Below are 114,866 nucleotides of genomic sequence, written 5' to 3'. Positions count from 1 at the left end.
TTAATCACAAGCATCCTCATCATTTCATCCAGTTGGTTGCAGTAGACATCTGCTGTAATCGATTGACCAGGTTTCATGAAGCTGTAGTGGATAATACCAGCACTGGACCACCAAACAGACACCGTTAGCTGTTTTTGATGAATATTTGGTTTTGGACTGTGTTTTGCCACTTAATATTTATCCAACCATTGTGCTGAGTGCTTCAATTGTCAAAAAGAATCCATTTTTCATCACATGTCATAATACGGTACAGAAATGCTTCACTTTTAAGTCGTGACAGCAAAGAAAAGCAAGTTTCAAGACAATTTCTCTTCTGACGCTCATTTAATTCATGCAGTACCCATCTATCCAGCTTCTTTATCTTGCCAATTTGGTTCAAATGGTTCAATATTGTTGGAATAGTAATGTCAAACCTTGCTGCTAATTCACCCATAGGTTGAGATGGATTCACTTCCACTACATCTTTCAGCTCATCATTATCCACCTTGGACTCAGGTTGCCCACGTGGCTCATTTGCAAGATTAAAATCACCGGAACAGAACTTCTCAAACCATTGATGTGCTGTGTGTTCATTAGCCACAACCTTCCCAAACACTTTGTTGGTATTTCGAGCTGTCTGCATTGCATCAGTTCCATGATGGAACTCGTATTTGAAAATAACATGAATTTTTCACTTATCCATGGGTTCACAAAAATTGCTCTAAAAATTTTGTTGGGAGATAATGACAAGCCAAACTGTGCATTTGAAAGACTGAGGATGTACCTTCATGATAAAAATAAAACAATAAGCATCAAAGTGAAGTGTCAGAGATATCAACTGTCAAACTTAGTACTTAAGGTAATCAGACATTTCATACTTAATAACCTAAATCATATTCCCAAGGATCTTCAGATGTTGAATCCAAAGCAGGCTTAGACTTAGATGTTGATTATGCTACTAAAGAAGAAAGGGGTGTGTTAGTGTCTAGATAAATGTATGATATTGACACTTGAGCACAGAGAATTTTTAGGGCAGTAAAACTACTCTGTATGACACTATAGTGGTAAATACACGTCATTATAAATTTGTTTAAACCCATGGAGTACATAACAGCAAGAGTGAACCCTGTGTAAACTATGGACTCGGCGATTGTGGTGTGCCAGTGGAGGTTCATTGACTGTAACAACTGCATCACTCTGGTGGGGGATGTCGATAACGGGGAGATTATGCAAGTGTCGGGGGTATATGGCAAATCTCTGTTCCTTCCTCTCAATTGTGCTATGAACCTAACACTGCTTTAAAAGTAAAATATTTTTTTAAAAAAATACGTAATTTAAACGGTGCCGGGACTGGGGTGAGGGGAGTGAGGTGCCTAGGATGCAGCAGGAAGCAGACACTCATTCTCAGGGTTGTGTCAGTGCAGGACTAACAGACTGAGAACTCCATGGTGCAGTTTATAATCCACAGTGTCTTAGAGTTGAGGAATACAGCAGGTGCAGTTCCCCCAACGGGTGGAGTTCTGGCCTCCCTGTCGGGTCTTCCTGGCTCGGCCACCTCAGTGTGTCCTCTCAGCCTGAGCGCCAGCCCTTCTGGGAAGGTGCCCCTGGAGCCACCAGGTGGGCCCTTTCTCTGAGCTCTCATCACACCCTGCACAAGTCTTTCTATGGGTCCTAATCTCACTGTAGTTCTGTTTTTCAAAATCTGTCTCTCCCCCGGGCTGTGAGTTCCCTGGGAAGGAAAAATTGTTGTGTTATGCAACAATTTTACAGTTGACCCAACAGCACAGAGTTGACAAGCTCTGACATCCTTCAGGGATGGAAATAAAATGGATTCCTTTACTGGTGAGTGATTAATTTTTCTTCTTTGACTATCAGTGCGGCCCCATGGTGGGCTGATGAAACACCTTCAGGAGTCTGAGGCTGAAGCCTTGCCTTTGCCTCCAGTTAGGGGTAACTTGATCATCTGGATAAAGGGAATATGCAAAAAAAAAAAAAAAAAGTTTTGCTTTTTATGACTCAAGACTCTAGCATTAAAAAAAAAAAATTGTCAAGAGAGTTAGTCAAAGTGGGTACAGTGCTTAGGAGACTTTGGAAAAAAAGATGCCAATATCCATGTAATGGTGCATTTCGTGAGGCCCCAGGTGCATTGTGTGTGGCGACAGGTTGTTGAAAATTCCTCTCGTCCCACATAATCAAAAATGCTAAGTTTCTATAGAAATGAGACTTCCTAGTTTTGCTGAGATCCCCAGATGAACAGCCTGCTTTCAAATGAGCAGAGGCCTGGCTTACACCTGAGTCTAGTTTACAAAATGCAAAGTTCAGAGCTAACAGCACTCTCTGACCTGCCCCCACTCAATAGCCACAGAATTTCCTGTTCATTGTATCCTGAGAATTGTTTGGATCTGGTTGTACTGGCTTATTATGATTTGAGAAGTCCTGAGTTTGCAGCATACAAAAAAGTAATTATATTTTTTGTACCATGTATTTTTTATTTTAGGGCAGCAGGGTTGGGGCACGGACAGTAAGGTGGAAGTGTTGGCAGTTGAAGAGACTTACAAGATAAAGATCATGCCTCATTTCCTTTCCCAGTGATAACTGCTAATATATTTCTATCGAGTCTCTTTTAATGGCATATATGCATATATTTCAAACATTTTGCTACAAAAATAAGTTATTATAGAAAATGAAGGGAAACACCTTGTAATCCTACCACTCAGATAACCAGTCTTACTATTATGATGCTCTTTGAGTTTTTGTCCTGCATACAAAGGCAAATACTAAATGTGCATGGCAGTGTACGCATTTTCCTGAACAAAAAACTGCACAAACTTGAATTGCACAAGACAAAAACAATAGCACCCACACAAATCCTACATCTCAATCTTATTTATAGACACTGGTGAAAAACATCAAATAAAATATTGACAACAGAATCCAGCAATATGCTTTAATGAATGTACCGTGACCAGGTGAAATTCATTCCAGGAATGCAGAGATTAAAAAAAATTAGGAAATCTTTTAGGATAATCAACCTTATATGAAAACTCCATATGATCATTTTGACTCTGAAAAGTCATATAAAAATCCATAATGTGATTTAAAAAAAAAATCTCAAACTAACAGCATTATGTTTAATTAGATGTAGTCACATTAAAGTCTGAACAGACAAGTGTCACTATTATTTCCTTGTTCTACAAGTGCTAGCCAAAACAATGAGTAAGATAATTAAATAAGATGTCTGAATATTGGAGAGGACACCCTCCCAGCCATGTGTAAGCATGAACTTGTCACCTGGACCACCTCCCTGTTCATTCTGAGGGTCTTGTTAATTTCCATGATACTCATTCAACCAACAAACGCTTGTTGGGCCGGCATAGAAGATGCACAGAGGCAGAGGACATAGAGGGACCAAAGTTTCTTTAGGTCATGAAACACCCTGAAAAGGGTCAAGTGCTGTTCAAATGTGATCTGTTGGTGTTAGGGTGGCCACTCAGTTTCAGGGCCTCCTTTAGACAGGAAACTCGGAAGGACGGCATTTGATCTTTTTTCAGGAGCTTAATGTGGTATCTGTCACCTCCCCTAGGACTCTAGGAGGGCCTGGTGGCACAAAGGAAGAGCTGGGTGACACGCAGGTCAGGGCAGAAGCTGGGATTAGCACCTCCAGGCTCGCAAAGCTGCATCCCTGACCCACACCTTCTCGAGCTCTGCTCACCCCTGTCCATGAGTCAGCACTTCATTCTGGATCCCCAGAAAGTGTGAGCCCTTCTGGACAGCTCCTTATGGAGATGGCTTTCTGGGCCCTTCAGAATTATAAAGGAAGAGGGCAGATGGCAGCCCCAGCCCACATCCTCAGATGTTTCCTGGGTGCTGTGTCTGCCATGTCCCCTGAGCATGGAACAGGGACCTCAGAACCTGCACTGTCCAGCTGGTGGTACCTCCTAGGTCCTGCCGGCCTGCTGAAGCAAAACAAGGCCTCGCCCTGTGGCTGCGTCCCCTGCGGGGTGGGTAAGGTGATGACTCACCTGCCAGCGTGGGGGACAGTAGGACATGGGCAGACGGGTGCAGTGGACTCTCCTGCCTTTTTGAGGTGCTTGAGGTGGAGGATAAAGCACCTGGCAAAGCCCTAGGTCATCTTCAGGGTGGGAGAAGGTTCCAAGGCACTTGAAGCTTTTTACAGACTTGTACTGGGGTCAGGCGACTTGCAGGTGGTTGGTTGGGCGGCTCTCCTGGCAGAGAGCAGAGGCCCTGGGGCATAGACCTGGAGAGAGCTCTGGTGCAGGTACTGTAACCTCAGGTTAGAACTTCTTTGTGCCCCAGGTCTTTCTCTCTGCAAATTCGGTATCATAAAATGCCGACCTCAGGGGGTTGCTGTGAGATATAAGGAAAAGATGCAACTGAAGTGCTTAGTCTAGAATCCAGTATTTACAAGAGCGGGCAAAGGCTGATCTGAAACGTTTCTCTTGAGGAAGCTGAAAAGATTTCCATGACACTGGCCTTTGTGCAGATGCCCTGGTGTGGGAGGTGGGCTCCAGCTCCTGCTGCCCTCTCCCTGGCCTCTAGGAAGCGTGTGTGTGTGTGTGTGTGTGTGTGTGTGTGAGAGAGAGAGAGAGAGAGAGAGAGAGAGAGAGAGAGTGTGTGTGTGAGAGAGAGAGAGAGAGAGAGAGAGTGTGTGTGTGTGTGTGTGTGTGTGTGTGTGTGTGTGTGAGAGAGAGAGAGAGAGTGTGTGTGTGTGTGTGTGTGTGTGTGTGTGTGAGAGAGAGAGTGTGTGTGTGTGTGTGTGTGTGAGAGAGAGAGAGAGAGAGAGAGAGTGTGTGTGTGTGTGTGTGAGAGAGAGAGAGAGAGAGAGAGAGAGAGAGAGAGTGTGTGTGTGTGTGTGTGGAGTATAGAGGGGGTGAGATTATTTCACAGGCTCATAGCAAAACCACCTGATCTTTATAAGCTGCAAACCTGTCCCTGCAGAATTCTAGCTAGCAGACACACCCAAAAAACAATGCCAGAGGAATTCTGTCACACCTGGGAAAGGCTAGTGATTAATTTAGCGATGCCTCTGTTCTTAGTCCCAGATGGGCTTGCATCTGTGGGACATAGGGTCTAAATAGTAACTAAACGTATTTCAAAATGCTGACGTGTGGGCATCTTAGAAGCGGAAAGAAGGGAAATGACATTTTTGGGGTGCACCTAGGCCCCAGGTGCTCTGTAAACACCACTTTATTTAACTGTCTTAAGAACCTGATATCATAGATAGGTTTTATTAGTTTATAGAAACGGTGCCTGGAGGCTAAGCAACGCCCCCACCACACAACTGGTAATGGGGGAAGCCATGACTCACTCCCAAGACTGAGTCTGCGGCCACAGAGGGCTCCCAGCCGCCTCTCCGCCCTCTACACCATGGCAGAGGCTGCACATGGATTGTGACATTTTCGCTCACTGCGTCAGGAAGCAGCCTCAGTGCTCTTCCAAATACAACTGGCTGCTACCCACCTGCAGGGTGGGTTCTACGGTCTGAATGTTTGTGTCCCCTGAAATTCATACATTGAAATCCTAACCCTGAGCTGATGATATTGGGAGTGGGGGGCCTTTGGTAGGTGCTTAAATAATGGGAGCATAGCCCTCATAAATGGGGTTAGTGCCCTTGTAAAAGAGGCTCCAGAGAGACCCTCACCCCTTTCACCATGTGAAGACACAGCAAGAAGCACCGTCTATGAACCAGAAAGTGGGCCTTGGTCAGATACCAAATCTTACAGTACCTTGATCTTGGACTTCCCAGCCTGCAGAACTATGAGGAGTACATTTCTGCTGCATGTAAGCTGCCTAGCTGTGCTATTTGGTTATAGCAGCCTGGGTGGACTAAGAGTGGCCTGCAAACCAAGCCCATGGGCTATCCCAGCACCAGATGCCCAGTTCAGGGAGACGGGGCCAGGTGTGTGGCATGCAGGGTGGAGCTGGGGCTTCCTGTGAAGCTTTATGGTTGATGTGGGGAATTTTTTAATTAACAATCCATATATTTGAGTTCAACATTGCCCTCTCCTCTGTTAAGACATGAATACCGTTGGGATAGGTAACACTTGTACCTTACTGTAAATTTATTTTCTGGATCGTTTTGGGGATGGGGGGCAGAAAAATAGATTACGCATTTCCAGTTGTCTGGGGATATTGGCTAAAACCCAAAGCTTAGAACAATACGGCAATCTCCGTTGCCACACTCCTCTCTTCCTGCAACACACACACACATTTTAAAGAGAGGTGCTGCTAGACCATCCATGCAGAACTTGCTAAGATGTGTCCAAACTGGTCCTGCAACTCCAGGCCTTGGCACATCACCCATCCCCAGCCTAGATCTAATAAAAGGCTAAAGATTGCTCAGAGGGTTGAGAATTTCTTTTTTCTTTTCTTTTTTTTTTTTTAAGACAGAGTCTCGCTCTGCTGCCCGGGCTAGAGTGAGTGCTGTGGTGTCAGCCTAGCTCACGGCAACTTCAAACTCCTGGGCTCAAGGAATCCTCCTGCCTCAGCCTCCCGAGTAGATAGGACTACAGGCACTTGCCACCATGCCTGGCTAATTTTTTTGTTTCTATTTTTAGTTGCCCAGCTAATTTTTTTCTATTTTTAGCAGAGACAGGGTCTCACTCTTTCTCAGGCTGGTCTCAAACTCCTGACTTCAAGTGATCCTCCCACCTTGGCCTCCCAGAGTGCTAGGATTACAGGCATCAGCCACTATGCCCAGCCTTGAGAATTTCTTTAATGCGAAGAACTTGCAAGCCACCCCATGTAGCTACCAGATCAGATGATTAAACTGTTTCTTGGGAGTGGCATGCACTTCCACAATTCTGGGGGCCAGGACTGGGATGTTTCCTTGGGGTCCAAGGTGATTTGACCCCTTGGGAGGTAGCCTGGCTCCAAGGTCTTGAAAGCACTCCACCCCAGATTTCTTCCTGCTGAGGAGAGGAGACCCCAGCAGAAAGAGGCTCTGCGGGGTGTACCTTTAAGCAGGAGCCGAGGAATTGTTGCAGAAAGTTAGCTGGAGAGGGTATCGCTCCTGCTGCCTGGATCAGAGAATGTGAAATGCTGGGGAATCCAAGCAAGTGGGTCTCCAGAATCTCAAAAAGGCCCCCTTGAGGGATTGGGAAAGAGCCTACTTTAGACAATTGCTGAATAACAGCCCCCCAGCGATGCCCACTTTTTAACCCCCAGAGCCTGTGATATGCTATCTTACCTGGCCAAAGGGACTCTCCAGATGTGATTAAGTTAAAGATCTTGAGATGGGGAAATGATCCTGGGGGACCCAACATAATCGCAAGTGTTATTGTAACAGAAAAGCTGTGGGGACAGCCGCAGCAGCAGACGGCAGAGAGGGAAGAAGATGCTATACCGCTCGCTGGCTTTGAAGACAGAGGGAGGGGTGACAGGCCAAGGAGTGCAGGCAGCTTCTAGAAGCAGACAAAGGCAAAGAAAGGGATTGTCCCCTAGAGCCTCCACGAAGCCCTGCTGACCCATTTTAAACTTCTGACCTCCACAACTGTAAGAAAACAAACGTGTGTGCATTATTTTTACACGTCTGAATCTGAGGCAACTTGTTCCAGCAGCCATAGGAGGCTAATACAGCTTCTGTGCCCCAAGGGCATTCGGCACCAAAGTAGCTGCCAGATAAAATGCAGGGTGCCCAGACACGGCATGGAATGATACGCTTATACTAAAAAGTACTGGGCATCCTTTGTTTTTTTTTTTTTTTAATTTTTACAAAATCTGGTAACTCTAAGCCAGAGAAGAGTAGAAAACCCACCACCTTATTAAAGGGCTACTTTCACCCTTTGCTTTCGATCTGTCCTCTGTGCCCCAAACCTGGAGAGCTCGGAGCAGGCGGTAAACGTAGGAGGAGGTATAGAAACGTGGGGAGAGAAAGGGGAGACCGTGACCCTCCCCACAGCAGGATTTTGCACTCTGGGTCCAGCATGGGGGTAGAACATGGCAGGTGGAAGATGAAGGGAGGGAACAAACCCTGAATGGGCCAAGAGGTTCACGTTTGCATTTAGACTGGCCTGGAATTTTTAATATCTGAAAATAAGGATCAGTGGTTAATATCTGAAGGTGACCAAAATGTATTGGGATCTTTCCAAGATATTGTCCCAGGTGGGGAAGAGAGGACCACCATTTTACTAGATTGCTTTTTTCCTGTGCCAGGAAGGATGGGAGGGCACCTCAGGAGTAAGGACCACACGTGAACTTGGTGATCTCTCGGGGCCCGAGCAGCTTGGTGAACCAGTCCCAAATCCTACCATCAAAAAGGAAAACCAGGGGAGGCTTTGAAGATATGTGCCTGGAGCTTTCTAGATAAGTCCAGGTAAAACTTTCCAAAGCAAGTCTTCGCCAGAATTCCCAGTGACAACCATTGCCTTGGCCACGGGGAACTGCTGAGTACACCTCCCTCCACCTGGTTTTCTTGACGTAAGCAGATGTGAATGGCTTCTGTCTGACTCACCCTAAGCCTGACCTATTTGTGAAATGCTTTCTCTACAAAAAAACCTGGAGATAAGTGCAGAGAATTATACATTTATAATCCGAGCAGAGACAGAATTACCTAACCCTCTCATTTCAGCTGCTCCCTGCCTGGCCAGTGGTAAGTGCTCACTGACCACATGTTGGTGGGAGTCTAATGGCCTGACTTACCTAGTGGTGACTCCAGGAAGGCGGGGGGCAGGGGAGTAGGGGACGGGCAGGCAAAGGGCCAGGTGCCGACGGGGGGACCGTGAGGGGATCCCAGAGATCCATTTCTAGTTCTGCTTCTGCTTGGTGTTACACCCAGGAAACTCGTGAGGATGAATGGGTCACCTGCGAGGTGTACCACTGTAGGGACCTGGCTTGGAATAGTGGGAAGAGCCGGGACTTCTCACCCAGATCTGGGCTGGGATTTTTTCTGCCATCTCACTTGCCATGTGATGGTGGCTTTTCACCCTGTCTTCAGGACCTGTTTCTTTGCCTACACATGTGCACCATGTTCTGCCCTCACGCCCCTCAGACTTCCTATAAGAAAGGATATTATATACCACAAAGCACTCTACAAAATGTATTGAAAGTACTTGGAGGGCTTTAAGTAGGGTTTCTGAAAATTTGCCTTTTTCATGGGTAGAAGGAAGAGAGGAGGCTGAGTTATTCCAGATGGTGGCTGCTGCTGACACGGTTTGGGACCCTCCCACCTGCCCAGACCCTGCTCCCACCCGACTCCCAGGCAGGGCTTGGGCGTGGGAGCCCAGTGACCCTGTGTCTGTCTGGGTCCTACCTAGAACTGCCACCTCTAATCCCATGGAGCTGCTGGTCTAGTGCCTCCGAAAACATTCCCATTTCTATCTCTGTACTCAAAGACGAGGAGGAAGCAGGGCTCTGGGACGGGGTGGAAAGGATAGTGAAGAGGGCAGTACCTCACCGGCCCTGCCATGGCCACTTGCTGGTGGCCTGGGTCAGCCATCACTGAGCATGGAGCGGTGAGGGAGCATCAGAGGTGACCTCGAGTCCAGCTCAGATGACACACCTGCTCCTGCTGCTGACCGCAGCTGCCTCCGCAGGCAGGTATGGGCCTCTTCTGTTGCTGGAGCAGGGGGTGTATTCAGTCTCCTAAAGCTCCCTTCAGCTCCATCTGCGAGAAGACGTTATATGTGGCCGAGTCATGTGCTTGGATGCTGGCTTGTTTCCTTGGAGATTTGACTCGTCGCCATCAGGACTGTGGGCAGGGCTGGAGCTGGCTCTCTCTGCATCTGTTCTCCACTCCTGATGCTAGCAGAGTGCCTGGATTCCAGGGACTTCCCAGCTCTAGCCGGGCCAGTTTAGGCAGTGCCAGGGATCTGTAACCACGCCAGAGGTCGGGTCAGGGAATACACAGTCACTAGAGGGCACAGCGAGGCGAGGAGGGAAGGGGGAGGCCCTGCCTCAGCCAGAAGTCTTCCACGTACGTGCTTCCTGCCACGCTGCACTACCAGTCCCAGGTGTGGCCAGCCCTGGCCTGCAGATCAGCTGCTTTGGAGAGAGGTGCAAAGTGAGGACATCCGCCGTACTGAGTGAGAAACAGGACCAGAGCAAAGGGCATTTGCTGACAAAGGCATCTCTCTGAGGACTTTCGTGAATAGTCTTTTTGGATGTTGCAAGTCACTTTTGCTGACATCTGACATGCAAAACTCCAAAGCTGTTTTCATCTTTGTCTTTTGCTGTGATCAATAGCTGAAAACGCTCCCCGGCACATGGACAGGATCAACATAGTATGGTGGCTAATTAAATATACAAGTTTTGGACCTAGACTACCTGGATTCAAAGCCTGACTTTATACGTTACTCACTGGGTGACAATGAACAAGTGACTTAACCTATTTGTATCTTGGGTTTCTCATATGGAAAATGGGGCTAGTAATAGTATTAGCATCATAGGATTGTTGTAGCAAGGAGAAAATGTGAGTAATACATGTAAAGTGCTTAGAACAGGGACTGGCACAAGTAAATGCTTAATAAGTGTCAGCTACTCTTGTTTCATGTCATTATTCCAAGAGTCTAGCGTTCTTCCTTCCTTTCCTTTTGGTATTATAGATCCGATGAAAAATAGGTTGCCACACCTTGGTGTGTCAAGTTTAACCCATTGCTTATAGCTACCTGGACAGCTGTGTTGAGAAGGATTCTGAGGCTGCACCTAGCTCAGTAAGGGGGAATTACATAGTGTCCTATTAGTAGGGTCTGCTGTGGGTGAGGAAGGGGTGAGTGGTGGCATTGGTGCCACATAGTTTCAATTTCTGTTTTACGATTTATGTCATTTTCAGGTATTTTCCTGCCTCTGTCTCAGCCCTCCGCTCCTCATCTGCCTTTGCTTCTACAGGGCACCTGGTGCTTGGGTGGGCTTTTCTGCCAATGGCCACTCTGTAGAATCTGAAGATCGTTCCAAGTGAGAACTTTGTGAGATTATTATTTTTTTCTTGGAGAAAGCAAAGCCCACATGGCCTGGTATCGAGGACGCTGCTAAGCTCAGTGGAGCACTTGCAGGATCCTCTGTATGCAGAGCGAGGGTGTCCTTAGAGAAACCAGGAAGCTCCTCACTGAGCAGGTTAGACGTCCATGACCCCCAGTGCTCTGGAATGTGAACACTAATGGCCAGCACAGGAACTCCCCCACGGCCTTAGCAATCATTGACTGGTGAGTCCGGGCAGTTCAGGACCTTGTGCTGAGTTATGTCTGTTTCCATTCAGTGGTCAGTGTTTTCTGCCTGAACACAGAAGGACCAGTGGTCAGGTCATCCAGCGGCACCTCCAAGGCCACCTTGGTTTGCAAGGAGCCATTCTGCCAATTTTTGTGAGCTGTGCTCTTGAGTCAAAGAGACCTGGATTTGAATTCCTTGCTCACCAATGACTAGCATTATAATTTGGGTAAGTTGCTTAAACTCGCTAAACCTCACTTTTCTTGTCCATAAAATGGGAAGAAAAATGGGTGCACCTTATTGGGTTTCTCTGAGGCCTAATGAAAGAATGCACTGAAAGCACTTGGTGTGTGCCTTGTCCGTATTAAGCAGGCCAAAAGCCAGAGCTCTTACTTTCTGAACTTAACCACAAAGCTCATTAAGTGACATAACATAAAAATACTGGTTCATATTTGTACGGCACTTTCACATTCATTATTCCTGGCACAGAGAAGTGCTTAATGAGTATTAGCTAGAATTATTATTGTTAATAATAATATTGATACCAACAGCTCTATTTAAGCAGCTATTTAAGGGTGAAATTACTATCCAAGCCCTAGACCAGGCTTCTTAATTTGGGGCCCATGGACCCACGATGGTCTGTGGATAGAATTCATGGGGTTTATGACCATGGATGAGAAAAAAATTAGACCTTTATTTTCACTAACCTTTAACTGAAATTTAGAACCCCCATCAATTATGAATGTAGGTGACAAAATATACTACCTGTGATGCTGACACTGATCTAAATCCACATCTCTTTATAGTTGTTGCAGATATCTTGAAATATTGGCTATGCTTGTTGCCACTTCAACATTATGGTAGATATTAAATCTGCCGCTAGAACTTATTTAATGTGTTAATAAATAAACACCTATTTTGATACTTACGTAATTGGTTTTCTTTGAATATTATATATTTTATTTTATGCAGTTAAGAACACCATCCTCAGAAGAGTCCACAGCCCCGCCAGACTGCCAAAGGAGTCCATGGCACAAAAGGATTAAGAATTTACAGAGTGCAAGGCTGTCTCCAAGGGCACCTTCATTTCTGATGTCAATTGTATGTTCTGGGACCCCAAGACCACCGTCAGATCTGATAAATCACAGAATGACTTACAGAATTTACTGAAAGCTGTTATTCTTGGTTTATTTCAGTGGAAGGATTCGGCCTTCCACTTTTCTTCTTTCAAGGGAAGAGATGCATGCAGCAGAAATCTCCAAGAGTGGAGCTTCTGGTTGCCTTCTCCTAGCGCAGTCATGGGCAGTGCAATGATGTGTGACAGTACACATGGAGAATTGCCACCCACGGTTGCTCACCTTGGTGTACAGACTTTTTATTGGGGCTCAGACAGGTAGATATAGTGGACTACCCGGGTGGCTGACCTTTAATATCCAGCCCTTCTGGAAGTGGAGCTGATACCATGTGGCTCAAAGCCCCCACCATAAATCACACTGTTAGACTTTCCAGTGTGGTCCAAGGCCCTCCAGGCAAAGACACTCTTACCAGACAGGGGACTCCAAGGTCTTAGAGATACCTCCCAAGAGCTGAGACATCTCTTTGGTAAGGTTAATTCTTTATTACACAATACTCCAGGCTGCACAGTCGGGTGGCTGGAGGGATGAGTGGGTGGGAGGATTAGCTAACACATAGTTGTAGTTACAGAAATAATTTAGAGGAAGATTTTTTTTTTTTTTTTTTTACCCTGCAAAGGCAATGTAGAGTTCATTGCTTTCAGAGGCAACTGAATAGTTCCAGGGATTAAAACCATCAGTAGGGGTAGGGTTAAGGTTGGGGCTCACCACAGTCACGGTCACGGTCATGGGTTGAGGGAGCAGGAGCCTAATGTGGGCGGGCCTGGCCTCTTCCCTCCCCCTGCCCTGCCCGACTCCTCCTCCCGGGTTGTTCAGCCGCAGCGAGTGCCGTGGCCAAGAAGATCAGCAGATATTTTGCAGAATCAGGTGTCTGGTAATGCCAGGGTGGTGCAGGGGAGCTTAACAAGCTTTGGAGGTGACCTGTTCTGGAGTGCACCACACGAGGCGGTGACGCGAGGCCACCGCCTGGCTGATGTGACCGACTCACGTGTGGGAAAGCGCGCTGTTTGCCCAGCGAGGAGTCTCATCTGGAGTAAGCCGTCGCCCGGAGTCATGACCTCACCTGAAGTCTGGTGTGGATTCCACGCAGTCCGTCTCCGTGTTAACACTGAAAAGCCACTCTTTCAGGACGCTTTCCGTTAGGGTCTTCCCCGGGATTAGGCCCCTCCTGGGCCGGCTCCCTGGCTGCTGCGATGGCTGTACCTGCCCCTGTGCAGGAGGAGCCTGCAGCCCCTGCATGGGGACAGATGCAGTGTGCTCCGTCCCCCGCCAGCTCCCCTGACCTGTGCCGCCCCAGCAGGCTCTCTGGGGTGCAGCTGGGATCTCGACAGCTTTGTGTCTTCTCTGAAGATGACACCTGTGTTCGCAGGTATATTTATGTATTAATATAATGTGTACAGGAACTGCCACTGTTTTAAGGAGGTCCATGTGGCTTTTTTAAGGCTATCATTCTCATGCCTTATCTGTGATGCTTGTCCATAATTATTACAAGCACAGCTCTTTCCAGTGATTATCTGTCTTGACTGCAGCTCCACGGGGCTGAATCTTGGCACCTGTGACAGTGCCTGGCATATAGTAGGCACTTGCTAAGTGTTTGTTGAATGAATAAATAGAAATGAATCCTATGAGGTCACTCACTAAATTGGTTTCCTCTGGCTCCATTACTACAAACTGTGTGTCTTAAAACAACAGACATTTATTCTCTTAGGGCTCTGAAGTCCAGAAGTCTGAAATCAGTGTCACTGGGCTGAAAGGACGGTGTGGGCAGGTCGTACTCCCTCTGGAGGCTCTAGAGGGGGGAACCCATTTCTTCCTTTGAAGGCTGTGGCATTTCTTGCCTGTGGCCATAGTCTCTGCCTCTGTGTGTCTAATCTCCCTCTGCCTCCCTCTTAGTTGCATTTAGAGCCCATCTGGATCATCCAGGAGAATCTCCCATCTCAGGATCCTTAATTCCCCTTGCAAAGTGCCCCTCTTCCTATATAAAGTAGCATTCACGGGTGGTAGGGATTAGGAAGTGGCTGTCTTGGAAGAGGGCATCATTCAGCCTACCACACCCACAAAGAGGATGTAAACACCAAGAAAGCTGAGTCATCTCGTCACTGAGGAGTCTGGTGGGGGAGAAGACACCTGTTCCCAAACACTTCTAATTCGGGGAAAGGTGTCAACAGAGGACTCCGTTGGAACGCCGCCATGCCCATACGTGAGAGCCCGTATTGCTAAGGGAAAGTGTAAGAACCAGGAATAACCACCTCCTTTAGTCCTGAGAGACCTCCACTCGCCAAAGCAGGTTCTGGGATGTGACCCTCATGTCACAGCAGCACAGGAAGGAGAAGCAGGGAACCAGAATGATTCCCTGTGGTCCCTCCACCCTAGGGCCCTGGTCCTAGGGCTCTGTGGGTGTCTTCCGGGGCCTCATCTCCTCCTGAACGGTGCCGATTAGTCACTCTTCCGCCTGACAACCACCTGATTGCTCCTCAGCCCTGGGGTGGGGACGTGAAGTGTGGGCCGAACAGAAAACCTTGTGGGGAGATAAGAGAGCAGCAGATCATTAGGAAAGGTCAGATGCCAGATAAGGAAGGGCAGATAAGGAAAACTCAACCTCAGGCTAAAGTCTGTGCAAAATGTGGGGAATTTTGCTTTTTGAAGTTTCTGGGACCTGAAGATGCAGCACCTACCCTGTCTCCGAACAGATCATGAAAAGGAATGAGTGTAAGAAAATGGAAAGGGCTGGCTGTTTGAGTGTAGCAAGTTTGTCTATGCTACTGGGCCACCCCTGCCTTCAAGGTTCTGAATATTTTTTCAGCCTATTGTTCCAGGGACATGGATATAGTAGTCTCTCCTTGTGTTTAGGGGATATGTTCCAAGACCCCAAGTGGATGCCTGAAACCACGGATAGTACTGAATCCTATAAATACCACACTCTGTTTTCTTGATCTGACAACCTTCCTGGCTGCTAAGTGACTCATGGCTGGGTAGCATCTACAGCAAGGAGATGCTGGACAAAGGAGGAATCACATCCCGGCCGGGACAGTCTGAGATTTCATCACATTACTCAGAACAGTGCACAATTCAAACCTTGTGAATTTTCCATTTCTGGAATTTTCCATTTAATATTTTTGGACTGAAACTGACCACAGGTAACTAAAACTTTGGAAAGCGGCTAAGAAGGGACTGCAGTAATTGAGATCTTTTGTTCTACATTCTCCGGATTGTCTCATAAGTTGTGCTGATATCATCATTGCTTTGGCCAGGTGTCCCTGACCTCCCAGATAAAGAGTCCCCGGGTGCAGATGGGGTGTAGCAGTGTGTAATTCCAGCACCTTTGGGCTCAGGTGCTTGCTAACACCCAGCTGGCATGGAGCTGAGGTGCGGAACAGGGCAAGCACAGACTGCACATTTTCTTCCTGCAGGGCGTGGCTGTCCCTGGCCTGGATGGCTGCCCAGGCTGCCCTGGCCTCTGCCTCCGAGGAGCCCGGGCGGAGGCTCGACCCATTTTGCACAGCTCCCCTTCATCTGATTTGTCACCTGTGGGCACTGAGAGCTACTGTGGGATGCTGGGCACAGTCCTGCAGGGTGATGGGGGCCGCGGGGGAACTTCTGCCCTAAATCACTGAGTTTTCACAGACAGGAGAGTGTCTCTGGGCCCCCCTCCATCCGCTGGTCTGAAGTGGAGCAAATGGGCTGGTCAGCGGTATCTCTCCAGGGGTGCCACTCCGGGCCCTATGGTGCGGGGATTGGCTCCATCGAGGACTCAGCCTGGATCTTGAAGCCCAGGGTTTATTCTGGCTGTATCTGTGGCACCTTTAAAGGACAAGATGAACTAGTTTGGTGGCATGTGGCTCTGTGTCCAAATTTGTGAAAGAATCGCCTTGGCCTCAAATTTTTGGAGAGAGGGGACGGGCTCTCTTTGGCATGGCTGGGTGGGAAGGGCCGGGCCATGGGGCTGAGGAAGGTGCAGAGGTGGGGGTGGTGAGGAGGCTCCTGCATCCTCCCCTCTGAGCTCTCTCATTGGGTGGATCTGTACGTCCCTTTGCAGGGGAGAAGAGCCTGAAGGGATGTGCCAGGAGGTGGCTGTCTGTCTTAGTTCAGGCTTTGATAACAGAATATCATAAACGGGTGGCTTAAACAGTAGACATTTATTCCTCACAGTTCTGGAGGCTGGAAGTCTGAGATCAGGGTGGCAGCATGGTTGGGCGCTGGTGAGGGCTCTCCTCCTGGCTTGCTGACAGCTGCCTTCTGCCTGTGTGCTCACATGGCGGGCAGAGGGAGGGAGAGCATCTCTCTCATGGCGCTTGTAAGGGCACTCGTCGCATTCATGACAGCTCCACCCTCGTGACCTAATCACCTCCTAAGGCCCTACCTTCTAATACCTTCGCATTGGGGTTTAGGGCTTCAACACATGAATTTGGGGGGGACACCAACATAGCACTGTCCTTAAGGGGCCAGTGATGGCAGCCTCACTCCTGCTGCTCATGGGGCCATGTGCCTGCTGGCAAGATTGGGGATGCACATGATAGGGGATGAAATGGGGGTCCCGCCCCCCAACCTCTTTTCTGGGGATAAGCTTGCCTGGACAGAGAGCCTCCCAATTTACACGTGATGCCGGACTCTTCCTTCATCAGGAACACCCCGAGCTTCCCCTGGGTGCTGTGCTATAGTAGGTGAGAGGCAGAGGTGAGTCAGACGTGGAGCCCACCCTCTAGGGACTCTTCCTGGTAGGGGAGCCCAGCAGGTGAACTGGTTTGGGGAGCCCAACAAGATAAGTGTGTGCAAGGTTTAGCCTTGACATCTTAATATTTTCCAGATGGGCCACGTTCCTTCCCAACTCAAGCCACTTGCTGTTCCCTCTGCCCAAATCCTTCTCTCGCCTTCATCTGACCACCTTCTATCTACCCTTCAGGTGTTCATGAAAGTCTTCCCTGCAGCCTTTCCCCTTATTATGCCAGTTGCTCTTGTGTGACAATCTCATACCTGTGTTTCCTTTTCCTCTCCTGCCTGCAAGGCAAGGACTGTGTCTGTCTTGTTCCTTGTTGTACCCCAGTGCCTGGCACATGGAAAGTGCTAAGCAAATGTTTATCAAATGAATAAGAAAGCTGTTGCAAAGACGAGGCACTGGTTACCTTTACCAGAAGGCAATCTGGGAAGGCTTTCTGGAGGAGGTGATGACTAAGCCAGGTTTTAAAGGAAGAATAGAAGTTTGCAGGGCATTCTAGGCAGTGGAAACAGCATGTGCAAAAAGCTCAGAGGGGTGAGACTTTATAGAAGTTCAATGTTGTTGGAATGCAGAGCGAGGGAGGCATGGGGTGAAGTGAAGGTGCAGCAAAGGCAGGACCTGCTCACAGAAGGCCTGGTGGGCTTAGGGATGTGGTGGGGAGGGGCATAATGTGACCTGGGGTTTGGAAAGACCGTTCTGGTGTCTGTGTAAGGTGGGTTGAGGGCTCCCAGGCTGGAGCCAGGAGGCCAGTAAGAGGCTATTGTGATGCACCGGGAGAGAACCCATGCAGAGCTACGAGGATGGGCAGGATGGATGCGTCGGAGATTCCAGGCTGGACTCTAGGGGCTTGATGTCTAACTTGATGGGGCAGAAGGAGCAGGCAAGAGTGGAAGGTGATTCTACTCACCAATGCACAGACCCCAAAAAGAGGAAGAACAGCTTTGAGGAAGTTGGGAAGGGAAGGGCGAGATCAGTTCTCTTTTAGACATGTTGAGTTTGAAGCTCCCTCGGGACTTGTCTGAGGCAGACAGTTTACATTTGGGACTAAAACTCAAGAGAGTGGTGAGAGCAGGAGATACAGATTTGGACTTCTGGACATATATACAGTCATGTGCTGCATAATGACATTTCAGTCAACGACAGACTCCATGTATGACAATGGTCCTATAAGATTGTAGTACCGTGTTTTTACTGTATTTTTTCTGTATTTAGATATGTTTAGATACACAAATACTTACCATTGTGTTACAATGGCCTACAGTATTCAGTACAGTAACACGCTGTACAGGTTTGTGGCCCAGGAGCCATAGGCCACACCAGCTAGCCGAGGTATGCAGTAGGCCGTACCATCCAGGCTTGTGTAGGTACACTCTAGGATGTTCACACAACAACAAAATCGCTCTCAGAACGTATCCCCATCCTTGTCATTCACTGACGCATGACTGTACATGGAAATTAAAATCAGAAGGTGAATGAGATTGCCAGGGAGAGGGTATGGAGTAAAACCAGAAAATGTCTGGGCATAAAACCCTCAGGGAAATAAAAATTCAAGATGCCTTCAGAGGAAGAGGACACCAAGGAAGAGTGGTCAGAACAGAGGAGAACCAGGAAGAAGAGTCATCACGGAGAGTGCCACGGGGGCTCTGGGTTGGTTACCCAACACCTGTCCCTTGTCCCTGCTTCCCAACAGGTGTCTGTCCTCCTTGACATAAAGATATGGGTGTTCCTACCCCAGAGAGTGAATCTTTATAATGGAAGGCAAGGTGGCAATCCCGTTCTCCTGGCCAGTGTCTGGCTCAGGAATGGACATGTGACCCCTTAGGATCCATGAAGCGTGAGAGGAAGAGTCCTTCCAGAGGGCTTCTGGGAAAGCTTTCCTTGTTCTTAAGACAGAGACAAGAATGAGATGGTTCTATTTTACCTCTGGACTTCACTGAGACTGCATGTGGCATCTGGAACAGTGGCAGCTATCTTATAACCATAAGGAAAATCAACTGAGGGATCAAGTCAACACACCAAAGATGGCAGAGAGGAGACATGGGAAGAACTGGGGTCTTTGGTGACATTGCTGATCCACTGTAGCCACCATCCCCAGAGTCCAGCTTCCCAATGGGCCTTTTCTGATGTGATAAAATAAATTATTATTTTTGTTTAAGACAGTTGGGGTCAATTTTTCTGTTACTTTCTAATAGAGTAACCAAGGGAAGAAAATATCTCAACAGAGTTACACTCCTCAGAAATTTAGTTATGAAAAAAAATCTAACATTGTCAATTGGATTTGGCAAGATGGCGGTCACAGGGCAAAGTCAGTAGAGAGGTGGGCTAGGAGGCTGACGGAAGAGATTGCCGGGCGAATGGGAGGTGATGAAGTAAAGACAGCAGGTGTTGACAACTCTAAGAAGCTTGGATGGAGAAAGTATGATGGAAAAACACCTAGTTCGAAAGCCTGGTTTTTCAGTCATTTAAAGATAGGCTGTGCTGTTTAATAAACCTACCCTCAAATCTCAGAACTCAACGTGCATACGCTGTGTTTTGTGTTGACTTGTGCAAAGCCCTCTGTGGATCAGATGGCTCCCTTCCAGCAGTGACTCAGGGATCTGGGCTGTTTCCACATGGTGGGGCTGCCATCTCAGCATGTGACCCCCCATAGTCACTGGGACAGGGGAGACAAGAGCTGAGGGGACTCTTGGGGGCTTTTCTCTGCCCTACTACGGAGAAAGATTTGATGCACACAAAAAAGAAGGAACGTGACCTTGGAGGCAGAGATTGGAGTGACATGGTGCAAAGCCAAGGAGTGCTAGAAACCACCAGAAGTTGGAAAAGCAAGGAATGGATTCACCCCCAGAGCCTCCGGAGGAAGTGTAGCCACTGACACCTTGATTTCCGCCCAGCATTTCCTCTGCCCTCTCTGATCCGGGCAGTCAAGAAGGGTCCCCATGGGCCCCTGTGCCTGCGCCAGACATGGTAGGAAGAGGCTGAGCTGCACTGGGGCCGGACTAAAAGAGGATTTTTCAGAATGATGGTCTATAGAATCCCAGGAGTCAGAAGTTGCAAATCATCGATCCAGGAATCTTCATTACGCACCTGCTGTGTGTCACACCTGCTGGGAATACAGACATAATGAGACTTGGAATTGGGTTTGGGCCTCAAAGACCAGGGGCAGAGAGGGCCTTCCCCAGAGGGGGCTGGTAGCTCTGAAAGACCCTTGCTGAGAGTGGGGCTGCATCTGTCCGGACACTGAGCTGGGACCCGGAGCTACTGGCGCATGGGAATTCCCCAGCCTGCTCCACTGGCCCTGCTAAGGGGCACTGGCAGGGACTGGAAACTGGAAGCTCCCGCCCGAAAGCAGATGTGAAGAGGGCGCCAGGCCCAAGGACAGGCGTTGGCTCAAGTTTCTCTTGGAGTCAACACAAGGGCAGTGGAGGAACCTGGCCTGGAGTCCGGCCTGACCTGGAAGGAAGTTCACAGGGTGAAGCGTGGAGCTGCCAAGCTCCAGGGGGCCTGGGAGGCCTGCAGCCCCGAGTGCTGGGCAGGGCTGGGAAGGGCAGGCCAGAGAGCTGCTGGCCGTGGGAGCTCGCCGCTGGCCCCCTCAAGGGACGGTGCTCTTTCTGCCCATGTGGGAGCTCGGTTTGCAGTCACTGCTGTGAGTGCCGGGCCCTGGCGGGGGTGGATGTCCCTGAAGGACAGAGGAGCCTCCAGGCCTCTCCACTACTGGGGGGCATGCTGGGCGAGCGTGACCTTGGGCCTGGGGTTTTCTGGACTTGGGTTTGGGCGGGACTCTGCAGCCCGGGACGGGAATGGCGTGTGAGGCCTTCCCAGCGGCCCCCGCGGCACAGCCGCCGGAGAAGCCCACCTGCGTGACACGGTGTCCGCGGACACGGGCCAAGGGGCCTCTTTTCTTCAGCTTTAGGGAAGAAACAGCTCAGGGAAGAGGAAGGGGGTCCTACAATGAAGAGAAAAAATGGGAAGTTAGCCAGGACTAGAGGCTGGGGATGCTGGTCAGCACCCAGCAACCGGAACATTCCAGCACTTTCCTGAAAGGGAGCTTCCTCAGGGAGAAAAGCTGCTATTCTGTCTTGTTTTTTATCTTTCTTTCTTTCTTTCTTTCTTTCTTTCTTTCTTTCTTTCTTTCTTTCTTTCTTTCTTTCTTTCTTTCTTTCTTTCTTTCTCTCTCTCTCTCTCTCTCTCTCTCTCTCTCTCTCTTTCCTTTCCTTTCCCTTTCTTTCTTTCCTTCCTTCCTTCCTTCCTTCCTTCCTTCCTTCCTTCCTTCCTTCCTTCCTTCCTTCCTTCCTTCCTTCCTTCCTTCTTTCTTTCTTTCTTTCTTTCTTTCTTTCTTTCTTTCTTTCTTTCTTTTTTTTAACGGGGGCCGTGGTGAAGACAGTCACAGCTTCTGTGGTGCTGCGTGGCTCTCTGTCTTCTCTCCTGTGTTTCTCTTTCTTCCCTTTTCCTCTCTCCTCTCTCTTCCGCTTTCTTCCCTTCCCTTTTTTCTCTTTTCTCTCTGTATGTTTCCTTGACTTCAGGTCTCTCTTTCAGTCCACTATTTACGTCTGTCTCTGTCTTTCTCACGTGCACACACACACACACACACACACACACACACGCACGTGCAGCCTGGCTTTATTCCTGTCACCTCGGCTAAAGGGCCAGGACGGCACGGGAAGCACCTGTGCTCACCCCGCCCAAGCGCACTTTTTCTGTGTTCTCATTTACACTTCCTCATTTGTCCCTTCCTTCATAAATACTTGCTCACAGCGTCATCTGTGCCTTTCTGGTCTCTTCATCTGTTTTTATCAGCAAACACCCAAACCTCTTCCCAGTACCCTCCCCGACCCCCACCCCTAGCCCCGTCCCCTAGGCCTGGGCCCAGCCCGGCAGAGGCTCAGCTTCTTGGGGTGCGGGGGGAGGGGGCGGGGGCGGAGCCTGCTGGGGGATGGGCGGCAGTGCCCTCAGAGGTCGGGCTCCTCACCCTGGGCTCCTGAGAAACTTCTCGAACAGGGGGGTGGGGTTACGGCCCCCTCAGCTCTTAGCCTCTTAGGGCTGCTCCCTGCTGAGGCCCAGCACCCGGGAGAAGAGCTCCCAGGTGCGGGCTGCAGAGCCCTCCGTCAGCACTTGGTTTAGAGCCAGGGAACCTGAGGGAGGGGCTGAGTCCCGTCTCTCTGACTTGTGACCTCTAGCAAATCATACAATCCCTTTGAGTCTCAGGTTATTCTTTTCAAACCTGGAAAATGGGTATTTTGTTTGCTCTACCCATTGCACAAAGGGTTCTGTGCAGTGAGCTACCTCCAAGGGTGAGTACAACAAGGCTAAGGATGATGCTGATGGTGGCAACTGTCACGTACTATTTGCTAGGCGTTCTAGGCACCTTAATATATAAACCCACTTAATCCTACAGCCACCCCATGAGTACGTACTGTTATCACTTCTGTTTTACAGGTGAGGGAATGGAGGCTCAGAGAGGTTAAATTACTCATCCACGGTTGCATAGCTGGTAAACTGGGTTTCAAATCCCATAGTCTGGCCCCAGACCCCACACCCTTATGACTGAATATTTTCCTGATGGCCTGTGAAATACTCTCTTCTTCTTATACTTCCCTGGGATGTCCTGGGAGAGCAATGTTGGTGCCCCTCTCCTGGGTACCTCTGAGAAACCACAGTTCTGGCTCTATGGACACATGCCCGAGGGTGGTGATCCCGTGTGCAGAGTGATTGCCCAGGAGCTGAGAGCAGGTGGCCATCTCCCCCCGGGTGCTCTGCAGGACTTGGGGTCACTGGGAGGAAGGGCAGCTCTGCTCCAGGGCTTCAGTAACTCTGTGTTTTTCGCTGAGATCCCTTCAGGCTTCGTTACCACAGTGCATTTATTTTTGGAGGATTACTATTCCTAGTTCAGCACAGCAGACTCATTTGTCAGCCGCATTCTCTCTGGCTTCTGGGTAAGTAGTTGTGTGCTGTCTCTGCTCCTGCTATCTTTGTTTCCCTTCTAAAAAGAGCATGTGAGTAGGAAGTACTGTTTATTCCCTCATTTCTGTGCTCATTACTCTGGGGATATCAAAGATGAAACTGGTGTGGCCTTTGCCTTCAGGAATGTTGTAGTCCACTAGGGACACTCTAACATGTACAGAGGTCACTATAGTGTCACCTGGAGTGCAGTGTGAGCATTAACACAAAAGCACTCCCTCCAGGACTTGAGACAGGGCTCTTAGGGAGGCTTCACAGAGGAGATGATGTGTAATTAAATAAGTTAGGGTGCAGAGACCCCCAAATACAGTGATGTTTATGTAAGGTCAATCATAAGATATAATTTTATAGCTCTCTTCTGTGACAGTGTAGACGTAGGTGGCAGTGTAGGTTGGTGGGACAGCTCAGCTCCACAAGGCCATTCAGGGACTCAGTTCTGCTCTATCTTGTCACTTTGCTCCACTGTTTTGTAGGGTGTTGTCCTCATCCATGTGGCTATGGTTTGGTCATTGCCATACTGGTGTTCCAGCTTGTGGGTGGAGAGAGGAAGATACAACAGCTGCTTTAAGGTTCAGACCAAGAAGTGGCTTCCGTATCCTGCTGGCCAACTTGGTCCTTTAGCTTCACTTGGTTACAAAGGAGGCTGGGAAATGTAGTCTACAGCCGAGTGTCCAGCCAGCAGTGTGATGTGGAAGAGGGGGTGACGGGGATTATTATCTCCATTACTCTATCACAATGAGTTGCACCTTGGCATAGGAACAGGGTATCGCTAGGTAGAAATTAGAGTACGAGTGTATTCCAGGTACATTCCAGAAAATGGCAGAGGTGAGGAAGGCACAAAATGTATTTGGAAAAAATGAACATCCAGCATAATTGAGTGCCGGGTTTTTGTAGAGGAGGTTTGGGGCTACCTGTGGGTGGAGACGTGGCAGGTCTCGTCTCTGTAACAGGCTGCTCAGCCTTCTCCTAGCATGTGCCCCTTGCCACCTGTACACCTGCTATCTAAACACTTGAATCTTCTTCAATCAACCACACAGGATGTGTGCACTCTCAGCCCTACTCAGGAGATTTAACCTTGAACCAATAGCTATCCAGATCCTATCAAAATCTTGGCTTCCCAAGGGTGTGCTATTTGACTACTCTTTTCAGCCGTGGTTCTTGTTTTCATGCTGATTTCCAGAAAGTTCTATAAAGGATTACATTAGCCCAGGCTCCTAGGAAAAGACCTTCACTGTGTTGGGTTTCATGTTAAGCTCTTGGAAGAGATGGCTACATAAAGAACACTGTAGTATACTCTAGTAAAACATTAATACAGATGTTGCCCACAATTTTCTCATTGTATGACATGGTATTTTTCTTTGTATAAGAATCCACCAGATGTATCTTGCAATATCCTGTTGCTCTGTCCTTGGCATTCAACACTTCAACCAACGTGTGTCAAGGTTCAGGCTGTAGACAGGTACTAGGCCAGGTCCTGGGGATGTGGAGAGAAGAGACAAAGTCCCAAACTTCCAAGAGCTCACAGTCCGGGGCAGGGGCTGGGGGTGTGTGGCATATGGGGTGGACAGATAAGTAATAGGCATTTGTGACATAGTTTGATAAGTGTCGTGTGAGGCTCAGGACAAGATGCCATGGGAGCTGGCGGGGGAAGGTGGGGAAGGTCTTCCGAAGGAGCTGGGTCTTGGAGGTTGCATAAGGGTTAGTGATGTGAGGAATAGACGAAAGAATGTTTCTGGCAAAGGGAACAGCTTAGCAAAGTCAGGTAGAAATGAGAGAAGGTGGGGCTGTGGTTTAGGGGGAGGATCTGAGATTCACCTTGGTGGGCTGGGCTAGGCTCTTAAAATGGGCCTTGTCCCCTGCTAAGGAATTTGGGCTTCTGTCCACAGGCTCTGTGCAGTCCTGGCAGGTGATCAGATAGATCCCTGTCTTGGAGATGTTGGTCTTGTCAACACAAATGGGGCAGGGAGGGGACTAAGAAGCGGAGTTGTTGCAATATTTCAGGTGAGAAATGATGTGGCTTTAAATGTGTGAAGACAAGGTAGGTATAAGGAGGAATATTAAGGAAGAAGAATCAGTAGCACTTGGGGACAGACGTGGGATAAGGGCCAGGGAGAATTTGGCGGGACTGCGAGATGGCGGTGTCACTCCTGCAGACCAAGCTCACGGGAGGAGCAGGTGAGGAGTGGGGATGTGGCCTGTGTCCGTGGATGCATTGACATGTGGGCCAGGCGGTCAGATATGCAGGAGGAAGGTAAAGATTTTGGAGTCGCCAGTGTGCAGGTGCCGGGTAAAGATAAAAAGGTGTGTGTCCAAACTCAGTGAACACTGAGCGACGTACCTGCTGTGTTGTCAGATGCTTTTATTCGGTAAGAAGCTTATGAGTGCCTACTGTGGGCCTGGCCCCTTCACACTCACTTGTCCAGCCCTCTCCACGGACCCGTGATGAAGAATTTGTTTATGTGTTGATACTTGGCCTGGCTGGAGAAAGGGTTTAAGCCCACAGGTGTTATCACCAGTCTGGTTTTACAGTGAGGTTTAGAGAAGTAAAATGAGCAGCTCAAGGTCACGCTGCAGGAAAAGCGGCAGAGGGGGATTTGAGGGCACGTTCTTTGCAGCCTGGTCTATACCACAACTGCCTTTTATGATGTGGGTGACATTTGAGCAGGAGATGCTTAGGTTCCGGTGGCACAGGCTGCTCACAGGGGCTTGTGAGCCTGACCATGGCCTCGGCCCTGGTTCGAGCACTGGGGTACACCCTGGGGCAGGCTCAACACAGTGGTCTGGCTTGCTGTTCATTTTATCAATCGTGTTGGAGCAGGCGGCTTCCTGTCTCTCTCCACGTCCCTGCTGTCCCAGCTGCTGGAGAGGTGGCCTGCAATGAGCCACACTGACACCAGGGCAGGCCTGGCCCTGTAGGCGGAGAGGTTCACTGGCTTTGGGTGCTGACAGGTTTGCATGCGGGGAGGCCACCAAGCGGGGGAAGGTACTTAACCACTGACATTTATTTAGTGCAAGGCTGGTGTAGGGGGTTGAATTGTGTCCCCCCAAATATGTCCTAGTTCTAACCGCCAGTACCTGTGAATGTGACCCTACTTAGGCAAAGAAAAGGAGTCTTTGTGGATGCAATTAAGAATCTCAAGATGAGATCATCCTGGTGTCCTTACAAGAGAAAGGAGAGGGAGCTCTGACACGCAGGGAGGACGCCGTGTGTGCTGTGTGAAGTGGCTACAGAGATTGGGGTGACGTAGCCACAAATGCAGGAATGCCCGGGGACACCAGAAGCTGGGAGAGGCAAGGAAGCATTCTCCCTGAGAGGCTTTGGGGAGAGTGTGGCCCTGCCAACACGCTGATTTTGGCCCAGTGATATTAATTTCAGACTTCTGGCCTCCTGGACTGTGACAGAATAAACTTCTGTCGTTATAAGCCACCAAATTTGTGGTAATTTGTCTCTGCAGCCCCAGGGGATGAACACAGCTGGCACACATGTGGCAGGCAAGGGCCTCCTAAACCCAAGGAAGACATCAATGACCACGCTCAGTATTGCTCCTGGGGAAGCCGACACCACCTCCCATCCTGTCCACAGAGCCCTCCTGCAGCAGCTGCTATGTCACTGGAGTTGGGAAGCTCCATAGAGCCTGTTGGCATCTGGGATTCTGTGCCTGCCATGTCCCTAACCCTGCACGAGGCACGGGCAGCTCAGAAAGGATCTGGCAGAGCCACTGTTCTCAAGGGGCCTGGAGTCCTGGCCTTTGCGTGGGTGTGGGGGCGAGGCCATGTCACCTCTGTAGCATTAGCATCTCCTGCCAGTCTTTGAACATCTGCTCCTGCCCACCCAGACTGCTCTGCAGCTGCGCCTCCTCCAGCCCCTGGCTGTCCAGCTGCAGCTCAGCAGACAGCAGCCTGCGAGTTGTGGTTTCACCCCCAAGGTGAATAAGTCACCCACAGAGATTTAGGCAGCGAAAACCATCATTTGAGCCAACAGGATAAAGAAAATGCACAGTGCCTGGATCTAAAGGGCTATGAAATTCCTGGTGAAGCTGCCTAATTCTTTCTGGAGCTGTGGAGAGAGACAGCACAGGGAAGGGGTGACCCGGGAGCTGGGACTTAAAGGAGAAGTAGAAGTTATCTGGATATGGAGAAAGGACAAGAAATCACCCAGGATGCAGCACCCCACCCCCACGGAGGGGCCGCTTGTCCTGCTTGCGAGGGTGGATGCCTCACTCAGGGCACTTTCCCTTCTCTTCTCTCTTTTTTGTTTCTTTCTCTTTTCTCTGTTTCTCGCTTTTCTTTCTTTTTCTTTTTTTTCTTTCTCTCTTTTTCTCTTTTCTTTCCCTTTCCCTCTCTTTTTCTCTCTCCTTTTTCCCCTTTTCTTTCTTTTCCTTCTTTCTTTCATTTCTTTCTCTCTCCCCCTCTTCTTTTCAGCACGGTCCTCCAATTGCTTGCATCAGAAATCAATGGCTGTACTTATACAAATGCGGATTCCTGGACTGCATCCCAGACATACTGAGCTAGAATCTCTGTGGATAGGACCTAGATGTCTGCATTTTTAATAAGCTCTATAGATGATTCTGATGGGCCATCAACTAGGAATTTTTGACCCGAAGGTCCTTCCAGCCTAGCCCACCGTTGCGGGACTGGTACAAAGCAGGTGTGTGCGTTTGGGAGGAGCCCCACTTCCTCCTTGGGGAAACCAGTCTGGGGTATGAGAGCTCTGTTGCCCTCAGAACCACCCTGTCCCCGTGGGCCCTGGTGGGCAGGCTGTGAGCACGGCAGTGTAGCACTCTAGCCTGGGATCTGGTGAGAATGACTTTGCTGCTTATTAGCTAAGCGGCTTTAAGCAGCTATTTAAATTATTTCAGTTTTCTTGTCTGGAAAGTGGGGATACCAACAGATCCAACGTGAAGGGCTGTTGAGAGGACGAAATGCTGCCTGTGCATCAAATGCCTCATCTGATGTATCACAGTGTTCAATAATGCTGGGCTTTAAAAAAATTATAATGATGAAGAAAATGAAGTTGTCTTATCCAGAAGAGAGAAAACGTAATTGAAATCATTAACAAAGCCCAGTTGAAACTCTCCTGCACATTAGACCCTCCTAGGCAGTGTTGAAAAAACTCCTATCTCTAGTGTCCCCCTCCGCCATGCTTTGCCCTCCTCCTCCCCTCTCTTCCACCTAATAAACCAGGGACATCTCTGGTTGGGAGGGGTCTGCGTTTTTTTTTTTTTAAAAGCTTTCCCATTATGTGAATCACCTGAGGCACTTCGAGGCCTCTTTCCACCACTCCTGCAAATTCTGCTGTAGGGGATTGGAATGGATTCTTGGAATTTGGATTTGTAATCAGGTGCTTCTTAATTTACCAGAAGTTAGGAAAGCTCTGGTTTTAATGGAGTTTACCCTTCTGTGGTAGAGTTTTGGCACCACCTGGACTAGCCAGAGACGCTTCCTCTCCTGTGCCTAATTCTTTGTGAGGACGCCACCTCCAGCCAGGCCTCCGGAAGTGTTGCTCTCAGTGCGGGACCTGAGAGTTGTGTTTGGAGATTACAAAGCATGAAGTCTGAGTATATGTACGTGTTTACATGGGTGTGCACACACTCACACTTCTGATGACCACCTGAGAGGATGGTAGGAAAAAGAATTGGCTAATATCATAGAGGTCGGGGGCCAAGACAATGCTCAGAGGAAACTTATCTGTGATACTAAGTAAAAAGAAAGGGATGAGATCTCCCCATGGACAGATAGAGAGAACTTGGGACTGAATTCAGACTAAACCCAACAGTCCCCACTTGTGGCGGTCGCCTTCTGAGGTTGTGCAGCTGCGGGGAGGGACGACCCCCTCCTGTGTGCCAAGCCTAGGAAAGTGCTGGAACCTGCCTTACTGCTCCTGGGGCAGAGGAAGTCTGCTTAGCCAACCCTGGCAAGACACGAGCCAGGGAGAGGCCAAGGCTCTTGCCCCTGGCCCTTCCCATCTCTTTCTAAGGATGATTCTAGAAACTGCTCTGTGTGCTTGCCAAGCCTGTGCCACTGGTGCTTAGCTTTGTGCATGACCTCTGCAGCAGGACTCGACACTACCACTTAGGCAGCGCCATGTTCAGTCACATTTCCAGGAAGTGTCTCTACCGGGCATGTTGGTGTTTGGAGCGGATCAGTGATAGAGTAACAGCATTCTTCTGGGACTGGACCAGGGACACCAGATGTCGCAGAAATTTAACTTGCTCTTGGAAGATGATTTATGAAAAACAACAACAAAACATGTGACTCTGTGAATATACTGAAAACCATTTAAACACATCCTTTGGGTGAGTGGATTGTATGGTATGTGAATTATATCTCTATACAACGGTTACAAAAAGTAATGAAATGCTGAAAAGTAGATGATTTCCTGGAAAGGTAGTTTCTCATTTTCAGATATAATTATCAGGCTGTGTGAGACCTGGTTTTCCTCCTACCTCGTCCTGTTTAGAAGAGCAGAGTGTGACCATCTGTCAGCACTGCAGAACCTGCCTGGTCCCCACCTCCACAAGTCACTTGACTTTTGAAGAAGGTGGGATTTGACAAATCCCCAAAGAGCCAAAGAGGGGAACCATCACTTTCAGGTGTGGGTTTGCAGATGGAATCCTCACGACTGAGTGACAGCAGCTGGCTCTTGTTGAAGAGCTCTTTCCAGCCAGGCACTAAGTGTATTCAACCCTCACAAGAGCCCCAGGAGGTGGGACCAAAGTCCCTGCACATCACACAGGAGAAAGCGGCAGCACAGTGTGAGTGGACTGACCAACGCCACACAGCCGGTAAGTGGCCCAGCCAGAGTTCAAGCTCAGGTTCTAACCTTGGCTGCACACTGGAAACATCTGGAGAGCTTTAAAAACCACTGGTCCTTTGTTCCTCTCCCTCCCCCGACCACAAAATTCCAATTTTATTAATTTGGGGTGTGGCCTGAGCACAGGTTGTTGGTTTCGGTTGTGTTTATAGCACACCAGGGGATTCTAAGGAGAGTCCAGCATTCTGTATTAAAGAGGCTATTTATTTCTTGCCTGGTGCCACGCCTGTGACTTGTGCAGTTATCACTGGCAGCATGGCTAAATTTCTCCATTTGGGGTTAATAGAGGGACGGGGAATGCAAGTCTGGGGACGGTGGCTGTGGCTGCAGGCTTCCGCACAGGGTATGAGGCCCTGTCTGGCGCTTGGTCCCTGCTGGCGCGCCCCTCCCCACAGCTGCAAACCATGATCTCAGCCCCACGCCCAGGCCCACCTTGCCTCACCCCGCCTAGCCTCACCCCAAGCCCTCTGCCCAGTTCTCACCCTGAGTTGGGGGAATCAGGGTAGCCGTAGCTCAAGAGTATAAAGTCAACAGCAAGAATTACTGGTTGTTTATCCACCTGACCCTGCACTGAGTTTCTATAACCAGGTTTTGGACTTTGTCCTGGGTCTGCGCTGTGACCCTGGGGAAGGTAACTGCAGGCCCACCCAGCCCCTCTGCGCTGAGATCTGTATCGGGAGCCCTGTACCCTTCTAATGTGGCCCCTGTATTTCACTTAGGAAGGGAAGAATCTCATCTTATCTTCAGCCTTTGATGGCTGCAGCTGTCCCTTTATATTTTACAGCCCTAAATTCTTTTCCCACCAGCATTCCCACGTGGGCAGGTCTCCCTCTGGCCAGGTGTGCACTGGCGTCCTCCTGGCAGGCTGCTTCCTATGAAACATCCTCTTAGAGACCCACACACTTGCCCAGGATCTACTCTTCCAAATAGAGATGTACAATGGAGTCCTCTGAAGTTAATGTGAAAATGAGGTTAGAAAAACAAGATTAAAATACCCAAGGAAAGAAAATGGGAAACCTGAGACTAAGATTACATACAACCCATGGAAAGGATGTGGCCATCCCAACCTCGAGAGCTCTCAGTGCTGGGCCACTTTCCTTCCCGCTGCCCAGCGAGCTGGCTGGCTGCAGGAGGGGACAGCCTCTCTCCCTTGCCCTTCCGACTCTGGGCTGGCGTCCTGCCGTCCTCCTACGTCAGGAGTCTGCCCCAACCTGACCATTGTAGTAGAAAAATGGCTAAACTCCACTGGAAATTTTGAGTCTGGTGAGACGCTGGGCTCTCATTTTTCACCTCTGTCCTGAAGATGCACCACTCTTGTGCTCAGCCAACAGTGCTCTGCCTCCACAGCTCCCAACTCATCTTCCCGCTACAGTGCTGGACTGTCCTGTTTATGGGCATGTATGTGTCACCTTTCTCTAGAAAACACTCCTCCTTGAAGACCATGCCATCCTCCTTGACCATCTGTAATGTGTAGAATTAGTCCCTCCGCTGACAGAAAACCCAAAATAACAGTGTCTCAAACACTCGAGGTTTTATTTTTCAGTTAAAGAATTCTCAGAGATAGACTGTTCAGAGCAGGTAAGTTGGTTTCACAAAGTCTGCAGGGACCCAAGCTTCTTTCCACTCACTGTTCTGGCATTTTTAAGGTCAGACCCTCATCCTCATGGCCCAAGATACAGCCTGTGCTCCAGCCATCCCATCAGAGCTCCAGGTCGGCCACAGAGGGAAGAAAACAAGAAGGGCTTCCAGAGTCCTGCAGAGCAGTCACATGCTTCTCCAAATGACTGGCTAGGCTGGGCAAAGTAATTTTAAAAAACTCAGGTGGCGATGATTCTGGATAAAAATCGAACACCTTATGGCTAAGGAATAAGGGGCCGATGGGTACTGGGAGGCAACTCTGAGTCTCTGCCAGGCAGTTCTCTGCCCTCCTTTCTGCCAGCGTCCACCGACATCGCGGGTTTCCCTCACAGTCTCTGAGGACTTCGGTGCCTGTTTCCCTGGGATCGTACCATCACGTGGGGAGACCTCAGCATCGCGTCGACGACCTCTCAGTGTCAACAACCTTTCCCTCCATCCAGCGCCCTCCTCAGGGCCGCCGCAGAGCGCTGCCCTTGCATCTCTCCAGGACCCGGCCAACCGCAGCTCCCACCCCTCCTGCCCTCTCCCCTCCCACTGAACCTGTGCTGGGATCTCACGAGGACCATGAGGTCCTGGCCTCCTCCCCGGGTACCAGGTGACAGAGCCCATCCTCCATGTGCTTCTGTGGAGCAGCCACAGCCGCTCGCTGCTCCCAAAGCTCCTGTATGGACCCTGTCAGCTCCTTCTCCTAGTTCCCCTCGCAGTGGTTTCAACCCTAACGCTTTCCGTGAGCCCTCCCTGGCTCCCAGTCACGCTGCTTCTGCTTCCCGCACCCCCACCTGCAGCTCCCTGCCCCGCCCTTTGTCCTCTGTCCCCTCTTCCTCGCTGAGCTGAGACTGACCCGTCTGCAGGCGGTGCTGCTTCTCATCTTCCTGCCTCGTCTGCACTGTTCTCCTTTGAGTTTCCCCTCAATCTCCTGTACCTTCGACCTCTTCTTCATTGGCTTCTTCCTGCCTGGACTTGAATATGAAGATCTCTTCCAAATTTAAAAAGCCCTCCCCGTATCCCACTGTAACTATGGGCCTATATAGACCCTGTCACAGCCAAGCTTGTGCAGAAAATTGTCTACACTCTCTTTATCCACTTCTTCACCCCATTTGGGCTTCCACCCTTTCCTGTCTGGCTCCAGCTCCCATTATTTGCTGGAAACTGGACCAAGGTTCCTACGTACTCGGGCTTTCCAGGCCCCTCCTTAGAGACTCCCTGGGGCAGGAGACACAGCCAGCCACCCCCTGCCCCTTGGAAGTTCTCCATCCCCTACTTTTCCTGGCGCTACTCCTTCTCCGGTCACCCTTCTCTGTCTCCCGTTCCAGCTCCTTTCCTCTGGGTGTCTTGGGAATGTCGTGTCCTCCCGGCAGTCCCCACAGGCACACGGCTTTGCCCTCCTCAGGGCCCAGGTTCCTCTCCACAGTGACCTTTCCTAGCCAGGATGTCAGCTGCTACCTGCCTCCTGCCAGGGCCTCCTGCTTTGACTGACGCTGAGCTTGTCAGTCCTCGGGCATGTGTGGGTGTGTCTGGGGCCCAGCCAACAAACTCACCCGGGTCCGTGTGTGAGGGAACTGGGAGTCTCCCCAGAGAGAACCAGGCCTCCACCGTTACAATCAATCAACATATTCAATTCAGTGCACGTTAGGAAGCACTCTTCTAGAAAGTGGGGGCCAGGCAGGGAACAAAACAGACAAAACCCTGGTCTTCATGGAGACAGACATAAGCAAGACAAGTAGGGATGATAACATGGGAGAGGCGCTGAGGAGAAAAATAAAGCAGGGGGAAGGGGTAGGAAGTGCACACGTGCGTGTGTGTGTGCGTGTGTGTGTGTGTGTGTGTGTGTGTGTGTGTGTGTGAGGGTGTTGACATTCGAGATAGGGCCATCTCTGAGACGGTGACATTTGAGCAAAGACTGAAGGGGTAGTGTGTTACTATGTGTGGGGAAAGTATTCCAGGTTGAGGGACAAGTTAACAAAGTTTACATGAGGCAGTTGCTTTGGACTGAGCTCCTGCACTGGGTCCAGCCAGGCCACGGCAGAACGGAGCCGCCTGCGCTAGGTGGCCACGTCATCAAACTAAACCTTAAAATAAGACAGTTTTCCAAAAAAACGGAAGGTTCATAGCAACCAATGAGAAAGGGCCATGCCTATCTGAGCTGGCATGATGAGGAAGTCCCGTCTGTTTCAATCCTGTAAGGAAAGTAACTTTGAAAGCTTGACTTGCTTGTTGTTCCCGGTTTCTGCCTCTTTAGCCATTTTCTGCCTATAATGCCTGTCCTTTCTGCTCAGCTCGGCAGAGCTCCTTTTCTAAACCTTTAGATGGGATGCCGCCCAATTCATGAATCGCTAACAAAAGCCAATTAGATCTTTAAAGTAAATTTGTTACAATTTTGTTTTTTTAACAGCCTGGAGAGGACAGTAAAGATCTTTTGCTCGAGGACTGAAGGAGGCAGAGTGAACCAGGAGGGGCCCAAAGAGAAGTTCAGAGCAACAGTGGTGAGAGAGTGTGTGGGCCTGTGGGGGTGTTAGGGACGATGGCCCAGGGCTTTGTAAGGATTTGGGTTTTACTCTGTGGTGGGAAGACTGGAAGGCGTTTTGAGTAGAGGAGTGACACAGTCTAATTGATGTTTTCAAAGGATCACTCAATTCTCCTAAGTGAAGTATCTCAGGAATGGAAAAACAAACACCACATGTGCTCACTATTAAATCGGAACTAACTGATCAGCACTCGTGTGCACAGATGGAAGTAAAACTCAGTGGAAATTAAGCAGGGGGAGGAGAGTTAGCTCTGACCTGAGGGGAGACCAGGACCTAGACGGGGCTTGACTGGTGAGGGACTAGGGTGGGGCTGGTCCTGTTGGTTTTCAGAGAAGCTACTTCCAATCCTGGTCACATTTCATCTGCTTGTTGTGAATTTGTTCCTTTTCAATGCAGATAGCAATGCCCATGACAGTGGGCACTGGTCCCAGTGGGTCAGGGCAACACTGGTAGCTCCTGGAATGACCAGGACCCAGAGTCAGGACCCAAGCATGGCTCTGAGTCTTGGGTGGTCCAAGACCTCACCACAGTGAGCAGGAGCAGGAAAGGGGGAGCCATAGATACCATATGGCAGCAGCAGTCTGCACCCCCTTCCACCCCACGTACACATAGCCCAAGTTTCCCCAGGGCTCCTGGGAATGTGTCAAGAGGGGCTGGCTTTCCCCGAGAGTGGGAGGAGGCAGAGGCAGAGAAAGACTGTCCTAGGTGACTCATTGTCATGCTATTTTTGACTCCAGGCTCCTGTTTCCTGGGAAATGTCTCTTCTTATAGGTGGCTGTCTCCCAGTCTCTCTCCAGACTAGCTTTCTCCCCTGATAGCCACACCTGCTGGGCATCTTGACTTAGATATCCCAGACCTCAAACCCAAAGTGATACTTCTCCTCTGCGAACCTTCTCCCCCTCCTGCTTGCAGTCTCTAGAGTGACACCACTAGCCAGCCAGTGGCCTAGCTGGAACCCTGGCTCAAATTTGACTCCTCCCCCACATGCCCTATGTGGCAGCTCTTGACCATCTCCTGCCCCCTCTCCTGCTTTCCATCCTCGCTGTCCTCGCCAGGGTTCTGGGGCGACGCTTTACAGGGGAACCTCCTTACAGGTGCTTGGCTTCCATCGTGTCCTCCTCTCCCCTCCTTACCCCATCCCCCGCCCAGGGTGCTGTCACCCTCCCGCTCAGCATTCTTCAATGGTGCCCGTCACCTTTGGGAGGTGATGGACAGCAGACAAGGCCCTGGTCAGTGTGCCCAGGCTCCCTGGCCAGCCTTTGGCCACTCCCTGCAGCACTTCATGTGGCAGCAGTTCTGAACTGCTGGTGGTTCCTGAACCCTGCTGGGACTGGGGTGGGGGCAGCGACACATTCCCAGAGTCTGCCATTGCTATAGACTGGAGGGAGTTTCAGACCCCCAGAGGGGACTGTATAGAAGAAATGGAGATTTCCATAGGCTTCTCTGTTCTTCTGGGGTTGGGGGTGGGTCTTTGGTGACCTAAGAGGAGTCACTCCTTCTAAGTGATTTCTTAGGTGCCTACCTGGGCATTGTCCTCTTCCTGCATTCAGATCTGTTTTCTAACATTCATGTCTTGGAGTAGGCTCTGCTTTGAAAGGAGGGGGGCCCGTTTTTGGGGGAAAGAGTTTAATTTATGGCCCGCCCATTAGGAAACGCACTCCCTCCAGAGTGCTATTTATTATTCCCCTAAAACCCGAGCAAACCAGGCTCTTTCAAACCTCTGTTTCAGCCTCGGCTCTCCCCTCCCTGAAACGTCCTGTCCTTGTCCACAGGCAGATTTCTCTCTCGTGCATCTGCTGCAGTGGCCCCTCCCCCGCCTGCCCTTTTCCTTCCCAGGCTCCCGTCACACTCCGTGCATCCTTCCCTTGCTACAAGTACCCAAATACGCCACAATGTCTGTATGTCTAATCAGGGCTGTTATTCAGTACAGGAGGCAACCTTTTCATCTTTGTGGTCCTTGTGCCTTGCACAAGGTCCGGCACACAGTGTTTTGGTAAATGTCTGCTGAACAATTCAGCTCAACATAGTTTATTCATCATATATTATGTTCTAGGTACTGTGCATTGGAACATGAGAGTGAATAAGATATGATGGGGAGCCCTGGGTGTGTACAGCCTAGTGGAAAAGGTACATTTGCAATCCAGTAATTATCAAGTGATATGGTAAGTCCTATGCCAAACCCATGAAAAATGCTGCCCTTGTGTGAGTAAGAATTACTGGATCTGGAGTTAGGGCCCCAGGTTTCAATTCCAGCCTAACCTCCATTTCATAGCTGTGAAATGGGAATAATAGTACCTGTCTTGTAGGTTAAGGATTTGAGGAGATGAAGTATTTAAATGCATCCTGCATGGTTACTGGGCACATGATATATGCCCAAGTAATGTTTGCAGAATTCAATGTGACTCCTTTTCTGGAAGCACAGAGCCTGGAGCCTTTGAATTTGTCTGGGGGCCCGTTGGGTGGACATCACAGAGGTGTGACATTGGCACTGGATTCAGACAAAGCAGCTAGAAATTTCTAGAGAGAGGTCTTGGAGACAAGCTTCCCTGGGGCTGGGCATGGGGGCTGTACCTCGGGGAAGCTGCAGGTGAGGCAGCTTCCAGAGGGGTGTCCACAGCAATGAGGTCTGTGATAATGTGTCCCTGTCCCAGAAGCTGCCATGTCACGCCAAGACCCAAAGGGCTCTGTTTTGTCTAGAGGGAGCTTTCGGCTGAAGGACAAGCCTGGACAGGACCTCTGCTGCCGGGACTTGGTGCCCAGCTCTTTCATGGAGCAGCTTGGAGCCCTGCCTGTCCTCCCTGTCCTCCCATCCTCCATCCTTGCAGAGAGGAGCCTCAGCCCAGATTCCTTTTTTTTGAGACAGAGTCTTGCTCTGTTGCCCAGGCTAGAGTACGGTGGCATCATCATTGCTCATAGCAACTTCCAACTCCTGGGCTCAAGCGATTCACCTGCCTCAGCCTCCCAAGTAGCTGGGACTACAAGCACGTGCCCCCATGCCCAGCTAATTTTTTCTGTTTTTAGTAGAGGCGGGGTCTCAAACTCCTGAGCTCAAACAATCCTCCCGCCTCGGCCTCCCAGAGTTCTAGGATTACAGGCATGAGTCACCGCGCTGAGCCAGGATCCCAGATTCCTAAAGTGAGTTCCAGCTTGGGTTTACAGGGGATGTGTTTGCCCCCAAAGCAAAGAAGCTGTGATTCTTGCCTCACAGTGGTAAGTTTAGAGGCCAAGCAAGCCCCCTGGATGAAATCCCAGCTCTTTTTGTTTTTTACCTTGGGCAAGGGGTCTGACCTCTTCAAGCCTAGTTCCTTCATCTGTCAATGGGGGTAAGAAGGCCCCCTTCTCAGGGGTTGAAGCCAGAACAAAGTAAGAGAACATCTGCTTTCCTTGCACTGTGAAGGTCTTTGTACTTGGCATTTATTACCCATACTAGTTGTGTGGGAGGCTGAAAGAAATGGCCTGGAGACTCTCTCCTGTGATTGGTTAATCAGAGATTTGGTGCTTCTCAAACTTTCACATCCAAATCACGCAGGGATCTGTAAGATGCAGACTCTGACCCAGTGGGCTGGGGTGGCACCTGAGAGTCTGCATGTCTGAGCTCTGCCAGGACACATGGGTGGGTCCCCCTCTGCCCCACTCCCGCCTGTGAGCCCCTCCCACCTCCATCCGGGCCCAGGCAATGCTCTCCTCACTGGCCTGGCTGCCCCCAGCCCTATTCATCTCCACACACGTCACTCACTGTCACCAGATGACCCCTCCTGAAGTGCAGGAGAACATGGCTGATGTGCACACAGGATTGCAAGAGCGGCTGCTTCTGCTGGGGGCGGGGGTGGGGGTGGTTGGATGGAGAGGGGAGAACGTAATTCTCTCAGGAGGGGATGGCCTTTTATCTAGTGAAACACCTTAGAGGCTGCTTGAGGTGTGGGAGATGAGGCACCAGGGCTTGTTTTTAAGGAGACTTTAAAGGCTTAGCAAGAATGGTAGCTGTTTCAGACATGACCTCTGTATGGTGGATGGTTGCTGTTAGGCTCTTTGCTGTGACTCAGTTTCTTTCCTGAGAAAGGGCTTAGCAGGTGCTTGGGATTGTCAGTGAGAAGCTGCTCTGGGCCGGTGGCTGAGATGCAGGGCCCAGACCCACCCTGTCCCACCCCATAGCTCCATCCCTGCTCAGCTCCTGTGGGGTGGGAGGTGAGGAGGGGCCAGTTCAGCCTTTCAGAAACTGGTCACATGGACATTTAGACAGATTAAGTCCTGCTTTATAGAGCTTGCAGCCATCTCCATATGTGCCTTGAGATACTCTGGAGAAAAGAAGAAAATGGGCAGATGGATGCTGGGGAGTAGGGGTGATGTCCCATTCCAGTGGCTCCCAGCATTGCTGGCGTCTGGATCCCACATGGGCCTTGCCTTCGGTTGGGACGGCGTCCCCACAGTTTTCTGCTAGTCATAGCTTCAGTGGGCATGAAGCACAGTGCTGGCTTTGCATAGTTCTAATGTGAAGAAATACAAAATTGAAATTTACTAAATTGTGCAAAAACAAAGCAGGAGCTGTGCACTGAGAGACTTCCAAGTTGTAGCTGGAGATTGTGCCACCAGGGGTTGGAGTGGTTGCTCTCTAAGGTCAGATTCTAAGAGTAGATCTGGAGGAGTGTAATTTTCTAGCTGACGAATGAAAAAATGCAGATGGCAGTTGCTGCACATAAACCACATTCAAGAGGACAGTGGGGCCCTGGGAGGCTTTATCCACTTTTTCGGTTTTGCATAAAAGAGATGATTGGCATGAGCCTGGCTGGCTTGTTAGCTAAACACAGATGTGCGCTTGCAGCTGTAGTTACACTTGTCAGGCCGTCGGGAGAAAATTGTATATTGTGCATTCATGAGCAACTGATTAAATAGAGGAAGCTGACTGTTCACCGGTGGTGGCTGTGATTCCACTTTGACAGAATAGACCTAAGATAAAGGAAATGCTTTAAAACATTCGAGGATCCGGAGTTGATTTACAACAAATTATTTTACAACTCTGGTGGCTTTGTGGAATTAAAAAAAATTACACTTTCATGATCTTTTTTCATTTATTTATTACTCTTCTTACAGAAAGTAATAGAGGCAACCTTTAGTTAAAAACACATTTATAAACCAGGCAGCTTAAATATAAGTCAGAAAGAGATCAGAAACCATAGAGAGGATGTGGGGAGAAAGTTCTGCCAAGAACCAAGCTAAGAGACACTGGGCAATAATTGTAATTCTGACCCTCTCTTGGCTTACTTTTTCCAACTTCCTTTTTTTTTTTGAGACAGAGTCTTGCTCTGTTGCCCTGGGTAGGTGCAGTGGCATCATCACAGCTCACTGCAACCTCAAACTCCTGGGCCCAAGTGATCCTCTTGCCTCAGCCTCCTGAGTAGCTGGGACTACAGGCACATGCCACTGTGCCTGGTTAATTTTCTATTTTTTTTAGTAGAGATGAGGTCTCCCTCTTGCTCAGGCTGGTCTCGAACTCCTGAGCTGAAGCAATCTTCCCGCCTCAGCCTCCCAGAGTGCTAGGATTACAGGGATGAGCCACTGCTTCTGACCCCAACTTCCTATATATGTGACTGTGCTGAAGTTGCATTTCCCATGGCTCCCCTCAAAGAAATTAGAAAAAATTTTCCCAGGAGTTCAAAACTTGAGTCTGGATCAGCATTTGGCAGCATTCTGAGCCCAGGGATAGAGCACAGGCCTTCTTCGGTCCTTGGTCCTGCTGTTGCTCTCTCCTTGCCCGGGAAGGTTGTCACCGCTTACTCCACATGTTTGTTCTTTACCCCAGGCCCCGTGAAAGCCCTTGTCCTGACCTCTCAGGGTGGGTGTCCAGAGGTGAGGTGGCCTCTGTGAGTGCAGTGCGCTAGGCCAACAGGCCCGATGCTGCACCTGAGACCATGCCCTGAGAAGAGGCCCACAGCTGGTGCCCACACCTGGCCCATGTCCCCTGTTGCCTTCTTCACTGCTCTGGGAAGAAGAGGAAACGAGCACCCTGCTCTCCTCTAGCCCCTTTTCTCCTGGGGACCGTCTTAGTAGCTGTGGCTTGAGTGGTGAGCAGAGCAGGGAGAAGACAAGCGAGACAGGAGGCTGGGGCGTGGACAGGGCCTAGAAGGCCATGCTGAGAATGTGGGACTCCATTTGTGAGTGTTTTAAGTGGGGACATGACCTGGTCAGCTTTGACCCTCACATTCACATGGCACTGGGCCCTCAGCCACAGTGCCAGGGGACAGGCCTGAACACTAAGCCCACCAGGAACTCTATTCCATGTGAAGCGCAGTAGTGGAATCTGGCTTGGGTTAAAGGCGGCAGGTCTATCTTGCGGGCCCCATGCCCACCTGGGCTGCCCACCTCACCTGTGTCACTCCCCCAGGTGTGCGTCACTCTGCAGTGCCTGCTCTCTGTGACTGTGATAAGCTCCAGCCACATTGCAGCTTCTGCAATGTGGTTCTCTCCTGGCTGTGGGTCTCCCCAGGACAGGTGGAAGTCCTTACCTTCTATGAGTATAAACTGACAACCCTCACCTGGCAGGTGTCTGCTCTTTCCTTAGGGAACACTTCCAATGCCTCCCTCCATTGGTACCTTGCAGTTCTCCTTTTGAAACATTCATCTCATTTGTAATTACATGGGTGGGGTGGACGGTCCCTACTTTTGTGGTCTAGCAGCTTCTCTATTTTGTGTGTGCCTAAAGTACCCTGGTTTGGTTTTAGGGTCCCATCCTTCAGCTACTCTGAACCTATGTGCTTTGGGTAAAGTGGACTCAACCCCTGGGCTCCCAGAGTGAAGCATGTGACCTAGGCCAGGCCAATCAGTACAGCCCATCCCCCTTGGCTTCAGAGATTGGTTGAGAAATGGGCCGGTGACCTAAATAAGCCAATCAGGGCTAAGGACACTCGATCCCTGGATTTTTGTTTGAGTTTTTGGGATCACTGACTCACTCACTTCCACTGGTCTAACATGGTGATGACGTGAGCCTGAAGCTGTCTGGGCCACCATGAGTAGCCTGAGGATTGAAGCAGCCCAGACGGTGCAGAGCCAAGAGATGGCTCCTAGTGACATCAATTAAGCTCTAAATCAAGCTGTTCCTAAAGCAGAAACTATTCTGCACATTTCAGCTACAGGAGCCAATCAACTCCCTTTTTAAACACAGACCTTCTTGGGCTGGATTTGCTGTCAGTTGCAATTGAATAATCTCCTTGGCCTATGTTGTCTTCCATCTGCCATGAATGCAGGGACTATACTTGTGTTCCCAGCGCCAGGCTCAGTACCTGGTGTATAGGAATGTTCAATAAATGAATGAACAAATAAAGAGAGGGGCCTCAGAGCTTCTCCCATCCTGCCACTACCCCCTGCAGACCTGGAAATGAGCAGACCTGGGTGATGATCTTGTTACAGAGTCTCATTGGAAACAATTTTCTTTAGAGCAAGGAACTTCAACTGCAAGAAGGCAGCCACTTATAAGTCGTGACAAAAGGGGCCCTGGAAAGGGATTGTTGCTCAATGAAACTTTCAGAGTGCCTGAAGTTCTACTGTTAAGTCAGATTCCTTTGACTTATGGTTCTGAGAACTCTTAAGAATTTTCTGTAAATATATACCTGTATTTGCTTATATGAGTACAAAGAAACTCTGAAAAGATACACAAGAAACTAATAAAAATGGTTACCTGCAGAAACTTGGGATGGGAACTCGCCCAAGGGAGGGCAGGCAGGCAGGCACAGAAATGAGAATTTTTATATTGTTTGAATTTTGAGTCATATGAATATATTCTTTTCAAAAATTAAAAAAATAATCCATGAGAGTGCAGAACCACTGGGAGCCATTATCAGCTCTTCCCAGCTTGGGGGGAGGACATCTCTTTTTATCAGCTTGCCTTTTAGCTGGGCAGCGGGTGTCAGTGGGGAGGCCCTCAGAGACTTGACAGGAGCAGTTTGTCTTCATCGGGGAAGGAGAGGTGGAAAAAGGGATGCAGAACCTAGGGGACATCTAGAGAGGTCTGCACTGGGCAGGTCACACCTGACAAGGTGAGAGGGAGAATTAGGCAGGCCAAAAATAGGGGTAGGGCATCAGAGATACTTTCTCAGGGGCCTGCCTGCCCCTGGCTGGACTTGATAACTTCCAAGACTCTTCTTATCTTAAAAAAGTTCCTTGTACTAACTGTGTCTGCAGGCATGTCCCATCAGTGCTGTGAGCCTGTTGACTTCATCTGTAACACAAAGGGGCTAGAATAGTGATCTAGTCTACTGTGCCTCCCAGGTGTGGTGCTCTCATTCGAAGACGCCAAAGATGCCATCTTCTTCCCAAACCCCCTGTCCTAAAGCCTCACCCCTGTTCAGAAAAGATGCAAGTTATAACCAGGGAACACACATGTACCTTCCTGACATGCGAAGCTTAAACACTGAAGAGAGTTTCAGAGTCAAAGCATCTATCGAGGGCATGCACAGTTCCTTCCTGCATTTGTTTTTTTTTTTTATTTTTTATTTTATTATTTTTTTTTTTGAGACAGAGTGTCACTTTGTTGCCCGGGCTAGAGTGAGTGCCGTGGCATCAGCCTAGCTCACAGCAACCTCAGACTCCTGGGCTTAAGCGATCCTACTGCCTCAGCCTCCCTAGTAGCTGGGACTACAGGCATGAGCCACCATGCCCGGCTAATTTTTTTGTATATATATTTTTAGTTGGCCAGATAATTTCTTTCTATTTTTAGTAGAGACGGGGTCTCACTCTTGCTCAGGCTGGTCTCGAACTCCTGACCTCGAGCGATCCACCCGCCTCGGCCTCCCAGAGCTAGGATTACAGGCGTGAGCCACCGCGCCCGGCCTTCTTCCTGCATTTAAATATTGCTCATTGAGGTTCAGTAGAAGAGCAGGGTGATGAACTAGCCCAGCATGCAGCTGACATACTTCCTGCCCTGCTCACCGGCACTCTCTGGGGCTCCCCTGCAGGCCCTCTGCCGCCTCCTGACAGAGTGCACTCCCTCACTGGCCAAGGGATTTCAGCAGAGCTGAAAACCTGTGCTGGTGGCCGTAACCCTACAAAGGCTGCTGCCATGACCTCAGATTCTCCCAGGGAAGGAAGGCCCTCCCTCACTTAGGAATGCAGAGGTTACAGTTGCTATGGTCATCAGCCAGTGGTCAAGTGGCAGCAAAGAGGGTATGGGCCTCATTGAGGATGACTGGGAGAGCACACTTAATTAAACTAAAAAGCTCCTGCACAGCAAAAGAAATAACAGAGTGAATAGACAACCTATTGAAGAGAGAAAATATTTGTAAACTATTCATCTGATAGGGGACTGATATCCAGAATATCCAAGGACCTCAATTCAAGAAGAGAAAAACAAATAATCCCATTAAAAAGTGGGCAAAGAACATTAATAGACATTTCTCAAAAAAGACATACAAACGGCCAAAAAGTATATGAAAAAATGCTCAACATCACTAATCATCAGAATTCAACAGCACATCAAAAAGATAATACATCAAAACCACAATGAGATATCATCTTACCCTAGTCAGAATGGCCATCATTAAAAAGATAAAAATAACAAACTGTGGCAAGCATATGGAGAAAAGGGAACCCATACGATGTTGGTGGGAATATAAACTAATGTAGCCATTATAGAAAACAATATGGACATTTCTCAAAAATCTTAAAATAGAATTACCATTTGATCCAGTAATCCCACTACTGGGTATCTACTCAAAGGAAAAGAAATCAATACATCTAAGGGATACCTGCACTTAAATGTTTATTGCAGCACTATTTACAATAGCAAAGGTATGAAATCAACCTAAGTATCCATCAATGGGTGAATGGATAAAGAAAATGTAGTGTATATACAATGGACTACTTAGCCCTCAAAAAGAATGAAATATTGTCATTTGCAGCACCATGGATGGAACTGGAGATCATTATCTTAAGTGAAATGAGCCAGGCACAAAAAGACAAATATCACATGTCATCACTTACATGTGGGAGCTAAAAAAGTTGATCATGTGGAGGGTAGAGAGTGGAAAGAAAGATAGATAATAGAGATTGGGAAAGATGAGTGAGGGTAGGAGGGAGGATGAAGAGAAGTGGGTTAAAGGGTACAAACATGCAGAAGATAGAAGGAATAAACTCAATGTTTGATAGCAGAGTGCTTCACAAAATGTATTGTACTAGGGTGATGGACACCCTAAATACCCTGACTTGATTACTATACATTATATGCATATAACAAAATTTCATGTGTGCCATAAATTTGCACAAAAAGAGAAACAAATGCAGAATCTCTGGCCAAAAAGACCACTTTTAATAAATCTGTTTCTAGGAAATATTAGCAAGTATGTGTACAGACATACGTACAAAGAAATTCCCTGAAGCATTGTTTGTAACAGGAAAATGCTGAAACAGAAATCTCCATGAACAGAAGAATGGTTAAAGAAATCATGGAACATCCATACCATGAATGCCATGAAGTCATTATAAGAAATAAAATAAATATATGTATACTGGCAGGACCTATTTTTATTAAGAAATAAATTTCGGTAAATATTTCTATCATCTATACATCCAAAAATCCAGAAGGATGGACACCAAATGAGCAGTGTTTATCTCTTGGGATAGTAGAGGAATTTCTGCTTTTTTATATATTATATTTCAATGCAGAAAAAAGTATGAAATAATTTTTTTTTGTTTTTCTGTACATTAAAAAAAAACAACCCTTAAAAAAAACCCCAAATCACTGTAATTCTGGGAATATTTATGCTGAACAATCATATTCAAAGGTCATGAAGATATGGTTTCCCGGTCTCAAAAAGCCTGTCAGCATGAATCCACTTGCCCTTGAAATTTCCTCTTACACTGCCAAGGCCGTCACCTTGACTTCCAACCTTTTGTTGTAGGTGAGAAATCATTTCATTGCTCCTCTTTAAACTTAGATCCACTTAGATTCCTTGCCGTGGCTAAGGAATTGATTTTTCAAGTGAATCAGTTAAAATGTTCCAATTTTCTTCCCAAGGTGGGGCCCCAAGCTCAAGATGACAAGTGCTTCTGTGTAGAAAGTGTTGCTAAACTTCCCTGGAAAGATTCAAGTATTTGGAGCCAATCCTTTTCTCCTAAAAACAAAGACAGGTGGTTTACACCAGGAAGAATTTCTATTTTCAGCCAGAGAAAAACATTTAACTCCACCATTACGGGGTATTGTTAACAACAGCAGGCAGATTTTGATGAAAAATAGAATGGATGTTTTAGAAAAGTGTTCTGGGTGCTTTTCCTAAAGACCAAAGCCCAACAAAGAAATGAGATCAGTCCTCAGTGCAAGTCTGCCCCCTATGGGCTAGATTCTCAATTTATTAGTTTCACTAAGTCTGTAGGGCTCAGAATGGTGGGTCTTTTTAAATCGAGTCCTTGGAGACAAATTTGTCCCTTTCTTCTTCACTGTAACTAGCTCTACCTCTGTAAAGGCTGCTTCAGGACCTCTCTCCTTGGCTGGGTCCCTTAGGACTCAGGAGTGACCAGAGATGGGCTCAGAATGTGACTTGATGACTCAACAGCTCACCAAAATTACAGTAAGAATTTTAGACCATAAAACGGGAAGTTTAAGTGAAGTGCTTTCCTTCTTCCCTATCTGTGAGCAGTGTATGTTTCTATAATAGCACAAGCACTGACACACAGGCTAGCAGTTTCCACTGTGGTCACATTATAATAACTGATGAGCTACAAGGCGCTGTCCAGTGTTGAATTTCACTAGGTTGCACGAACTCCGCCTGTAGTGCTGATGTCTAGTATTGACCAGAGTCAAAGATAAAAGACCAATTATTACAATTCCTTAGGAAATGACCCATGTTTTACCAACCCCTACTCCTGTCTGGTGACTAGGAATCTCTGGGCCCTGTTGCCACACACCTGGCACAGGGCAGGCAGGCATTCAGGTGAAATGCTCCTATTCTTTGAAGGCTCTCTTTAAATGGGTCACTTTGGGTATCCTACTCTAAGACGAAGCTTATTGGGGCTAAAACATGTTTAACACACTGACTGCCACACTAGGAAAAAAAATGTTTTCTTGGGGCCATGGTGTTTTATTATGAAAATAGAATAAAACCTTTTAAAACAGGCTGGGCGCGGTGGCTCACGCCTGTAATCCTAGCACTCTGGGAGGCCGAGGCGGGCGGATCATTTGAGCTCAGGAGTTTGAGAACAGCCTGAGCAAGAGTGAGACCCCGTCTCTACTAAAAATAGAAAGAAACTATACGGACAGCTAAAAATATATATAGAAAAATTAGCCGGGCATGGTGGCGCATGCCTGTAGTCTTAGCTACTCGGGAGGCTGAGGCAGTAGGATTGCTTGAGCCCAGGAGTCTGAGGTTGCTGTGAGCAAGGCTGATGCCATGGCACTCTAGCCTGGGCAACAGAGTGAGACCCTGTCTAAAAAAAAAAAAAAAAAAAAAACAACTTTTAAAACAAAACAATCCTTTCTAATTTAATGAAAAATTTGTTATTTTTTATTGCTTTCTGTGTGTGAGTTATATGCAACTTGAAAAACAGTTCTCCCAGTTCCTGAGGTAGAGACGTATGAGTTATATATGCTTCCCGAGGCCCAGGGCTCTAAACTAGTGTGAGTTAAATACAACTCAGATGGCAGTCAATGTGTTAAGGCAGAATAGGAAGAACACTGGAGGAAAAAACCTATCTAGAAACATGGCAGAAAGTCATCTTTAAGGTATGCATTTTTACGTTGTACAGAGATCTCAGCAAATAATTCATACTTACTAAGCAACTACTATATGCCAGGGGCCTTGCTAAATGCTTTACCTGGATTATGCCATCTACTTCTTCCCAGCACTGCTCTCTGTGAAGTGAGCATTCTTACTACCCCGTTGCACAGATTGGGGAGAAGAGGCTCAAGGAGGATAAGTGGCCTGAAGAACATCATATGCCCTGTATGTTGCAGAGCCAGGATTCAAATCCAGGCAGTCTCACTCCAGCCCTGTGCTCCTAACCTCACCCAATGCAGCAGCTTATTTAGGGTGAGACTCTGCTCAGTAACAGGGGCAAAGGCAAGAAGTGGGCTGGAGCTCCTTTGCTGAGGACAAGGTGCTGAGCATCCTGAGTGCCCACATTGTCTATGCCTTTACTGGTGGGGTCCTGGGTCACACGAATCCTTTCCTTCTCACTCCCTTGATTTATTATCCCTGGACCTGGGATACTTCAGAATAAATATGCCCCGGTACAAATTAAATACCTACAGCTCTTTCCAAAAAGCTGAGTGTGAAGAAGTCCAAGTGGTCTTTAGTGCATAGTCAGCTGTGAAGAGAAACCAAGCCAGAGGAAAGGGACTTGTAAGGCATTTGCTGGGTGCTTCCAGCACCAGATTCTGAGGCTGAAGATATTTATGGTAGGATATGCCTCACTCCACTGGGAAAAATTTTATTTAATCACTCTCACCCCTTAAGAAAAATATAAAAATAAAGCATTATATTCTTTGAGAGCAAATCTTTACAATTTTCCTTGCATACTCTGTGAGTATCAATTTGAAAAAATCTTAGAATATAAGAACTTACGTTGGCTTTTAAGTTAAAGTTTCTCTATTGACTTAAAATTATTTTTCATCCACTTTCTAGAGTCCTGCTTTCTATCTTAAACTGCTAGTAAGTGCTGCTCTTTGCAATGGAAGATGGTGCCAATGACTCACTTTCTAGAAGTCCACATGATCTGAGATGGTTTTCGTAGTGGGGAAATGCCCACATTTGGAGGTTGCTACTCTTTTCTGTGTAAGGTGAGTGGGGTCATTATGGGACTCAAACCTTGAACTTGGCATTGATACCACACTGTTCTATGGGACCAAGAGAAACACTGATAACAATGCACACTGAACCCTAAGTGAAATAATCATTTTAGAATGATTGTATGATGAAAAGAGATGAAAGTTTAATCCTAGAAGGGACATTAAGAGTTCTCAGGAAAAAAAATATTTTTATAGTTGAGCATACTAAAAGTCTTATTGCTGTTAGTGGATTTCAACCTTGGCTGCACACTAGAATAACTGGGGGAGTTTTTAAAAAGTGCTGATGCTTGGGCCTCACTGCCGACAGATTAATCAGACTTTCTGAGGCTGGGGCCTGGCCACTGGCACTTTTTAAAGCTTTCCAGCTGATTCAATCTGAAGCCAGGATGGAGAACCACTAATGTAGACAAGAACCCAGGCCCCAACCCTGTCCCAGGGTTATTAAACCCTAGGCAGTTTCTCATTCCCCACTCCAGAGCCCATGGCAGACTTGACTAGTGGATTATGGAACTCTTTCCTGCTGTGCCTAACCTGGCTGCCTTCTCATCCTGTTCCTGGAAGCTGCTCATGAGCACTGGGTGACAATCTGAAACCTAGCTACACACTCTGGTACTGTATCCCCCATACAATTAAGAGACTTCAAAGAGCCTGAAATCTCATCTCCGGGATGAATACAATAAGCACACAAATAATTATAATGCAAGGTATTATATGAGAAATAGAAAGGCCGAAAGCAGATGGAAGGGCGAGAAATTTCATCGGTAGGCTTGGGTTGGGTGTGGGTAAGGAGGATAATCAGGACTGTGTACGACAGTTCCCAACCTTTCTGGTCTCAGGACCCTTTTACACTCTTATACATGACTGTGAACCCGAAAGAGCTTGCTTTTTTTGTGGTTCTATCTATTGATTTTATTGTACTAGAAATTAAAATTAACATAAAAATATATAATACTATACATACTTAAAATAATAAACCCAATACAATTATCCAATTTTTATGAAAATAACTATTTCCAAAACAAACGTAGTGAGAAGAGTGGCATTTGTTTTACGTTTCTGCCAATCTCTTTAATCTTTGGCTTGACAGAAGACAGCTTGATTCTCATACCCACTGCTGCATTTACTGTCTTGAGATAGGCTGTTTTGGTTGAAGCCTTGGAAGAAAATTCAGCCTCATGCAAAAATGTAGTTAGAAAAAAGAAGAGTATTTTAATAGTTTTTTTAGATAATCGTGGCTATTCTTCAATACTATATCAAACCTTGACAAGTACTAGTTTCAAAAGTTTGTTGCAATGTGGAAAATGAAATTGTGTCAAATGAACTTTCAGTACTCTATTATGTTAAAATCCATTGGCATTTTTTGCACTTTAAATGCATACTTTTGTTATATCATGGATAGGTTATTTGGCAATATTGGTTTGTTGAATTGTACAGATCTTCCAAATATTGTCACATTTCATTATATGGTATCAAAAAAATCACTTGTTAGTATCACCACCAGTCTCATCTGGAAAGAATTTAAGTATTGGGAAGCTGTCATGCTCACAGTGGTGGATACAAGTTTTCCAAAATTCTAATTTTCACTTAGAATACTGTCAGTTACTTTCCTGGAGGGGATTCATCTCACTAATTTTCTGAATACTCACAGTTTGTCAGTTCTTCTTTCAAGCAAAAATAAGTTCCATGAAAAAAAGTTTATTCAGCTCAAAACTCAGATAGTGCTTTATGTGTATTTCCCAATTAATCACATAGAATATTAAGAAATATGTTTTTGAAGGCTGAGATTAATAAAATTAATAATTTTTACTGCCTTTATCAAGGAGATTCTTAAGGGAAACTGGTTTTTTTCTTTTTTTTTTAAGGCAAGTGCATGGCACCACTGCTTCAAACAGTGCTAAGTAAGGTGCCAGCAGTTTTACCTACCATTTCCACCATCAATACAAATGTCGACACAGTGAAAAAGGAAATTACCATCCTAGTATTTTGAAAATAGATTTGACCTTATGGACCTCCTGAAAGACCCCAGAGAGTGGACCTCACTTTGAGAACTGCTGGTGTGCTGGCTTTAAAAACTGAGTGGGATTTTGATAGGGTAAGATGAGTGAAGGGAGTAAAATGTGAGGTATATCTGAGGAACAGTAGGTAGGCAGTGTGGTTGGAGGAGGAATGAAGCAGAGGCAGATGAAACTGAAAAGACCTGCAAAACGTCCAGAATGCTTTCATGACGACCCACTTAAATGTAAGCCAGACAGGAAGAAGCAGGCTAGGGGGAACACTTTTTTTTTTTTTTAAAGGAAAGTAGGGGCTTCAACTTATATAAAATAAAGGTGGTCATGTTTACATTCACTAGTTATAAAATAGAAATGACAGCATTGCTGCTTTTCTCATAAGGAATGAATACAACAAATGTGGTCAAATGACTTGCTGTAAGAAACATGCTGCACTATTACTTTAATTTAGACTGTATTCATTTTAAAAGGAAAAAGAATGAGAACATTTGTTAAGCACTTATTCTGAACCAAACACTATGCTAGTCACTTTTCATATGTTATATGATTTAATCCTTACTACAAGCTTACAAAAGAGATAGCACCATTCATATAGATGCAGCAAATGAAGCCCAAAAAAGTCAATTATCTTTCTAAAGGACATGACTCTCAACTCTGATTCAGTTAACACTTCATTTTGTCATCATCTCAAAGCATTTAGGGAAAGTCAAATTTAATTATCATCCATGTGTATAGCTATGTATCCTCTGCAATCTTTTAAAACTAGGCATGAAATGGTATCACAAACCCAAACAATATGATAAGATGTGAAACCTCAAAAGAGATTGCATATTTTGAATTTTTTCTCTGCTTCAGAACTATTTTACACGATATACCTGATTACTTAGAGCAAGATGTTAGCTGACAGTGATTTTGCTAAAATATAACAGCTGAGAAATATCAGCATTTGAAATTTACTGCTAAGCTTCATCACACTACTATTGGATACAATTTTTTTTTTCATATTTTAAAATATTAGGTCAGTAAGCAAAAGAGAGAAAGCGATACAGATTCATAGTCCGATGTCATCTTCTTTGGCCCAAGAAAAGAAGGGTGCTAAGTTTACTGATGTCAATAAACAGGATCTAGATATATACCACCATGTCAACATGGTCTGTTCTTTCTGAACTGGGACCTGTCCTTTGAATATCCACCTTCTTTTATACATGCATGTATACATGCGCACACACAAACACACACACACTCTTTCCCTCAAACTTATGGCACGCTTCTCCTCCCCAATGTAAACAAATTCTTTGTTCAACTGGATGGCTGGAAACTTTTCTGTTGACATTTTAAAAGAAATTATCAAAATTATTTTAATTAATGCCCATATAAATATTTTACCATAAAATAGAAGAAGTAACTGAACAGAGAGTAAAGCTATTATTATTTACTCATTTCTAGGTAGAATAAGGGTCTGAGAACATAATATAGTTCAAATAGTTACCTGGCTTGACAATAAGTATTTGCTAAAGGTAGAAAATTATTATAAATATTGAGAATAGACAAAACATCTTCAAAGTTTTATAGACTTCACATTTAAAAATTATAGTTGATTAGAAACTATGCTTTTCTTCCATATTGATACTAGAATAGTTGCATTTTGGCTTAAATTACAACAGGTAAAAATTTATCCATTTGTATATAAACATATAATACTCTTTCTACATTTTAGATTAAAATAGTGCAATGTTAAAAAGCTTATAACTAAATTGCCAATAAAAATGGGAACTCATATATACATTTTGGACATGGGGGAATTATTATGTTATGGAATGCCAAACATGGGCAATGTAACCAAGTTTTAGGATAGTTATAGTGAAATAATAAAACAGAAAAAAAATGAAACAGGACAATTTTCTCTCTCCAAAGTAGAGGCAAAGTAAAGTAGGTTAAAAAAAATTTTCAGATTAAGCATTTAGTAAATTTGCTCATTGGAATAAAAAGAAAATTTCACCCTTTTAACTAATGTGCCAAATTCTATTAGGTTCTGAAAGTGTGGATCTTGTTGCTTTATTTTTTTGAATAGTTGACTTCAACCCAAATTCCCCTACATTTCTGACACAATTACACAGAGATATAATTTTAGGGAGTAAAAAACTTTTATTTAAAGATAAAATCTGTAAACATATCCCTAATACAAAAGTGTGAGCCACTATGAGATTTGTTCTGTTTGCAATGTTAGACTTACTAGAGTTAGTTTTACAAGTATACAAATATGTCATGGCTAGGAAAGGGATTTAATGATCAGATCTTCCTTGCTTCCGTAGGGTGGCTGGAATGAATTCAGCATAAGACTAAGCAGATCATAACATTGCTTCAATTATTCCTTTTCAGTGTGCGTTGTGTCACACATTTAAACTATATAGTAGACATATGTGGCAGAGTTTTTGGCAGATTGGAGAGTCCCCAGAATTTCTCAATGGGGCTGGGAGCCAGAATTTTGAGGTACCTGATTTCCTGAAGGTGCTGCTTTTGTAGCACCTCAAGTCTCAAGCATCCTCAAGTCTCAGTGGTGTCAAGAAGGAGCCCAACAGGTAAACTAATGGTTCAGTTATGGTTTATTTCTCTTTCTATGTACTCATTTAATAAACGATATGTCTACCTGATCCTATCAAAAAAGTCCACAGGCTGCTTGAAAAATTACCTTACTTGCTGTTCACTTCACTTGATGGAGCGTTAGGCATTAAAGACTAAGAAGTACTTGGACAACCAATGACCTGTCTGATTAGGATTTTTGTGATTTTAGGTACATCACAAATTTTTTAATATATAAATGGATATTTACTAAAACAACAAACCAAACTTTTGGTATGTAAATGAACAAAAGGAGGAGAAATAATCTAGAACTGGTAATATACACTTATTATTGTGCATAACATTGCTTTGAGTTGGTGAGGTAAGATCAGATATAAGGCAGTGTTTTACAACATACCTGTATTACTGATAACTCTTAAGTTAGCCAGTGATCACTTGGTTTCTGCCATGTCTAAATTATGATCTTTGGCAACACTAGATCTGACTAGAGGAGGTGTTGTAGACATCCCTAAATGACTTCTCTGGCCTGGTTGGCTTTATCTGCTTTAATTACTATAAATAAGGAATGTTTTACTAAGTGTATTAGCAGTCAATACTAATGAAAGGCTATATATTTTTATAAAACTCTATAATTAAGCTTCCATTTAACAGGACACACACTAGTAAAGAATGTGGATACTTTTCACCTTACTTACTAAGTGAAATGTCTATGTATCAAAAAGGAATAATTACAAAGTATCATAACACATTATCTTCCCAAGTCCATTTGGTCTTCAAAAATTTATGTAGTTATATTAAATAAAACTCACTGTCTTTTTCCAAAGGGCATGATATTGCTAGGTGATCTTTACTTAAACATGGTATTAATGGAGACTGCTCTCATGTGTGCATTTGTCCGAATGTGAAATCTGTATTCTTAATGTTTACCACAAACCCAGCGAAGTTGATGATCTGTCTGAAGGTCAGTCAGTTCTTCAATAGTTCTCCAGCTACACTGGCAGGCATATGCCCGGGTTCCTTTCTTCTTTACCAACTTTGCTTTTAATTTGTGGAATTCTGGCATGTTGTTCCTATTAGTAAAACAGGAAGGTATTATAGCATAATGGATTTGTTCAGTGCCCAATGACCCTCCCTAAAAAAGTCTAATTGCTTTCTTCTCTTTACAGTATATGAACTCTAAACAATCTTTGTCCCCTCATACTAACAACAGAGATATGCTTCAGTGTTCTCTTTCTGATGCTATTTCTTTGATAACAAGTACTTTTCATGTTACTTCTATAGGCTTGTTTATTAAAACGGTCATAGAACACAATAAACTAAAGGGCTGAAGAGTTTTGATTTGTCCTGTCAGAGACGACATAATATGAGAACAGGGTGGAAAGGATGGTGGTTCATCTCCTACTTCAGATACTCACCTATACCATATTTTAAAAGCCTGCAATAAGGCAAGTGGAAAGAATATAAGAGGCATAAACATAACAGGCTTCTGATTAATTAATTACAGAAAATTTTCATTAACAAAGTACCTGTTATTTCTATATGTTGACCTTAGATTGTACCTTTCATTTGTTTCAATGATCTGCTTAGTTACATTATCAGCAACAAAATAAATATCCTGAAATAACTGTTAATGAAAAGATTGCAGAAGTTAAGTTTAATTAATAAAATCAATTATGATTTTCATGATAATCCACGTACTGTGTTTATATAAACATTCAGTGGCAAAAAAATGAAAAAATTAAAAATGAAATGATAAAAAATACAAAGGGAAATGATGAAATACTGTATAAATACTAAAAAAAGAGATACAGTGCTAACCGCTTCTTGTTGATATCACAGCAATAGAAGGCAGGCTCCAAAGTGCCCCCTGGTGGTCAATGGGCACCACATTCAGTAGTGTATTGTATAATACAAAATTCAAGTATAAATTAGAAGGTTAGTACCTAACAAAATCTGAGAGATTTTCCAGGCCTACTGTCTGATTTCAGAAACTGAGTCTCTGACTAGCTAAATGACTTAGGTAGGGGAAGAACTGAAAAGTCTAAGTTTTAACAGGAAAAAAATCACCAAAACTAAGTTGTTGAAGGAAAATGTCCTTTTATTCAATCTGCAATAAGTTTTAAGAACTTACCATTTGATACCTGACTAAATCTTTAATTAGAGATTTTAGGAATAGAAATTATGAAAAGCCAGGGATATAATTACTACATTTCAAATGCTTTTTAGGAAGCACATATCTTAAAAGCTTAAGAAAAAAAATCATTCCATTTTTTTCCTTTAAACAAAGCATACACGATTTAACAGAAAATTAAATGTGACAGGGTGGTCAATAAATTTACATTTCTTTTAGAAAGTTCTAAAACTTGTCAAAGCTAGGATATACTTATGACTCTCATCTGTAAAATAGGACAATAAAACAAACTGCACAGCGTTTCACTGTGTAATGGGTGTGCAGATCGACACTGCTAAAAATAAACCGCTCCCTATGTTCTGCAGGACATTTAATGGTACTCTGCAAACCTTTTAACTTGCCTTTGGTTACTGCCCACTTCTGGCTTCCTTCAGTGATTATTTCCCATCCTCCTCGAGTGTTTCATCTACCCTCCACTTCCTTACTTTCAGCAGATCACATCTTCATTCTCAACATTAGGCTACCAGATGTGAAAAGCCTTCCATTTCCTAGTTAGCTCTCCCTAAGTGTCAGGAAGGCAACTTGGAAGACTGTCAGTGAATGCAGAGTTAAAGGATCATTTTGTCAAGATAGGACATGCTTTGATGTTTTTATATATAGTATATATATATATATGTATATATGTGTATATATATATATGTATATATATATGTATAGTATAATATACAATCTTCTACATTTTGTTCCATGTTCTTATAAACTTATAACCACCTATACAGGAATTTTTTAAAATTTGTTTTACAAAAATAGGATTATGCTATATATGCTACTGTGCATTTTGCTTTGGCTATCCCTCTAGGTCAGTGGATAAATCTAATTTAATTCTCTTTATCAATAAATTCTGTTTATCAAGGGGGGTGGTAGACATGGGAGAGGACAGGTTATGTGAGTAGCAAGGTCCCGGAGGCAGTGAGGCCTGGAGTGCTGATGGGAAGTGAGGCTTGGATAGGAAGATGAGGACCTCCTCTGCAACTGAAGAAAAAATTCCTGTATACATGGTTATAAGTTTGTAAGAACATGGAACAAAACGTAGAAGGTTATACATTATATATATGTAAAAACAACAAAGTGTCTCCTATGCTGACAAAACGATCCCTTAAACTGTACATTCCCTGACAGTCACCCAAGTTGCCTTCCTGGGTAATACCATTCAATCTCATGGCTTCAACTACCACTTTATATATTACATTTCTGACCTGAGCTCCAGAGCCACAGTTTCAATAGCTCCCATAAATGAACATATAGCCACTTCCTTCAAATTGGTTCTTATATTCTCTCATCATATGTCCACATATGTAAACCAAGACAGAAACCTAGGATGTATCCTAGATGATATTTGTCTCTCACCTCCCACAGCCAGGACTACCTCTCAAATATCTCTCAAATATATCTACTCTCTCTACCCTCCTCACTGCCATAATTCAGATCTCCATTTCTTTCCAACTGGATTAGCAACATCCTTTCATTAATCCCCATGATTCTCAACTGGCCTGGGTCCTGTATGGTGATAAGTAATCTATTCATATCTCTCTCCTGATTAAAAACCTGCAAGTGTTATTTACTGCTTAAAGAATTAAATACAAATTCCTCAGTATTGCTTTCATGGCTCTTTTTGATCTCTACTACTTCACCTCTTGCCATCTCTTGTGCTTATATCCAACGCTTTACACAATTCAAACTACCTGTGACTCTCCAAATATGTCACATGGTTTCATCCCTCTGTGTCTTTAAAAATACCTCCTAAAAGAATACCAGTGTCCATTCTGTTTGCTAGGCAAACTCCTGATTATTCTAAAATACTCTGAGAGGCCTCCCCTGCTGTCTTGGGTAGAGTATATTCACCTTGCCCTGTGATGCCCCTCTTTCTTTTAACCTAGCTCTACTATCATGTTTATTACATGATGTTATCCCATGATGTCTCTCCCTTTCAAAACTGGGCACTGTCATCTCTAGGAGTGCCACAGACTAGGTACTGAATGATGTCTGCTGGATAAAGAAATACTAATAAGCCATACAAAATAAATATCATGTCAGTGGTTTATATCCTGATGGTGCAGACAAGTCTTACTCTTTAGTTGTTCCATTCTCTTATCTCCCAAACATATTCAAGCATCTTGAGGATTGGGATAGTATTTCCTACTGATTTAAACAATGACTACTTGTTTATATTTAAGAGTATAATAAATCTTCTAGTTGTCACTGTTTAAATAAAAGTACATATTTTTTTTAAACCAGGCTGCCATAGATCTAGAGTAAGCTAACTGGTGTTCTTGATGACTCTGAGACACTGCAAGTTCCTCAACTATCAACTAAGTCACCCATAAGTTTAATTTATGCCTGTGGTCACCACTGTTTTGATGTTACATGCATTTTATTATCCTATGCTAGTTTTATAAAAATTCATGATTCATCTTGGTGATATATGGGGATTATTAACCACTTATTAGATTAACTAGTAGATGGTAAATAGCAGAGGGTTTAGAAAAGTCAGAAAAGGCAAAATGAACCTGAAACTAAAAGCTAAGTTTCCCAACTAGAGTAGTAAAAAGTGAGCTAAATAAGAGTAAGGGTTCCTGACCTAGAATTTTGGGAATATGCTAAGTTTTAATTGGGTTGGGAACTGTGAAACCTCTCAAATTGTAATTTTCCCATGTAGTTATATATTTAAATTGTATGTTTATGTGTGTGAAGAGGATTCAAAGTTTTCATAAAATTTTCAAAGTAGTTCTTAATATGAACAAGTTTAAAACCTATTAATTTAGGGGAGATTCCTATGGATTTCCCTGAGAATGTCTGCCAGGGGAGGTGTGAAAAAAAGTCTCTCAGCCTTTTCTTTATGCTATTGAAATGTGCTGCAATGTATTTTGATTACTTGTATTGGAAAATAGTCTTTAGGCACAGGTTTGGGGGGTCAAAAATGCATGATATGTGCACTTTATTAAGTTTTAGATCTTATGTTTATTTGAAAATATGAATGTATAGTTCAAATGCATTTTTATAACTTGTAACAGCTTAAAAATATTAGGTATTCTGTAAGTGTGTAAGAATGTACAAATTATAAATATATGAGTTACACACCAGCCATACACCAACCTAAGATCTTTAATTTTATATTACATTATGTAATAGGTATGAAGTGCTATGTACACACAAGAAAGGAAGAGATTACTCTCAAGGAGAAAGAGTGGTGAGAGAATCACGGAGGATGTGTGATAAACTGTACTCTGAAGGAAAGGTAAGGTTTAGGTAGATAAATGGTGGGAAGTTGTCCCAGGAGGTGGAAAGGCTTGCAAAAAGTTAGAGGGAATGGGAGCACTGAGTACTCTGACATAGCTAAAATCTTGCAAAAGTGCAACATACATTGCGGGAAGACAAAGCTGGATGATAGATGGATGGCAGCTGGATCATGGAGGGTGGTCTTGAATGCCATGCTAAGGGATTTGGACATTAATCTGTAAACGGAAGGGTGCTGGGCAGGAGGAGAATGGTATACTCAGAGCTATGCTTTAATTCTGAGCAGGGGAAGGATGGTCTGAAAGAGATTGTAGGCAGAAAAATCAATGAGGAGGCTACTTCTCTATTCTCATCCACAAGTAACATGTCCTTATCCAGACTGATGGCAGACAGAAAGGAGGAAATGGATGACAGAAATACAGTCATATGTCACTTAACACCACCATACTTTCTGAGAACCATGTTTTAGGCAATTTAGTTGCTGTGTGAACATCACAGAGTATACTTATATAAACCTGGATGGTAGGTACATCCAGGCCATATGGGGTAGTCTATTGATCCCAGGCTACCAACCTGTATAGCATGTAACTGTTTACACCAGCATCACCACAACGGATGAGTAATGTGTTGCACTCCACGATTACAATGGCTACAACATCACCAGGTAACAGGAATTTTTCAGCTCCATTATAGTCTTACGGGACCACTGTCATATGCGGTCTGTTGACTGAAAGGTCATTATGTGGCGTATGACTGTATTAGAGAGGTGGAGACCACATGATCTGGCCAAATCCACCAAGAGACAATATAGCAAAATAAGAAATGTAAAGTACGTGGTACATTTTTCACAGAGTAAAGTGATTTAGCAACATACCTGAAAAACAGATAATCGCATGATTTGTCCCACATATAGTCATTGTAGCTTACTACCCAGAAATCACAGGCTACACAACGCAGATGGTCACATGCTCTGTTCAGAGAAAAAGAACTGTATATTAAAAATTATTGGTATGTTTAAATATGAAGATATATTGATTTATTCATAGTATACACCACATAGGGGTAGGGAACCTGTGGCCTCAAGGCTACATGTAGCCCTCCAGATCCCCAAATGCAGTCCTTCAACCGAATCCAAACTTCACAGAACAAATCCCTTTATTAAAAGGATTTGGTCTGTAAAATTTGGATTCGGTCAAACGGCCACACTCAAGGATCCAGGCCACATGTGGCCCCAAGGCCCCAGGTTCCCAACCCCTGGCTGATTATAAATGTTTATTTATACTAAAGTATTATTTACATATCTAAACTTTCAGGTTAAATTTTTGCACAAACCTGCCTATTTTACAACAATCTTGTATACTGATACATGTATACATATATGTATACTATACTGATATAAAATAAAATGGATTGGTAGATCTTTTAAAATGGTTTTCAAATTATGGCCTACGGAGATCTTAATTTAAGATTTTATTTTTTTATTTTATTTCATTTCATTTCCATTTTATTTTATTTTATTTTTTGAGACAGAGTCTCACTTTGTTGCCCTGGCTAGAGTGAGTGCCGTGGCGTCAGCCTAGCTCACAGCAACCTCAATGTCCTGGGCTTAAGCGATCCTACTGCCTCAGCCTCCCGAGTAGCTGGGACTACAGGCATGCGCCACCATGCCTGGCTAATTTTTTCTATATATATTTTTAGTTGTCCAGATAATTTTTATTTCTATTTTTAGTAGAGATGGGGTCTTGCTCAGGCTGGTCTCGAACTCCTGACCTCGAGCTATCCACCCGCCTCGGCCTCCCAGAGGGCTAGGATTACAGGCTTGAGCCACCGCGCCCGGCCTTATTATTTTATTTTATTTTATTTTTTGATACAGAGTCTCTCTCTCTCTGTTGCCCTCGCTAGAGTGCAGTGGTATCATCATAGTTCACTGCAACCTCAAACTTCTGGGCTCAAGCCATCTTCCTGCCTCAGTCTCCAGAGCAGCTGGGACTATAGGTGTGCACCACCATACCTCGGTAATTTTTCTATTTTTAGTAGAGATGGGCTCTCGCTCTTGCTCAGGCTGGTCTTGAACTCCTGACCTCAAGCAATCCTTCTGCCTCAGCCTCCCAGAGTCCTAGGATTACAGGTGTGAGCCACAGTGCCCAGCCAAGCTAACTTCTTTAAATGTTTCCCTTCCTACTGAAATGTTTAGGGAAACCTCTATCAAAGAATGTGCCACATTACATTGAAATCAATCTGTCTCTCCTGTAAACTGCTTAATTGCTGGGACAAGATCTTATTTGTTTCTGTTTCCTCAATACTTGGCATAATGCATTCATTCACTCACTTAAAAAATATTTACTGAGATCCTACTATATGCTAGGGAGATTCCTTCTTCATGGAGCTTAGATTCTAGTGAGAAAAGAAATAAACATACTCACAATAACTAAATTATACACTATGTAAGAGGTTAAAAGTGCTTTGAATGAAATAATGAGTAGGGTAAAGAAAATTGTGAGTACTGGGATGGGATGGGTTCCAATTTTAAATAGGGTGGTCTGTATAGGCTTCACTGAGAAGGTATATCAGAGCAGTTTCTTTAAATGGAGTGGTAGCTGGAAAAGGAAGTGGGGTTAAGAGAAGGTGATTTTTAAGAAGGAAGGAAAAAGAGTATGCTGTGTATTGATGGCAAAGATGCAGTGAAGAGCAAAACTCTGATAATGCTGGAGAGAGTGGGCAGAACTGCCAGAATGATATTTAGCATATAATAGGTATTCAATGACCATCTGAGGGATTGAAATTACAAGCAATTCTCAAAACACTATTAGGTATATACTACATAGCAACTTTAGGAGTAAAATGATACAGCAAGCTTAAAAAAAATTATGAGTTGCTCCTACAAACAATTTGGTTTGTATAATAATTCTGATTTACTTTAAAGAAAGAAACTTCCTCTATTGTTTGAAGTGTTTACAAATAAGAATCAACATATACATTTGATCATCTAAAAATTAAAAGGAAATAAGAGTTTTTAAGGTACCAAAAAAAGTGCAAAGATCAGCAACAGAGCGGAAGAAAATTTTCAACACATAAATACTTACACTGTACAAAAAGTGCTTACTAATGACAAAGAAAAAACAAAACATAAAAATAATATTCAGTCTCACTAACATAGGCAGCAAAGAATAACAGCAAAGAGCATGGACTCTGGACACAGACTGCCTAGGTTCAAATGCTGATTCCACTATGGACTAGCAGTGTAACTGCTGCCACATAACTTAACTTCTTTGTGACTGTTCTATAACATTGCAAAGGAGGGGATCCTCCTTTGAAGGATTTGCAGGGTGACCTTATGAAGCCAGTATCACCCTAATATTTTTTAGTAGCCAGGAAATAACACAACAAAAAAAGAAAACTACAGACCAATATCCTCATGAACATAGATGCAAAAATTCTCAGCAAAATACTAGCAAACTGAATCCAAAAAATAATTCACCATGATCAAGTGGGTTTCATTCCAGGGATGAAAGGATGATACAAGGTATGCAAATCAATAAATGTGATTCAGTGTATAAACAGAATGAAAAACAAAAACCGTATGATCATCTCAATAGATGTAGAAAAAGCATCTGATAAAATCCAACATTCCTTCATGATAACAACCCTTAACAAACCAGGCATAGAAGGAACATACCTCAAAATAATAAAAGACATATATGAGAACCCCACAGCCAACATCATCCTGAATGGGGTGAAGTTGAACAAAGCAAGGATGCCCACTTTTACCACTTCTACTCAACACAGTACAGGAAGTCCTAGAAAAAGCAATCAGGCAAGAGAAAGAAATAAAAGGCACTCAAATTGGAAAAGAGGAGGTCAAACTATTCCTGTTTGCTGATGATTTGATCTTATAGAACACCCTTAAGATACCTCCAAGAGACTCCTAGAATTGATAAATAAATTCAGTAAAGTTTCAAGTTATAAAATTAGTGTATACAAATCAGTAGCATTTCTGTAACAGCCAAGCTGAGAATCAAATAAAAAACTCAATGCCATTTATAACAGTTGCAAAAAAAAGTAAAATACCTAGGAATATACTTAACCAAGGAGTTCAAAGATCTCTACATGGGGAACTACAAAAGACTGATAAAAGAAACTGTAAAAGACACACACAAATGGAAAAGCATTCCATGCTACAAACTGGAAGAATCAATATTGTTAAAATGTCCATACTGCCCAAAGTGATTTATAGATTCAATGCAATTCCCATCAAAATACTGATGATGTCATTTTTCACAGAATTAGAACAAATCTGGAGGCATCACACTATCCGACTTCAAATTATACTGTAAGGCTATAGTAACCAAAACAGTATTGTACTGGTATAAAAGTAGACATATAGATCAATAGAACAGAATAGAGAACCCCAAAATAAAACCGTATACCTACAACCAACTTATCTTCAACAAAGCAGATAAAAACATACAATGGGGAAAGGATGACCTAGTCAATAAATGGTGCTGGCAAAATTTGAGAGCCACATGAAGAAGAATGAAATTTGGATCCCTATCTCTCACTATATACAAAAATTAACTTAAGATGAATTAAAGATTTAAATGTAAGACCTGACACCATAAAAATTCTAGAAGAAAACTTAGGAAAAACTCTTCTAGACATTGGTCCAGGCAAAGAATTTATGACTAAGACTCCAAAAGCAAACACAACAAAAACAAATAAATGGGACTTATTAAACTAAAAAGTTTCCACACAGCAGAAGAAATATCAACAGAGTACATAGCAATCTACAGAATGGGAGAAAATATTCACAAACTATATATCCAATGAAGGACTAACATTTTCAGAATCTACAAGGAACTAAAAAGAATCAGCAAAAAAAACCCAAACAAACAAACAAAAAAACAAAACCCAAATAACTTCATTAAAAAGTGGGCAAAAGATATAAACAGACATTTTTTAAAAGGTATACAAATGGCCAACATATGAAAAAATGTTCAACATCACTAATCATCAGGGAAATATAAATTAAAACCACATTGAGATACCACCTTACCCCTGTTAGAATGACCATTATTAAAAAGTCAAAAAACAATAGCTATTGGCATAGATGTGGCGAAAAGGGAACGCTTATACACTGTTGGTGGGAATGTACATTAGTACCTCTATGGAAAACAGCATGGAGACCTCTTTTTATTTTTTTTAGACTAGTCTAGTGCAGTAGTGAGAAGAGGGGAAAGACTAGAACAAGTTCAATCTGTAACTGGCTGTGAACAATCAAGTGACATAACTACCTTTGGACCAGCAAAGACTTCTGAAAGAACTAAAAACAGACCTACCATTTGATCTGGCAATCTCACTACTAGATATCTATCCAAAGGAAAAGAAGTCATTATATCAAAAAGACACATGCACTTATATGTTTACCACAGCACAATTCACAATTGTGAAGATAGGGAATCAACCTAAGTGCTGATCACCTGATGAGTTGATAAAGAAAATGTGGTATGTGTGCATATATATACACATACACACACACACACACACACACACACACACACACACACACACACACACACACGCATACACCCCCCCCCCATGGAATACAACTGAGCCATAAGGAAGAATGAAATAATGTCTTTTGCAGCAATGTGGATGGAACTGGAAGTTATTATCTTAAGTATCTCAGAAAGGAATAACAAATACTACATGTACTCACTTATAAATGGGAGCTAAATGATGGGTATACATGGTCATACAGAGTGGTAAAATGGACTTTGGAGAATCAGAAAGGGGGAAGCTGGGAGGAGGGGTGAGGGATCAAAAGTTATCTATTGGGTACAATATATACTATTCTGGTGATGGGTACACTAAAAGCCCTGACTTCGCCACTATACGATTCATCTATATAAAAAACAAAACAAACAAAACAAAATCATTGTACCCATGAAATCTATTGAAATAAAAAAACAAATAAGATGTTTTTGTGACTCAGTTTCCTATCTGTAAAATGGAGATAATAAAAGTACTTACACATGTCACAGAATTATTATGAGGAAATGAGTTAATACTGGCACACAGTATGTGCTAAGAAGTAAAATATTTTATAAAGAATTGAAATGTAAAGCAACCATGAGATATTTTTTAATCAATTAAGTTAGAAAAAATTAGCACTCATATGTTTCTAGTGGATATGTGAATTGCTATAACCTTTTGTGAAAAATCTTGGCATTATTTTTAAGTTAAAATTATACCTAGCCATTGTACTAACAACCCCATAACCTATTACATATAAGTAAAAGCACCAGTATATGAGTACATATCTCAAGAATTTTTACTACAGTATTGTTGAAGTAGCAAAAAACGAGATACCACCTGAATATCTATAAAAAAGGGAAAAGCCCGAATAACGTGCAGTACATTTATACTAAGGAATAGTATAGGCAGTTGATAAAGAGAATTAATTAGATTTATTTACTGACCTAGAGGGATATCCAAAGCAAGGTGTATATAGTAACATGATCCTATTTTTGTAAAAGCAATAAAAAAAATCCTATATAAATTTGTAAGAACATGGAGCAAAATATAGAAGGTTTATATACTATGTAGCTAATACTGATTGCCTCAGGAGTGGTGGGAATGAAAGGGAGGGAGGGAGATTACTATCTTTTTCTTTATATGTTTTTCAATTTTTTATTTTTTCAATAAACATATAACACTTCTGTGATAAAAAATTAGATAAAACAAAGCTATAGATATTTTTGGGCTTGAAAGTTTTAGAATGAATGCTTTACATTTCTAAAAATATTATTAATCATAACAATAACCAAACATTTAAAACCTATACAACTTTCATAAATAATTCCATACTTTCTTTCAAACTGCTAGCAATTTATGAAGTTGTATTTGTACATATGGAAATTCAACAAAATTACATTTGTACATATTTGAACTCAGATATTGAATGTACAAGTCAGGAAATGCAAAACGAAGGTTCCCAAGGCTACCATAACTTACTTTCTTATGCATATGTAGTTTATTACATGATTGCACAGAGTGTTAACTTTAATGCCTTAATACATATGTGCAATTTGGCTGAATTACTGCTGTTGTGGGAACTATAATTTAAATTTCCTGACATTTTGTATGTGTAAAATCTCAACCATAATGTTAAATACAGCTTTTTAATTTAATTTAAAATTTAGTAGTTTATTCAAATCTATTCACACTACCACATTTTCCTACAAACACTGTCCTTTGAGAAACATAAAACTAACTTGCAGCTAAGAAATCATTCCACTGCTACGATTTACTCTATTAGATCATAATTAGTACCAGTCTATGGAATAATCCAGTCTTGCAAGTAGTTTAAAAAATAATTATGAGAGTAAAATTCGATTGGCTTGAAAATACCCTGGTTTTATCTACACCGCTTATTAATGCCACCACACTTCCTACTACCATTCTTTCTCCTTTCCACAAATTGGGTAAAAGACAAATCTTTACACTGTAAAATCATTCAGCATTACCCCCAAACCAGAGCTTTACCCAAAAATCAAACAAAGAAAACAAATAGGCAAAATAGACTCAATTTCCTTTATGACCTGGATACTTATTGGTGCTTATTTGCAGGGCTTAAATATATTTTTCTTCCATAACTATATATATAAAACCATATCTAATATAAAGTCATAACTCCAATGAAAGATAAATTGTCAGGTCTTTCCCTTTAAAATGTAGAGGGAATATACATACGAAGGTGTCATCAATAGCTTTGTCCTTTTGTCTAGGTAATAAGTAGAACTAACTGTTTTAAAGATGTTTATGGTGGGCATGTCCCTAAAACAGACCAGCACAATCTTCTGCCCAGACACTGTGGTTCTCCATTAAATCCTATCAGATCTATACACTGGGACTAAGGAGCCTTGATATTTGGACAATTTGAAAATAACAGCAGTATAGCAAAAGGAGCTAAGATTTTTCCTCTTACACATATTATTACACATGGTTTTCTAGCCATTATACTAGAAAGCATAATGGATTAGGAATTGAGCTACCCATTTGAGTCCTTGCTTTGTAATAACTGATAAGACCTTGAGCAAGGCATATTACCCAGGAGTCATTTTTAGTAACTTTCTCTCTTACCTCCCATAGCCATTTAATCTTTGAATTCTGTCAATTCTATATTCTAAATATCTCAAATTTTTCTTTTCTCTATAGTCACTGCTACCACTCAGGTCATAGCGACCATGATCTCTTTCCTGGACTACTGTAACTACTGCCTGTTGACTAGTCTCCCTGTGTCCCTTCTCCTGTCTTGCCCCCGCAACTTCCATGCCATTTTCTACATAGCAACCAAAATGACTTTTTTTAGAAACTGAAATCTGACCCATTGCATATAGGACATACTTTTCTAAAAATCCTCCAAAAGACTACAGGATACTAAACCAAATGTCTCTCAATGATCTCTCCAGCCCCATCAAGAGCCATTTTTTCCCACCACTCACTATGCTCTAGCCCAGCCAGCTGCTCTCTGTTACTCCCATATCCCTAGTTCCTTCCCTTCTTAGGAACCTTCTTAGGAACCTTCTAACATGGTGTGCATTCTGGCTCCAATGGTCCCCTCTCTTTGCTTAACTCCTCCCCATTTTTCATATTGTGGTTTGATTAAATATTATCTACTTAGGGAAGTATTCCCTGACCCTTCTTCATATCAGTTAGGATGCCCACTATCCTGTACTTTTTCTTCACATCACATACTAAATGGAAATTAAATAATAATTTGTAGAATTATCTATCACCTAGACCAAAGCTTATCTCCTCACCTAGACCAAAAGCTCACTGAGGGCAAGGAAGTGTACATTATTTGTTCACTTAATCTCTAGGACCTAGCAGGGGGTTAATATGTGTTTGAAGAATTTAACACAAGTATCTCAAGCTCCTCATTTATCATATGGAGTTAAAAATTCTTGCTCTATCTACATCTTGTTTTTTTTCTGTGGAGCAGGTGAACCAATATGTATATATAGAAAGTGCTCTGGACAGTATAAAGTACTTTACACATAAAATGTTGTATATGCACATGAATACATACATATTTATCTTTCTATGGGTTCAGATTCTGTGTCATGAAATGGGCAACTGATAAAAGATCTGTGAATATAAACATTTACCTGTGCATATATATGCAATTGGTATCTCCTCTCATAGCTATATAGAAGGTAGGAATGGAGTTTGATAGACTGTGGCATCCTCAGGGATCAATCCTAGGACCTTCAGGCTATAAAAACAGGCTGTTCTTTTGTCTATTGAAATTCCATCTGGAATAAGACTCCTCTACATTAGAACTAAATCAAAGTACACACAAAAATATACTACATATAATAAAATCTTAATGAAATATTTACTATTAAGAAGTAAATCAGATTTTTTAAAGACCATTTTAAAAATCACAAGGCATCTATAAACAAACACTAATGCATACTTCCTGAGGTAAAATGGAAAAGTAGCAGCAGAATACAGTATTCTTGCCCCTGAGATACAACTTAATGAGTAAGCAGGACTAATAGATGAGAAAGACACCCATAATTACAAACCAGAAATAGCTGTAGCTAACTGCCTTTTGCACCATAGGCATAGCCTTCATGTATTAGTTAATTTAATCGTTACAGTATCTTCATGAAGTATGTTTAGTTTTTAAGGGTGAGGATACCTTAGAAGATAACATCTCTTCTCAAGGCTTCAGAACTTGTGAGGGGCAGAGTCAGGCTTTGAACTCGGGCATTCTGTCATCAGAACCCTTCCCTTCCACACCACAGGTGTAATCATTTGCTTCTTTGTCTGTTCTTCCACTGGTCAGTGTTTTGCCTTTTTTTGTGTAAAGTAGCACAGGGCTTAGTACATGGCAGGCACTCAGTGAATTTAAAAAAAGAAAAAAAATAGTTCAAATAGAATGAAAAAATCAGTTTACAGCATGTGAATTAAGGTAAGACACCAGGGGACATGCATTAGAAAGGAATGTCATTCCACACAGAGAATAAATGTAAAAATACTCAGACACACAAAAACGTAAGTGAAAAATAAAAACTGACAAGAAGTGTCCTAGTGAAAGTAGAGTATCTGACCCAGGCTTTAACTGGAGGTAAAGGAACTAAAGAGAGAAGACGAACAACAAGGATAACAATTTGGTAAAGCAAATAGTGAGTTTAGAATTAATGTGAGATAAATGGTAACTCGTTTTCCTTCTGAACAGGAAAGAGGCACTCAAAATATCAAAGTAATAATTTAGCAGTATTAGCTTGAACACCATACATGGAAAAGACTAGAAAAGATGGAATAGGATGGTAACTGGGAAACTGTTGCTATGGGTCATGGGTGACTTGATAGAGGCCTGGAATAGAGATGGCGTGGCTGAGACATGACCACTGAGTTGACACAGGCAATTCAAGATTGATAGCAACAACACTACGTTCTTCTCTAAGGACAGTTTGTGGCTCTAATTCTTTGTACAGAGAGTCCTCAGTATACGATGATTCAACTGCTGTCAATCCTTATTTATAGCACTTAGAGCAGGCAGCAACCCAGTGGATTTATAAAAGCCAGTTTACAGCCCAGTGTTCCCATATAAAGCTTTGCCAGATCTGCAATTTGACTTTGATTCTATTGAGGTAGTTGAGGCCAGCACAACTACAGCCCTCCAACAATGTCTTTTTAGTTCCTACTTCTATTATTCAATACTGTTATGCTCTGCATAATGATGTTTCAGTCAACAATGGACTGTACATATGACAGTGGTCCCATAAAATTATAACAGAGCTAAAAAATTCCTGTCACCTAGTGACATCACAGATGTCACAATGTCGTAGTGCAATGTATTACACGTATTTGTCGTGATGCTGGTGTAAACAAATCTGCACTGCCAGTATTATAAAAGTATAGCACATACAGTTATGTATGGTACATAAGACTTGATATTAAATGACTATGTTACTAGTTTACATATTTGCTATACTGTACTTTTTACTGGTATTTTAGAATGTACTCCTTCTGCTTACAAAAAAAAACCAAGTTAACTATAAAATAGTCTCAGGTAGGTCCTTCAGGAGATATTCTAGAAGTCAGCACTGTTATCGTAAGAGATGACAGTTCCATGTGTTTTACTGCCCCTGAAGACCTTCCAGCAGGACAAGATGTGGAGGTGGAAGACTGATATTGATGATCCTGACTCTGTGTAGGCCTAGGCTAATGTGTGTGTGTCTTGGTTTTTAACAAAAAAATTTAAAAAGTAAAAAAAAATTAAAAATTTTAAAAATAGAAAAAGGCTTACAGAATAAGATATAAAGAAAGAAAATATTTTTGTATAGCTATATGACGTGTGTTTTTTAAACTAAGTGTCATTACAAAAGAACCAAAAAGTTAAAAAAAGATTATAAAATAAAAAAGTTACAGTAAGTTGAGGTTAATTTATTATTGGAGAAAAATATATTTTTATAAATGCAATGTAGCCTAAGAGCTGTGTTTATAAAGTCTACAATAGTGTACAGTAATGTTTTAGGCCTTCACACTCACTCAACACTCACTCACCCAGGGCAACTCTCAGTCTTGCAAACTCCATTTATGGTAAGTGACCTATACAGGTGTACCATTAAAAAAAATCTTTTATACTATGTTTTTACTGTAGCCTTTTTATGTTTACATATGTTCAGATATACAAATACTTACCATTGTGTTACAATTGCCTACAGTATTCAATACAGCAACGTGCTGTACAGGTTTATAGCCTAGGAGCAATGGGCTATATAGCCTAGGTATCCAAAAGTACGCTCCACAATTTTTGCATGACAAAATCGCCTAATGATGCATTTCTTGGAACATATCCCCATTGTTTAGCAATGCATGACTGTATAACACTTATCCCTCCAGAAATGTAGTCAACATACAATCATATAACTCAGGATTTTTTCCTTAAAAAATTAACAGAAAATAAAGAAAGTGTTTTAGAAATAACTAGACAAAAATATAATAAAGTAATCTGAGTAAGCAGGCCTTTGCCAAAAATAGAACCCAAAGTAGCAGGATAGTAGAAAGATTTCGTTGAAGCCACTCTGTTTCCCCATATTACGAAACTGGTAATGGAATGTGCTAGAAGTATAGGGAGAACATGGGCTTGGGGTAGGTGGCCCCATGACTATAAGACAGCCTAGAAAGAGGTACTGGTGATCAAAATGGATGTAGGAAAGCGCAGGGAAGAGACAAAGAATGAAGAGTTTCTGCTTTTGAAATATGAACTATGTAAAATCAACTGACTATGATTGACAACTTTTGGGGTAATGCAGATCTGTAGCTTCTCATGCTAACTGTTTGGCCAAGGTAGTGTGGGTAAGGCAACACATATCTGAATGGCCACACTGCTTTGCCTGGCTTATCAACTGCCTTCACTGCCTGGAAGTTAGTTCCCTCTCCTGGTGTCCTGTGGAAACCAAGCTGGGACTGGAGTGATCCAGGGACTTCAAGTGGGGCTTAGAAAAGGGAATCGACAGAATCAACAATACATACTCAACATGACAGCCTTCAGTAGTTATCTCCCAAGAATAATAAACATTTCAACAAAGTGTTCTTAGATTGCCTAATAAAAATATTTCTCCTTATAAAACAGATTGATGCCAAGAAGATAAGAACTACATTTTAACAGGGCATTAATTTGGAAAAACTTAATAAAACAGTATATTTCTGACATCCTACCTCCATGAAGTGTTTGTTCCAATCCCACATTGAATAGCACTCCCACCAAGGTACACTGGACTGCAACTAGATGTGTTCAACAGATGGAGAAAAATTAAATTACAAGAAAAAAGAATTATGAAAAGTTAATTTGGCCTTGTTAAAAAAAATTAGCATCGTTGACTCTATGCCCTTGTAATCAAACTATATATTTTCCATAGCAAGCCAACTATTTCAAAGAAGCGATATTTATTCCAGGATAACTGCTTTATTGGATATAACCTATACATTCAGGAACACTCAAGGAGTTAAAATGAGTCACAAAAAAAATGTGTTTGCCAAATAATGTAATGGACAAAGTAAACACCCAAGAATATAACAGAACATTAATTTTGAGAAACTGTTCACACTATTTTTTTTTTACATGGCAGAAAATTATTTACAATAGCAATAATCTCCCATTTAATTTCCTTTACACTAAGGGGTCACAGACCATAAGAACACTGGAGATAATTGCTATTGGTTTTTCTCCTGAAGGCCAACCAGTGCTTTGTTGTTCAATGTCACTGTTGTTTAAATGGTAACAAAATCTACTAGACTATGCTCAAAGTGTTTGCTCACTAGTGTGTATAATCCATCAAAGCAATCTCAACTTACCTTTTACCAAAGCCTTGAATGGAAGCTTTGACAGATGTGTTACCTGAAGATTTAGATTTTAATTTCTGTTAAAAAAACAAAACAATAAAAGGCCAATGGAAACTTAGAGAACTGTAACATGAAAACTAATATTCTTTATTTTATAACAAGAATATTTTCTAAATGACTTAAATAAAAATTTTGGTGGCATCATTTTTAAGTTTCTGAAATAAAAACAATGATCAAAACCTTTTAAAGGCAAAAGGGAAGTAGAACTCTCTGAGGAATTTGCAAATTACTCTAACTTTTAGGCTAGGAAAGTGATATACTGCCATTATTAGCATGCTAAGATTTAGAGTCACTTTATAACTCTTCAGTTAATACTAGAGTTCAATGATTTAATATGAAGGACCTGCTATTTAAAACTTCATTCTAGAAAAATTCAACTGAGGAGGAAAAAACCTCAGACTCATTTTTAAAGGCTATGAATGGTACTCATATGAATTAAAATTAACCTAACCAAACTCCTGTGTAACTTCAGAAATATTACTTTTGATCAAATGGAACAGTTTCAACCAACAGATGTTCAAGGAAAATGCAGAGCTACCTAGTCACAATCACACAGTAGTTCCTATATGGTTACATAACATCATGATCATTAGCAAGCTTTTATTAAGTGTTAACCGGTATGTAGTACCAAACAACATAAACCAACCACATACTAGGACCACCGCCAAGGAGAGGAAGTGAGATGGAGAAAAGGCAATTTAAGCTATGCACAGACATGCCTTCACTTTACCTAGTGAGTGAGGAAATTTAATAGAGGCAAAAATATTTCATTATATTATTTCTCTTAACTCTTTTATTTGATGTTAAACAGAACTGGAAGAATTTTTGGTATATGTATGAAAAATAATAATATGTATGAATCTCTTTTTGTTTTGGCGAGTATGTTTCATATGCCATCCAGACTCACGTTTATGACTCTAAGCTGGCACACTGTGACATCTGTTGTTGGTTCCTGAACTTTCTTGTATGGGTCTGAGAGTAGTTCAGAAATGCAACAGAATGGGAGGGCTGAGGGTGAAGTGGGGGAGCAGTACTTTTAGGGCATAATGTAGCTTCTAAGGACAATGTGGGCATCTGTTCATAAACACTTCTTTTCCTCATCCAATAAATGTTTTACATAGACCTGTTTTCTGCCTTGAAGACTGGAAAACTGGATATAATAAATAACTAAAAAAGGAAAACATAGAGAAGTGCACAAAAGTTTATTTTGTCATGTCTGTAAGAGCTACTTTTATTTCAAATTAGTATATTTTAAAGCCAAACTAGGTAAGTATTTATCTTCTTCTAAACATCTTGAACAGGAGAGACACTGCCTCCTATACAAGATACACACACTACAGTACTTAATGAATTGCTCAGATGATTAATGAAGAGCAACAAAAACATCACGTAGTTTTTTTTCCTACTATTGATTAGCATTACTATTCAGCACTTACGATATATTGTTTTCAGTGTACAGGTGACCCTGGACAACATGGGTCTGAACTATGTGAGTCACTTGTGCGTGGATTTTTTTCCCAACAAAATAAGGATTAAAAATGGTTTTTGAGGGATGTGAAACCTGTGTACATGGCGGGCTGAATGTGAGACTTGACTATGCTCAGATTGGTATACACGGGGGTACTGGGGTCCTACAACCAATCCCCCATGTCTACTGATGGATGATTGCATTTATTATTGCTGTTGTGTTGACATGAATCAACTGGCTGTTAGCTTATTAGTTAACCTCAGATGAATTGAAAATGTTAAATTTAGAGAAATTCAGGTCTTAAAATCTAAGTCATTTGATTTTTAGTCTGGCTGACAAAAATATAAGTGGCCCCTATCCATATCCTTGCCACCATCATTACCTAGTGATTTTTAGTCCACTGTTTTGCTTTAATCTTTCCCACTTTTTTATAAAAAGCTCTGGTATTAAAGTTTTTTCTTTGCAAATTAGACTTCTATTTGGTCTCTTTCTTTTAAATCTGACAAATATGCTTCACATGCACCATACTGATATACACTGCTGGTGTGAAAAATATAAATGATACAGTCACCTTAGAAAACAGTTTGGCAATGGGTAAAAAGTTGAAGATGAGCACATCTTATAACCTAGAAATTCTTCTAGGCTTATACATCCTAAAGAAACTCTTACACATGGGTAAAAGACGACATGAAAAAATATCTGATGAAGCATTATTTGTAATAATAAACAAATGGGTATGATCCAAATGTGAGTCAGGGAAATGGACAAACTGTGGTAGAGTTACACAATGGACTGCTGCGGTTAAAATTATTTATGATTATATACATACGTAATAAAAGTATAAAAGCGGAAGGATAAGTGGTTACTTTTGGGAAGGAAGGCAGTAGGGCAGGGTTTGGAGAGGTCTGAAACTATATTTCCAGTTTGTATTTATTTAAGAAAAAGTCCAGACCGGGCACGGTGGCTCACGCCTGTAATCCTAGCACTCTGGAAGGCCAAGGCAGGTGGATCGCTTGAGGTCAGGAGTTCGAGACCAGCCTGAGCCAAAGCGAGACCCCCGTCTCTACTAAAAATAGAAAGAAATTATCTGGCCAACTAAAAAAATATATATAGAAAAAATTAGCCGGGCATGGTGGCACATGCCTGTAGTCCCAGCTACTCGGGAGGCTGAGGCAGTAGGATTGCTTGAGCCCAGGAGTTTGAGGTTGCTGTGAGCTAGGCTGACGCCACGGCACTCACTCTAGCCCGGGCAACAGAACAAGACTCTGTCTCAAAAAAAAAAAAAAAAAAAAGTCCAGAGAAGCAAATATGGCAAAAGTTTAAGATATGTTTAGTATGGGTGGCTGTTATATTATTTTATGAACTATTTATAAAGTTAAAATACATAAACATTAAAAAAATTAAAATACTAACAATTTAGTCATTGGTTCATGGCATAACAGCAATGGCACTGCATCTGAAATGCTCAGCACATTCACATAATGAAAGTTGTTTGTTTTTGACCTTTTAGAAAAGTGTTCTTAGAGACTACAAATAAACATAAGTGACCTACTTGATCTGACTTTTACATTAACAGTTTTTTAATTTCTTATTCTTGCTGAGAATTGAACAAGGAAACATATACTGAGCAGTATTTCACTGCTTCCACAACAGTTTAAGTGGAATAATTTCTTTTAAGTAATTGTATTTCTCAGAATTCAAAAGATTACAGATAGCTAGTTGTGCCTTAAGTTATTTATAAGACTATTCTAAACACATCTTGAAATAATGAAAGAATGACTGCACATTTATAAAACTTGACTTACAAAGGGTTTTTTGTCAAAGTTGGGCTCTTCAAATATTTCATTAATAAGTTGGTCAAGATCATCTTCTTCTTTAAATGTTTCTGTTGATCTGAAAAGAAAAAACACAAAAAACCCCCACCTGAAGCTTAAGAGCAAATAAAGTCAATATCAGAAGAATTTTGTTTAAAGTCCATTATTAGAGTTGATGATGGAAGAATAAATGTGATGTTAATTACTTTTGTTATGGACATAGCCTAAGTTTGCTGAGACAAAGATACAGTTTATCAGGTATAAATTCATGTATGCATGTTACGATTACATGCTTAAATAAGACATTCAAAGCTATACATCACATTCAAGAGAAAGCTGGGCATGTACTCTTCTAAATTACATCAGGCACTTATTTAGGGAATACAAAAAATGTATAATTATAAGAAGAATTTGATATTGTATATAAAGATAATTTTAAGCAGTCTTTCTAATTTTTTCCCTAAGGATTCCACTGTAAGTCAAATAACCATATCTTTTTACTAAAGGAGCCAAAGGTCACGTAATCAAATGACCGCTCCCCACCAAGTGATATTTGTTATATAATATCTCAACTACCTTTTTACCTTCTGCAGGCAAAGCTATCACTAGATTATTAATACAAACTGTTACTGCACAGAACTTTCTATTTAATAGCTGACCTTTACTGAATACTTACTAAATGCCAGGGCTGCACTGTTTTATGGCTTTACATGAGGATATCTTCCTTAGTCTAATTTTATAGATGAAGAAAAGGAACTAAGAGATTTAGAAACTTGCTCAAGGTCATATAAATAGCAGGAGGAATGGCTTAGAATTGAATCTAGGGCAGTCCATGCATCTCACACTACATGAGAGTAACTCTCTTCAGCGTTTATATGTTGCAGATGCTGTACATTCATTTCATAATGTCATTAGACTCTTAAATTATCTGTTTTACAAGACAAACTTTTTAGTCAAACTCTCTAATTTTAGAAACATGTTTACTCTGATCATTCTTAACATCAGGAATATAGCCTTTCTTTGTTACTACTTGGAGTAAGACAATTTAACCTGATATAAAAAATCCAGAGAGTGCTGTCTACTACCTAAGGGCTGATTCCATCTATCTCTAGGCTAAGCCCCTTCAGTTAGTTGTTCTGTCTCCAACTTTTATCATTAATGTCTTTCACTTTTTAGACTGGCTTCTTCCCTTGACTTAGTATTCTCAAGACTTTCCCCTTCAAAGGAACAGTCCAAAAAACTCCTCTCTTGAAGCTGACACCCATTCTCTTTTTTTTTCTCCCCTCCCCCTTCCCTCCGACACCCATTCTCATTCACTACTAAAGAATAGTTTATATCCATTATTCCTACTTCCTTGCAAGTAGATTAGATTTAGCACCAGTTGAGACCTAAAATCTAGATGGGGATTTCTCAACCTTGGAACTACTGACATTTTGAGCCTAATAATTCTTTGGGATATGTGTGGGAGAGGAGGACTGTTGTGTATTGTAGGATGTTTTACAACATCCTGGTCTCTACCCAGTAGATGCCATTAGCATACCCTTCCCCAGTGATAATCAAAAATGTTTCCAGACATTGCCAAGTGCCCCTTGGGTGGCAAAATCATCACTGCTCCAGAGCTACTGACCAGTTTAAATTATTTACTCTTTCTGAACCTCAGATATTTTGCCTGTAAAAATGGTATCTAGACAATTTAAAACTGCTTCTACATGCAGTATTCTATTTCTGGCCTCTATATCCCTCAACTATAGTGAAACTCTTCTCTCAAAGGTTACCACTTCCCAAATCACTACATTCAATGGTCTTTCTCAGTTCCAATCCTCTTTAATTTTTCAGAACCATCTGACACTCTTGGGTACCAATTTCTTAAATTTCTTTTATGACAGCAAGTTGCTAAGATGTCCTCTTGAAATTCTCTCTGTGTCTGGTTTTCACGACATACTCTCTGGGTTCTCCTCTCTCATGCAATTTCACAATTTTAAGAATCAGATGCATTCAAACTCTACCAACCTAATCAATACTGTTAGAGATCCAAACTGCCAGTTGATGCAGATTTTGGTCTGTTCTTAGATCACACAAGTTCATGATGCTTTTATTTGCCCATGCCTTGCTATATTAATAATAATTTTCAAAAAGCCAATATTTCATTGAGAACTCATAATTTTAGAAAACATTATGTTTTTTGATGACATTATAATCTTAATCAAATGTTAACAAGCTTTTACTGGTTCCCTCCCTGACTCTGCTTCTTACACTCTAATCTTTTTAAGAAGTAGTTTCTAAAAAAAAAAAGAAATAGTTTCTGCTGAAAAAAAAAATATATCCTAAGTAAAAGAAATAGAAACACTTGAAATCTACAATTAAATATGAGAGGTATATGTAGAAAGCTTAAATCTAGACTTTGGGCAAATAACTATTTTTTAAGCCTTGGACAGTGAAATAGGGATAATACTATTCACTTCATAGAGTTGTGACGATTAAATGAACTGACACTTATAAAACACTTAGCATACAGAAAGGACTCAATAAATGTTGGCTAATATTATTATTAGAGCTGTTATCTAGAAGGTTATATCACCTTTTTTTTTTTTTTTTTTGAGACAGAGTCTCACCTTGTTCCCCAGGCTAGAGTGCCGTGGCATCAGCCTAGCTCACAGCAACCTCAAACTCCTGGGCTCAAGTGATCCTTCTGCCTCAGCTTCCCAAGTAGCTGGGACTACAGGCATGTGCCATCATGCCCAGCTAATTTTTTGTATATATTTTAGTTGTTTGGCTAATTTCTTTCTATTTTTAGTAGAGATGGGGTCTTGCTCTTGCTCAGTCTGGTTTCAAACTCTGAGCTCAAACAATCCACCTGCCTCGGCCTCCCAGAGTGCTAGGATTACAGGCGTGAGCCACTGCACCCAGCCCATCATCTTTAAAAATTCCTATCTGTATCATCCTGAACCACTTTATTCCTATTGCAGTTCTAATCAACCCACATCAGTTTTTCTTTTTAACTAATCACATATTTCTCTATATCATTTTTAACACTTCAACAAGTTGCATGCGTTGGCCACTTAAATTAGCAGTTTTTGTGCCTGGTATTCACATATAGCTGGTCATCTGTTGTATTATTTGCAAAGCTATCATTTTCAGAGGCAATTTAAGTATCTTCACTCCTTTAAGACACACAGATTATATTGCTTACAACTGGCAGTTAGTCTCCTGTTAATAAATTCACAACATAAATTGCTTCCTAGCTTTTAAATATCAATTTTGGCTCCAGACAAAATTTTAGTATATGACATTATACCTGGTAGAGACTATATTTGGTATTAGGTTTATGGCCTTTGTTGTTGGTTTTTGCATAATTTACAATGACATTGCCAGATGAAAAGTTTTAATACAAATGACAAAATATTGGTTCACTACAGCTTTTGTAAATTATTTAGTACTGAAAAATGTAATGTATTAAGGTGGGATGGAGTGCTAGAAGCATTATGAAGGGATTCTAATAGTGCAGTAACAGGCACGAAAGAACCTATGCTTGGAGAGGATCCACATTAAGTAGTACTTTCCATTTTGAGCAGCCTACTCCAGGACATCCTACCCCTCTGCATGCTAATTCTCCTTGATGAACAGGCTCTGAAAAGCTCTTTGATAGATTTTCTCCATCCCCCAAAGGAATAAAAAGAACAAAAGAATTGCAAAGTAACACTGCTGTGGGACAGGGATGGTAAATGTGCTAGTGGGTACACGAGGAATTCCAGCATACAATAACATACAAGTGAATGAAAGTGATATTTATACAAACATTCAGTCAAATGAGTGTTAGCACAAAGTAGTCATTTTAGTTGGCTCTGCATTTATGTTTTAAAATGCTGCTTGGTATTCAACTAATTTTTTGAAATTCTGTTTCTGAACTCCTTTAGAATCTTTTCAATGCTTTTATTTTGTGAGAATGAATTTTTACAAATAAATGTCATTGGAAGTAAGCCTGGTGAATTGGGTAGTGATAGAGTTGGGTAATATTTCTGGGAATTCAAACACATACACCAAAAAAAACCAAACCAAACCAGCTATAAAACTAACAAAAATGACATTCTTGGATTGATCCAAAGCTGTCTCTGTGTAATTTCACAAGCGTTTCCAAAATATTCTAGGCAAGAAGCAATTCTAAAAGATTCTAGCAAGAGTTACTGCAGAGCCTCCCCAAGTCATCACTTTGAAGGACAATACTCACTCACTCTGACGCAAATATTTTGGTTTTTTTAGGGGTTGAGGGGGGAAATAAAGTGAAGGAAGGAATTCTATTATTTATGATTGTAAGAAAAAAAAGGCAAATTTGAAAGGTTGTCTTTTGGATTAAAGACCGAAAGACTTAAGAAACGCCCCCAAATTTCCATACGTATGCTGAGACCTGCAGGGACCTTTAATTGCAGGGGGGCCGGGGGAGGGGGCAAAGGGAGAAGGAAGGTAGTTGGGTTAATGTTCACAATAATTAACCCTTTTGTCATGAGTCTGATCTCATCCTAACCCCTTCAGCTTAAAACAAAATTCAGCTAAGATAGAATGGAACGAAATCATTTTTCTCCCTAACAACTGGCCCCAGGATTGGCCCGGAGACTAGGGGCACTAACCAGGGAGATGAGGCTCTCTGACAGGGCACTCCACCGGGGAATGAGAGTCGCTTGGCCAGACAGAGGCAAAGTCTGGCGAGGGCAGTGCGGCCCTCTCGGAGCTAAGTAGAGGGACCCCTGAGCTGCGTCCCCCACGCCACCGGGACCCCTGCGCTCCGGCGGACAGAGAGGCTGGGTGAGGGGCGCCGCTCTCCGGGGCGGGGCATCAGCAGGGCCAGCTCTCTGGGGCTTGCCCGGGGGCGGGGTCCGCGCAGAGTGGAGCTGCCAGAATCCTCCTGGCCAGAGTCGAGGGGCGAGCTGTCCCGAGGGTGGAGAACTGAGTGTCTGAACCCTACCGCGGGGAGAAGCTGGAGGTCGCGGGCACGTTTCTTTCGGGTGTAGCGGCTGAAGGGCGGCTTTAGGGCCCGGAGCAAGGCGTAGCCAGAAAAGTCCACCCCTCCCGCCCATTAACCTGAGAGTCTCTTTCGCCTTGGCTCGGTTCCGGTAGCTGCTGTGGGTGCCGCCGCCACAGCCTTTGGGCCGCTCAGCCATGCCCACTCTCAGTGCGTCGGGTCTGCAAAACTTAGACTCGACTTCATCCAAGAGCTCGTCAAGGTCCTCCGCCATCTTGACTCGTCAAGCCTTTTCCAGGCTCAGGTCCCCACGGTGCAGAATGGTTGCCCGGGGTAACGCGAGGACCCGCCGCGCGCTTATGCGCTTGCGCGCTTCCTTGGGCGCTCGCGCGCATGCGCGCGCCGTGCTGTCGTATCCGAGATGCCCGCGAGGTCTTGCGCGAGAGGACATGGTGGGTCCATGAGGCAGGGGCAGCGCGGGGCCCCTCGCGGGGCCGGAGGTGAGAGATATCCCTTACTGTATGACCTCGTGACGCTTGGCTTTTCTTCGTCCAGCTAGTCTGGCGTGTTTTGTTTCCTCTCCTCGTCCTGGGCCCCAGTTGTAAACACAAGCACACTCTTTCACTCCCTCATTTATTCGTGTGTTTAGGTCCCCGCCGTGTTCCAACCGTTCGCAAATTTATTAAATCTGTGGAAGATTTGGGGAGAATGCGCCAAAACAAAAGTAAATAGTTGCAACAAAAAGGGCAACTTTCCCGTAGTCGGCAGGATTCGAACCTGCGCGGGGAGACCCCAATGGATTTCTAGTCCATCGCCTTAACCACTCGGCCACGACTACTGCTGTTGTTAGTTTTGGCATTGAGAATCTATGTAGACTCTGCGCAAGCGTTGCTGCAGGAACAGGTATGTTTGGATCTGGAGAAGAAAAGTTGCTATGCTGTTCTGTCTGATGAGAGCACATTTGAATGTTACAGCTCTAATAATTGTAGCTGTTTGAAGGACTCAGAACATATCCCGTCCAACCTTTTCTATTCTCAGAAAAAACTGAGTTCTAGTCAAGTATGAGAGGGAGAGAGAGAGAGAGAGAGAGAGAGAGAGAGAGAGAGAGAGAGAGAGAGAGAGAATGAATGAATATCGACGACTGCACACCTACCTGCTTGCACAGTGATGGAGCCATTTCCAGCAGGGAACTAGGAACCGTGGGGCGGCCGACCAGCTTCCTGGCTTCCTTGCAGGGCCACCACTTTCACTCCTCCGCCTTTCTCTTTGACAAATAGCTCCCAGGACTTTGTTTTCACCCACCAGGCATTAGAATGCCGTTACCCACGAATTAATATTCTCTATGCAGGGCTAGAGAGTCCCACCGTGCCATAAAAGCACTACTTTGAAAAGTGTAAAGTGTGCTACAAGTGTAAGGTATTATCGTCAACCTGTGCTAAAGTGGGATAGCAAAGAGTTTCCCTTGGAAACTCTGGAGATACAGTTTGATCCAGATGATTTATTAGCTTCATTTATTTGGTTTGTTGTTTGTTCAAGATCTCTTTAATATCCTTGAAGAGCAACTGGTGTGCTGGAGCCAATGGTGCCTGCTCACTAGAGCCCACCTTATATTTTCATGGATTTTGGGAGGCAGTTGTTAAATGGAACTATTATTAAAAGTTAAATTATGTAAACTTGCAATTAAATTATATTGAAAGCAAAGGTAATACTCAAAATTCACCACAGTTTAGTTATTTCACTACATTTTATTATTATTTATGCTGTTGAGATTATTTACATCTATAGTATCTGAAATACTTTCTCTTCTTAATTTCCCATTCAGTGATGTCACTTGGGAAGCTTGAAATCAGCTGTAGTGGGTGTATTTACATTACGGAAATTGCAAATGTGACAAAGCAGGGTTTTTTTTCCCTAGGAGCTTGTTGTGAAACCTTTATTAGCACACCACTAATGCTACCATCAGACCAACTTAGAATATTTTCAGCAAGGCAACACTGCCCTTCCCTGTAGGGCCACTCTGGTTATTCTCCCTGCAGTTTTATTTCAGCTATTAGAATTCTGGTATATTGTATCCTACTCTTTATTAAAAAAAACTTTTTTTCTCCAAGTTGCCTTGCTAGGTGATTGTACCTAGAACTGACCTCCAGCAGAAAGACAGGAAAAAGCCACTTGAAAAAGCTGTCCTTACAACATGGTACCAGGGGAAGTAATGCATAGTTGCCTTGCATTTTGACAGGCTTAAATTAATGATTTGATTTTTCTCTAGAAAAGATGAAATCTGAGGTGATATGTACCAGTGTTGAATCTCATGTAGAAGATTTGCAATGAGAGACAGTGAAAAGATAAAAGAAAATGTTTCTGGTTTTTGTATGTTTTGTTTGTGTGAATATTAGAATAAAATTGGAGCTTGTTCCCCCACTGCCACCCTTATTTTAATAAAATACCATGTATAGATCATCTAGAGTTTGGTATTTTGAGAATTTCATTTATGACTCATTCAGCTCTCCAGTGGGTCTCCTGACTTTAGTTACGTTTTCTTTCTGGTTTGCTTCTGAGAGAGAAAAGGTCAGAGTACACAAGGAGAGATGCCACATATCATATACATGTGACACATGTGTATGACTGTGTGGTGACTGTGAAATGATAGTGCACTATTAAAAGCTCCACATACCAGAGTACCTTTCAGTGGGCTCTACATGATGGATTGTGGATATACAAGATGAAGTTAGATAGGCTTTAGAAGAGTCTACATTCATGCAAATCATATTAGAAGGTAATTTTTTAAAACAGTGTTGTATATTCCTTTAGTATTTTCTTTTTGTTTTCCAGTCTTCTCTCTTATCTCTGTAATTTTTAATATGTGTAGACAGTGTTGTGAATCCTTGTCCCCTAAGTCTTTCCTAGTCATGGAAAGCATGCTGAATGTCAGGTGTTTCATAAAGGTGAATAGGCAAGTGCCTTCAGAAGATACAATTGTTAAACATAGCAAAGGGGCATGCTATGTATTATTACATTCGCTTAGTATTCTAAGAAGTATTTTAGGGAAAAGATGTCTATATTAAGAAATCAGAGCCCTGTTGGTTTTTCCAAGTAAGTGAAGAATGCTCTGAGCCTGCATTCTTGCCAGCGCCATTATAAATGAATTGGAGGTGGTGATACAGCTGGTTCTGTTGTCCCACACAGCTCCAGGCCAACCCCTTTAGTTACAAGGTGTTTTATAATACTCCTGGCTATTCACATAATGAATTGCAAGGCTTCTTTGAATTCCCATGTACTTAGGTTTAATTTTCCCAGCCCTGCTTTCTCCCCCACACATCACAGGCCTTCTAAATACATACCCACTGCTGGACAGTGACATTGGTGGGAGGGGAGACATCCTCCGGGAACAGTCACAAGCCTCCCAGCAGCTGATACTGTGGAAGATATGGTAATAGCACTGGGGCAGCTTTAGTTCTTTTAAGTAGTCCCTCAGTAATGTCTCGATGTCATGTAGGTAAATTTAATCCAGAACACACAGAATCTTTATTGGAATTTGTACATTCATCTTTCACAGCTGTGGAGAGTTTAGACTAATCACAACTCTCACTGGGATACTATCATCTTGGTAATTTGAAAAAGGATCAGGAGCCTGCAGGCTTGGAACATCTTGAGAAAACTCTGACTCTGAAATACATCATCACATGTGGGGGACGCCACTTGCAGCATCATCGCAGAGAGTTTAAGAATGCTGAAATCAAGCATTTCTCTGGCGTGATTTCAAATGGCTTGAGAAATTTGAGAACTTTTTTTTTTTTTTAACTGCAAAACAGATTCTGTCCTCTTCCATCAACCCCGTTGCTGTCAATGTGTCCAGTGTTAGGTGCCAGAAATGAGCATAGCCTCTTAATGTTAACAATGCCAAGGTTAACACGGCCGCCAGGGGCTCTCCCAAGAATCTGTTAGGGTGTATTTTGACCCACAGACACGTTCTGAAGGCGTGCACCTCCTTAGTCTTTCTAGTCTCAGTACATTTCTCTTCAGCAGCCTGGATAAAACCTGTCACTTTTTACCAGAACTTCTCATGCTTTGGGGCCCCTCAGACACCATTTTTCATTGACCCCATATGTCCATATGGTAGGGTTAGGTTCAAAGTTGGCATTTGGGAAGCAGCTTCTGACAGCACAGAGGCCCAGTGAACCATGGTCATTTGTTCAAAAGGCCAGGATTTGCAGATGTGCTCTAAGAGTGTAATATAATTTTTGACCCCACCCAAATGGATATTTTATCACCATCCACATAGCAACCAATACACAGATCACCCAGAGGAGACAAGTGCTAATGTATGTGGCTCAAAGCAGTCAACCCTCTGAGGAGTCTGTAGTTCAGCCTCTTTTGGAGACTTTCACATTAAAACATTCCTTTCGATTCCACAGTTCTGTGAGTATAGCTCCCTCTTCTCTATTTCGTATCATTTTTTTGCTTTATAATTTTTAACCTTCAGAAAGTTAAGTCTGATTCAAGAAAAAGAAAAGAAAAAAAAAAAAGGTCATCTGGGGAAATATGGGAGCAGAGTAGGAATTTCAGCCAGGGATTATAATGAAAGCAAAGTGAGAACCAAATTGACAGAGGTGATTGGAAATGTCTCACAGGCCTGGGCTGAGGTTTGATGCCTATCAGACTTCCATTTTCCCTGACTGGCCATAGTGCCTCTGAGGGAGGAACCCAGGGTTTGAAGCAGACCGATTTGCTCTATTTTTCTTAGGAACCACGTGTCAACCAATCTTTATGGCTTTAAAAAGGTAGTTTGGTACCTACGTTAAAACAAACTGTCCAAGGAAGTTTGGGGGCTGGAAAGAACCTTAGTGATTACGTATGAAACTCTTTTATCTTACAGATGAAGCAATCAAAGCCAGAGAGGTGAAATAATTTAGAAATTCTTTGATTATTCAGAGATTTATTGCAGCCATTCATTGCAGAATCTTATTACTATGCTGCTTATTCTGGATAAGACTATGTCTAGTGGCCATAAAATTGATGATATGAACTTAATATCAGATTGCTATATTTTGGAATCCTTTCATGCCTGCACTGCCATTATTAATAAAAATACCTCTCATCCTCTGAACTTGTTTAAATCTGTTGGCCTGTGCCACTCTAATGTACCCACAGCTCTGTAGATCAGTGATCTAGACTTCCTGTTATGTATCAGGACACAAGCTTCTGAAAGACAGGGACACTATGACTCCTGTATATTTGTTTCTCCTATAGTACCTAGGAAGGGAGGGAGAAGTGGGGCTTTTGAGACCATTTAAATTGAAATACCATTATGGTACTATTTTTTGGGGGTCAGGAAATCCCCACTGCATTCTAATAATGAGGCTGAGTCTAAGACTTGTGAGTCAGAAGCCTGTAGCAATAGTAAGTTCTTCCTTTCCCCAATTCTCCTTTCTTACTATTAAATAACATGGGCACAGAATGTCTGTTCAAGTCACAGAAGCTCTTGGCTGAAGGAGTCTCCCTGAGGACACAATGAGGTCTTAGTTCCAGAGAGGATATGGGGGCTACAGAAGGGCCCAGAGCGGATGGTAAGCTCCATACCCCAGAGCTGGCCTGTGAATGAAGCTAACTAGTGTTCCCAGGTCCTTGGGAAGATTCCTTCCATAGCAGGAGCAACATATTTTCTGACCTTTTGTGTTTTTTTCTTCTGAAACTGACATCTCCAACTACATGTGTCTGGGTTCTAGAAGACATTTATCATTTATTGCGAAAAATCACTGACGGCTCTGTCAGTTCCTGTTTGCCCTGCCTGGCAGTAGCTACTGAAATATTCCACCTGCAGGATGAACCCCACTGGCCCTGAGATGTAAACTCCGTGCTCTTCCTCATCATGGTTAGATCTGGAATTGGACTGGATGGCCTAGGTCTGGGGTCCATGGAGCAAAATGCCACATTTCTGTCTTCCGCATGAACCCCTGTGGATGGCCTTCCCTTCTACCTGTAGATTGAACTCCACTTGGACTGAAATTTTGTCCAGACCCCAAAGCCTTGTCCAGGGCTATAGCAGTTTCCTAGGGCTGCCATAACAAATCATCATTTAAAACCACAGAAATTTATTCTCTCAGTCTGGAAGCCAGAAGTCTGAAATCAAGGTGGGAGCAGGACCACACTCCTACCAAAGGTTTTAAGAAAGAATCTGCTCCTTGCCTCTTCCAGCTTCTTTCTGGTGGCTGTTAGAAGTCCTTGGCGTTCCTTGGCTTGTAGCCACATCACTCCAGTCTCTGCCTCCATCTTCACATTACCTTCTCCTCTGTGTGTTTATTTTATAAGGATTCAAGTAGTTGCATTTAGGGCCTACCCAGATTATTCAGGATAAGCTCCTATTTTTAAGATCATTAACTTAGTCACATGTACATTCTTTTTCCAAATAAGGTCATGTTGATAGGTTTCAGGGATTTGATGTGGATATCTTTTTGGAGGCCATTTGTCAGCCTATCTCAAGGGCCCTGACTAATTCCTGGTCTGCCCTGGCCCCTCTTCCTGGGGGATCAGCCCTTTGTCTCTCTTAGTCCTGACTAAAGTTATGTTTCAACATCAATGAGTCTGTCTGGAATCAAATTGTTCCCCGCTTCACTATGAGTATCTCCACAGCTCACACATTGTTATTGCCTTGCTGGCCCTTCAGTTCCAGCCACTTGGGTATAAGTGCCAGACTGGACTAGATGCAAGCTTGCCTTTAAGTACTATGATTTAGCCGGATGGACTTCATTTCCACAAATAAGCCCAAAGTCAGATCAGTTCTCTTAGCCTGAGCCATGGAATGGTTTCCATCTTCTTGGTAGCCTGACATTGAGGTCTATGCATGCCTTTGGGCAATGACTGTGTTGGGTATAGTACTGTCATGTCTATAATATAACTTATTGTATACTTACTGTATTCCGAGCTCTTTATAAAACTTATTTAATCATTATAGCTGAAGAGATAGGGGCAGAGAGGTAAAGTTATTTGCCCAAGGTCAGACAACCTGGGTTTTGCGATTGAGTTTGACTGTAAAATTCATGTGCATTTTACCATGCTGTACTATATTTTACATATTTTTAGTATTTATCTTGTTATCATCTCTCCTCATTAAAATAATATAACAAAACTGAGGTGAGGGTAGCAATTAGCTTTATTTGATTTTCTAATTACTTATGAGGACTTGGCAGACAAATTTACTCAATCAGACAACTTAATTCTTAGATTCTCATATGTGGGGGATCTTTCCAATTCAGGGTCTATGAATGTGTATAAGTTTACAATGGCCTTGCAGTTTGCATTAGTCTACATTTATTATAATTCCCCAGTGTATGTAGAATCTGTTTGTACTCTCTTAACATTCTTCAGTAATGGCCTGTTTATACAGAGAGGACAAGACATGAATGTGAAGGAAAATACCAACAAGTTCAATCAGCCAGAAAAAAGTTTAAAAGTCTGTATTTAAAGGAAGAAGTCATGCTCTGAACCTACATACTGGCCTCTGACTGAAATCCAGAACACTATCCATATTCTAAGTACAGTTAGACTGAAGCTCTTAGCACCGAAGGCTATTCAGTCCTTTGGCCTTCTTAGCCTAGATTTTAGTTCTAGCTCTCTTAGTGTGTTATGAACTTGGATGAGACGTTGAACCTTCTTGTTTTTCAGTCTCCTTTGTCTGTAAATTGTGGCTAGTAAATACTTGATGTGCTTACTATGCCTTAGCTTTTCTATGGTATAATAAACTGAAATAAATTTTAAAAAGATTGTTTTCTTAATCTAAAGGAAACATAATTTAATGAAAGGCCATGCACTTTCACACGACTTTAGAAGTCACATGGGGCTGGATTTCATTCTCATTTCCTCCATTTACTAGCCCAGGGTGGGGGTACTGGAATACATTGTTTATCTTCTCTGGCTTTGTAGTTCTTCATCTGTTAAAAAACAGGGATAAGTAATTCAGTACTTACTTGGCAGGGATGTTCTGAGGGCTGAATGGGAGTCTAAGGTAGAGGCAACAGAATTGGGAAGCTACTGAGAGAGAGCCAGGGTGGCCTCTAAAAATAAGCCCAAGAGGAAAAGATCATCCTCAACTCTGGACTTGCCTAACATGTTCTCTCCAAAGCCAAGATGCTGCTTTGCATTAGGTAGATTACTGGACCAAACAGAGAGGAGTTATTAATTGTTTCATTACTTTAAAGCAAACCCACACACCAAAGACTTCCTTGAGCCTTGGGTAGGGGTTTAAGATAGCAGTTAAACCTTCTAATAGTGGAGGAAGTAGGTGGGCAAGTCAGAAGGGGCTCTTGGGGGATCTCTGCTGATGTTAGAACAGGTGATGCTTTATAGGTCTATTCAGATTTTCTCTTTCTTCATGTATTAGTCTTGGTAGGTTTTGTGTTTCTAGAAATTTGTACATTTTGTCTAGGTTATCCAATTTGTTGGCATGTAATTGTTTATAGTGTTCTTATAATCCTTTTAATTTCTGTAAAATCAGTATTTATGTCCTCACTTTTCTTTCTGATTTTAGTAATTTGAGTCTTCTTTTTTCTTAGTCCATCTGCCTAAAGGTTTATCAATTTTTTCTATCTTTTCAAAAAACTAAATTTTGGTTTTATTGATTTTCCCTATTGATTTTCTATTCTCTAATTTATCTTTGCTCTAATCTTGATTGTTCCCTTGTTCTTCTAGCTTTGGGTTTACTTTGTTCTTCTTTTTCTACTTCATTGAGTTGTAAACTTAGGTTGTTGATTTGAGATCTTTCTTGTTTTTTACTGTAAGCATTAATAGCTATAAACCTCTCCTTTGGCACTGCTTTTACTGTGTCAGATGTTTTGCTATGCTATGTTTTCGTTTGCATCTGTATCTAAGTATTTTCTAATTTTCCTTGTGATTTCTTCTTTGATCCATTGGTGAAGAGCGTGCTATTTAATTTCCAAAAATTTGTGAATTTTCAGTTTTACTTCTGTTACTGATTTCTAACTTCATATCATTGTGGTTGGAGAAGATACTTTGCATGATATCTATCTCTTAAAATCTATTGAGACTTAATTTGTGTCCTAACATATGGTAGATCCTAGAAAATATCCTACACGTATTTGAGAAGAATGTATATGCTGTTGTTGGGTAGGGTGTTCTATATATGGCTATTAGATCTAGTTCGTTTATTGTGGTGTTTAAGTCCTCAATTTCCTTACTTATCTTCTGTCTGGTTCTATCCATTGTTGAAACTGGGGTATTGAAGTGTCCAACTATTATTGTAGAACTATTTCTTTATTTAATTCTGTCAGTTTTTGCTTAATATATTTTGATGGTTGTTGTTAGGTGTGTAAATATTTATAATTATTATATGTTCTTGCTGTATTGAAATTTTTATTAACATATAATATCCTTCTTTATCTCTTGTAATCATTTTTTGATTTAAAGTCTATTTTGTGTAATATTAGTATAGCTACCCCTACTGTGTTTTGGTTACTATTTGTGGCGAATATCTTTTAACATCCTTCCACTTTTAAGCTGTTTGTGTCTTTGGATCTAAATTGAGTTTCTTGTAGGCAGCATATAGTAAGATCATGAGTTTTTAACCATTCTGTTAATCTTTGTTTTTTGTTTTGAAGAGTTTAATGGATTTACATTTAAAGTAAGTACTGATAAAGAAGGATTTACTTTTGTCATTTTGCCATTTGTTTTCTATATGCCTTATTGCTTTTTTGTTCCTTATTTCCTGTATTACTGTCTTCTTTTGTGTTTAGTTGTTTTTTTTGTAGTGAAATGTTTAAATCCCTTTCTCATTTCCTTTTGTGTATATTTTGTAGGTATTTCCTTTGTGCTTACCGTGAGGATTGCATTTAACATCTTAAAGTTATAGCATTGTAATTTGAATTTATACCAGTTTAACTTAGTATCATACAAAAACTCTGCTCCTTTTCTGCTTTATCTCCAGCTCTTTTGGCTGTTGATGTCACAAAATTACATCCTTATACATTGTGTGCCCCAAAATATAAACTGATAATTCTTTTAAGTACATTAGTTTCTTAAATTGTGTATAGAACAAAATATGTAATTAAAACCAATTTACAATAATGCAAACTTTTAGACTAATAATTTAAAAATGTATTAGTCTCTTAAATTATGTAGAAAACAAAAAGTGGAGTTACAAACCAAAGTTACCATAATATAGCTTTTACAATTTCCCATGTATTTACCTTTATTGAGATCTTTATTTCATCATGTATCTTCAAGTTACTGTCTAATGTCCTTTCATTTACCTTTACAGGACTCCCTTGAGCATTTCTTACAGGGCAGGTCTAGCATTAATGAATTCTCTCACTTTTTGTTTATCTGGGAATACTTTAGTTTTCCTCTCACTTTTGAAGTGAAGGATAGTTTTACTAAATAAAGGATTTTTGGTTGACTTTTTTTTCTTTTAGCATTTTAAATATATTAGCCCACTGCTCTCTGGTCTCCAAATTTTCTGATGAGAAATCTGCTAATAATCTTATTGAGGATCCCATGTATGTGATGTGTCACTTCTCTCTTGCTGCTTTCAAGGTTCCTTGTCTTCGTCTTTTGAAAGTTTGATTATATGTGTCTTAGTGTGGGGACCCTTTGAATTCATCTTACTGGAAATTTTTTGAGCTTCTTGGATGTTTATATCAATGTCTTTTATCAAATATGGGAAGTTTTCAGCAATTATTTCTTCAAATACTCTCTCTCTTCTGAAACTTCTATAATGAATATTTTAGTCCATTTTCTAGTGTCCCATGTGTTTTTGGGGGGCTCAGTCCACTTTTCTTCAGTCTTTTTTTTTTCTGTTTCTCAGACTTAATAATTTCCATTATTCTATCTTTAAGTTCCTTATTCTTTCTTCTGTCTGCTCAAATCTGCCTTTGAATCCCTCTAGTGATATTTTTGTATTTCAGTTATTGTACTTTTCACTTCCAGAATTACTTTTTAGGTTTTCTATCTCTTTACTGATATCTTCTTTTTGTTCATACATCATTTTCTTGACTTTCTCCACATTTTCTTTTAGTTCTTTGATCATCTTTAAGACAATTGTTTTAAAGTCTTTGTCTAGTAGATCTTCCATCAGGTCTTTTCCAGGGACAATTTCTGTTATTTTTTTTTTGACTGAATGTGCCATATTTTCCTATTTCTTTGAATGCCATGTGGCTTTTTGTTGAAAGAAAGACATTTGAATCTAATGTGGTAACTCTGGAATTTGGATTCTCTCCTTTCTTCAGAGTTTGCTGTTTTTTAAAAATAATTTTTGTTTATTATTTTTGTTTTTGTTTTTTGATTGTTGCAGGCTGTTTCTGTGCCAAGGATCATCCAGAGTTGTAAACATAGTCTTTTCAAGTCTTTTCTGAGCCTTCACCTTTCCCTAAGCATGCATAGTTGCTTTCTAATTTTCTCTGTATATGCAGTTGTTTTTGAAAGTCCTAGTGTTTAATGTCTGGCTCCAAAAAGGGAAAAAGGAAAGATGAAAGGAGGAAAAAAATGAGCACCAGCTCTTTAAATCCCCTGGAAGTCAGCTCTGATGGAGGGGGAGGGACTTGCAACAGTTGTGGGGAGGTGCAACAACAATGGCTACTTGCCTCTTTGTCTGCATCTCTGTGACCACAGGCAATAGTCAGCAATCAGAGCACAGATCCTCAATATTTTTAAGATAGGATTCTTTTTGCCCACCCTGGCTCCAGCAAGCTGTGTGCAGGTTGCTCCAGAAACATTTGCACAGTTACCTGCCATGAAGCTAGGGGTAGGGTGTAGGTAGCTACTACTGTGCTAAGAGCTGAAATTGAACAAAACCCTGCTTTACCATCCAGACTTCTCCCTGGATGTTGCCAGCCTTCAACAGATGCCAGAGTTCCAAAATAGTTACATCAGACAGATTCTGCCAGTGCAATTGTTGTCTAGGCAGGAAGAAAGATTCCTGGTGCTTCCTCCTCAGCCATCTTCCCAGAATCCTCTTCTCATATATTTTTAATTTTATCAGAAATAACATAAATAAAAATAATCCTTGGTTGATCTAAACCATTGACATATACATAAACTGCTCATGTAAGTGACCAACTTGTGACTGGTTTTTTATCAATGATACCAATGCTGTTAATGATGGTCATTTCCAGAACTATCTTGTATGTGTATGTGCGTGCATGTGTGTGTGTATGTGCACTCTAATTCTTGTATCAATACATTGTAGGGGGAAATGAATTAGCAAAATAACAGTGGTATAGTTGTGAAATAAATCCTGCTTTAAGAGTACAGGATGATAGTTTTGGGTCAGGCTCTGGACCTAGACCTCCTGAGTTTAAAACTCAACCCATTTATTAAGGGGTCATGCTATTTCATCTATTTAATATCCCTGTGCCTTTATTTCCTCATCTGTAAAAATGGGGGCTAATGATAGTACCTACATTATTAGGACTATTACAAGGATCAAATGAGTTTATACATGTAAAGCACTTAAATAGTACCTGGTTGGTACCTATCAGTGGACCACTATACATCCATTGTGACCAGACTTTCCACCCCAGATATATACCCAACAAATATGGTACATGTTTGCCAAAAGGAAAGTACTAGAATATTTATTGTAGCAAGATTGGTAAAATCCCCAAATTGGAAGCTGCCCAAATGCCAATCAGTACTAGAATGGATAAATAAATTGCAGTTTATTTATGTAGTAGAATATTATAAATAGTCATTACTACTTCTATACCATGAAAATGAACAAACTGTTATGTACATGCGACAACGTGGATAAAACTCACAAACAAAATGTAAATTGAAAGAAGCCAGATACAAAAGATTAAATACTGTATGATTGATTCCATTTATATAAAGTTTAAAACCAGGCAAAACTAGAAAATAGGATGACGATGACCTTAGTTAGAAGAATGACTAGAAAATAGTATGAGGTAGGTTTCTGGGGGCATTCTAGAAATGTTATTTCTTTTTGTAGGTACTGACTACATGGGTGTGCTCTGTTTGTGAAAATTCACCAAGCTATATACTTGTGATTTGTATATTTTTCTGTATGTAAATTGTTTTAGAAAGTTTTTTAAAAAGTATGTAGTGAATAGAAAATATATGAAGAAATTATATATGTATAATTTATTAGAGTTAGAAAGACTAGGTTTTGAATCCTGGCTCTGTGGTCACGGAGACTAGGAAGTCTCTTAAACTCTCCATTTTAGAGTAGTAAACAGAGATAATGATACTTGCCTTAAAGAGATATTGGATGTTATTGAGAACTGGTGAGAAGAGATTTTAAAAAATGGTACCAGTCTCTTTAATATCCAGCAGCAGCCTTAGAGCATATTTTCATTACAATAGGAAAAAAAAAATAACTTCAGTGCATCCCTTAGTTGTAAAAATGTAAGGCCAGCAGATACCTCCTATCCCTGGGGGAATGTTATTAGGGGATTTTTGTTTGTGTTCTGACAAATGTGGCCTCCTCACCATAGCCCTTGGTATATAGAACTAGTCCTGAGTAGGAGTTGGGCAATTTTGCCAAGTGAACAAGGAGCCCCCTGGAAAGAAAGAGATAAGGTCCTTGACACTTCTTTTTAGAAGGCTAATGTCATTAGTCTCTTTAGAGGGTTAATGTCATTAGACACTGATGTATTGAGTTGCTGAAGTTTGTTGGAAAGAAAGAACACTAGGTGGCCTAGAATGGAATTCACCATGGGAATGTCTGGCATGGTAATCTGGATTCAGCACTGGGACTCAGTCAGGGTCTCATGGGGAAAGGGTAGTTCCTTCCTAGCAGATGGCTGAGGCAAGGTGCCAGCTGGGCACAGTTTCGTGTTTAGGGATGACAACTGAGCAAATGCAATGACCGAAAAGTATAAGTGGAGGCACAACTGTGCCTTGTGAGCAGCAAGGATATTTCCATAGCAAGGATGATCAGTCATTGGGCTGGTGCGACCAATGTTTGTATGCCATGAGGTACCACCAAAGCAATGGTGCTGGTGGGTTCATAGAACATCCTGGTTATTTTGCTCACCTGGCATTTGAAAGTATTAATATAATTGACCCTTTGGAACTGAAAAAGGCCCTAGGATGTTGGACCACGTGAGGATGGAGTATTGGGAAAGGACTCAAGGAAGGAATACCAGCCTTCCTGCTAATAAGGTCTTTGGGCCTCAAGCAATCCACTAGAATAATAAAACAAATGAAACACTATTTGTACTGTTAACTAAAAAAATATTAACGAGGTTTATACTTTAGAAAAAGGAGAGTTTTATTTCTCATAAAGGGTAGCAACCTCTGTTGGGCGGCCATTCTAGCAGGTTGGGAAGCAGAGCCCTGGCCAGAAGCCAGGCACCCGTGCTTCAAAGAAGAGACAAAAGGGAACATGATTTTATACTGATTGGGGTGGTCACATACTCGTATTCAACAAGGTATAGAAGTAGTAATGACTATTTATGAATGGAAATCATATGCATGTAGTTGGGCTTTATCTCTCCCATCCTGTCATGCCCGGGAACTCATTTTTAAGGTGTTTTTGGGATCCCCTTGGCTGAGAGGGGTCCATTCAGTTAGCAGAGAACTAGGATGTTACTTTTAGTTTACAGTACAATAACCTGTTGAAGCATGCATCCTGGCTAATTTAACAGCTACCACTTATTGAGCACTTTCTCTAATATGTATCTGGCATGGAGACTGCTCTCTTTCATCTACCAAAATTGTTCTCCTTCCTAGACATGTGACTGGACTCCATTTCCCAGCCTTCTTTGCATTAGATGTGTCCCTGTGACTACATTCAGAGCAAACGCTGTATGACACTTTTGGGCTTAGGCCTCAGGACAATAGAAAGATCTCCTTATGCTCTTCTCCCCTGCTGCTGGGTGGAACCCCAGAGTAATTCAGCTTTGACCAGGGAGATGCTAGCAACGTCCTAGGGGATGACAAAGCAACGCAAAGGAAGGATTCTTGATAGAATGATTACGTGGAGTTGGGCTTCCCTGCTACCCTGGACTGTTCACCCTGGAACTGTTATGTGAGGAAAAATAAGCTTATTTGTCCTCCAAGCTTGCATTTCTCCAACTTTGGTGGGAATGAGAATCACCTGGGGATCTTGTAAAAATGCAAATCCTTATTTGGTGGGTCTTGAATTTCTGCATTTCTGACAAGTTCCTAGGTGATGTTAATGCTATTAGTCTGGGATCTATAGTTTAAGTTCCTCCCTCAGGAATTCTGATTTAATTGGTTGGAGTGGGGTCCAGGGAGAGGGTACTAAAAACAAACCCCAAATACCCAAATCCTCTCCAGGTGATTCTAGTCTACACTGGGGTTGCGACCCTTGGGAGGGGACATTTTCTGAAGATGCAAGGATCCAGTTCCTTTCCTGGTGCCCCTTAGAGGAGGAGGTGATTCCTTTTAGCTCTTCTAAACAGCTTGTCATCCTATCTTCTCATTAGCCACTTATGGATAATGCTTCTGCAACTGCTGGGAGTACTTTTCTTCTTAAACTTCATTTTAGTCAGGAACCTCTTTTATGTCATCTTCTTTTTTGACATCTTGATTTGGATGTTGAACTTTGTCTTTCAACACAATAATTCAAGATGGCCATGTATAGAGAAACTGTTGACTCTTCCCTGAATCTGCCTTTAGGGATGGCATATCGATCATTTAATCTTAAACGCTGCAGCAGCAGTCTAACTTGAGGTTTCAGCCTTAAGACAGATGCTCATCATTACTGAAATGGATGATATAATAATTAAACTACTATTTTATGTGATCGGTTTCACCTGAAGTTTCCAAAGCCTTAAGAACATCTGGCGGCAATTTGTTAGTTATCAGAAATATTATTTTGCATTTATTAATTGTTGATAATACACCAGGTGTTGTACAGAATACAATCCCTGCTCAGAGGCCAAGAGAAGGAGCAGGTGTAGCCCAACAGAGAGAAAATGAGACTTACAGCAGTTCAGGATTTTTCCTAAAAAATCTGTTCTATCTAGGTTAGTTGAAACTTTATGGTTTTGAAAAAAGGTGTCACTTGTATAAACTGTAGTTTACAAAATATTTTTACATAGATTATCTAATTTAATCTTCATCCTGGCCTTGCTGCATTGTGATTTAATCAGTGGCAAGCAACAGAAAATTTGACTCAAACTGCGTTAGACAATAAGGAAAGTTATAACATGTCTTACCTTTAAAATCCAGAGGTGTAGGAGTTTCAGGGTTGTTAATCAGCAGCTTGATGAGGAATCAGGTAATCTTCTCTGTCTTCCTACTCTGTCATCTAGGGCATCAGCTCCATCCAAAGCTACTTTCCCTCATGGTAGTAAGAGCGCTGTCAGTAGCAACTGGGGCTACCCATGTCATCATTTACATCTAGCTCACAAGAAGGAAAATATCTTACTCAACCATGGAAGAGAAGTCCTTCTCCTCTTCTGATTAGTAAGTTTAGGTAATGTGTCCATTTCACAGAGGGGTGACCTATAGTGACCTGCTGCTCTTGAACCAAGTCTAGCAAGGAAAGTTAACAGTCCTCCGATGGCTTAGACCAGTCAGGATCCACTCATGGAGCTGGGATGGAATCAGTTTTTCCAGAGTCTCATTGAGCTGGTGAATGAATGAACAGTCAGGACTCTATTAGGAAGAAGCAGGAGGAAACAGATGCTGGGAACACTCAGAAGGGTCCACTCCAAGTATATGGTGCTAATTGACAGAGGAAAAACCTGGGGGGTATGGCAACTAAATAACTACCAAAGTCTCACAGTTAGATGGGTGGCAGACTGGAGAATTCCAGTTACAAATCTGTTGCCCACCTTAGAGATAGTACCAACCCACGACAATTCACAAAACAGAGGTTTGTCTGTGGTACCTCCATTTCTTCCTCCTTCTCCTCCTTCTCTGCTTTCTCTTACATTTTCGGGGGAAGAGGTACTCACTGGCATGAAGATACCAGTTGCTGCACTGTCATGAAACCTAGAACCTTGGGCATGTGATTTCATTTCTTTGGCCTTCTGTTCTTCAAGGAGGACATTAGACCTGTTGCAGCATTTGCTAAGAACCCCAATTTTCTTGAATTTTATAACACTTTCTTTCCTCCTTTCCTATTTCTCTTGGAGCTTCCCCTATCAGTGGTTTCAATTTTTTTTTTGAGTCATGATAAGAGGTGTATTTTATATAATGACCCAGTACTCTCTCACACACACACACACACACACACACACACACACACACACACACGCATACACATATTCTCATGCACAAACACACTCTGAATTGAAAATTTCATTAAATAATACTTATCTTCAGTACAGAGTACAGTACGCTCTTCTAGTATGATCTAGTATAGTCTATTTTATATCTTATCCTAACCTACCCTATCATAACCTAGCCTACCCTATCCTATCCTATTTTTAAAATTCTAGAGAAAAATTGACTACATTGATTCCATGATCCTTCCATGGATCTCAAGCCTTACGAAGGCTTTTGGGGTCAACCTTCAGTGGTTCTTCAGGCCTTGAACTTAGCAGTCTGCATTTCCTCAATCACCTTATCCACCACCTGCAACTCAGGGAAGTTTCTTAGTCTTACATTTCATCTCCTAGGGATCCTGGTTCCTGCTTTTCCGCTGTGGCAGTCAGATACACTGACATTTAGCTCACCAATGAGTAACAATCTTTATTCTGTCCAACCCTCTCTGGCCTAAGCTATTATGAAATCCACTGGTTAGATCTTGTTGAGTCCTCCAGGGCCCTTCGTCGTAGTTCAGTCTCTTGTGACTTCTGACACAAGTTGTAAGTGAAACAGAGAAACTGTTCTTTTATGGGACAAAGATAAAAGACTAGAGCATTACAAAAAGTGAGCCACTTTTCCCCTCAGATTTCTGTACATTCAGAGTCTCTCTCTTTCTTTTTTCTGTTCCATCTTTCTTTTTTTTTGCTACTCAGAGTGAGGTGCTCAAGTCTAAGACTTAGTAATGGTTTGTCCCACTTAAATGATAAACCTCATCAATATGAATGTTCAATGTTGGCTCTGCCTGTGGACTCGTAGGCTTTGCCCGGAATTCCCACAATAATGCTGGATTCGTGCAGGTTCACCAGCAACCTTCACCCCCTGAAATCAAGTCCAGTCTAGCTCTTCATAAATACATAAATCATTTTAGGGAAGGTGAAAGTTCATCTGGCCCAATATTTCTCCTCTGTTTTGGTTTATCTTAATCCCGTTTTGCTGTTTTTTCACCACACCCTCAATCTTCTCTGTCTCCAAAAGAAGCATAACTGCCTCTCCTCAACTTTTACAAACTCCGCTAGAACCACTTTCTTCAATAACTTGTTCCATATGTTGCATACATGAGCTCCATCAGGATTCCCCCTGGCCCCCCGCCTCCTCGTTTTTGTATGGCATCCATCAGTGTTTGAATCATTACAAGTAAAATGGGAAAAGAGCCTCCAATCCCACCCCAACAGGACCCTTCTCTTTGGCATGTTCAGCATGTCCCATCATTTAGAAGGTTCTGTGGGGTTTTGTGGAAGTTTTTCTAACACAGTGAAAACAGCTGGTCTACCTTCACTGTCCTCCCTGTCCTCCCCTTCTTCCTTTTAAAGTCCCATTTGGCTTGGGTGATGCTGGCTTTCCCTGCTCAGGACACTGCTTCCTGGGATACAGGACAGAAAACACCTCTCTTCCTTAGAGGGTCGAGCAAGAACTCTGCATAGATGGAGGGCACCTCTCTTGTTTTCTAGTCAATTCCCTTGTGAAACACATGCTCAGATTTCAGCTGTTTTTAACTGCAGCTGGTGATTTTTAAAAATGTATGTTTTTCTTTTTCTAAATAACTCCACTTATTTCCATGCTAGTTCATTTTCTGGTCTTTGCCCAGATTTGACCTATTCCATGAGACCCATACCCCACTGCTGTTCTCTGCTTCCAAATGAATTACTTTATTTCTCACTAATAATAATTACTTTTGCCTTTCAGGTGGACAGATTTTTTCCTTGTGATGAGAAGTTTTCCTTTCTGTGCACCAGCAGGCTTTGTCATCCTTTGTCTCTTTCCACTTCTCTCTGAAACAGAGCAGTGGCCTCCTCACTTCTCCCCTCCCTTCCTTTGGGGCCGGGGTGCCTCAGGTGCCAGGAGCTCTCTAACAGTTTACAGGGCCTGGCAGGGCTGTGGTAATGGGGAGTTGCACTTCATTATTGCTGATCGGTAAGCCCGCTGCCAGGAAGCTGTTTTGGGGTGGTTGCCATTGCCTCCCAGGCATGGAACCTGGTGGATGCGGTCAGCCTATAGAAGCTGTGCCAAGGCTCATGAAGAAAAGAGTGATGCAAGGCTGGGTGCGGTGGCTCATGCCTGTAATCCTAGCACTCTGGGAGGCTAAGGTGGGTGTGATCGCTTGAGGTCAGGAGTTCGAGGCCAGCCTGAGCAAGAGCGAGACCCCGTCTCTACTAAAAATAGAAAGAAATGATTTGGTCAGCTAAAAATATATATAGAAAAAAATGATATAGAATCCCTTTTGTTCTCCTGGAGAGAGTTGGAACCCATTCTATTAAGTGAAGTATCCCAAGAATGGAAAAACAAGCACCCCATGTACTCACCAGCAAATTGGTTTCCCTGATCATCACCTAAGTGTACATTTGGGAATAACACCAATTGAGTATCAGACTGAGGTGGGGGGTGGGGAGAGGGGATGGGTGTATACCTGCATGATGAGTGCATTGTGCACTGTCTGGGGAATGGTCACGTTTGAATGTTCTGACTCGGAGTGGGTGGGGAATGGGGGTGGGGGAAGGGGATGAGGGTATAACTACATGATGAGTGCAATGCGCACTGTCTGGGGAATGGACGTGCTTGAAGTTCTGACTTGGGGGGATGGGTGGGACATGGGCAATATATATAACCTGAACTTTTATACTCCCATAATAAGCTGAAATAAAAAAATAAAAAAATGAGCCAGGCATGGTGCACGTGCCTGTAGTCCCATCTACTCAGGAGGCTGAGACAGAAGGATTGCTTAAGCCCAGGAGTTTGAGGTTGCTGTGAGCTAGGCTGATGCCACGGCACTCTAGCCCAGGCAACAGAGTGAGACTCTGTCTCAAAAAAAAAAAAAAAAGAGTGATGCATACATAGTGAGTATTGTTTTTTCACAGCACTGATTTCTTCCTCCCCCACCCCCAATCTTATAAAGGTATCATTGGAGAAATGTCTATTCAAGTCCTTAGCCCATTTTAAAATCAGGTTGCTTTGTTTTTTAAACTGTTGAGTAGTAGGAATTCCTTATATATTTTGGAAATTAATCTTGTATCAGATATATAGCTTGCAAATATTTTTCTCCCATTCCATGGGTTGCCTTTTCCCTCTGTTGATTACCTCATATGCTGTTCAGAAGCTTTCGGTTTGATGATGTAGTCTCATTTATTTTTGTTTTTGTTGCCTGTGCTTTTGGTGTCATATCCACGAAATCATTGCCTGGACTGATGTCATGAAGCTTTTCCCCTATGTTTTTTTCTAGGATTTTTATAATTTCAGGCCAAAGGTTTAAGTTTCTACTCCATTTTGTGTTGATTTTTGTGTATGGTATAAGATAAGGTTAGATCTACAAAAAAGACTTAGACATGGCCAACAGGTATTTTAGCGTGTTCAGTGTCACTAGTTATCAGGGAAATGCAAATCAAAACCACAATGAGATATAATTTTATACCTGTCAGGGTAGCTATCATCAAAAGACAAAAGATAACATGTTGGTGAGGATGTGGAGAAATTGGAAAACTTGTACATTGTAGGAGGGAATGCAAAATGGTGCAGCTGCTATGGAAAACAGTATGATGGTTCCTCAAAAAATTAAAAACAGGACTACCATATGTTCCAGCAATCCTACTTCTGGGTATTTATCCAAAAGAGTTGAAATCAGGATCTCAAAAAGAGATGAGTACTCCAATATTTATTGTAGCATTATTCACAATAGCCAAGAAGTCGAAACAATCTAAGTGTCCATTGAGATGTGAATGAATAAAGAAAGTGTGGCACATACATACGGTGGAATACTACTCCACACAGTGGAATTCTAATCAACCTTAATAAAGAAGGAAATTCTGCAATATGTGACAACATGGATAAATGCCGAGGACATTATGGCTAAGTGAAATAAGCCAGGCACAGAAAGACAAACTGCGTGATGCTACTTAAATGAGGAATCTAAAATAGTTAAATTCATAGAATCAAAGAATAGAATGGTAGTTTCTAGGGGTTTGAGGGGAGAGGGAAATGGAGAGTTACTAATCAATGGGTATAAAGATTTAGTTAAGCAAGATACATAATCTCTAAGGTCTGCTTTACAACATTATACCTGTAGTCAACAATAATGTATTGTATACTTAAAAATTTGTTAAGAGGGTAGATATTGTTTTAAGTATTCTTACCACAATAAAATAAAATTTTATAAAAGATGTCATTGGGTTTGCTCCCTAGGTCCAAATGCCTGCCTGCCTTCTTGCAGATACTGGCCCTCTGCTCTGACGCTGTTGTTGGAGGCACTTCTAAACTGAAGGAGACTTGATGGATGCCTTTGCTTAACATTTGGCCCCACTGTGCATTATTTGTGGGAGATTATTCTGTTTGGACCCATAACATAGCAGTCAAGCAAGTAAACTCTGATACCATACTACCTGGATAAAATATTCTAGCTTTGCGACTTATTCACTGTGGGTCTTAGGGAAGTTACTTAATCTCTTTGCATCTCAGTTTCCTCATCTGCAAAATGGAGGTGATAACACCACTCTCTGGATAATTAAATGAGTTAGTGCACAGGAGTGCTTAGAAGGGTGCCTGGCACATAGTAAGCACCCAGTAAATATTAGCTATTGTTGTTTGGCACTTCTGTGTTCTTGTTCCATTCTCTACCCCACTCCCATTCTAGGAACACTTCCATGAATGGACAGTTAGGAGACTTTTATTAGGCCACATTAGTCCTTGAAACTGTATCCCTTTTTTCCTATCTCTGGTTTTATTTGCCAACTTCTGAGATATGGATGTAGGATGTTTTGCATTTGGAACTCCTCCAGAGGCCCAGTAACCCATGGGAGGAAAAACAAAAGAGGGCTTCGGAGATACCTGTGTCTCTCCAGAGAAACAGCTGCATCACTTCCCCAGTTGACTTAAGGAATTATCACTGCCTAATTAACCCCATCACCTGCTCTGATTCAGCCATTACTTTGGCATTTATTAATTATGCTGTGATCAGCTTTTAAGGTATGTGTTTTTTTTTCTTATAACTTAGCCAGAATCACATTTTGGGGCAACCATAGTATAATGATACTGGCAGGTGCTACAGCTTGACTTTCTAAGCTCTTTCCACACAAACCTAATATTTGGTTTGTATTGGTAATTTTATGAAATGGTGGTATCAGTTTTTAATTCTTGTGTCTTTCCTGGTGAACTGCCATTTTTATTTTTTGGCAAGTGAGCTATAGATAAGGCTATGATTATAGCATATAGCAAAACATGTTTAACACTTTTGACTGAATTGAGCACAAAGTTAGCTGAGTCTTTCACTAAATTGGCAAGTTAATTGAATGAAATGATTGATTTGTTAGTTCCTTCAGTCAACTTTGCTTGAATAGTTGGTTGATCTGTTATCATAGCGATAGACTCTGGGACAGTTTCACTTCTAACCCCGTGAAAGGTATTCATCAGTTGTGGTTCTTTCCCAAGCAGTTCTTGTTTTCAGAGTGCTTCTAGCTGAGATATTTTCAGGTTTCCTTACGTGCATTGTCTTTGCAACTCTTGTTATTCCCTGTGTGAGCTGGTGTGGCAGAACAACAGATGTCTATGAACTACCAGGTTGTTTCTCTGCTCTGAATCACTTGCAAAGCGGTTTTGACCTTGAAGGGAAACACTTAGCATTAGTTTGTATGCTTTCTTTATCACCAAGTAGACCACCTGCCAATTCTGTAGGGTCTAGGGGGCAAGAGAAGTCTCAGAAGCTGGCTTATTTCTCAGTTTGGGTCTTCTAGTGAGGCAGTGCTTAGGGTTAACTCAGTTCTTATGGATCTGCCTCTTAGCTTTACAAACTTAAAAATTTATTTTATTAATTTCCAGGCAGCAATTATAACTACCATATATTCCTTACTGCAGGTAGGAACTGCTCTAAGTGCTTTAAATATATGACTTTATTTAATGCTTTGAACCGCTCTCTGAGGAAGGTTCTGTTATTACCCCACTTTACAGATGAGAAACAGTGCCTCAGAGAGATGGGGTTTTTGTCACATAGTAAGTAAGTGACAGTATCCAAGCTTCCAAAGCTGGTGTGGGTAGAGCTAGGATTTAAACCCAGCCAGGCTGGCTCTGGAGTCATAACTACTACACTCCAGTGAGGGACTGACTTAACTCATGCTGAAACCAGAGTGGAAATGGATTTATTTATAATAAGAGATGCAATAACTATGATAATAAACATTAGTTATTTTCTCTGATCATCTTCTCCCAAGGAGCAAATCTACTTGGAATTTCAGCTCATTGATTAGTTTTTGCTAGACGAGCATACAACCAGAACAAAGACAGTAAAAAATATTAACTGGATTGGATGGGTAGGAGACCAGGGGGATAACATCACTCCCTCTGGGCTCCAGGTCACTTGGCCTCAGTCTGATTTTTCAGAGACAAATCAGTACTTGGTGCCAAGGAATGATGCCTAAGTCTTGCCCCATGAAGTCTCAGGTCAGTGCCAGGAGTCCAGGGCACCATTACCAAGTCTATCCTGGGCATCAAGCAAAGAGGGAGCCAAGGTGAGAAGCCAAGAGAATTGAGAACCATGTGTGACATAGGAGTCCCCAAACAGGCTATGGGGAGGCATTCTGGGGGAATTTGCTGAGCCAGAGTCCAGTGTTTGCCATAGCTTTTTACGTGTGCCTCTGGTATGGACATCCTGGGGATAGTTAAAGGAGCTGCCAAGGAATCTTGGTTTCTTGGGTGCCGAGGAAGCTGAATGGATTTACCCTTCCTCCTCCTAGGGATGTGCCTACAACTTGGACAGTGGTCCTAGAATCAGACCACCCTCTGTACTGAGTGCACCAGAGTCACAATAACACTCCTTACTCTCAAATTCCTTTTTAAAAATCCTTTTGTTTTGAAATAACCATTGATTCACAGGGAGTGGCACAAATAGTCCAGAGAGGTCCTATGTACCCATCACCCAGTTTCCTCTAGTGGTAACAGCTATCTTAAGTGGATACAGTACCAATCCAGGAAATAGACATTAGTGCAATCCACAGACCTTTTTCTGGTGTCTCCAGTTTTACATACATTTATTTGTGTGTGTGTGTGTGTGTGTGTGTGTGTGTATGTGTGAAAAGTTCCATGCAAGTTTATCATGTGTGGATTTGTGTAGCCACCATGACAATCAATATACAGAACTCTTCCGTCACCACAAAGATCCTTGAATTCCTTTTAGAAAGGAAAAATTCACTCCTGAAAGCACTATTAGCTCATGCTGCTACAGTTGAGTAGGTTAGAGTTTGTTTTATATCCTTTACATTTCACTAATATTTTTATGTAAATACATGCTGTTTACCTCTAAAACCTAGCAACATCTGGGTCTGTTTGGCTGGATTGGGAGGTTATGTTGCTTCAGTTTTCAGGTAAACCACTTAAATGGGTGCGGGATTGGTCTATCTTGTTTACCACTATATATCCAGCACCTAGAACAGGGCTTAGTACACAGCAGATGCCTAATAAACATTCCTGAAATGATTTATCCAATTATATCTTTTTTTTTTTTTTGAGACAGAGTCTCACTCTGTTGCCCTGGCTAGAGTGCTGTGGCATCAAGCTCACAGCAACGTCAAACTCCTGGGCTTAAGCAATCCTCCTGCCTCAGCCTCCCGAGTAGCTGGGACTACAGGCATGTGCCACCATGCCCGGCTAATTTTTTTCTATATATATAATTTTATCTGTCCAGATCATTTCTTTCTAATTTTTTAGTAGAGACGGGGGTCTTGCTCTTGCTCAGGCTGGTCTTGAACTCCTGACCTCAAGCAATCCTCCTGCCCTGGCCTCTCAGAGTGCTAGGCTTACAGGCGTGAGCCACCGCGCCCGGCCTATCCCATTATATCTTGATTCTTAGTACTCAGACTCTTAGTGAATGTGTCTCTCCCAACCCTGTAGAGTTCTGTCTTAGCTAATGACTTTGTTTTTGCATCTGATTCAATGTCAGAACGTTTGCTGCATTGTTACTTTGTTGTACTATTGCCCATAATGCACTATGTACTTTTAATGAAATTGCAGGTAAACATCGTTTAGCCTAGAATAAATGTATTTGAAAAATATCCATGGGTACTACTTATATCTGCCCCTGCCTTCTTATCTGCCTGCCAGTCTGTTTCTTCTTACATCTCTTCATTTCATCGGGCTAAAATATCTACCAATTCCATGACATGCATATCTCCCCTCCTCACAAATATAAGTTCTTGTGAAAAATCTCATTAGCAGAGAGGTGGAGCAAATTGAGACTCACCTGTTTAAGTTTCATTGTACGTGCTGTACAGTACTTGTTAAGATGCTGCACTGTGAGTGGCTGGCCACCTGGGTCAGAGCTTGTTTTCATGACTGGACTGGAGATACTTCATGGTTATCGAGTGGCCTGGTGACAGTGACTGCTAGTTGCAAAGGGAAACCTGCAGATGAAAGGTGGAAGGAGTGAGAGAAGGTGGGAAGGCGAGGATAGAAAAATCTCTAAGCAGGGCAGAGATTTTTCTTTGACGACTGAGGTAGATTCCTGACTCTCCTCATCGTTACTGAAAATTGAGATGCTTTGTTTATGTGCCAACAAGATGCAGACGTCAGCTGTTTAAATGGGCACTAGTTAAACTGTTGTTCAAACTAACTTTTCTTTCCATTATTCCCAGTTTGGACAGAGATGTTCCCTTTTTCCTGCTCTGAGGTTTGATATCAGGTTGAAACCTTGAAATTCTCTAATATGTTAATTTCCATTGATTCTTTCTCTGGTACATTCTTAATCTAATGTGTGGATTCTTGAAACAGTCTTCTCTCAGAAACCATCCTCCCTGCCTACACTCCCATTCAGACTGCACATTATTTATTTCCTATTTAACCATTAAAAAACCCAGCTTTAATCCAAAGCCTAAGGCTGCCTTTTGGATCAAATGAAGCCCAAACTGCTGCCATGCCCACCTCTCCTCTTAAACCTGACCGCTCACTGTTCTCCAGTGCTTCTCCCCTCAGGCTAGTCCACACTTCTCACTAAGGACCCTGAGTGTAGTCACTTATATTTTGTCTTCATGCCCTTTAAAATGTGTTCTTGGGGTCTGTATGTGCCTTTGACCCCTTCACACAACAACTAACTCCTACTAATATGTATAAGGAGGCACACAACAGTTGGTGGTTAAGCGTGTGGTATTAGTTTCCTGTGGCTTCTATAACAAATGACCGCAAACTTGGTGGCTTAAAACAACAGGAATTTATTCTCCCGCAGTTCTGGAGGCCAGAAGTCCGAACCAAGGTGTCTGCAGGATCGAACTCCCTCTGAGGCTCTAGGGGAGAACTTCCTTGCCTCTTTCAGCTTTTGGTGGCTCTGGGTATCCCTGTCCTTGTGGCTGTATAACTCCAATCTCTGCCTCTCTGAATCCCCTATGGGTGTCTCTTATAAAGACACTTGTCATTGGATTTAGGGCCCACCCAGGTAATGCAGGACAATCTGATCTTGAGATCCTTAAATTGATTACATCTATTAATACAAAGACCTTTTTCCAAATAAGGTTATATTCACAGGTTCCAGGAGTTAGGACATGGACATAACATACTGGGGGCTACCATTTAACCCGCTATAGTAATTAAACAGTCAAACCCAAAGAGGATTGATTCTGGGGTACCAGCAAATGGTATTAAAATATAAGTAACGATTCAGACAAAAATATAAAATAAGCTTATTACACTTGTGGTTAAGACGAAGCTGGGTTGGATAGTTATTCAGTTGAAAACAGAATCAAAAAATTTTTATAGATTATAAGAATGAGCCAAAATTAGCAAAATGGACTTTTATTTTGTACTCACTTTATCACATGACTTCTCACCTGGCTTTGCTCTCCCACTTGGCTGGGAGTTCTTGGACTGTGTGTCTTGAGCCTAGCATGTTTGGTGTATAAATGAATAAACGAAGAACTATGAAGTCCCAAATTGGGTTCAAATAATTGGCCATACAGATACAGACTAGGTAGAAATCCAGCCTTTTAGGAATTCACAGGGAGAATTATTCAATAGCTTTTAAGCTCAAAATAACTTGGTAATGTGACACAGCTGCTAAGAAATGTTATATAATATTAGGGTGCATTATTTGGAGTTGCTTATGTGGCCAGTTATTTTTTTTTATCAGCTGATGGCTCCATTGAGAGAAAGAGGAGATTCTTGTTGCCTACTTATAATGGTCATTTATGAGCACCTAGGGAAAGGAAAGTCAGTGATGAAGATTGAACGAAGTATAGTTAATCACTTGTCACCAGCTGATTCAATTTTTTTTATCAATGCTTAGGTAAAGGTAAAGACATATTGATCTATTTTTTTTTTTCGAGACAGAGTCTCTCTCTAGAGAGATGGGCTAGAGTGCTCAGGTGTCAGCTTAGCTCACAGCAACCTCAGACTCCTGGGCTCAAGTGATCCTCCTGCTTCAGCCTCCCGAGTAGCTGGGACTACAGGTGTGTGGCACCATGCCTGGCTAATTTTGTCTATTTTTAGTTGTCTGGCTAATTTCTTTCTATTTTTAGTAGATATAGGGTTTCACCCTTGCTGAGACTGGTCTCGAACTCCTGACCTCAAGCGAGCCTCCCAGAGTGCTAGGATTACAGGCATGAGCCAGCCAGTCTATTTACTTTGACCATAAAAGAGAAGGTGCTCAACTGTGGTCTCCGTTATTAAATCAAGCAAGCTCAGTGGTTGTGATGGTCAGTTTTATGTATCAGCTTGGCTGGGGTATAGTCTTTAGTTATTCATTCAAACTCTAGGTGTTGCTGTGAAGGTATTTTGTAGATGTGGGATTAAAGTCCTTATGAATTAACTTTAAGTAAGGGATATTATCCTCTGAGTGGGTCTGATTCAATCGTTTGAAGGACCTTCAAAGCAGGTCTGAAGTTTCCCTGAGAGTGGAAGAAATTCTGCCTGGGGACAGCACCTTCAGCCTGTGCCTGAGAGTGGCAGCCTGTCTTTCCTGATGGCCTGCCATTTGGATTTAGGACTTGCTTAGCCAGTTCCACAATCTTGTAAGTCAATTCCTTGCAGTAAATCTCCTAATAAGATCTCCTACTGGTTGTTTCTCTGGTAGCACCCTATCTGAAACAGTGATTGTCTGGGATCTCTAGCAGTAGGCTCAGCAGCTAGAGAGGAACTGGGAGGCAGTAGAGTGTTTACCAGTGTTCCTCAAACTTTAATGAGATATGACTCACCTGGGGGTCTTCTGATTTACCAGGTCTGAGTGGACTCAGGTGATGTTGATGCCGCCAAGTGTACTATGCTTTGAGTGGCAAGACTATTTTCAGAAGCTCTCAATCAGGCTGCACCTCAGAGTCATCTGAAGAGCTTTTAAACAATACTGGTGTGTGGGCCACACCTGTAATGATTGTGATGTAATTGTTCTGTTCTAAAGTGTAGTCAAAAGTATAGAAGCAAGAGTGTAGGTGAGTGGTTCTCAAAGTGTAATCTCTAGACCAATAGCATCAGCATCACCTGGGAGCTTGTTAGAAATGCAAATGATCCAACCTCATGCCAGACCTATTGAATCTGCAATTCTGGGATTGGAGCCCAGCAAGCTGGTGATTCTCTCCAGGTGATCCAGATGTCCACTGAAGTTTGAGAACCACTGGTGTAGGTAATAAGATTTTCAGTTCTAAAGTCAGACTTCCTTCTTGGGCAAGTAGCCCAAGGTCTCTGTGCCTGGTTTTAGCATTTGTAAAACAGGGATGATAATAGAAGTCATGTTATAGGGTTAGGGTAATCCAGCTCTTCTGTGCTGTTAATCTTGACCAAGGAGTTGACTTGAGACTGTGGGAGAACTGAGGTTCAAATGCCTGGAGAGCATGAGTAACTTCTAAATCTGGAGGGACTGAAGACAGGAATAGAAGCAAAGTTTATAATAAGCGAGACAAGAATGAGAGGAAATGGGCTGGGAGCAACTGGAGAGATGGGGTGCCCTGAGAACTTTCCTTGGTGGGTCATGGGGGCTTGAACTCTGAGAAGGAGTTAATGCCTTGGCAGTGGCTAACTCAGCACCTTTATCAGTGCAGCGTAGGTGAAGATAGGCGGGGCTACCAGGATGAACTTCTAACGGACCAAAGTCTGAAGGATGACATCTTCCTCGGAGGTAATGGAAGAACTTGCTGATGGACGGACCACACAGGACCTATAGGAGAACTATAAGAACTGCAGGAGAGGTAAGAAGACCTTCAAATCCCTGTGGGCAGGAGTTGGTTGGGGCTTATGGCCGGAGGACGTGGCCAGGGTTCAGAACCCTGAGGCTGAGGGAAAGAAAACACCGTCTGACGGGGCAGAAGAGGTAGAGGGTGGGGAGTGTGTGGGAGGCCTAGGAAGTCAGGTAGTTTGGGGTTTGCTCTTGATGCCAACAGGAGGGAAATGCCTGGGCTCAGGTTTAAGGACTCCCGTGTGGCAGACAAACCCTCCATCTCAAAGTCTGGTTCTTCCCAGGCTTTTCTGGGGCCAGAGCTGCTCCAAGGTCCCAGGCAAAGCCAGGACTGGAACTTTTGTCCATTTACCTAGAGGCAGGGGTAGGGGTAACTGCAGTGAATCCTGTAGCCCCACACACTGGGCCCCCCACACTCCACAACATTTTTAAAGTTTCAAACATATTTCTGGGTTCCCTATCTTGAGCCAAAAAGTACCTTGGCCTTAAGCACATGGTGAGTCTTTTGTGCTCTGCTGAGAACTCAAAAGGTTTGTATAACTAAGAAATGGCTTTGTCTGGAACTGTGGCCATGAAATGGGAACGGAAAGGGGTGAGGAAGGGGTTGCCAGGAAGTAAAGTCTAGTCTCTCTTGGAGCATGTGAAGTACAAAGAGAAAAGCTGCCGTTCCATCTGTGGGAAGTTGGTACTTCAGGAGAAGGGGTGGGAGTTAAGCTTCCTCCCTTTCTTTAAGTTTTTTTTTCTTTTTCTATATTACTGCATAGGACTATTTCCACTTCCCTTTCTCCCCTTTTATCCTTCCTTCCTTTTGAGGAAAGAGAAGGGGAACTGTCCAATAATGTGATTTCATGAAACTTGTCATATTTAAGAAGAACTGAAAGCTATATCTCAGACCCAAATAACTAAAAATCACATATAATGTTAAGTTAGTAAAATGGACATGTTATGGGAAAATGTGCTGGGATTTGTTAGAATGCAAACACCCTATCTCAGCTTTGAGGAGCAACCACAGCTTGCGGTGGGTTATGGACAAACACAACACACTGGATAGCATGTATGCCTGTGCAGTGGAATTATCAAGAGACTAGAAGGGTAGGCTCTGAGAAAAGATGAAATGACAGTAGAGGTCCAGAGCTTGACAAGCTAAAAGGGATTTTCTAATTGCCTTTAAGTAGTTGAGGATGATCACTTCTCAGGGAAAAGAATGTTTTAGGAGATTCAAGAAGGCACAGGAAAATCAGTATTTTTAGGTTAGTCATACAGGGGCGTTTATTGGCAGACTTCTGGTATTTAGCTAGTAGGTTACATTTATGGATCGGTAGCTAGGAAATAAAGTACCAAATTCTTTGTGTCTTAGTCCATTCAGGTTGCTGTAACAAACAACCATAGACTGGGTGGCTTATTTGGGTTCAGGAAACTGGGAAGTCCAAGATCAAGGTGCTAGCAGGTTTGGTATCTGGTGAGGGCCCATTTTGTGGTTCGTAGATAGCTATCTTTTTGCTGTAACTTCACATGGCAGAAAGGACAAGGGATCACTTTAGGTCTCTTTTATAAGGGCAGTAATCCCATTTTAAGGGACCTAATCACCTTTTAAAGACCCTGCCTCCTAATACCATCACCTTGAGGGTGAGGATTTCAACACATTAATTTTGGGGGGATGTAAACATTCAGTACATTGCACTTTGTAGCCATTGAAATTTCAAGAATTTCCCCAGAAATGCTAGAAGCTGAGTTTTACAAATGTTCCCAGAGTCAGTTCCCTGAAATCAGATAGATTAGGTTCAAATTCACTTATTAGTGTGCTTGATCCTGGGGCAAGTTATTTCTTTAAACCTCGATTTTTATTTTTGAAGTGGGTATGATTATGGGAATTTAATGAAGTACTAATGCATGTGAATATGGTTTGTGAAGTGCTGTTTGACTATTGGTTATTTTTCCTAAGTCTTGTTTCCTAGAATGGAAGATTAAATCTGTTATCTTGTATGTGCGTCTCAGGAGTTTATCTTTTGTTTTTGACTCACCTACAGGCACACACAAAATGTATTCCAGCACTGTCACAAAACTGCAGCAGAACCTCTGGGATCTGAGCCTGTGTTTTTCTTCCTTCTCTATCAGTGATGATTAGTGATGTTAAATAAATGAATAATCACAGTGATTGCAAAGTCCAGGTAAAGCCAAGCTTTTCCTTTCCCCCGGCTCAGACTCTTTGGGTTGGAAGTCAATGTAGGGATTGGGGAGCACATGGCTGGTACCTCTGTTTCCTCCGCTTCTTGTTCTACTCCTACACCACTCACCCTGCTGCCCTGGGTGGGAGGGAAGGAGAAGGGGCTCTAAGGTCTTACTTGACAGGACAGTAGTAATTTGGCATTGGGCAGCTGGATGATACAGTATTAGTGCTTACTCTTGGTGGGGAGAGGGAGCTTTCAGTGAGTTTTCAGGGACTCTGGCCCTAGCATTTTTCTACCTGCAGCTCCCTTGATGTGGGCAGCAGCTCTTGCAGCTGGACATTTGTGGCTTTCCCCTCAGCTCCTGGCTCCTGGTAATCTGTCCCTCCGTTGGGATCACCTTGTCCTTCCAGGGGATCCATTTAAGATAACCAAAGTCTAGTTCTCTTCCTTGGGGTTTATAGCTACCCAGTTGGAAACCTGTGAATGTGTTTGCCCCACCCAACTCTGGAAAGCTATTCCCTTTGTTCCGTCCCTTTGCTACCAGGTAGGCCATTCCAGCCAGCTTCTCATCTTTAACACTGGAGGGACGAGTCAGGTGTCAGTCTGCACTCTCCAGGGAATGAATGACAAACTCTCCAAGTTGTCCTCTCGAAGAGCCCCTCTCTTGGCATGAGAAGGGGAAAGGCACCACCTTCTCCTTGTCTGTGGTGGGGGAGGACTCTTGGGATACCAACAACTTTCTTCAAAGAAAATCCCAGCTACCTCCTAGCTTCTCTCCTGATGAATTCTTAACATTTCTTTTACATTGTCAGGAGATGGGTGATGGGTTTCCATGGAAGAACAATGGTTTTGGTCAACCCCTTGCAAATCCTACAGGGGAGGCCTTCACATCTGTTGTCTCAGCTTTGGAGCATGGCCAAAATGTTAAGATGGGAAGAGTCCCATTTGAACATCCTGCTTCACCAAGGTAAGGTAAAATGTTCACGTGGATGGGACTGTAGGCAGGTTCCTCAGGGTCTTTCTGCCTCCCCTGGATGCCCAGAGGCCTCTTGTTGGACATGCCCCACGCTCCTTAGTCCCCGCTAACTCAGAACCAAGTTGCTTTCCACTAGTTGTTGGACAAAACCAATCAGGTCCAAGAAAATCACATTAAAGCAAATGCAAAACCAATTCAGTTAACCTGCCCAGTGTTATTCGCATGTTGAAAGAGAAGGAAAATTCATGAGGGGAAAAAATCCAAGAGGAGAATTTCAGCATAGAGTTTTTGGCAGATGAAACCCACCTTATGTCCTATGGTGGCCACCCTGTCTAGGGCTGGGGGTGTGAGGCAGGGAGCTCTTAAGATTCTAGGCACGGTGCTTCTCTTCTAAGAGGGGTCCTCTTCCACCTCTCCCTGCAATTTGAAGTGTCTCCTCCTCCTGTTGACGCTGGGTCATCATCAGTGTGACCCATAGACATTCTCTGGAAGCTTGTACCCAGGATGGCATATGTACCAAAATGATACCCAGTTTGAAAGGTATGTGGAAACAAAACAAAACCCTACCACATAGATTATTCCTTCAGCACTGTTTAGAAAGTCACTGCCATTCCCTTTATTCCCTCCTCGCCGATTCTTAAAATGACCAGTAGGGGGCACTGCAGGGTGAGATTCCCAGCGCTCCTGCGACCTTCCATTTATGAAAATTTATTGGAACAGGAAGTATGGAATATAACACACCCATTTTAGCTATAATAGATTTTAGCTACGATAATACTTGCTGAAAGATTGATTCCCATAAATTTAAGATCTCAGTTCTTGAGCTGTGATGAGCTAAAGAAGGAAGTTTTAGCTTGAAGGATAGAGAATACCTTCTGCCTGGGTTTTAGAAGGCTGTGGAGCTGGGCTCTAATGAAAGCTCCTGGAAAAATGGTTCAGACATGACCATTGTGCGACCATGATGCATTTGGATGGGGCATGGAAGGAAGGATCTGGCAGCCTCAGATTGGGGGATATGGGGAAGCCAGAGACATGAAAGCTCAGTGTTTTAAAATGTCAGGAAGCAGCTATCTTTTATGCTAGCTTTGTTGGATACTTTATTGGATGCTGGGCAATTGAACTTAAAGCCAGCAACAAGTTTATTATAAAATCAAATGAAGAAGGGACAAACAGTTCTTTTTGTCAAGGAAGGGAAATTGAGGTACCCATGGAGAATAAAGAGAAAACAAATAGGTTTTAAAAGAGTCGCAGATACAAAAACAAAAATCCAAGACGTATTTTGAAACTGGGGCTTTTAAATTTAAAACAAACTTATTTTTCGATGAGGGGATACATTCATGCGATTCAAGTCAAAGAATTCAAAGAGGTTTATGATGAGAAGTCTCCCACCCATTTCTACCCCTTCCTCATGGCTTTCTAGAGACATTTAATGCATTGTACAAATTATATATCATCCTGGCTTTATGTTTTTAATATGACTATATCTTGGAGACAATTCTATTTTAGTACTAACGTGTTTTCTTACTCTTTTTTATTGCTGTAAAACATTCCATTGTACCTGTATACACATTTGGGCTATTTTTAGTTTTCCTCTACTATAGAGGACGATTTGCTGGACATGCTTATACAGGAAGCTGGAGCTCTGGGGAGTACACTAAGGCTCCCCACAGTGGCCAATTCAGTATCAGGCTGCCTCTTGGAGGTTGCCATGGAGAGGGTGCATTCATAGGGACCCCAAAGGTCTTTATATGCCCACCAACCCAAGATTGTAAAATCCTATGGATCTGTCACCTCAGCTCCAATCCAGGGCTATTATAATCTTTATAAACTTATACCATGGTCCTTCTGTGTAGATCCTGAGGAACTTTCTGACTTTCATTCCATTCCTTTGCCTTCTCTGGGTCTCAGTTTTTGCATGTGTAAAACATAAAGCTGGACTATACATTGTTTTCAAACTTTTTCTTAAGCCATAGTACCTTTTTTCTTTTTTAACCACATGAAATTTAGGAGGAACTCTAATAAAGATCCCAGATAAAAGCAAGGTATGGTATGGTTTCTTAGTTTCTTCATTATTTCTTGGCAAATAATTTTCTGTGGAAACTCTGAAGTACTCTGAGAAGCTGTAGGGATCTGTGGAAGATTGTATGAAAAGAAATAAACACCAGCTGAAAGGTTTTCTATTTATGTCTGTGACAATATAACAATGGCTGGTTACCATAATTCATAGGGGTGTAGGCTCTGTTGAGATTCTACCACCTACCAGCTTCTACATAAATTTTGAAATCAGATTGACTCTGCCAAGGAGGGAAAAGACCAGAGACTTAGAATGTGAGCATTAGGTCTTGGGTAGTGGGAGAAGGAAAGAAAAAAAAAAAAATTAAGAAATAGGGACAAAGGAGAAAAGACATTATGTGACTTTTAGATTCATGCCTTGAGCAGTAAGTACCTTTTGTGAGCTGATTTCCAAATATCAGAGGCTCTGAGGTAGAAAGGGACCATATATAGGAAGCAGAGAGACTAAGAAGAGCTTAAAATTTAGTTGTGATTTTAAAAATATGAAAACGTTTAGGTGTTATTTTCAGCAACATAAATAATTTTATCTCTGTACTTCAGACAGGTTGAAAAGATTCTAAACACGCTGTGGTTAAATAGGCTGCTGGAAGCATGTTTCAATCTTTATCTTCTGGAGGAGGAATAATGATGAGGGTGTATGTATGTGTCTTTGTTATGTTGTAGGCAAATTGAACCATCAACATCTGTGCATTTGGTGCCGTTAACCTCTTAGGAATGTTCCCTGTGGGCCTGCGGTGTTTGGAGAGATTTGGCTGTGGCAGGCAGAGTTCAGTGGAGATTTATTCCTAAGAACTCCATAATGAATACTTGTAGGCTTGACCCATCAGATGATAACAGAGGAGTCAGAAAAGCTATTCCAATTTGTGAGTCACATCTATAAGTCCCAGAGTTGCCTCATTTTCCTCCCCAGTCATAGC

General features: G+C 42.6%; 1 protein-coding gene, 3 long non-coding RNA genes and 1 other non-coding gene across 5 annotated transcripts in view; 3 read left to right on the top strand and 2 right to left on the bottom strand.

Annotated features, from left to right (window-relative positions):
* Nucleotides 1-29,458: 29,458 nt before the first annotated feature.
* On the top strand, nt 29,459-70,386 carry LOC123644761. Its single transcript, XR_006737248.1, has 6 exons — nt 29,459-29,726; nt 33,786-33,876; nt 35,972-36,080; nt 47,523-47,677; nt 57,596-57,701; nt 70,353-70,386. It is a non-coding gene; the product is annotated as an uncharacterized LOC123644761 (long non-coding RNA).
* On the bottom strand, nt 51,821-79,696 carry CFAP418 (cilia and flagella associated protein 418). Its single transcript, XM_045561027.1, has 6 exons — nt 79,478-79,696; nt 74,396-74,483; nt 71,075-71,139; nt 70,439-70,504; nt 58,575-58,670; nt 51,821-53,345 (listed from the first exon to the last, which is right to left on the bottom strand). The coding sequence occupies exons 1-6, from the start codon at nt 79,630-79,632 to the stop codon at nt 53,192-53,194; spliced, it is 624 nt and encodes a 207-aa protein (XP_045416983.1). The 5' UTR covers nt 79,633-79,696; the 3' UTR covers nt 51,821-53,191.
* An 83-nt stretch (nt 79,697-79,779) lies between these two features.
* Nucleotides 79,780-110,820, top strand: LOC123644752. Its single transcript, XR_006737239.1, has 3 exons — nt 79,780-79,858; nt 108,594-108,745; nt 110,760-110,820. It is a non-coding gene; the product is annotated as an uncharacterized LOC123644752 (long non-coding RNA).
* On the bottom strand, nt 80,115-80,196 carry TRNAS-AGA. The gene has a single exon. It is a non-coding gene; the product is annotated as a tRNA-Ser (tRNA).
* Nucleotides 110,821-111,715: 895 nt separating the features above from the next.
* The window catches only part of LOC123644772, an 8,156-nt gene continuing 5,005 nt past the window's right edge, over nt 111,716-114,866 (top strand). Inside the window, exon 1 of the long non-coding RNA XR_006737252.1 lies at nt 111,716-111,867. This is a non-coding gene — a long non-coding RNA (uncharacterized LOC123644772). The remainder of the gene's footprint in view (nt 111,868-114,866) is intronic.

Source organism: Lemur catta, chromosome 9 (assembly GCF_020740605.2).
Source record: "Lemur catta isolate mLemCat1 chromosome 9, mLemCat1.pri, whole genome shotgun sequence".
Taxonomy (NCBI): Eukaryota; Metazoa; Chordata; class Mammalia; order Primates; family Lemuridae; genus Lemur; species Lemur catta.
The sequence above is the reverse complement of the archived record's forward strand: the minus strand, read 5'-3'. Positions and strand labels throughout refer to the sequence as shown.

Excerpts from the sequence above, each read along its gene's own strand:
- CFAP418 (XM_045561027.1), bottom strand. The coding sequence starts at position 79,632 with ATGGCGGAGGACCTTGACGAGCTCTTGGATGAAGTCGAGTCTAAGTTT. Across the intron at positions 70,505-71,074 it reads ATTCAAGGCTTTGGTAAAAG|TTGCAGTCCAGTGTACCTTG; the intron begins GTAAGTTGAGAT and ends GAACACATCTAG. Across the intron at positions 58,671-70,438 it reads GGAACAAACACTTCATGGAG|AGCATGTGACCATCTGCGTT; the intron begins GTAGGATGTCAG and ends TTCTCTGAACAG.